Source organism: Hemiscyllium ocellatum, chromosome 23 (genome assembly GCF_020745735.1).
Source record: "Hemiscyllium ocellatum isolate sHemOce1 chromosome 23, sHemOce1.pat.X.cur, whole genome shotgun sequence".
NCBI classification, from domain to species: domain Eukaryota; kingdom Metazoa; phylum Chordata; class Chondrichthyes; order Orectolobiformes; family Hemiscylliidae; genus Hemiscyllium; species Hemiscyllium ocellatum.
In genome coordinates, this window is record NC_083423.1 from 6455101 (window position 1) to 6599279 (window position 144179).

A 144179-nucleotide genomic window follows, 5' to 3' on the forward strand; every position below is an offset into this window, starting at 1 on the left:
TTACGGGTTCAAATCCCACTATGGCAGATGGTGAAACTTAAATCCAATTTTAAAAATCCATAATTAAAAAAACCTGACCATGTAACCTCTGTCAGTTTTTGTAAGAACATTGGGTTCATTAATGTTCTTTAGAGAAGGAAATCTGCCATCCTTACCTGGCCTGGTCTACAAAAAAACTAAAAGAAATGCAGATGCTGGAAATCCGAACCAAATATAGAAATTGCTGGAAAAGCTCGGGCAGCATTTGTGAGGAGAGTTCAGGGTTAACGTTTTGTTGAGTAACCGTTCTACGGAACCAGAATGTAGTCTGGTCTACATGTGACTCCAGACCCACAGTGATGTGGCTAACTCCTAACAATTAGGGATAGGCAAGAAAATGCTTGTTTAATGCAGTGACTCACACAAACAACTTTTTTAGATGTCTACTTGGATGTGTTCCAGGTCTGAGTAAGAGAGTGGGCTGATGTCTACAAAAGATTGCTGCATTTATCTTCAATCTTTATAAAACATTCCTTTTCAAATGTCATATCGCTCAGTAACAACTGGATACCATGGCAAACGTGTTTTAAATTGTGTTTCTTCTGGTAATGAGAATGGTGATCATGCTGGTCATCATCTATTTGACACAATATTCTCATTCGGTCAGAAAGATGGCCATCACTTCTAAAAATGTTCTAATCAAAGATATTATTATGTAGCTCTACAGCAGGCAGGACTTGAACCCAGCCTTCCTGGCTCAGAGGTAGAGACGCTACCACTGCCCCAAATAGGTCTTTTTAACCTATTTGTGTAATCAACCTGTTCGGAGATGTTATTACACACCCTTTGGAGCTGGTGGGTCTTGAACCTGGGCCTTCGGTCCAAGTGTAGGGACACTGCCACTGCACCGCAAGAGCCCCTTAATCATGTTCCATTTTCCACTTAACCTGATGAAGAAGCAGCGCTCCGAAAGCTTGTGATTTCAAATAAACCTGTTGGACTATAACCTGGTCCCATGTGACTTCTGACATCATTCTTTCATTAACCCGTTTTTCTCCTCGACCTGTTCTGACAATGTGGCTACATAGCAGGTGGGGCTTGAACTCTGCCCTCCCAGTCCAGGGGTAAGGACACTCCCACTGTGCCACAGGAGGGCCCCGTTAATCATGTTTCATCATATTACCATTGGATTGAATTCACTTGGACTATCAATACAAGAAGGAGCTCTCTTTTAAAGCAGAGAAGCTTAGCACCTAATCTTTACCCGGCTCCAGTGTCAATTCAGAATAAAAGAGAATTGAAAAGGATCACGTACCTAACAGTGGCCTGACACTACAGCAAATCGAAAGAGATGCCAGCAGGTAATTGAACAACTTTGCAAGGCAGAAATTAATATGTTGTCACTTGTTAAGATCCTTTGCTTCCTGATAGTTGAGAGGGAATTTACGAATGGGTACAGGTTATCTCTCAACGTGAATCAGCCTTTCTAATGAGGTGTGTCAAACACCAGGTACCACGTTTCCAGTTTCAGCTGGGCCCAAAGGTGCCAACTGGAGTGTTACCACTTTATTATGATTAGTTAGTTATGATTAGTTTTCCTACAGGCCCTTCGGCCCAACAAGTCCACACCGATCCTCAGAATAGTAACCCACTCTGACTAATGCACCGAACACTATGGGCAATTTAGCATGATCAATTCACCTGACCTGCACATCTTTGGACTGTGGGAGGAAACCGAAGCACTCGGAGGAAACCCACACAGACACGGGGAGAATGTGCAAACTCCACACTGACAGTCGCCCCAGGCTGGAATTAAACCTGGGTCCCTAGTGCTGTGAGGCAGCAGTGCTAACCACTGAGCCTAGATTAGAGTGGTGCTGGAAAAGCACAGCAGGTCAGGTAGCATCCAAGGAACAGAAAAATTGACGTTTTGGGCAAAAGCCCTTCATCAGGAATAGAGAGCTTTTGCCCGAAATGTTGATTTTCCTGCTCCTCAGATGCTGCCTGACCTGCTGTGCATTTCCAGCACCACTCTGATCTAGGCTCTGGTTTTCAGCATCTGGAGCACTTGTTTTTACCTAATCACAGAACCGCTGAGGGAAGGGAAAACTGAGAGAATGAGTGACCCTGGGCCAACGCTTCATAGCACCCAGTGGTACTAGGACAGGTATGGTAATAACTGGGGAAGCTGGCAAACCGGAGCCCTCTTTCTCAGTGGGAATCTCTGTGAGGGTAATCTAATGCAGAGGAAAAGGTTTGACCATTCTACATTTAGTGTAATCACAGTACTCCTTTCAGAGTGAGTGCTTCTACACTTGGTGTTGATACCCAACCTTAAGACAGCAAGGAATGTGTACCTTCCAACTCTGCAGAAGCACTGATGGACAATGACTAACTCCATCCAGTGGGCATTGGACCAAAGTTTGATGAGGCAGCAGTCTGTTCAGGGACTGCACAAAATAGAAATTGTTTCTCCGTTTTTAATTGGAAGCAACCTTCTCCATGGATTTTAGGGATGGACCATAGATGCTAAAAATCACACAACACCAGGCTATAGTCCAACAGTTTTATTTGGAAGTGCTATCTTTTGGAGCACTGCAAGGAGCAGTGCTCCGAAAGCTAGTACTTCCAATTAAACCTGTTGGACTATAACCTGATGTTGTGTGATTTATAACTTTGTCCACCCCAGTCCAACACTGGCAGCTCCACATCATGAACATTGGCTTAGCCAGCAATGCCCAATTCCGAACAGTGAATATAAAACTGACATTTTGTTAATGGACTTTGATCTGTAGATTAATGCCCCTCAACACAGCACCAAAAGAGACCTTGGAGTGCAGGTTCATGGCTCCTTGAAAGGCTAGTGAAAGGCAGGTAGACAGGCTAGTGAAGAAGGCGTTTGGTATGCTTTCCTTTATTGGTCAGAGTACTAAGTACAGGAGGTGGGAGGTCATGTTGCGGCTGTACACGACATTGGTTAGGCCACTGTTGAAATATTGCTTGCAATTCTGGTCTCCTTCCAATCAAAAAGATGTTGTGAAACTTGAAAGGGTTCAGAAAAGATTTGCAAGGATGTTGCCAGGTTTGGAAGATTTGAGCTATAGGGAGAGGTTGAATAGGCTGGGGCTGTTTTCCCTGGAGCGTCGGAGGCTGAGGGGTGACCTTATAGAGGTTTATAAAATCATGAGGGGCATGGATAGGATAAATAAATAAAGTCTTTTCCCCTGGGGTCGGGGAATCCAGGATTAGAGGGCATAGGTTTAGGGTGAGAGGGGAAAGATATAAAAGAGACCAAAGGGACAACGTTTTCACACAGAGGGTGGTACGTGTATGGAATGAGTTGCCAGAAGATGTGGTGGAGGCTGGTACAATTGCAGCATTTAAGATGCATTTGGGTGGGTATATGAATTGGAGGGATATGGGCCGGGTGCTGGCAGGTGGGACTAGATTGGGTTGAGACATCTGGTCGGCATGGACGGGTTGGACCGAAGGGTCTGTTTCCATGCTGTACATCTCTATGACTCTATGACTCTAAAAGGTAATTTTAACCATGAAAACTCCCCATCGATGCAAGAATCTTTTTCTTTACATTTGTAGTCTTTTAATGTTTACAATAAGAAATACAAGAAATCTCCCACCAGTACCCCCACACAACTGTTCCAGAACATTCACAGTGTCTTTTAAAAAAATATTGTCTAACTTGTTCGATAATTGTACTCGAGTGTACACGTATGTGATTTATCAGTGGAACACAAGTGAAGTAATTAGTTTTAAAATGTTTATATTTGCGATGTGCATAAATATCATTTAATATTGGGATGCATTTCAAAATGATCTGTTGAAAAGACAAATATATATGCAAATATAATAAAAAATGTAATAGTTAATTCATGAACAGCGCATCACTGTAGTTTTATTTGGTGCGATGAGCTGAAAGTTAGTAAGCACTTCACATTATGAATATACTGTAACTAGTGACCAGCTCACAATATTCTATTGTAGGTAATCCACTCCAATGATAGCACACAGCTCTGTATGTTCACCTCAAAATCTTTTAACCAGTCAGTCTGCATGCAGCAGAAAACATGAAGGAGGAACCTCACAATGCAGCAAAAAGTAGTCACTGAATGGAAAGACTCAGAATTACTTTGATTTAAACAACAATGTTGTAAAATACAAACCAGAATAAGAACAGACATTGTGCCGACAACTTAAGGGCTTGACAGGGTAAATGCTGAGAGAGTGTTTCCCCTCGTGGGAGAATCTAGGATCAGAGGGCACAGTCTCAGAATAAAGGGACAGCAATTTAAGACTGAGATGAGGAACTCGACAGAGAGCTTTGGGGGCAGAGTCCTTCTGTATAATCGAGGTGGAGATAGATAGATTCTCGATCAGTCGGGAAATCAAGGGTCACAGGAAAAGAGCAGGAAAGTGGACGTGAGGAATGTTGAATCGACTGTGATCCTATTGACTAACAGACCAGGTTTGAGGGACCGAATAGCCTACTTCTGTTCCTATTTTTTATGGTCCTACTTTCCAAAATGTCTTATTTGGAGGATCATTCTCAGGTACACTACAACATTCAGTGCAGTGTTAATTGTGTAGCACGTCACCATTGACATAGACAAGTGAGGGTGAGATGTTTTCCTCCTGCAATGGGGGGTTGATTTATTTAAATATTTAACAACCTTGACATCCCAAATTTAAGACCAACAGTGAGTGGAAGTCTGACCAAGTCAACCAAGACTCCAAAGAGATGGCCAATAGACTTTGAGATGTGTAACTTGTACTAATAACTCAAAGAGAATGACACATGGTCTAAACCTTCTGCTAGCAAGAAAAATGTGGAAAACATGATTTGAAGTTAATAGTTACAGTAATTGTGAACGGTTCAGTTTATTGTGTAGAGATGGCACTGGATAAAGATTTTGACCTGAAGCATCTGTGTAAATTATATAAAATATTCTGTTACAATGCCATTCATACATATTTACACAAAACATCCCATATGTACAAAACCTACCAACTGAAGTAATCAAAAAGGAAGGAGAGTCTAAGGGACCAGAGGATAACGGTCTTGCTAGAAATTTCCTTTTTGACAATTTTATTTTCAGTGTGACCAATTGCCGTCACCATGGCAACACTTTGGGAAAGCTTTCCTTCCGTGTAAGGAACAGTCCCTGAGAAACCAGCAGAAATCCCAATCAATAACCGAAGGGAGGAGGACAGCACCAAACTGCTCTGGGCTCACCTGGTCACAAACTGAGAAGCTTAGAACTGGAGGAAGGCCATTTAGCCTCTTGAACCATTCCATTTGGGTTCAAGTCCCATCTGCTCCAGAGGTGTGTAATAACATCTCTGAACACGTTGATTAGAAAATATCCATTGGACCAGGACTGGTCTGTCATTTCAACTCCTCTTGTCTGAGTGGGCTTCACATCACTTGATCACAGAATCATAGAATCTTTACAGTGTGGAAACAGGCCATTTGGCCCATCACGTTCACACTGACTCTCCGAAGAGCATCCTATCCAGATCCAACCCCTCGAACCTATCCCTGTAACCCTATCCTACCAAGCCTGCACATCCTAGACACTATGGGCAATTTAAGATGGCCAATCCACCTAATCTGAATGGAATAAAAAGTGTATCAGTCTCAGAGCTAGCTCACACATTCTGACCCATCCCAAACCTTCCATATCCTTTTCAGAGAACAAAAGGGTTCCAAAAATGATGTCCATCTATCAAACTAAGGAGATACTTATTTGCATCCTGGTTACTCTGTAACTATACTTTTTTGATAGTCTGTGAATATCTTTGCCAGAAAATGTCAAATTAACAACTAGTGTCAATATTTTATTGGATAATGGACTCCCCTGAGTCACTCTTGCAAGGAGCCAACAGAGATAGGGCAGGCTGAATGGCCTTTATCCATACTGTAACTAGTCTGATTCTAATGGCACAGTGTGTAAATCCAGTGGCGTTGTCATGGCTCGAATTCTTCAGGAAATGGTTGATATTTCGGCAGACAAACATCACAAGCATTTCAAAAAAGTGCAGAGATCTATTTTTAGCTTTTAGGGAATGATGTCTTCATGGGGTATGGAATTGAGAAAGGGCAAGGGGCTAATGATGGACCCCTGGCTCTCTGCTGCATCCACAGTGAAGGGGCAGAAATGAGATACTTCACACAGTCGTGATAAAGAGTAGGAGCAGGAACAGGCAGCTCGCTGACTGGGCAGTGAGTGGAGCGTCATCACAGGGATCAGCCACATCAAAGGTTGCAGGATGGATGAGATGGATCACTAAAACCAAAGAATCCTGACTGCAGCCACACAGGATGGCTGTCTAAATATGGTTAACGTTACATCAGAACTGTAAGATGGGCAGAAATCCAAGTGAATAGATTCCACCTGAATTCTGGAAGAGATGCACAACTAGGAAGGTAGAACCTTGAGCACAAAATTGGGTTGGGAAGTGGGGCAACATCGCAGGTGGTGACGTTCTGGCAATTTCTCTGGAAGTAGTAATCAAGAAAATGGGTCCTACCGTCCAGAAGGACAAGGGCAGCAGATAAGTGGGAACACCACCTCCAGCAAATCCTTCTCCAAGCCACTCACCATCATGACTGAGGAAATGTAACAACATTCCTTCAGTGTCACTGGATCAAAATCCTTTAACTCCCTTCAATAACAACACTGCCGTGCCTCCCCAGCATAGGGAGTGCAGCAGTTCAAGAAGGCAGCTCACTACCACCTTCTCAAGGGCAACTACGGATGGGCCATAAATGCGAAGAATATTTAATAACAGGACAGAGAGTTTGAGGGCAATTTGTTTGGTAGAGGCGAGAGTGACAAAGATTGTGGAAGGAAGGAGCACAGTGCCTGAGGTTTACAGAAGCCAGAAGTCACATGACACCAGGTTATTATCGGACAGGTTTATGTGGAACCACAAGTTTTCAGAACGCTGCTCCTTCATCAGGTGACTTCAAATAAACCTGTTGGACTAGAACCTGGTGTCATGTGACCTCTGACTTTATCCACCCCAGTCCAACACCAGCACCTCCATGTCAGAGGTTCTGAGAAGCACTCACTGCATTAGTAAGGTTTAAACAACTCTTTTATAGTCTCTATAAATTGTACTTGATTTGCATGTGTAGCCTTGCTGGAACTCACAGCTTAATAGATTACCAGGGCTCGGAGAGAGATTCTGTTCTCTGTCATTAAGGATGTTACTGGAACAGGGGAAATTGTTGATGGGCATTGTGTTTTCATTCGCTGAAAAGCACTTTGACTAAAAGAAAAACACATCCCTTACTTTCCTTCCCCTTTATGTGATTTAAAATTGTACTTTGTTCATAAATCTACTGTTTCCAATTGCAACAACTTCATGAACAGAATCATATCATCCAACAAATAATAAAGGTTAATGTATTACTTAAAATGAGATGGTGGCTCTTTCTAAAATAGATGTTAAGACAAATGTAATAAAAATAAAAATGGTGTTGTCTTTCCTTAAAGATAAGTTCCACTTTTGAACCTTCCTTTGGGTTAGTAAGCAGTTAGTCCACTTCTGACACAACCTGATTTGACTCCGTTTTTCAGCATCCCTTTTCAGCATCCTGAGTTCTTTATTTTAGTGTTTAACTCAAGAGAGACTGGATTGCTACTGTCACTTTGACAGATTTTTTTCACAAGTAAATAGCCTGGAAGTTGGCAGTTGGGGGAGCTGTTGAATGTAGGGCCATTACTCTGTTGGCATTTTTGAGCTTAGATCAGTACAGTCTAGTAGATAAGGTCCACGCTCTAACAGCACAGGAGTCAAACAAACAAATTCTCCAAATGTGATTTGTAGAGTATTTCACTCTGCTTCACATAAACAGAGTATTTAGCAACTTGTCACTGGGTTATAGCTGCACTGTGACAGTTGTATATTGGACAAATAGCCAAGTCGCTTCCACTCCTTATAATTCATGACTTGGTGAGTTACACCTTATTGGTGAGGTTTATGACATTGAAGATGGTCTGAAGCTTAGGTGATTCATCTTCCTGCAGCTGAGATAGCCCAAGGTTCACCAATACTTCCAATTTAGGTCCATTTGGAACATTGCACAGTGCTCGAAACAAGCTCAAAGAGATGAGAATCACATATACAATGACCCGAACTTGATCCATTCTGGCCAATGATGTCATCTCCACTGAATTAAAAAAAGAGAGGGATGAGTGAAGATCTGCTTCAGTTGCTGGCTCTCTGGTCAACGTGTCATTCTGATCACTCAACAATAGTTGAGTCAGCCATCATTAGTCAAAGGCTAGCACTTTAAAGAAATCCTTTTGGTTATATTTAAAGGCAGCACGGAAGCAGGATTGTCTTCCTTGCTCTTGAACAAAAGGCATCATAAAATGTCCCTGAAAAGTGATCATCAAGTTTTCATTGAATGTCATTGCTCCTCAGTAAGCCCAATTTCCGTAAAGCTTCTTTGCGGGAATCATTTGTTGCTCCACGGCCTGAGAACTGGACTGTTATTCCTTGAGACCTGAACCCAGTTGGTCTTTGAATGGACCTTGACCTGTGGATTTCAGAAGTAGTTATTAAGGGACCGAGGTGAGGAGTCTCTTTTGTTTCAGGCTTGGAGACCGGAGCTTTCACAGCTGGGGTGATGGGATTGGTCACAGGGGCACCGTTGGACACAGGCTGGACCTTCATAGACTGAGACAGAGGTGGATTCCTGGTCTTTGGCTTGAAGCCACTGGGATTATCCGACTCAGACTCGTCCAATTCTTTGACCAGCCCCAGTTTGTTCGGGGTCTCACCCCTCGCTTGGTTTGCCACCACCTCATTGAACGACAAGCTCCTCCTTGGGCCATTGAGATTATCTTTCTGCTGCCTTTCATCAGATTCAACAGCAAGAAGGCTTGCCCCACCCAGATTGGCCAACACTTGGGCTTTGCGCTGTTGAACTTTGACAGCTGCTTTGGTGATGGTGTTGTTGTATTCCTTGTTTGCCATAGAAATGCTGATGTTGGACGGGAACCTTTGCAGCTTCACATTTTTGTACTGAAACTCATGACTCTCGGTCGGGGAGATCGAGTCCGGCTGGTCGCTCTCAGATGTGGACCACTTCCTCTCTTTTGGTGACAAAGGCGATGTGGCCCCATTCCCGCCCTTTTTCTCTGCAATCTTCTGTGCGATGACCATCGGAGTTGGCACTGATCCGGGCGGCTTTGTCTGGCTCCAAGAGACTCTGGCTGACTCTATTTCCGATTCTGGTAAAGTTCTCTCAAAGCTTCTTTGCTTTCTAACCTGTGCCATAGGGGGCACGGCAGGCGGACTCTCTTGCTTTGTCTGAACCTCCTCTTTCCGCAGCACACCACTGTCTTTGTCAACTAGAAAGAAAGAAAGAAACACGTTTTTGACTTGTTGGAAATGCCTTTCTTTTCACAAGTTAACATTGTTGCAATTTTTATTCGTATACGTGGATTGATGGTGACTCCAATTATTGTCAATGGGAGGAAGAAATAAATTATTGCCATAATAAAATCACTCTCATTTTAATCAAAGTACATAGAGACCGTCACTGTTTTTCTTTGATTTTTCTCCTTTTTTTGGAGGTGGAACTGTGAATTGAGGTTAGAGTTGGTTGAGCTTTGAAAACCGCATTTTTTAACAGAGAAAACAAATGTAACTGTTTGCTGTTGGTCACTGTCCTGGAAGACAGTGCATCTTAATTACTGAGGAACAGTGTTCCCAAGAAGGAAAAATGTAGTTCAGCATCAAGTGCTGCTGTGCTCTGGGATGGCGTCTGGTTGGATGTTCAATTGGTCAGTCAAGGGAGGAACAATGCTAACTAGCCAACCGCAGAAAATGTTGATTAAGAAAAGAAAAAGGGAGGGAGAGAATTGGTTCTGACTGCCTTCGGCAGCTGGAAAATGATTTTGGAATCTTTACAACTAGCTGCTCTGTGTTACTTGTCTCTCTCTCTCGCTCTCATCCAGTTAAGCAATTGTTGAATGTTCTGAGAAAAGAATCCCAGTCTGTAAGAAATAAGTAAATACTTCTGTTACCTACTGAAACAGTTTGCATTCACCGGTGATGATAAAATTAGATGTACAGTTATGGACAATTCATTATCCAAGAATTGAAAAGGCAAATTACAAATTTTTTTTTCTTTGTAATTTATCTTTTAACTGTTTCTGTCTGTCAGTTTGTCTGTGTGACTGAGGATTATGATCAAAGAAGATTAAGTTTAAAAAGTATATTTACTGGACAACCTTGCCATTTAGATTTGTTGCACTAATGCTCTAGTATTAATAAATCTTTTTTTTAAGTTATAAACTTTGTGTCTAAGAACTGTTATTCATAAATTCTGATTAGGGACAATTGGGCATGGTGGATCAGTGGTTAGCACTACTGCCTCACGGTACCAGGGACCCAGGTTGGATTCCCGTTTCAGGCAACTGTCTGTGTGGAGTTTGCACATTCTCCCCGTGTCTGTGCGGGTTTCCTCCAGATGCTCCAGTTTCCTCCCAAAGTCCAAAGATATGCAGGTTTGGGTGAATTGGCCTGGGTAAATTGCCCATAGTGTTCAGGGATGTGTAGGTTAGGTGTATTAATCTGGGGTAAATGTAGAGAAATGGGTCTGGGTGCGTTTCTCTTCGGAGGGTTGGTGTGGACTTGTTGGGCCGAAGGGTCTGTTTCCACACTGCAGGGATTCTGTTCTATTCTATATCAAATCCGGTGATTGTGAAGCTGATTTGCTATCCCTGTGCCATAACAGTGACATGAACAGGTTGACCATGTAATTGCTCGACTTATAACCCTGGTAGTTATTGGTAATTTTTTTCTTCATTTGTGCGACATGGCTGGTGCTGCCTGTCCCTAGTTGCTCCTTAAGCAGGTGGGGATGAGCTGCCTTCTAGACCTCTGCAGTCCATGTGGTGTGGGTTGACCATAGGAGAGAATATCGTTAGGGAGAGAATTCCAGGATTTTGACCCAGCAACTGTGAAGGAACGGCGATATATTTCAAGTCAGGATGGTGAGTGGCCTAGAGGGAAACTTGCAGGGGGTGATGTTCTCATGTATCTGCTGCCCTTGTCCTACCAGATTAAATGGTCCTGAGTTTGGAAGGTGCTGTTTGAGGATCTTTGGTGAATTTCTGCAGTGCATCTTGTAGATGATACACACTGCTGCTACTGAGTGTTGGTGGTGGAGGGATGTGATGTCAATCAAGTGGGCTGCTTTGTCCTGGATGGTGTCAAGCTTCTTAAGTGTTAGAACATAGAACATTACAGCACAGTACAGGCCCTTTGGCCCTTGATGTTGCACTAACTTGTGAAACCAATCTGAAGCCCATCTAACCTACACTCTTCTATTATCATCCACATGTTTATCCAATGACCATTTAAATGACCATCCAGGCAAGTGGGGAGTATTCCATCACACTCCTGACTTGTTCCTTGTAGATGGTGGACAGGCCTTGAGGAGTTAGGAGGTGAGTTACTCGCTGTATTCCTAGCTTCTGTACTGTTCTTGTAGTTACTGCATTTATATGGTGAATCTATTTCAGTTTCTGATCAATGGTAATCCCTATGGTGTTTGTAGTGGTGGATTCAGTGATGATAATGCCATTGAATGTCATGCAGCAGTGATTAGACTGCCTCTTATTGGAGATGATCTTTGCCTGCTATTTACGTAATGTGAGTATTCCATGCCACGTTTCAGCCCAAGCCTGAATATTGTCCAGGTCTGGCTGCATTTGGACGTGGACTCCAGTATCTGAGGGGTTGTGCTGAACATTGTGTAACCATCAGCAAACATTCTCACTGTTTGCACTGGCTGGAGAGGCTGATAACCGAGGCCCCGGGGTTAAGGTAAATGGAAAAAGAACCAGGAGACAATCTAAGGGAATATTTTGCATAGGATTTGAAACTCATTGCTTCATAGGACGGTGGATACAATTTAATAATAGCCTACAAAACAGGAATTGGGATAAATAATTGGATTGTAGGGATGGAGTCAGAAATGGGGCAACCTCTTTGAAAGAGCTAGTTCATGCTCGATGGATTGATTGGCCTCCTGCTGTGATGTAATCATCCAGTGACTATACTCAGGGACCTGATCAGGATTGAGAACTCATGATATAAAGGATTAACTGTGTATTGCAAGGTACAACAATGCTCCATCGTGTTGCATCACTGGATTATATACATAATCATACTTAATGTAATGAAGAAAATTGGTCCCATTTATTTTTCTTTAAAAGCCTGGTAGAAGAGGCAAGTTTCACAGCAAAAGAAACAGTGCAGTTGAACAGAGTAAGAGAAAGCAAGTTAAATCTGGAAGGACTGGTTGGCTGGCATTAATTTGACGAACTGTATTCAAGAGACGACTAAATATAGCATTTGGGGTGAATGGGATCAATAGTTCTGGTGAGAAAGCAGGATTGGGCTATTGAATTGGATGATCAGCCATGATCTTGATGTAATGGTAGAGCAGGCTCAAAGGGCCGAATGGCCTCCTCCAGCTCCTATCTTCTATGTTTATTTATTTCTATATGAAGGGAACTTTGTGGGTGGCACGGTGGCACAGTGGTTAGCACTGCTGCCTCACAGCACCAGAGATTCAGGTTCAATTCCCAACTCAGGCGACTGACTGTGCGGAGTTTGCACGTTCTCCCCGTGTCTGCGTGGGTTTCCTCCCACAGTCCAAAAATGTGCAGGTTAAGTGAATTGGCCATGCTAAATTGCCCATTGTGTTAGGGGTAGGGGTATGGGTGGGTTGCGCTTTGGTGGGTCGGTGTGGTCTTGTTGGGCCGAAGGGCCTGTTTCCACACTGTAAGTAATCTAATCTATAGTTTTGTAACAAAATGAGACATTGATTTGAACCCAGAATAGATGGAGGGAAAAGCAAGGTAGTGTGGCCAGTTTACATACCTGGAAGAACATTGTCATATTTAGGAATACATTTTGTTGTCGGAGATTGGGTTGCTACTAAGTCAATGATTTCTTCAGTTCCCGGGGTGGTCTGTATTGGTGTGGCCAGATCTTCACTTTTCACACTGCACACAGAGTAACCTTCCTCCAAATCATCGTTCAGCGAATCCAGAGTTGTCTCAAAGAACAGAATACATTCCTTTTCCTCGTGAGACATATAGCTCATGAAGTCATCATCCTGCAGATAAAGTCCAATGTGGAGTCAAAAAAGAATGCAGGAAAATCAAATGGTACAAGAAACGTACACAGCAGAGAGATAAAGTCTTTAAGGCCGAGGTATAGACTTTCACTCAGTAAGGGAATTGCACTGTGGGGAGAATGGCCATCAGATCAGGCACAGTCTCATTCAATGGCAGGGCACACTTGATGGACTGAATGGCCCACTTCTGCTTGTGTCTCTTATGGCCCTTGAATATTTCAAATGTGACCCTTTGGCAGAACTGACGAGAACCGTATGTACTCCTTGAATATAACTTTCACTTTGTAACATTACACGACAGTGACTACATTTCAGGAGTACTTTATTGACTGCAAATTGCCTCAGAACATACTGAGAAGGTTAAACCAGCAGCAGTCCCCTCTGAGAGAGCAGCCCATGGTCTGGTAGGACTATGGTGACTTCTTACTAGACCAGTGGCTTTACCACTACACCACCATCTCCCTGGTCAGACTGTGGCACTTACCAGATTGGAGTTTCTGGACCTGGAACCAAAGCCACTGTCACCACTTCCCATTCTTCCCACACTCTGAAGCTTGTTCCTCGGTGTAATGTCAAAGTCCATCTCAGAATACCTCGACTCTACTGGCATTTCTGGTCTACTCCAGCAACAGAAGGAATTTTGTGTTGAATGTTAGTATCAATGTGTATCCCTGCTGTTCCTTCCAAAGGAATCGATGTTTCCTGCAGGGAGTGAAACAAGAATTCTGAAGTGAAAACTCTTAGCTCACAATATCAGGGGGTGATACATCTGAAAAGATTTGATTATAAGCTTCCCTCATTCTTTGACACAATAATATTGGCACGTAGGACATAGGAGCAGGAGTAAGCTATTTGATCCTACAAGCCTAGTCTGCCATTCAGTAAGATCATGGCCTTAACTCCATTTGTCTGTCCATACCCATCGCTGCCTTCGCCTGCTGTAACACGGCACGCCCCAATGCCAGATAGATCAGAAAATACTCCAAAACAGAGGTGGCCAGCCTAGAGTTAATTGAAGTGTATCAAAACAATTAACACAGGGAGTTCAGTGGCTAATGGTTAGCACTGCTGCCTCACAATGCCAGGGACCAGGGTTCAATTCCACCCTCGGGCGACTGTCTGTGTGGAGTTTGCACATTCTCCCCGTGTCTGCGTGGGTTTCCTCTGGGTGCTCTGGTTTCCTCCCACAGTCCAAACATGGATGGATTGGCCATGCTAAATTGCCCATAGTATCCAGGTGCAAATGTGTTGCTGGTCAAAGCACAGCAGGTTAGGCAGCATCTCAGGAATAGAGAATTCGACGTTTCGAGCATAAGCCCTTCATCAGGAATAAGAGAGAGAGAGCCAAGCCGGCTGAGATAAAAGGTAGGGAGGAGGGACTAGGGGGAGGGGCGATGGAGGTGGGATAGGTGGAAGGAGGTCAAGGTGAGGGTGATAGGCCGGAGTGGGGTGGGGGCGGAGAGGTCAGCCGGCTTGGCTCTCTCTCTCTTATTCCTGATGAAGGGCTTATGCTCGAAACGTCGAATTCTCTATTCCTGAGATGCTGCCTAACCTGCTGTGCTTTGACCAGCAACACATTTGCAGCTGTGATCTCCAGCATCTGCAGACCTCATTTTTTACTCATAGTATCCAGGAACGTGCATGCTAGGTAGATGAGTGATGGGAAATGCAGCATTACACAGCTAGACTATGGGGGAGGGGGGGGATGTTAGTCTGGGTTGGAGGGTCAATGTGGTTTCAATGGGCTGAATGGCTTTCTTCCACACTATAGGGATTCTATGATTAGGGGCAAATATAGTAAAGGAACTAGTTCTCCTAACAGAGAGGCCAATAACTAGGGGACACACATTATAAGTAATTGGTGGAAGAATGAGAGGGGAGGAATGCGTAGGGCAATGGAAGTCTGGAACCCACTGTCTGAAAGGGTGGTCAGGGCACAAACTCTAATCACATTTGAAAAAAACACTTGGATATGCAGATGAACCCACCTAACTCACAACACTACAGACCAAGAGCTGGACAGGAGCAAAGCAAATTGAAGCTGGACAGTTCTTTCGTGGCTAGCATGGACATGTTGGGCTGAACAGCCTCTGTCTGCACTGTAAATGATTGTGCTTCTATCCCAAGGTTAACTTCCTGGTTTGGTTTAGTTGTTTTAAAGCTGAGTCAGCAATTGGAAATTGATGGTGGATTGGGTGAGGGAGAAGACACGGTCATCAAGCTTGAATACTGCTGATTGGAAAGTTGAGCCATATACTGGAGTCAATCCCTCTCATCCCACCCTCGTCAGGATAAATGCAAGAATGCCAAATTTCAAATGGTCACATCAATTTAGATGACAGGAGAAAAAAGTGCCAATTGCTTGGCAAGCTGACTCTGATTGGTCAAGAGATTGCCACATGGAATCCAAACAGGAACTAATAGGTTCCTCAGGTAATTCATAAACAGGTGAAAGGCTTGAGCAGATTACTTTTGTTTGCAGAGACCCGGTCCTTCTGTAAAAATACATATGGCTTCTAGCAAGTGTAAATGATCCAGTTTCTGAGTTTGACTTACTTGGTTGTTATTATGAGTTGAAGAGGGTGGCACTGGAAAAGCACAGCAGGTCAGGCAGCATCTGAGGAGCAGGAGAGTTGACATTTCGGGCATTAGCCTGAAACGTCGATTCTCCTGCTCCTCGGATGCTGCCTGACCTGCTGTGCCTTTCCAGTGCCATGCGTTTTGACTCTGATCTCCAGCATCTGCAGTCCTCACTTTCTCCTTGGTTGTTATTGTAGCTATTGTGACAGTCGGGATTATTAACCATGTGCTGCCTAACTGCAGAAACTCCTCTAACGGTTGGCAGTTTGATTTGAGTTTGACGGGAACAGGATGGTTGTATCAGGTCTGTAAGGATGTTTAGTACCTGGTCAGATTTTTGCTGCAATGATGGATCTCCACCATCTTTGTATCTCCAAGGCTAGGAATACAGCAGTGAGTATCACACTTCATGACTCCCCAAAACCTGTCCACTGTCTACAAGGTGAGGTACTGGAAAAGGTACAGTAGGTCAGGCAGCAGTTGAGGAGCAAGAAAGTCGACGTTTTGGGCAAGACCTGATGAAGGATCCAGCCTGAAATATCAACTCTCTTGCTCCCCTGATGCTGCCTGACCTGCTGTGCTTTTCCAGCACCACACTTTACTGACTCTGACTCCTCCAGCATCTGCAGTCCTCACTATCTCCCACCATCTACAAGGCACTAGTCAGGAGTGTGATAGAATACTCCCCATGTGCCTGGATGGGGGCAGCTCCAACAACACTCAAGAAGCTTAGCACCATCCAGGGCATAGCAGTCACTTGATTGGCACCACATCCACAAACACTCACTCCCTCAGTAGCAGCAGTGTGTACTATGTACAAGATGCACTGCAGTAATTCACCAAAGATCCTCAGACAGCGTCTTTCAAACCCATGACCACTTCCATCCGGGGCAGTAGGTAGTTGGGAACATCACCACCTGCAATTCCCCTCCAAGCCACCTACTTCCTGACTTGGAAATATTTCACTGTTCCTGTCACTGAGTCAAAATCCTGGAATTCCCTCCCTAAGGGTCTACCTACAGCACATGGACTGCAGCGGTTCAACAATGCAGCTCACCCCCACCTTCTCAAGGGGCAACTAAGGACAGGCAATAAATGCTGGGCCCAGCCAGACATGCCCACATTCCACAAATGAATAAGTTAAAAAACAGTTGGAATTGTCCTTTACGGTCTCTTTATTAAAAAAGACCTTTCAGCCCATTATGTCCATGCTAACCAAGAAAAAGATGTGCAACTTTATTTTGCTTTGCCACTTCCCAGCTCTCAGTACTTCTGTCAATTCATCTGGATATCCAAGTGCTTTTTTTTAAAAATGTGATCTGGGCTTTTTTTGCCTTTTCAATTGTAAGCTTCACCAAGCCTGCAAATCTCAACAATGTTTACTTGTTAAACCGATGACATCATTTCCAGTCAAGGCCAGGCAAGAAAATGACAAGCTCAGAACCCAAACATTGCTTCCTATTTTCAGCGTTGAGCAACAAGATATATTCATAACACGCCAAGACAAACTGAGGTGACCACAAACATCTGGAGTTATTTCGTATTGGTTTGACAGCGCAATGTTTTGTCTCAACCAGCTGCCCAGTTCCCGATCTGCTACGGCTTGGTTCTAATCCCGTCCGGTCACTGTTGCAGGGGGACAGAAAGCACCATTTACACAGTTAGAGGAAAGGACGTCAGTGCCACTGTAACAGCATAACATTTAACATAGGAGCAGAATTGGGCCATTTGGTCCATCGAGTCTACACTGTCATTCGGTCATGGCTGATGTGTTCCTCAACCCCATTCTCCCCAAAATCTCTGATCTCCTTACTAATTGAGAACCTATCTATCTCTGTCTTAAATACATCCAAGAGTTTTTCCTCTACAGCAATGAGTTCCACAGATTCACCACCCTCTGGCTGATGAAATTCCTCCTCATCTCAGTTCGAAAGGGTCATCCCTTCACTCTGAGGCTGTGCCCTCAGATCCTAGTCTCTCCTACTGGTGGAAACATCTTCTCCTTATTCACTATATTCAGACCTCTCAGTATTCTGTAGGTTTCAATCAGACCCCCCAAATTATCCTTCCAAACTCCATCGAGTACAAACCCAGAGTCCTCAATCACTCCTCATATGACAAACTCTTCATAGCTGTTGGTAGATTTAGCCTTGTTTGACTTGCTATTCTCCAGTATTGCTCAGTCTTTGATGAATCTAGCTCCTCTCTCATCCAAATACATGGATAGGAAGGATATGGACCAAGTGCAGGGAAATGGGGTTAGCGTGGATGGACATTTTGGTCGGCATGGACCAGTTTGGGCTGAAGGGCCTGTCTCCGTGCTGTATTGAATTGAATTGTATTTATTGTCACATGTTCCAAGGCATAGTGAAAAGCTTTGTCTTGTGAAGCAATACAGATCAGATGGTAAAGTAGCACAGATAGTAAGTAATAGGTAAACAGCAGCGAAACCAAAAACACAGGGACAGGCGAATGTTACGAGTTTGTGAGTCCATTCAGTATTCTAACAACAGTAGGGTAGAGACTGTTTCGAAACCGGCTGGTGCGTGTGTTCAGGCTCTGTACCTTCTCCCCGATGGTAGAGGTTGTAGAAAAACATTGTCAGGGTGGGATGGATCTTTGAGAATGCTGGCGGCCTTTCCTTGACATCGGGCCTGGTAGATGGATCCTGTGGATGGGAGTTTGGCCTTTGTGATTGTCCAGGCCGAGTTCACCACTCTCTGTAACCGTCTCCGATCTTGGGAATGGTGCAGTTGCCATACCAGGTAGTGATACATCCAGGCAGAATGCTCCCGATGGCGCACCTATAAAAGTTGGCAAGGGTATTCACCATCATGTCAAATTTTCTCAGCTGCCTGAGGAAGAAGAGACGTTGTTGTGCCTTTGTAACCAGTGCATCCACATGAAGAGCCCAAGAAAACTTGTTGTGGATGTTCACTCCCAAGAGCTTGACACTCTCCACTCATTCCATCTCTGTGCTGTTAATGTGTAGGGGCCATGAGTTACATCCCACGAAAAGTCAGTAATGAGTTCCTTGGTTTTGCCAGCATTAAGAGCTAGGTTATTCTCCTTGCACCATTTTTCCAGGTCTTCCACCTCCCGTCTGTAGTCTGTTTCATCGCCATCTGAGATTTGACAGACTATGGTGATGTCATCAGTGAACTTGTAAATGGCATTAGTCTGGTATTTGGCGATGCAGTCATGGGTATACAGTGAGTACAGTAGGGGGCTGAGTACGTATCCCTCAGGGGTTCCAGTGTTGAGGATGAAATATTGTCCCCATTCTTCACTGATTGTGACCTGTGGGTCAGGAAACTGAGGATCCAGTTGCAGAGAGTGCGGCTTAGTCCAAGATCACTAAGTTTAGTAATCAGTCTTGAGGGGATAATAGTGTTGAATGCTGAACTGTAGTCAATGAGTAGGATTCTTAACGTAGCTGTTCTTGGTGTCAAGATGTTCTCGGGAGGAGTGAAGGGCAAGTGATATGGTATCTGACATGGATCTGTTGGTCCGATAGGCAGATTGGAGTGGGTCAAGAGTAGTGGGGAGGCTGGAGTTGATTAATGCCGTGACCAGCCTTTCAAAGCATTTCATGACCACCGATGTTAGGGTCACTAGGTGGTAGTGATTGAGATATGCTGCATGAGCCTTCTTAGGCACTGGGATAGTGTTGGCCTCTTGAAACAGGCAAGGACAGTGGCCTGCTGCAGGGAGAGGTTGAAGATGTCTGAGGAGACCTCTGCCAATTGATCTGCACATGCTCTGAGTGCACGGCCTGGTACTCCGTCTAATCTAATCGTTTTCCTTGGATTCATTTGAAGGAAAACTGATCTGTCCTCTGATGCAGTGACTGTTGGGATAGATTTATCAGGACTTGTCAGAATAGGTGTTAGCTCTCTTCTGAAATTCTGCTCAAAGTGAGCATAGAAGGTGTTGACATGATCCGGGAGGGAAATGTCATCACCTGCTGTCATGCACTGTCTCTTTTTAGAACCTGTGGTGTCAGACTCTATGACTCTGCAGTTGATCAATGGCAAAAGTGAGGACTGCATGATGTGTGTTTCCCAATTAAGGGCTTTTGCCCGAAATGTCGATTCTCCTGCTCCTCGGATGCTGCCTGACCTGCTGTGCTTTTCCAGCACCACTCTAATCTAGATGTTGATCAATGGACCACTTCTCATGGCAAGTGAAAATCCAAGGGCCAAACCACAGAAGGTGCAGGTCTTGATGTGGGTCAGTGGAGTAGTAACGTGCTGTTGGTGTCACATTGTGTTGCAAACCTGCAGCCAGCCACCTGAACTAATCAACCCTCACTGGGGATGTTAACAGTGAGCTGGTATCGCAACGTTACAGAGTTTAATACTCATCACCATCAGTCTGGACACTGGGCCATGATGCTTCAGTGATTCTTACATGTCAACACTAAACTGTCAAGGTGGCACAGTTCAGTTGGAGTTTTATGTGGTCACTATATTATAGGAAAGATGTGAACACATTGGAGAATGTGCAGCAGCAATTTACAAGACCAGTCCAGGAATGAGAAAGTTCAGAGATGAGGACAGACTGATTAAACTGAGACTGTTCTTCTCTGAGAGAAGGTGGTTGAGAGAAGACTTGATCGAGGTTTTCACAAACATGAGCAGGCTGGATGGAGCAGATGGGGAGAGGTTGTTCCCACATGTAAACGGAATAAGGAGGAGAGGGCAATAATTTAAAATAAACAAAGCGAGGTTAATGTAAGGAAAATCCTTTTCACCCAGCAAGTAATTAGGGTGTGGAATGAGCTGCCTGGAAATGTAGGAGAAGCAGATTCAATTGTAGTACTCAACAGGGGCACTGGAGCGTTACTTGTGTGCAGGGAAATGGGGAAAAGGCAGGAGGTTAGCACTAGGGAATAGTATCAGTGCAAGTATGATGGGCTGAATGGCCTCCTCCTATACAGTAACAATTCTGTAGTTCACACATCAAACTGGGGAAGGGAACCCAGTAGGCTTTAAGAATATTGATACCAGTAAGTGCATGTTTTGTGTGAGTGAGAGAGAGAGAGAGTATGTGTGTGTGTCTCTCTCTCTCTCCTCAGAAGTCCAAACATAGTGATTGTCAGAAAATTATAGGAAACTGAACAATTTTTACACGAGTCATAAGTTCACCAGCAGGTTGTGGAGGTTTGTCTGGGACTTTAAGTAAACAGCACATCTGACTATCCAGCAGAACGATGTCACAAAATTGTTTCAGTAAATAAAGACAGAATGTCAAAATTATTTTGCAACTCCAAGAACTCTCAATTATACAACTGTATATATGCGTGTGTTTAATAATGTACTTTCACAGGATGTGGCTGACAGAGACAAGGTCAGAATTTGTTGACCATTCCAAATTGCCCTTGAAATGAATGGCTCGCTCGTCCAATTCACAGGGAAGTTCAGAATCAGCCATATTGCTGGGGTCTGGAGTCACATGTAGGTCAGACCGGGTAAGGATGGCAGATTTCCTTCCCTAAAGAATATTAGTGAACCAGGTGAATTTTTGTAACAATTGATGATAGTTTCATGGTTACTTGAACTGGACCTGAAATGTTAACTCTGATTTCTCTTCAGAGATGCTGCCGAACCTGCTGAGCTTTTCCAGCAATTTCTGTTTTTGTTTCAGATGTTAGTTTCATGGTCACATCACTGAGTCTAGCTTTGTGTTCTTGATTTATTCGCCACATTTAACTCCCACCAGCTGCTTATGAACCTATGTCCCCAGAGCATTAACCCTCGAGCCTGGACTACAACGTTTTCAGTCTAACATATCCCTCTACTACAAGCATAGCTAGCTGCCTGTTTAAAAGAACAACAAACATTTAAAAGCAGCTACTTAATTATTTAAAACAAAAGCAGAAATTGCAGGAGAACAGCAGGTCTCGCAGCATCTGTGGGAGTGAGAAAGCAGAGATCATGTTTCGGGTCCAGTGACCCTCCTTCAGAATTTAATTATTTGGTTGACTTACACAACAAGTGCTGTGTTTCGTTTACTCTTCATGAGCACGGAGACTGTCGGGATATACAGGTGGTATTGCACATGGCCCTTCTATAGCACTGGGCATTAATTCAGAAGCACTGCAGTATTGCGGTACAAACCCTGTTGATTGTGTTGAGGTGATGTCCCTGTCCACAAAGGTAGCTGAACTGTCACCAATGATGATCGATTATGGAATGGAATTGTGTCAGGTGCTTAGCCACCTATTCCCGCTGCCCAGAATGGCCAAGTCGCTGGGTTGTAAAAACAAGACGTGGAGGTGCTGGTGGAGGACATGGTCAGAAGTCACACGCGACACCAGGTTCAAGTCCAACAGGTTTATTCAAAACCTTTGTGGGCGGCACGATGGCACAGTGGTTAGCACTGCTGCCTCACAGCGCCTGAGACCCGGGTTCAATTCCCGACTCAGGCGACTGACTGTGTGGAGTTTGCACGTTCTCCCCGTGTCTGCGTGGGTTTCCTCCGGGTGCTCCGGTTTCCTCCCACAGTCCAAAGATGTGCAGGTTAGGTGAATTGGCCATACTAAATTGCCCGTAGTGTTAGGTAAGGGGTAAATGTAGGGGTATGGGTGGGTTGCGCTTCAGCGGGTCGGTGTAGACTTGTTGGGCTGAAGGGCCTGTTTCCACACTGTAAGTAATCTAATCTAATCACAAGCAATCAGACTGAGAGGGGGCAGCGATCCGAAAGCTTGTGATTTCAAATAAACCTGCTGGACTGTAACCTGGTGTCGGGTGACTTCTGACCTTGTGTAAAAAACAAGGGTTGAGGTGCACTCTTAAAAAAATAAATGAAGCTCATTCACTGTTGACATAATCTTTCTCTGTCATGTCCTGTAGAGACAATGGAAGGCTGATAATGTACATGATTTCCAGGTGATGCACTGAGGTTGCTAAGGAGTGAAAATAAACACAACCCATAACACCATGTGTTCAATCCATAATAGTTCTGCATTATTCATTCGTAATGCATCTCACGTTGTGAGAATACACACCTATGAGTTCGCTGAGCACTGTTTATGTAGCTGGGCGTCAGGGCCAAAAAAGAACCTTTACTGTCACTCATGTTTTGAGGCAATGCGAAACGATGCTATAATTCTGAATCACACATTATTAGGAAGAGCAGAACTATTTTTTCGTTCGTGTACTGCTAAAGATCCCCAGACAGCACCTTTTGTACTCACAACAAGGGCAGCAGATACATGGGAACACCCACCCCGACAAGTTCCCCTCCAAGCCACTCACCATCCTGACTTGGAAATACATCGGCATTCCTTTCCTCTGCCCGTACTGCAGCTGTCACCCGCAGGATAGTTGGAGTTGGCTGGATACTCATGGAATAACAATCTGAAGCACGAAATCAATTTTATCTTTCCTTTACTGAACATGAGGGCACTGACGACGACTGTATTGTTCCCGTCAACATCATTGTGTTGGTCAAATGGAGGCCTTTCAGCCTATCATGCCTGGACTAGCTCAACGAAAGAACAATTCATCCAAAGACACTCACCACCTCTTCCATGAAAACCTGCAATTCTTTCTTCTTCAGACTGTTATACAACATCAATCCTTATCCAGTACCCAGCATCCAATTCACAATTGAATCTGCCTTTGCCATAGTTTCAGATGGTGAACTCCAGATGCTAGGAGAAAGTGAGGACTGCAGATGCTAGGGATCAGAGCTGAAAATGTGTTGCTGGAAAAGCACAGCAGGTCAGGCAGCATCCAAGGAGCAGGAGAATCGACATTTCGGGCATGAGCCTGAAGAAGTGCTCATGCCCGAAATGTCGATTCTCCTGCTCTTTGGATGCCATGAACTCCAGATACCAACCAATCACTGCATCAAGAAGACTTTCCTCATGTCGTCTTTGATGCTTTTGCCAAATGTTGTCCCCTGGTCCTGGATCCTTCCACCAATGGGAACAGTTTCTCTCAGTAGATGTTTGGTCCTGATCCCTCATGGTATTGACCAGCGTGAATATATCCTCGCTTTTCCTACGTGAACAACCTATCAGTCACCAACCCTTGCAATGACAGACCTTCCTAAGCCTCAGACCCTGCTCTGCACCCTCTCCAAAACATTCACATCCCTCCTACAGAGTGACGCTCAAAATCAGACACAACCCTCCTGTTTGTGGCCAAGCCTGCACTTTGTAAAAGATTCATCATCAACAGAGACTTGGATGATACAGAGCCTGAGCATTGCTCAGGAAAACGATAACACCATCAAAGATTTTCACTTTGACCTCATCAGGAAGAACTGTAAGAATGCCAAAAGAGAACACCAAGTTATATCACACTGGAAGACAGTGCTGATTATTCCTCACAACATCCTTGCAGACTGAAATCAGCAATCTCAACCCAAACTGGGATTTCTGCGTATTCTGTAAGATTTATACAACTGTATATAAGAACATAAGAACTAGAAGCAGGAGTTGGCCATCTGGTCCCTCGATCCTGCTCCATCAGTCAATAAGATCATGGCTGATCTTTTCATGGACTCTGGTCCACTTACCAGCCCACTCACTGTAACTCTTAATTCCTTTACTGTTTAAAAATCTATTTTTGCCTTAAAAACATTCAACGAGGTTGCCTCAGCTGTTCACTGGGCAGGGAATTCCACAGATTCACAACCCCCTGGGTGAAGAACCCATCAGTTACTCACAGTAGCACTGTGTACCTAAAGCAGCCACATCGTTCCCATTCAGTTGAAAATGGCTGTTTGTTTTCTCCCTCTATAATCACTTTGGACTTTTTCAAAGCTAGAGCCAACCCTTTGAAAGCTTGAACATCTGCTACAATGTTTGGTTTGCAACTCCGGAGTGAGATTAATTCAACAAAACATTTGAAAAACACTGGATAAGCAGAGAGAGAGCTGCTGGTGAAAAGCACCTGAGATGTGATTCCACATATGCTATTTCTTGTTTTGAATTAATGGAATGTAATGAGTAGATTAAAGAACGTTTACTCAAGAGAGTTGAGAAGAGATGAGAGAAGGAGTAGGCCATTCAGCCCCTCAAGCCTACCCCATTCTTTAAAGGTCATGGCTGATCATCCCCACATCTCAACTCCTCTCTCATGTCAGCTCCTCTAAGCCCTTACCTCCCCAAGATTTCAAAAATCCATCCACCTTCTCTTTAAATACTTTTAGTGATCGAGCCTCCAACTCAATTTCTGAAGTGATCGAACAACTCTTGGGGGTAGACAATTCTAGACATTCGCTACCCCCTGGGAGTAATCATTTCTTTGCTTCTCGATTTTAAATGAGTCTCCCTTCTCCTGTAACTATTTGCCCAGTTTGAGAGTCCCTCACTAGTGGAAACATCTACTCCCTCAGAAACTTAGCAACTGCAAAGGCAGGTAATGCATTTTGAGTCCGGTATAAATCTTCTTCAGGAAGACCTGTAAATAAGACAATACAACATTGGTACAGAAATTAGGCCATTCAGCCCATCAAATCTAATCTAATCTAAACAAATCTGCTCCACCATTCAATCATGGCTGATAGGCTTCTCCTGCATTTTCCTGCTTTCTTCCCGTAACTCCTGACAATCAAGATCCTATCTATCTTAGTCTTAAATATACTCAATGACCTGGCCTCCTGTGGCAGTGAATTCCATCGATTCCCCACTTCCTGGCTGAAGAAGTTTCTCCTTATCTCTGTTCTATAAGGTCTTCCCTTTACTCTAAGGCTGTACCCTCAGGACCTAGTCTCTCCAACCAATGGAAACATCCTCCCAACAACCACTCTGTCCAGGCCATTCAGTATTCAGAGTTCCTGCTGAGTTCATCCATCTGTGTTTACTTCAGATTTCCCAAATACTGAGTCTTTTGTCTTTACCCCATCAAAATCTTATCTGTTTCAATAAGATCACCCCACATAATCTAACTCTTATGAACAAAGGCCTAATCTATTTAGCCATTCTTAATAGAGTCATAGAGATGTACATTACGGAAACAGACCCTTTGGTCCAACCCGTCCATGCCGACCAGTTATCCCAACCCAATCTAGTCCCACCTGCCGGCACCCGGCCCATATCCCTCCAAACCCTTCCTATTCATATACCCATCCAGATGCATTTTAAATGTTGTAATTGTACCAGCCTCCACCACTTTCTCTGGCAGCTCATTCCATACACGTACCACCCTCTGCGTGAAAAAGTTGCCTCTTAGGTCCCTTTTATATCTTTCCCCTCTGACCCTAAACCTATGCCCTCTTGTTCTGGACTCCTCCACCCCAGGGAAAAGATTTTGTCTATTTACCCTATCCATGCCCCTCATGATTTTATAAACATCGATAAGGTCACCCCTCAGCCTCCGACACTCCAGGGAAAACAGCCCCAGCCTATTCAGCCTGTCCTTATAGCTCTAATCTTCCAAACCTGGCAACATCCTTGTAAATCCTTTCTGAACCCTTAAGTCAACCCTTTTATCCCAAACGAGTGAATCTCTTTTTGAACAGTGCCAGTATATAATTTTATTAAAATACAAGGACCAAAACTGTACACAGTATTTGAGGAGAAAGTGAGGACTGCAGGTGCTGGAGATCAGAGCTGAGAATGTGTTGCTGAAAAAGCGCAGCAGGTCAGGCAGCATCCAAGGAACAGGAGATTCGACGTTTCGGGCATAAGCCCTTTTCCAGCAACACATTCTCAGCTCTGTACACAATATTCCACAGGGTTCATTGGATCTGTTTAACAGATCCACTGGGAGTGAATTTAATCTTAGATGCATTGGATTTCCAACCAATTTCACATCCAATCCTGTGTTATTTTTCCAGTTGAACCTGTTTAGGGATTAAAGTCCCGGAGCCCCAGGAGAAATCAAGGAATGTTTTCCCGCAATTTCTGTGGTACCTGGGCCAACAGAATATACAGCAGTTTCTGGGAGGGCACAGAAGGAGACACGGTGACTTTACAAAGAAGTAGAAATTTTAAAGATAATGACCAGAGATGTCAGACCCCCAGATGGGTATACCTCAGGGTTTGATTCCTGATGAAGGTCTCATGCCCAAGACGTTGACTCTCCTGCTCCTTGAATGCTGCCTCACCGACTCTGCTGCCCAGCATCTGCAGTCCTCACTTTCTCCTGGGGTCTGAAAGGAGCCAGGAAAGCAGGGCGGTTCCCTAGCAGCCCACCCCAACAGCGGAACCCCCATGCTCCATCACCGAATGGCTAAGTGCCAACAGCAATAACATATTACCAATGCCATTGGATCCAACAGGCCGAATGGAAGGTTCCAGTCCCTGACAGGCTTCCCACCATTTGTAGGTGGGGAGGTGATGGCCTAGTGGTGTTATCGCCAGACCATTAATCTAGAGACTTTGAGAAAGTGAGGACTGCAGATGCTGAAGAGTCAGAGTCGAAAATCTGGTGCTGGAAAAGCACAGCAGGTCAGGCAAGAATCCTGATGAAGGGCTTATGCCTGAAATGTCGACTCTCCTGCTTCTACCTGACCTGCTGTGCTTTTGCAGTGCCACCCTTTTAGACTCTATTAATCCAAACACTTGAGTAATGTTCTGGGGACTTGGGATCAAATCCTACCACAGCAGCTGGTGAAATTGGAATTCAATAAAAATCTAGAATTAAGAATCAAATGATGGGAATGAAACTGTTGTAAGGAAAAGCCCACCTGGTTCATTAATGTCCTTTGGGGAAGGAAACTGCCATCCTTCCCTGGTCTGGCCTACATTTGATTCCAGACCCACAGCAATGTGGTTAACTCTTAACTGCCCTCGGGCATTTAGGGATGGGTAATAAATGCTGGCCCACCCAGCAATGCCCATATCCTGTGAATGAATTTTACAAAAAAGACCTTCCACCCTGATCTTTCAGGAAAAGTTGCCACAGGCTGGGTGCAGAAGGCCCACCTCCATTTTCGACACCATCACAAAGCTTCAGTTTCCATGGAGACTGGTCCAAGACATAATTAAAAATGAGGAGGTAAAGATACCGTGTGCGAATCGGCCATTGCAAATCCATGAGGGGATGGAAAACCGTGACTCACTTCAGCGCCGATAAGTTGAACACAGAAAACCAGAGACCATTTGCATTGTTTGTTTGGGAATAATTTTCTACCTTGAGTTGATTGTTCAGGCCAGTATTTATCGCCCATCCCAGAGGGCAGTTAAGAGTCAAACACATTGCTGTGGATCTGCAGTCACATGTAGATAATTTTTATTATATATATTTCCTGGCTCCCTACGGCCTTCCGAAGAGCAACCCAGCCAGACCCATTCCCCTACATTCACCCCTGACTAATGCACCTACGTTACGGGCAACTTAGCATGGCCGATTCACCTCACCTGCACATCTTTGGACTGTGGGAGGAAACAGGAGCACTGGGAGGAAACTCACACAGACACGGGGAGAATGTGCAAACTCTACACAGAATTGAACCCGGGTCCCTGGCGCTGTGAAGCAGCACGGCTAACCACTGTGCCACTGTGCTGCCCACAAAGACCAGGTAAAGATGGTAGATTTCCTTCCCTAAAGGACATTAGTGACCCAGATGGGTTTTTCTCTTTTGCCACTATTAACGACCCCTTTGTCCTTTACACTGTTGCCTCTACACCATCTATACCCTTGTGCCCCTGGACAAAAAATAATCTATTTTCCGAAACCTTTCAGTTCTGATGAAGAATTGTTTCGGACTCCATGTTCACTCTATTCCTCTCTCCACAGATGCTGCTAGACCTGCTGAGTTTCTCTTGTACTTTTCAGTGTTTGTTTCAGATTTCCAGCATCTGCCTTTATCCATTTCTCCTCTCTCAGCCCCAGAATATTGCAGCCTTTCTTGACATTTTGCTACAAACATCTGGGGTGAAAACAGGGAGGCGATTTCCCCCTCTTTGAGCATTACCTCCCAATCACTTCCATTGCCTGTCGATATTGAGACAGAGGATGCCAATGTGGGAAACTATAACACAGAAACCAAAGTGTATCATCTCCAAACAGGAGAAAAAAATCTGCATTTTTAAAGAAACACAGCAAACTGTTTGCTGGTTCAGGTGATCTATGAACAGATACATATACTATATATAATATATTTGGTTAAAAACCTATATAAAGTTGCCATAGTCCAAACAGACCAAAGGACTCATTAGGGAGAGTTGAGTGGTGGTGGTTTAACCCAAGGGTCACCAACCCTCAGGTGAGGGGAGAGGTTGAGAAGGAGAGTCCTTCATGGAAACCTCTGTTGGTGTTGGAATATTTATTAAGAGCCAGCACTTTATTAGTCTGTCCAAGATAGGTCAGGGAACGGATCCTTGCACCAGCATTAAGATTTGTAAACTTGCAGTTCTAAAAGTTACGAGAAATTCATCCCAAGGAGTTGGGATGTGTATTTCCAAATCAGACAATGACTGCTCTGTTGATTCTGGATGCTGGATCCACCCAGAAGTGGACAGGGATGAGAGGCCATTGAATTTTCACATTGCCACGGTACAGAAGGAGGCCATTCGTTCCATCCTGCTTGGACTGGCTCTTCATGGTTACCCAGTGTCAGTCCCCTGCTTCTCTCCCATATCCCTTGCCTGGAAGCTATTTTAAAATTGCTGCATTGTAACTATGTATTTCCCTGATCAGCTGCGGTTTCAAACCAGACAGACACTGGACGTGTCCTAAGACAGAGTCTAGTGATCAGTGTCCAACACTCACCCAGGTTCTACATTCAAATTGTGGCTCTTTGCCTTTCCTCATGAATTCTCCAAAAGCGGTGTTTACTCGTTGTCTCTGTTTCCAACAGTAAACAGCCTTTCAATAAGTCTTCTTTCCTCACAACATTGACAATGGACAGGAATGGGGAAGCAAGTAAACTAGTGTTCATTTACTTCTCAGTTCTACATCAACCCTAACGGAGTGAAAAATCGGACAGGGAGAGCTGGCTCTGTCCACACTCACCCCCCTTACACCCCACAGCACCGTGTCCACTCCCACCTCCTTACATCCCACAGCACAGTGTCCACTCTCACCCCACCTTACACCCCACAGCACAGTGTCCACTCCCACCTCCTTACATCCCACAGCACAGTGTCCACTCTCACCCCACCTTACACCCCACAGCACAGTGTCCACTCTCATCCCCCTTACACCCCACAGCACAGTGTCCACTCCCACCCCCATTACACCCCACAGCACAGTGTCCACTCTCAGCCCCTTACACCCCACAGCACAGTGTCCACTCCCACCCCCATTACACCCCACAGCACAGTGTCCACTCTCAGCCCCATTACACCCCACAGCACAGTGTCCACTCTCAGCCCCCTTACACCCCACAGCACAGTGTCCACTCCCACCCCCATTACACCCCACAGCACAGTGTCCACTCTCAGCCCCTTACACCCCACAGCACAGTGTCCACTCCCACCCCCATTACACCCCACAGCACAGTGTCCACTCTCAGCCCCATTACACCCCACAGCACAGTGTCCACTCTCAGCCCCTTACACCCCACAGCACAGTGTCCACTCCCACCCCCCTTACACCCCACAGCACAGTGTCCACTCTCAGCCCCTTACATCCCACAGCACAGTGTCCACTCTCAGCCCCATTACACCCCACAGCACAGTGTCCACTCCCACCCCCCTTACACCCCACAGCACAGTGTCCACTCTCAGCCCCTTACACCCCACAGCACAGTGTCCACTCCCACCCCCCTTACACCCCACAGCACAGTGTCCACTCTCAGCCCCTTACATCCCACAGCACAGTGTCCACTCTCAGCCCCTTACATCCCACAGCACAGTATCCACTCTCAGCCCCTTACATCCCACAGCACAGTATCCACTCTCAGCCCCTTACACCCCACAGCACAGTATCCACTCTCAGCCCCTTACACCCCACAGCACAGTGTCCACTCTCAGCCCCTTACATCCCACAGCACAGTATCCACTCTCAGCCCCTTACACCCCACAGCACAGTATCCACTCTCAGCCCCTTACACCCCACAGCACCGTGTCCACTCTCAGCCCCTTACACCCCACAGCACAGTATCCACTCTCAGCCCCTTACACCACAGTACAGTGTCCACTCCCACCCTCCTTACAGCCCAAAGCAGTGTCCACTCTCACCCCCTTAAATCCCACAGCACAGTGTCCACTCTCATCCCCCTTACACCCCACAGCACAGTGACCACTCTCATCCCCCTTACACCCCACAGCACAGTGACCACTCTCACCCCCTTACACCCCACAGCACAGTGACCACTCTCACCCCCTTACACCCCACAGCACAGTGTCCACTCCCACTCCCCACTTACACCCCACAGCACAGTGTCCACTCTCACCCCCTTAAACCTCACAGCACAATGACCACTCCCACCCCCCCTTACACCCCACAGTATAGTGTCCACTCTCACCCCCTTACACCCCACAGTACAGTGTCCACTCCCACCCTCCTTACAGCCCAAAGCAGTGTCCACTCTCACCCCCTTAAATCCCACTGCACAGTGTCCACTCCCACCCCCTTACACCCCACAGCACAGTGTCCACTCTTACCCCCTTACAACCCACAGCAATGTCCACTCTCACCCCCTTAAATCCCACTGCACAGTGTCCACTCCCACCCCCTTACACCCCAAAGCACAGTGTCCACTCCCACTCCCTCACATCCCACAGCAGAATGTCCACTCTCACCCACTCACCTATTGTACTCTATGCTACTTTCTCCCTATCCCCACCCTCCTCTCATTTATCTCTCCACCCATCAGGCACTCTGCCTGTATTCCTGATGAAGGGCTTTTGCCCGAAACGTCAATTTTCCTGCTCCTTGGATGCTGCCTGACCTGCTGTGCTTTGCCAGCGCCACCCTAATCTCAAACAATGACGAGACAATACAGGAAAGAGAGTGAGTGCTTTCATAGGAAGGTGTAAAGACAACAATCTCTCCCTCAATGTCAACTAAACAAAGGAGCTGGTCATTGACTTCAGGAAGTGGAGTGGAGAGTACAACCCCCATCAACCATCAATGGCGATGAGGTGGAGATTGTTTTTATTCATTTGTGGGACTTGGGCATCGCTGACTGTCCAGCATTGATAACCCATCGCTATTCACCCTTGAGAAGGTGGGGGTGAGAGCTGCCTTCTTGAATCACTGCTGTCCACTTGCTGTGGGTTGACCCACAATGCCGGTAGGGAGGGAATTCCAGGATTTTGACCCAGTGATTGTGAAAGAACGGTGGTATATTTCAGTCAGGGTGGTGAGTGGCTTGGAGGTGGTGGTGTTCCCAAGTGCCTACCGCCCTTGTCCTTCTAGAATGGAAGAGGCCGTGGGTTTGGAAGGTGCTGTCTGAGGATCTTTGGTGAATTTCTGTAGTGCATCCTGTAGACAGTACACACTGCTGCTACTGAGCGCCAGTGGTGGAGAGATTGAATATTTGTAAATGTGGTGCCAATCAAGCAGGTTGCTTTGTCCTGGATGGTATCAAGCTTCTGGAGTGATCGAGAGTGTCAAGTTCCTGAGAGTGGTGATCACCAATAATCTGTCCTGGTCCATCCCAGTTGACGCAACAGTCAAGAAAGTACAACACCAGCTCCACTTCCTCAGAAGGCTAAGGATATTAAATATATCCACAAGGACTCTCACCAATGTTTATAAATGCACCATAGAAACTATCCTATCTGGATGCATCATAATGTGGTGTGGAAACTGCTCTGTCCCAGGCCACAAGAGAGAGCCATGAACACAGCCCAGTCCATCACTTAAGCCACCCTTCCATCCATCTATACTTCCCACTGCCTTGGGAAAGCAGTCAACATCATCAAAGACCCCTCCACCCTGGTTATGCTCTCTTCCACTCTCTTCCATGGGGCAGAAGATATAAAAGTTTGAAAACACATACCAACAGATCCAAGAACAGCTTCTTCCCCAATATGATCGGACTTTTGAACAAACCTACCAAATGTTAATGTGAATCTCTGTCTCTCTGCACCTTCTGTGCAGCTGTAACACTGTGTTGTGCACTCTGTTCTGCTACCCTGATGTTCTCTGTATGGTTTGATCTGCCTCTGTAGCACACAAAACAACACTTTTCACTGTATCTCAGTACATATGACAACAATAAATCAAACAAACAATTCAAGGGTTATAGGGAAAAGACAGAAAAGTGGAGTGTGAGCTATCAGATCAGCCAGGATCTCATTGAATGGTGAAGCAGACTGAATGGATGACTGAGTGACTTGCTCTGCTCCTATGTTTTATAATTTAACCTGATTTCAACACTTTGCAAGTGATTGGATTGTTGAAGAATTCAATCATAAAAGTGTCCCTGGAACCCGAATATGCACAGTTATACACAGAAACCCTGAAATTGTGGTCAGTAACAAATGTTACTATGTTTCTCCAGAGGGTGTATGGTCAAACTCCCCTAAAGAACAGACAATTAGAAATCACTGAACTGAAGAAAATTTCACTCTTCCATCCCAGTTCTGATGTAAAAAGTGACAAAAAAAGTTACCATTTTGAATAAGATGTAACTTTTTCAAAATGGTGTACAAATCTTCATTCCTGATGAAGGGCGTATGCTCGAAACGTCGAATTCTCTATTCCTGAGGTGCTGCCTGGCCTGCTGTGCTTTGACCAGCAACACATTTGCAGCTACAAATCTTATGTTTACTACTAAACAGGTTGACTGTGTCTGAAAATTTATATTTGCTGAATATCAAGTTTCAGGATTGTGATATTAAAAGTTTACTATTTTTAAAAGTTTTTTTGTATTCACTTGTGGGATGTGGGTTTTGCTGATTGGGCCAGTATTTACTGACCATCCCTGAAGTTTGAGAAATTTTATCTTCTATCTTAATGCATATCTACGTCCCAATTGTTTATTTCACATTTACAGTTCAGAAGTGAAGTGATCAGTTGTTGCTCCTTCCTGGCTTGCTGTCTGGAGGAATACTTTAATGCATTTGGTTACCTACGTAGCTTGCTGACATCACAGCTGCTGCACAGAATCTGGAGATCCCTTTGACTCGGCTCAAGATTCAAACAGCCTTCAGAAATAGGGAAAACCACCAGAAAGATCGCTGAACACTTTTAGCCAGTTTTCTTTGAGGTTAACAGTACATGCTGTCATTTTACTATTGACTGCAAAATCCAGGTTGTTACATTTATAAATAGAACTGGATTTGGCAGTAGAACTAACTAGTGCCTTTGTTGGCAAGTAAAATATATCCTTTTAGATATAATTTATGTCAACCTGTTCAGAGATACTATGACACGCCATTGGAACAGGTGGAACTTGAACCCAGGTCTCTTGGCTCAGGAGACTATCACTTTGTCATACGTGCACTCTCAATATATCCCTTTATATTGAAAGAAAGTTTCTGTCAAAGGATGAGCTTAACTATTTGTCCATTTAATGGTGATTGACACTAGCTTTAAATAAACTCACCATAGTCTTCATGGATCATAGCACTACTCTCTCATTCGAGACAGATGACTGGTGGTGGCTTAACCTGAGGGTCACCACGCCTCAGATGATGGGAGAGGTCGAGAAGAAGAGTCTGTCTTTGTAACCTCAGCTGGCGTGGGAACTGAGCCAATGCTGTTGGCATCCCGCTGCATCACCAACCAGCCAACTGAGCTAACCAACAGTAGCATTTCACTCGGAGAAAGTGAGTCCTGCAGATGCTGGAGATCAGCGTCAAGTAGCATTCCAATATCCTCACTCCTTAGCAAGTCAGGCAATTCCTTGCTTGAGATAGAATGTTGGCATGAAAAACAACTTTAAAGTGATTTAAAAACAGCCCAATTGTTTCAAGTGGAAAAATAAATGTTAACTTTTAATTATTCCCCAGAGTGAAGTTGTACATTAGAATGCCAAAAGTTTGAGTGTTAAGATATTTTCACGAATGTTCGTGTTTCAGCAGTTTAGCTTTGAGCAGGGAGAGGCATGCAAGTTCAGTTTAGGAAAACAAAAAAACTAGCAATGGCTGAAGTTTCCTTGGAACGTGACACTTGATTAACCTTATGCAGGTATCAATAGGAGCCCTGTTAAGGTCAAGTGTAGCTCATTTGAACAGAACCTGCATTCCATTAAAAAAACTGTTAATTTTATATAAAACTGTGCTTCTTTGTTATATATACTAAATATGAACTTGAATTTACATAGCACCCTTTACATAGTGAAGTATCCTAAATGTAACCAAATAAGATTTGACACCTAAGCCACATAAAGATAATATTAAGACAGGTGACAGAAATAACTCACAGAGGCCAGTATCCCAACTCCCTTTATTTACACGTGAATAGTGCTCAACACTGGGTTGGCTCTCTTAGAGGCAGCTCTCAGAGTGAACAGAACCTCTGACACCCCTGTTTGTATCTGTCAGCCAGGACTTCCTGATTGGACCAGGGTTGACTGCCCCAAATCAGGGAATGCATAATCTATGAGGTTCATCTGGCTGACTTCATAACAATCACTACAGTGACTAAAAGTATAGTCAGGGAGAATGGTATTTAAGGCTGACATAGGTGAGATTCTTGATCAGTCGGGGAATTAAGGGTTACAGGGAAAGGGCAGGAAAGCGAACATGAGGAATGTCGCATCAGCCTGGATCCTATTGGATGCCAGAGCAAGCTGGTAGGGCTGAGTGGTCTACTCCAGTCCTATTCAGAGTCATAGAGATGTATAGCATGGAAACAGACCATTTGGTCCAACCTGTCCATGCTGACCAGATATCCCAACCTGCCAGCACCCAGTCCATATCCTTCCAAACCCTTCCTATTCATATGCCTTTTAAATGTTGTAATTGTACCAGCCTCCACCAATTCCTCTGGCAGCTCATTCCATACACATACCACCCTCTGTGAAAAAGTTGCCTCTTAGATCTCTTTTATATCTTTCCCCTCTCACCTAAACCTATGCCCTCTAGTTCAGGACTCCCCCAATCCAGGATAGAGATTTTGTCTTTTTATACTATCCATGTCCCTCATAATTTTGTAAACCTCTATAAGGTCACCCCTCGGCCTCCGATGCTCCAGGGAAAACAGCCCTAGCCTATTCAATCTCTCCCAATAAAAAGCATACCAAACGCTTTCTTCGCTATCCTATCTAGCTGCGATTCCACTTTCAAGGAGCTATGAACCTGTATGTCAAGATGTCTTTGTTCAGCAACACTCCCTAGGACCTTTACCATTAAGTGTATAAGTCCTGCTAAGATTTGCTTTCCCAAAATGCAGCACCTCACATTTATCTAAATTAAACTCCGTCTGCCACTTCTCAGCCCATTGGCCCATCTGATCAAGATCGCATTGTAGTCTGAGGTAACCTTCTTCGCTGTCCACTACACCTCCAATTTTGGTGTCATCTACAAACTTACTAACTATACCTCTTATGCTCACATCCAAATTATTTATATAAATGACAAAAAGTAGTGGGCCCAGCACCGATCCTTGTGGCACTCCACTGGTTATAGGCCTGTAGTCTGAAAAACAACCCTCCACCACCACCCTCTATCTTCTACCTTTCAGCCAGTTCTGTATCCAAATGGCTAGTTCTCCCTGTATTCCATAAGATCTAACCTTGCTAACCAGTCTCTCATGGGGAATGCCTTACTGAAGTCTATATAGATCACTTCTACCGCTCTGCCCTTATCAATGCTCTTTGTAACTACTTCAAAAAACTCTATCAAGTTTGTGAGACATGATTTCCCATGCACAAAGCCATGTTGACTATTTCTTAAGGTCTTACAGTTTACTGCCCTGCTGCAAGTATATAACGTACAATCAGTCATGAATTGGGAATATCTAGGAATTTGGACTTTCATCAGGTAGTAATTACTGCTCTCGCAACCCACTCTCTTCAGTCTAAACAATTTCTTTAGAACATCTTCACTCTGGGAGTTGTCTATATGGAGCTCAGGAAGGAATACTGTCATCAGGCTGTTGGTTGACTGAGGTGGAATCAGCCCTGAAGCGGTTTACTTGCTCCATTAATTCCCCACGAAGGATACAAGAAAAACTGAGACTACAGATTTTAACATGTTCAAATTACCCTCATATTCAGAGAGTCTGGCCCTCTGTTTTTCTTTCTCCAGTAACTCCCTGACAGAGCATGGATTTCTGTTTCTCTCTGATACAGAAGCCGTGCACAATCTCCGTTCACTGGAAATCCTGCCCCCCTATTCATGGAGTCATTGCAAACATTAAAGATTTTATAAAGTATGCAAAGTTCCCTAATTTATCTGACTTTCAAATCCAGGTTTATAAAAAGCACAGACCAGGTTTCAGTACTGAACAAAAATCACAATTTATTACAAGAATCTAGCAACAAGTAAACGGTCATAAGCTGTCAGCATTTAATGCTACTAATTAAGACTCTAATCCGCTTATAAACTTCCACAGACACAGACACACACACACACAGACACACGCGCACACAGACACACGTGCACACAGACACACGTGCACACACACACACACACACACACATACACATACATACAGACACACACAGTCAGACTAACATTAATGGACAGAGGAGAAAAATGGGAAAAACAAGTTTAGTTGTCTTTGTTTCGGGTTTTGTTGTTGAGATGATCTGCCAGCCACCACCATTGCTTCAATCATCTTTTTCCAGATGCTTCCACTAGTTGGTAAGAGACACAAGGTGGCTGGTTCACTTATTAAAAAGCCTCTGACTTCTCAGTTACAGATTACAGCAACTGTTGTAGGAAAGATAAAATGGCTTGCATGAGGTTTACAATGAGTTTTGACTGCAGAGAACAGAGAGACTATTCACGAGTTCAGGGAAGAACCAAATACTTTTTCCTCTCTCTCTCTTTCTGAAAATTGTTCCCAGTTCCAAATTGTTCAGTTACCTGAGAACCAGTCACAGATGTTGGCAGACAAAAAGGTCTCTGTCATTGATAACTGTCATTAGTCCACACTCCACACTCCACACTCGCTGCCAAATCATCTGTAACTCAATCTTCAGTTGCTGCTTGTTCAATCATTTACACAATGTCTGTGATGGGTGTCAGATTACTTGCTTTTTAGAACTGCAGCCCCCCTTTCAAACACTGGTTTTGACACAGTATTTTCTCATTTCAGTCCTCAGATGCTTTTCAAACAACAAAAATAAATTACTTCAGAAGGCCATAGTGATTGGATCCAGGTGGATCTCATTGAGTACAAGACCCTTGATTGGTGTTGTTAACCTGGGCCAATCAGGAAAGAGCTGGCTAGCCAATTGAAACAGAGGATTTAGAATCTCCCCCGTTCAGGGGACTGACCCCAAGGCAAGCTGGCCATAGCCAGTGTACTGTGCACAGGTAAATAAAAGGTGACTTGGTGACAGGATACCAGCCTCTGTACAGTTATTTCAGAGAGGATCTCAAAGAGTACTGAACTTATAACATGCTTTACTGTGATGACCCTACATGGATTGCTTACATATGATCCAAACTTCCCACAAATGGGAGAACATTCCCAAAACTAAACAAGCAAATTTCCAAACACTAAAATAGAAATAAAATAGAACAGCAGAGCCCAGGTGGAGGCCACTTGGCCCATTTCCTCTGTGCTGGCCCTCTGAAAATTTGTGCCACACAATGAAGGGTGTATAGGATAGCATATGTTTATAATGGATAGAACAGGTTATATAAAACATGGGGTGTAGGCTGGTTGCATACAGTCTGCAATATTGTATGTCAGGTGGGTGTTAATTTGTCGCTTAATGACATAAACCTGGCACTGGGCTCAGGTAGTGTGCCAGTGGTTTTTTTGCACGGAATAGGTGGGCGTGTGTGCTGCTTGACAGCACTATCTTCAGATTGCCAACATCAGGAAAAGGTAAAGAAACACAAACAAATGTCCTCTTCAGATGCGCGGCATGCACTGGAGAACACGATTGTTTTCAATACATTTTCCACCTCCAATCACTGGCGATCTCTCCTGAGAAAGGCTGGCCCTTCTCAAACTATTTGGAAACAATTTACATAATAACTAGGAGCAGCAGTCGGCCCTTCAGCTGCCCCAGCACTCAGTACAATCGTGGCTGAACTCAACTCAGCTTCAGCCCCACTTTCCTGTCGAATTTGACGAGTTAGCAATCTTCCTGTCACTGCTCCAGTTCTCAATTCAAATCCAGCCCACACCAGTAAACCAAGCAAAATAAATTGGTCCAGTTTTAATGGCAAGAGGATAGAAATGTTTCGACTATCAGCCTCACTCACTTTTTTTTTATTTGTGAACCACGGGAGTAAGGCTCCAATGCAATCTGTTCAGCACCTGTTTGCACAATGCTCAAAGTGCTTCAATTATATATAAAGGAATGCTGCTACAACAACAACTGCTTGCCTATAAAGCATCTTTGGTAGAGTCACAGAGATGCAAATGTGTTGCTGGTCAAAGCACAGCAGGTTAGGCAGCATCTCAGGAATAGAGAATTCGACGTTTCGAGCATAAGCCCTTCATCAGGAATAAGAGAGAGAGAGCCAAGCAGGCTGAGATAAAAGGAGGGACTAGGGGGAGGGGCGATGGAGGTGGGATAGGTGGAAGGAGGTCAAGGTGAGGGTGATAGGCCGGAAGAGCTTCTGTGCAGAGGAGATGACTTGGGGGGTGCAGTGAGAGAGGGACTCACTGAAATCCTTGTAGAGGGAGGAAGAGAGCTTCTTCAAGGAAGGCATCCTTGTAAGAGGATTCGCAGTAGGTTAAAATCTTCGAGTAAAAAATGAGGTCTGCAGATGCTGGAGATCACAGCTGCAAATGTGTTGCTGGTCAAAGCACAGCAGGTTAGGCAGCATCTCAGGAATAGAGAATTCGACGTTTCGAGCATAAGCCCTTCATCAGGAATAAGAGAGAGAGAGCCAAGCAGGCTGAGATAAAAGGTAGGGAGGAGGGACTAGGGGGAGGGGCAATGGAGGTGGGATAGGTGGAAGGAGGTCAAGGTGAGGGTGATAGGCCGGAAGAGCTCACAGAGATGTACAGCATGGAAACAGTCCCTTCAGTCCAACTTGTCTATGCCGACCAGATATCCCAACCTAATCTTGTCTCATTTGCCAGCACTTGGCCCATATCCCTCTAAACTCTTTCTATTCATATACACATCCAGATGCCTTTTAAATGTTACAATTGTACCAACCTCCACCACATCCTCTGGCAGCTCATTCCATACACGTACCACCCTCTGTGTGAAAAGGTTGCCCCTTAGGTCTCTTTTATATCTTTCCCCTCTCACCCTAAGCCTATGCCCTCTAGTTCTGGACTCCCTGACCCCAGCGAAAAGACTTTGCCTATTTACTCTATCCATGATTTTATAAACCTCTATAAGGTCACCCCTCAGCCTCTGATGCTCCAGGAAAAATAGCCCCAGCCTATGGAGCCTATTGGTATAGCTCAAACTCTCCAAACCCGACAACATCCTTGTAAATCTTTTCTGAATGAAGGGAAACATTCTGATTGGCCCATCCTATTCACAGACCCCAACCCAAAAAATGAAAAGTTAACAAAAACAGAAATTGCTGGAAAAGCTCAGCAGGTCTGACACCATTGGTGGAGTGAAATCAGAGTTAATGTTTCCAGTCGAGTGACCCATCCTCAGAATTCACGGCCTGTTCTGAGGAAAGGTCGCTGGACCCGAAACGTTAATTCTGATTTCTCTCCACAGATGCTTTCAGACCTGCTGAGCTTTTCCAGCAATTTCTGTTTTTGTTTCTGATTTACTTGGAGACAAGAGTAGGTCATAGGCTAGGAATCCTGCAGTGAGTAAGTCAGCCCCAAAGCCTGTCCACCATCTACAAGGCACAAGTCAGGAGTGTAATGGAATGCCCCTCACTTGCCCTGGATGGGTGCAGCCCCTACTCTCAAGAAGCCTGACACCATCCAGTGGAAAGAAGCCCACTTAACTGGCACCACATTCAAAACATCCACTCCCTCCACCACTTGATGTTCAGTAGCAGCAGTGTGTACCATCTGCAAGATACACTGCAGAAATTTACCAAAACTCCTTTGGAAGTGCCTTCCAAACCCGTGATCACTTCCATCCAGAAGGACAAGGGCAGCAGATATATGGGAACACCACCCCCTGCAAGTTCCCTCCCTAACAGCATTATGGGTCAAGTCACGGCACATGGACTGCAATGGTTCAAGAAGGTAGGCCACCACCATTTTGTCAAGGACAACTAGGGACAGGCAATAGCACTGGCCCAGCCACCGATGTCCATGTCCCATGAATTATTTTTTTAAAATCACATCACTGTCTGGGGGAGCTTGCTTTGTGTAAATTGGCTGTTGCATCTGTTACTATATAACATTGACAGCACTGCAAAGTGGGATGTCCTGCTGTTATGAAAAGTGCAATATAAATGCAAGCTTTTCCTTAGTGGGGAGGTCGGGACAGGACTGGAACAGGTGCTTGCAAGAGTTAAAACCAAGCTGCAATAAATTTGTGACTGGCCCAGTCTGATCCCCTCCCCCTGCCCATGTTAATGACAGACTCACATGTATCAATGGTGGTGTTTCCATTATGTAGCAGCTGGATAGGTCATCTACTTGTATGTCTAATCCAAAAATAGCAGCCAAGTACCAGCAGTATAGACTGTTTAGATTTGCTACCATTAGCAGTCATCTCAGGGAACAGGGAGGGCTTGGAAGGAGAGTAAATGGGATCAAGTTATTTAATTTGTCATGCTGAAATTAACACAACTCCAAGCTATAACCAATTTTAACTACTGAAAAAATAAACTCTCACCACATCTTTTTCCTCAGATGGCAATGGTTAGCACGAGGGGACACAGTTTTAAATTGAGGGGTGATAGATATAGGACAAATGTCAGAGGTAGTTTCTTTACTCAGAGTAGTAGGGCCATGGAACACACTGCCTACAACAGTAGTAGATTTGCCAACTTTAAGGGCATTTAAATGGTCATTGAATAAACATATGGATGAGAATGGAATAGCGTAGGTTAGATGGGCTTCAGATTGGTATGATAGGTCGGCGCAACATCAAGGGCCGAAGGGCCTGTACTGTGCTGTAATGTTCTATGTTCTATCTCCTCACTGGGGCAAAACCATGCAGTGTATGAGGATATCGAACAAGTTATTTGACCATGACTAGTTTACTGGCGGTGATGTGCAAGGTCAGGTAAGCATTAACTCCCTCTCCTACTCAGGGAAATACAATGAGTGTCCTCTTACATTACAGTGTGAGCTGTGGATGACAATGACTGAAGTTTACATTAATGAAACCCAGGTTGCCATGAGCTTGAGAGAGTATTCATCGCTAAAAAACCAAAGGATTATGTTCTCGATCTTTCCGCCTTCTATGTTAATGATCACCCATCATCTAACAGGGTGACATTTGAAACTGTGCAAATCCTTGGAATACACTAACAGCTTACACAGACGGAATAATTGGGAATATCAGAGATTAAACATTCAGTATGATTGCTTTAGAATGGAAATGAACTGTAAAGTGCACTGAGGAGTTCTATTGATGTCACTAGTGTACAATGAAACGCAAAACCAACAATCAACAGTTGTTGGGGATGTTATAACCCTTAATATTATAATTAAACCTCAGAGAGAGCAATGTGCATTAACAAACTCAGATCCCAGATGAATCTTACACTACAATCTATCCATAGTCATGTACTCCTATCCTGAAAGCCATATCACTTAATTTACCAATTATATCATAAAACAATGAAACACAGGAGCAGGAGTAGGCCATTTGGCCCATCAGGTCTGCTCTGCCATTCACTGTGATCATGATTGATCTGATAATCCTCAACTCCTCTTTCCTGCCTTTGTCCATAATCCTTGATTCACTTACTGATTAAAAATTTATGTATCAGCCTTGAATATATTTAATGACCCAGCCTTGTGAGCACTGTCTGGCAAAGAATTCCACAAATTTATGACCACAGAGAGGAATTCCTCTGCATCTGTGTCTTAAATGTGTGACCCCTTATTCTAAGATCATGCCTTCTGGTCCTAGACACTTTGATTTGTTTTGTTGTCACGCATACCAAAGTACACTGCAAAACTTTGTTTACGAGCAGTACAGGCAGATCATAGTCAGTAGGGATGTACAGATCAAAGGTTGTAAAAAGAACTTAAACAGAGGCATATAGGTTACATTGTACAGGGTGCACGCTCGGCTAGGTCAACATTAGCAAATCAGTCTAATAACAGCTGGGAAGAAGCTGTTCCTGAACCTGCTGGTGCGTGTGTTCAGGCTTCTGTATTTGCTGCCTGATGGAAGGAGGTTAGAGGAGAGGGTGGGAGGGGTCTTTGTTGATGTTGGCAGCCTTCCCGCCGCAGTCCATGGATGGCAGGTTGGCTTCCATGATGGTCTGGGCTGTGCACACAACCATTTGTCATTTCTTACAGTCCAAGGGTAGAGCAGTTGCCATATCAGGCCGTTATGCACCCACACAGCATTCCCTCAATGGTGCATCTGTTGATGTTGGTGACGGTCCTTATGGCCGTGCCAAATTTCCTGAGTAAGGAAGGAGGTGTTGTTATGCCTTCTTGACCATTGCAATGACGTGGGAAATCAAGTCCTCTAAGAATCTTGTATAGGTTGTAAGTTTGCTCACTGAGCTGCAAGGTTTATTATCAGACATTTCATCACCCTGCAAGGTAACATTATCAGAGAGACTCCGATGAAGCATTGGTGTTCTGTCCCACTTTCTATTTGTGTGTCTTGGTCTGTTACAGTGGGTGATATCATTTCCGGTTACAAATCTTCTCAAAAATCGCAAAGAATCTTGTATGTTTCAATAAGGTCATCTCTCATTCTTCTATATTCTAACGAATACAGGCCCAATCTATTTAACCTCACCTCATAAAAGAAGGCCCATCCATATCTGGTTTTAGTCAAGTGGATCTTCTCTGGACTGCCTCCAATGTCAGCAGATGAGTGGATAAGAACACCAAAATTGTTCACAAAATGTGGTCTGATTCAGACCCTGTAGAATTTTTAGCAAAACCTCCCTACTTCTCGATTTCATTCCTTTTGAAATAAAAGGGAACACTCCATTTGCCTTTCTGGTTATCCACTGAACTTGGATGCTAGCTTTTTGTGATTCATGCAGTCCCCAAGTTCTACAACTTTCTGCAGTCTTTCTCTACTTAAATAATGTTCAACTCTTCTATTCTTCCGATCAAAGTGCACAACCTCACAATGTTGCAGCAGCAATATTTTTCTGATTAATTGCTGCTCATTTGATCATTTTATGGAAAAGCTAAAATTTCAAAGAATTTCAGCACATTCAAGTTTGCAATTTGAATCTGTTGGAAGAGACAGATACAAATTATCAAAGTTGTTCTTCTTGTATTCATCAGGATAGAAGCAAGAATGCCGAATTTCATACTATCAAAACAAAGTATACTTTGGGTGAAAGTAAATTCTCCCAAATTCCGTTTTGTATAAATTGTTGCAATCATTTAAAATATGGCATTCCAGTGTTTGTTCTGAAGAGTGCAAGGTAACATCAGCAGCATGTCTCTCTTTCAGCTAAATTTATACCCTGGAACTGCCAAGTGACTGCAAAAATGAAATTTATGTACTTTATTCAACAACAGATAGGTTCAGCTTGGCTATTATTTTTTGGTAGGCAAAAGTGTGGACTGCAGATGCTGGAGATTAGAGTCGAGAGTGTGATGCTGGAAAAGCACAGCAGGTCAGGCAGCATCCGAGCAGTAGGGAAATCAACTTTTCGGGCAAAAGCCCTTCATCAGGAATGAGGCTGGGAGCCTCGGGGAGTTAGGTTTGGAAGCTTTAAGATTTTGGGAAATGGTTGCAATGCGTCCTGCATGAGGTGAGTTGAAAAGGGCAGCAAATCGCATTTTGTCTTTGTCACAGTCAAGACCTGGGAACAAGTGAGGGCAGAAACATTCTCTCTTGGTTCTATTCTTATCTGTCCAATCAAAAAAAGACCTCTTGTAACGGATCCTCTTCCTGCCTGCTCAGCATTACCGTGGAAATTCCCCTAGATCATATTTACAGGGTGCTATCTTCCTTATCTATATGCTGTCCTTTGGCAGCGTCATCTGAAGATGTGGGTTCCGTGAGTATGTCGATAGATCAACGACCTCTCTTCAACCTCCCCCAAACTCGTCCAGGGTCAGCCACTATTTTGTCCAGTTGAATCGCTTTGGTGACCCCCCCCCCCCCCCCCCAAAACCCTCTCATTATTGAGTTCATTTCCACACAACACCCCCTCCCTCCCCAACCCCGTCCTCCCCACCCAGGGCACTACCTCAGGGTGACTCAGATTGTCTGCAACCTCTGGACTCGAAAATGTGCTGGGCTCACATTCTCTTCACCAACCACCACCTTTCCCATACTGTCAGACCCCAGCTTGCCTCAGCTTATCGATTCCTGAGGGTCTTATGTCTTTGTCACCTGACCACTCCAATGCTCTCCTGAACACTGTCCAAAAATGATTTTCCAATGTCCAACATCCTGCAAATACACGTGGCTCTTTGAAGAAAAGCTAAGTTTGCTGTTCGAAATGTTTGCATTTATTGACCAGATTCACAGACTCTGGTCATTTTGCTTCACTTCTTGAAGATAGAACGTTCCCATCATACGTGTGATAATCGCTAAGTGATCATGAATGTGGGATACGTCCTGAAAAGGGGTAATCTCACTGCTGTGAAAAAGAATAATTTCAGCCATGTTCTTAGAGAATGGATTTTGGATTGGCTTGAAAGCATGTAATACGAGCCAGGGAGCGCTGGCAGGTAATGGTATTATTGCTAGACAATTAATCCAGAGACTCAGGTAAGGTTCTGGAGACCTGGGTTCAAATCCTGCTACAGCAGATGGTGAAATTTGAATTTCAGATTTTTATTGAATTAAGAGTCAAATAATGACCACGGAAGCCAGTGTTAGTTGTTGTAAAAACCCACTAATGTCCTTTACGGAAGAAAATCTGCCATCCTTTCCTGGTATTCCTGTAACTCCACAGCAGTGTGGTTGACTCCTAACTGCTCCCTGGACAACAAAAGCTGGCTTTGCCTGCAACGCCCACATTCTGTGAATGAATATATTTTTTTAAAATGTTTCACTGAAACAGCAAATTATTGGAACCTTTTAAGGACATGACCTGGTGGAGAAAAAGCAAGTTCTTGAAAATAAATATTTTTTGTATTGACTAAGATTGATGCCATAGAATAGAATCATAGATTCCCTACAGTGTGGAAACAGGCCCTTCGGCCCAACAATTCCATACCAACCCTCCAAAGAGTAACCCAGCCAGACCCATTCCCCAACCCTACTCTACATTACTCTACATTTCCCCTGACTAACGTACCTAACCTACACATCTCTAAACATGATGAACATGAACTCATAAATAGCACAACAATGGATGGTGTGGCCTCTCCCTGTGAGTTTATGCAGTAAGTGATCTGACTTACAGGAAAGTGGCAAATCTGAGCCTAGTTGGCCTCATATTAATTGCACCACACCTTGCACAGCTTCAGGACATTGCAAAGTTTGTGCTCAGTTTCACTGCAGGTTGTTCTGCTATAACGTGCATTTTGTTAAAGCAAATTCACTATGACATGATTGATGAATTGGGGTCACTGTTTCTAAAGCATGACTTTTTAAAGCATGTATTGATTGTAACATAATTCCATCCCCATTAGTTTAAATGGTGCTGCTATTACATGATATCCTTATAATATGGGGTTGTATGAGAATGGAACTGCAGCGTTATAGCAGAACCGTCTGTACTTAAACAGTTGTTGTTAGAATGCAGTAGCCAATTAGTGTACAGCAAGCACCTGATCTCAGCTGCTGTTGGTGTGGGGAAAATTCCCCAGTGTCACATCCACATACTGCCCAGTAAGTTCTCGGGATGAGAAACTCCAGCTGTTAGTCCACAACTCAGGGATGTGACGATCTATAGCAGCAATTAGCCAGTAAAGCAGTTCAACACAAACAAAAACTCCTTGGACAGACATCACTGTAACTCTCCAGAAAATATTTATTTGTGCAGTGAAGCTGAACTGAGGAACCTCAAAGATGCGGAAATGATGCAAGATCAATAGCAATCGGGCCATATAGGTCCTTTGGAAGGAATCTAATAACTGGTGACTTTTTTAGCAAGGTTACAGTGAGGAAGGAATGATTTATAAAAGATTTAGACTTTTATCCAGCAACATAACAAAACAATTCACATACAAAATGGAACTGTTCCAGATTGTTGTTATGCAGGCAAACGAAATTAATCAAAATTATAATTAATGGTACTTCTTCGATAATGCATTCTTGTGTGACTCCATGTTATAGAAAAATTGCGCTTCAGACACAGTGTTTAAAGTGTTGATGCTGTAATCGCATTACAGCCAATATACGTTTTAAAAGTTTGTGCTTTATAAACAGTGTCCTCAATTTGCATTACAGGGAATTTGTGTTAATGAAATGTGCGTTATAGCAGAGCGACTTGTAATCGAGATGGATAAGTACAATATTCTGACCCTGTCCCACATCTGTCAGTAATGTTGCATTTTGCAGAGATACAATTAATCTCCTGCATCTTACTCACACTTTGCTGAGCAGCAGTAGTGTTTCTCGGGAACTTTGGAAAAATCACAGAATCCTTATACTGCAGAACGATGCCATTCAGCCCATCGTAACTGCGCTGATTCTATTTCCTACTGTCAGCTGCCTGCCTTTTCCCTCTATCCCTGCAGCAACATTATCAAAACAATCATCTGACACCCTCTTGAATGCCTCTACCACATTTCCATGCCCTAACTAAAATTATTATAGCCCTACTCTCTCATCAGCGATAGAGTTATAGAGTCACACAGAACAGAAATTGATCCTTCAGTCCAACCCGTCCATGCTGATCAGATATCCTAAATTAATCTCGTCCCATTTGTCAGCACTTCGCCCATATCCCTCCAAACCCTTCCTATTCATATACCCATCAAGATGCCTTTTAAATGTTGTAGTTGTACCAGCCTCCACCACTTCCTCTGGCAGCTCATTCCATACATGCACCACACTCTGGGTGAAAATATTGCATTGCCCTTTAGGTATCTTTTATATCTTTTCCCTTTGACTCTAAACCCATGCCCTCAGTTCTGGACTCCCCCACCCCAGGGAAAAGACCTTGTCTATTTATCCTATCCATGCCCCTCATGATTTTATAAACTTCCATAATGTCACCCCATAGCCTCCGACGCTCCAGGGAAAACAGCCCCAGCCAGTTCAGCCTCTCCCTGTAGCTCAAATCCTCCAACCCCGACAACATCCTTGTAAATGATTTCTGAACCCTTTAAAGTTTTACAACATCCTTCCTATAGCAGGGAGACTAGAACTGCACGCAGTAATGGCTTCATCACTGTCCTGAACAGCTACCATGACCTCCCCAACTCCTATACTCTATGCACTGATTAATAAAGGCAAGCATACCAAACGCCTCCTTCACTATGCTGTTTACCTGTGATTCCACTTTCAAGGAACTGTGAGCCTTCACTCCAAGGTATCTTTGTTCAGCAACACTCCCAAATCCTAAGTGGAAAATTAGTTGATATTTTCTTCTGCCCAGCCCCAGAGATGTGAAAGCTATTTGTAACACCCCAGCCTCTGGCTAGGCCATTGGCTGATCCCACATAATTCAGGATTGCCCCTCAGAAAGGTCAGCCTTTACGGCTTGAGAGAATTAAGGATCTTACACTTCTGCAGAGCAGGCAGAAACCTGTTGGTACAGGTAGTCAAGATTTGACAAGAGTGGTGACCCTGTGGAATTCATTACCACAGGACGCAGGTGATGTCAAAACAATGAATGTGTTCAAGAGGCAGCTAGATACAGCACTTGGGGCGAATGGGACCAAAGGTAATGGGGAGAAAGCAGGATTAGGCTCTTGAGTTGGATGTCAGCCATGGCCTTGATGATTGGCGAAGCAGGCTCAAAGGGCCGAATGGCCTCCCCTGCTCCTAGCTTCTATGTTTCTATGTCAATACCTCTCAAAATTGATTGCAGCTTTTAATTTCTTTGTTGTTTGGCCTTTTGAGGGAACACTCACTGTATCTCCCAATCTGAAGTACACCATTGCATTAAATAGGTCATCAGCACTCCCATTACATGATCTCAGATGATCTAAACAGACATGACTTGGAGGTACTGTTGTTGGACTGGGGTGGATAAAGTAAAAATCACACAACACCAGGTTATAGTCCAACAGGTTTATTTGGAAGCACTAGCTTTCGGAGCGACGCTCCTTCATCAGGTGGATCTAAACAGTTAATGTGTAAGAGCTCAGGGATTTGAAGATGTGGCTGGTTTTCCTCATGAAGAGCTTATGCCCGAAATGTTGACTTTCATGCTCCTCGGATACTGAGTGACCTGTTGTGCTTTGCCAGCGCCACACTTTTCAACTGCTCCCTCACAACCAGGGATCATCGACAGTATGCATGTTCCCAGCAGGGTGCTGCTAGTAAACAGTGTCTGTCAGCACAGAAGGCTGCAAGATCCCAATGTTGGTTATCATTACACAGTTATTCTGTGACAGTCTATCAACCCTCAAGCAAAATTGCTGGTCTCATGAACTCCAAATGGAATGAGCAGCTGTGGAAAATTTCCACAGATTCAAGAAGGAACACGTGCAAAAGCTGGAAGAAATCCTCAATGATGATCAATCCATCCGAGGTCCCGAGTGGAATCCGGTGAGTTGATTATTTCTCACAATAGCATGGAATCTGAAGCTCTTATAGCAGCAAGTCTAATTGCGTAGAAATTATAATCGCTGAACAAATAGTCTGTTCGAATTGCATAGAAATTATAATCTGCAAACAAATGGTCTGTTCCAACTAATATACACCACATTGTCCATGCCCTATACAAGCCTCGTCCCACCAACTTCACCTCCCCCTCCACAATGGTTCATCCTATTATTCCTTACATCTTTATTTATTTAATTAATAGTCACTCCTTCCATCACCAATGCTCAGTAGCAATAGTGAGTACCATCGACAAGAAATTTACCAAGGCTCCTTAGATACCACCTTCCAAACCCACGACTACAACCATCTAGATGGACAAGGGCAGCAGATACATGGGAACATCATCCCCTGCAAGATCCCTCCCAAGCCACTCACCATCCTGACTTGGAAACATGTCGCTGTGTCAAAATCCTGGAGCTCCCTGCTTCAGGGCATTTTGGGTGTCCCTACACCGCCAAGGATGCTAGTAATGAGCTGCTTTCAAGTGCAGCTAAGGATTTGCAATAAATGTTGACTGAGCTTGCAATGGCCACATCATGAGAGTAAACAGAAACAAGAAAAATGCTATTCCTCAGTGCATTAGAAAGGCACAGTCTCCAAAATGTGAGGTTCTAAATATAGTCTGAAAGAATTGCAACTGCTGTAAATCAGAAACCAAAACAGAACTTGCTGGAAAAGCTCAGCAGGTCTAGCAGCATCTGTGGAGAGAAATCAGAATCAATGCTTTGAGTCCAGCGAACCTTCCTCAGAAACGTTAACTCTGATTTCTCTCCACAGATGCTGCCAGACCTGCTGAGCTTTTCCAGCAATTTCTGTTTTTGATTCTGAATATATTGTTGGGTTTAAGGGATGCAGTTTTAGTAAACTCATGGGGTTTTGACATTCTTCTGGAGAACAACCAGTTTCTTCCCTTCCTCAAACCTGTGGACGATGGTGTGGTCAGCGCTGGGAGGGACAACTGGACATGATTGATGGTGTGGTCAGTGCTGGGAAGGACCACTGGACATGATTGATGGTGTGGTCAGTGCTAGGAGGGACCACTGGACATGATTGATGGTGTGGTCAGTGCTGGGAAGGACCACTGGACATGATTGATGGTATGGTCAGTGCTAGGAGGGACCATTGGACATGATTGATGGTGTGGTCAGTGCTGGGAGGGTCCACTGGACATGATTGATGGTGTGGTCATCACTGGGAGGGACCACTGGACATGATTGATGGTGTGGTGAGTGCTAGGAGGGACCACTGGACATGATTGATGGTGTGGTCATCACTGGGAGGGACCACTGGACATGATTGATGGTGTGGTGAGTGCTAGGAGGGACCACTGGACATGATTGATGGTGTGGTCAGTGCTGGGAGGGACCACTGGGCATGATCGAGGCTGAAATCACAAGAGCAAATGTAGGGCTGAGAGGAACCTGCAAATTGGTCCCCTCCGTTTCCACTAACACAGCCACTGTTCATTTGCATTCCAGAGAGTGTACGAGTCCACACACCTTTATGTCGTATGGGGACAATCATATTTGAGGTCACTGGCATATCATCGAATTGAACAGCAAAAAGCTTGTCAGAACTGGAATTTTCCACCCAATCCAAGCTCAAATTATTTCTACACAACCTGTAATCTGTTGGAACCTGTTGGGGCGGGACAGGTCACCTGTCCCCACAGGCACGAGCATGAAAGACAATAATGTGCATTCAAACCAAACGCTGTCTGTGTTATTTACAACTTGTCATCAGAGCTGACTCGCACAGAGAACTGGCAGCAGGTGCATATCTCTTCTGATTTATTTCAGGATTATTCTGTCTCCTTCGCTCCATTGTCCCATTTTAAATGGCCATTCAGTCACATTGTAAACACACTTTCAAGTTCTACTTGGCATGTGCCTCCTGGATAAATGCCCTTAAATAAGCAAGAGAGCAACAGCTGGGTCAAAAGGCTGCTTTGATCCATGAAGGGTTAAGGCTTTTGTTTTGTTTCAGGCAAACAAAGCTACCTTCACCTCAGATAAAAGCTATCACAAAAATTCACCATTGCTCCACTAACTGGTATTACTGGCTTCTGAAAGCAAGTTTCAGGTTACTGTTGGTAGACTGAATATACAGCAAAATGAAAGAGGTTGTTAATCATCTTTGATCAGCTGCTACAGCACTGGGCAAACATTTCTATTCACCCCAGATTTATCGCACAAAAGCTGTTTGATTTTGAGAACAGTTCTAAATTAATTTGATCCTTGCTGGTAACGCGACTCCAATTTCTTTAATGCTTTATCTCTCCCTCCCCCACCTAGCCACACTAAAAAGATTTGAGCAAACATAGCAGTATATCTAGAAAATCTACAGCACCACAATAGTAGCACAGAGAGCACACGGTGGCTCAGTGGTTAGCACTGCTGCCTCACAGCACCAGGGATCTAGATTTGGTTCTAGCCTTGGGTGACCCTCTTTATGGAGTCAGCACAGTCCCCATGACTTGTCCTACCTGCCTATCTTCTTTCCCACCTATCCACTCCACCCTCCCCCTGCCCCCAACCTATCACCTTCATCCCCTCCCCCACTCACGTATTGTACTCTATGCTACTCTCTCCCACCCCCACCCTCCTCTAGTTTATCTCTCCACACTTCAGGTTCTCTGCCTTGATTCCTGATGAAGGGATTTTGCCTGAAATGTTGATTTTACTGCTACTCAGATGCTGCCTGAACTGCTGTGCTCTTCCAGCACCACTCATCCAGATTCTATTGCATTACTCAACTCTCTTTCAGTCAATCAAATAAAACACATTTAATTGCTTAAAAGGCATCTAAGGTGCCTTTATATCTCAGTTTCCTTTTCCAATTGAAGTGTAGGGGGTTGGTTAGCTCAGTTGGCAGGCTGGCTGGTTGGTGATATAGAGTGATGCCAACAACACCAATTCAATTCTGGCATCAACTGAGGTTCCCTTTAAGGTCCTACCAGTTGGTGTCTCATGGGAGTGTGAGATTGTGGTGGCTTTACCATTCCCTATCTAATTGAAGCACTCACTGGCTTCAACAGGTTTGGCCTAGCACACGACTCCCACACTCTCTCAGTATTTTACTTGATTTGTGATTGCAAATGAAGTGGAGGTCCATAAGACATAAGAGCACTACAAGGCCATTTGGCCCATCAAGCCTGCTCTGCCATTCAATGAGATTGTTGTTGATCTGGTAATCCTCAACGCCACTTTCTCCATGACCTTTGATTCCCTTCATGATTATGAATCTATCAGATTCAGTTGCCCCATTGAATAGACTTTAGGGAACTGTAGAAACTGCACCTCCATACATTCCACTGTGAAATACTTAATCGTAAATAAAGAATTAATTAATTATTATTACAGGGAAAGGATGGAAAGCCAGAGAGCTTGGATGGCTGGTTTGCAACAAGGAGTGATACCCCCAACAACAAGGGTTCAATTCCCACACCAGCTGAGGGTATCATTAAGGTCCCATCCTCTCAACCTAAATAGGCTGGGGCTGTTTTCCCTGGAGCGCGGAGTCTGAGGGGTGACCTTAGAGGTTTAGGAAATCATGGGGGGCCATGGATAGAGTAAATAGACAAAGTCTATTCCCTGGGGTGGAGGAGTCCAGAACTAGAGGGTATAGGTTTAAGACAAGAGGGGAAAGATTTAAAAGGGACCTGAGAGGCAACATTTGTGGGCAAAAGTGGTTAGCACTGCTGCCTCACAGCGCCAGAGACCCGGGTTCAATTTCCGCCTCAGGCGGCTCTCTGTGTCTGCACGTTCTCCCCGTGTCTGTGTGGGTTTCCTCCGGGTGCTCTGGTTTCCTCCCACAGTCCAAAGATGTGCAGGTTAGGTGAACTGGCCATGCTAAATTTCCCGTAGTGTTAAGTGAAGGGATAAAATGGGTCTGGGTGGGTTGCGCTTCGGCGGGTCAGTGTGGACTTGTTGGGCTGAAGGGCTTGTTTCCACACTGTAAGTAATCTAATCTAATCTAATTTTCACACAGAGGGTGGGGGTGTGTGTATGAAATGAGCTGCCAGAGGAAGTGGTGGAGGCTGATACAATTACAAATTTAAAAGGCATCTGAATGGGTATATGAATAGGAAGGGTTTGGAAGGATATGGGCCAAGTGCTGACAAATGGGACTAGATTACTTTAGGATATCTGGTCAACATGGATGAGTTGGACCGAAGGGTCTGTTTCCGTGCTGTACATCTCTATAACTCTATGCTTGCCTGAGGTGTGGTGATCCTCAGGTTAAACCACCACCAATCATTCTCTCTCTCGCTCTGACTAATGGCAGAGCTGTCCTCTGGGGCTAGGGCAACTTTACTTTTTAGTTCAAATCCATGCCTCCTGGTTATTAACTTCCTTCTAAATAGTGAAATAAATTGCAAAAGAAATCCAGATCCCTCATAATTTTACACATTTCAATTACGTCTACGCACAGCTCCTAAATACCAGGTTGTTTTTGATTCTCTCAGAGGGTGGTGAATCTGTGGAATTTTTTACCGGGGGGCAATTGAGATGGTTAAGAATTGTCAAGGCTGAGATAGTTAGATTTTTAATCAGTAAGGGAATCGAGGATGATCAAGAAAAGGCAGGAATGCGGAGTTGAAGATCATCAGATGAGCCATGGTTTTGTTGAATGGTGAAGCAGACTTGATGGGCTGAATGGCCTTTTTTTGCTTCTGCCTCTTAGAGTCTTCCCAGACCTCTCTTCCTCCTTTATGATGATTCATAAAACCTACATCTCTTCTCTAATATTTCCTTATGTCTTTGGAATGAGCTGCCAGAGGAAGTGGTGGAGGCTGGTACACTTACAACATTTAGAAGGCATCTGGATGGGTATATGAATAGGAAGGGTTTGGAGGGATATGGGCCAAGCGCTGGCAAATGGGACTAGATTAATTTAGGATATCTGGTCGGCATGGACGAGTTGGACCGAAGGTCTGTTTCCGTTCTGTACAGCTCTATGATTCTATGTGTCTTCATTCCTGATGAAGGGCTTATGCTCGAAACGTCGAATTCTCTATTCCTGAGATGCTGCCTAACCTGCTGTGCTTTGACCAGCAACACATTTGCAGCTGTGATCTCCAGCATCTGCAGACCTCATTTTTTACTTGATGTGTTGTAACCCAAAGTAAAATATTCACTTGAAGCACCTTAAAGTGTTTTACCAAGATAAAAGGTACAATGCAAATACAGGTTGTTGTTGTTATTGATTTACTGTCTGATAGTGTGTCACCTTCCAAACGATGAGCAGATCTGGTGGTATCATGGGTAATGCCAATAAGCCCGCATAGTGTGACAAGAGTTCACTGTTTGATTTCCCTGGACCTTGCTATATTTATGCAGATATTTGGCACATAGAAACACAGAGCTGTTGGTGAGTAAGGGATGAAAAGGTGCACTTCTAGTATAATCCTGAATGCCGACTAGAATATTTATGGTATCAAATTAAAACAACACATAAAGACCAGCAAATTGGAGTAAGCAAACCCTTCATGAAACAAATTTACTTGCAATTGCTGAGTGGGAAAAATTGGTTGCTCATTTTCTCACTGGAATTGTGTGAATATAAGTGTTTTTGGTGAAGGCTTTATTTGAAAATCAAAGGAAGGAACAGCAGTAGAAAGTGAATTCACTCCAAAGGACTTTGTGCACAGGAGTAACAATAGTGAGGTCACTTTTAGAATACTGTGTACAAATCTGGTCGCCCCTCTCTAGGAAGGATGTTGTTAAAACTGAGAGGGTACAGAAATGATTTACAAGGATGTTGCCAGGGTTAGAGGATTTGAGCTATAGGAACTGCAGATGCTGGAAACCAGGTTCTGGGTCAGTTCAGATTCTGGATCAGAGCACAGCAGTTCAGGCAGCATCCAAAGTGCAGTGAAATCGACGTTTCAGGCAAAAGCCCTTCATCAGGAATAAAGGCAGTGAGCCTGAAGCGTGGAGAGATAAGCTAGAGGGGGGTGGGGGTGGGGAGAAAGTAGCATAGAGTACAATGGGTGAGTGGGGGAGAAGATGAAGGTGATAGGTCAGGGAGGAGAGGGTGGAGTGGATAGGTCGGAAAGGAGCTAGGCAGGTCGGACAAGTCCGGACAAGTCATGGGGACAGTGCTGAACTGAAAGTTTGGAACTAGGGTGAGGTGGGGGAAGGGGAAATGAGAAGTCCGTGTGGGATGAGTTGGTTACGGAGGCAGGCACTGAGGAAGCAAATGTGGCTGTGAGGCTGAATAGGCTGGGGCTGTTTTTCCCGGAGTGTCAGAGGTTGAGGGGTGACATTACAGTGGTTTATAAAATCATGAGGGGCATGGATAGGGTAAATAGACAAGGTCTTTTCCCTGGGTTGGGGGAGTCCAGAACTTGAGGGCATATGTTTAAGGTGAGAGAGGAAAGATTTAAAATGGACCTGAGTGGCAACTTTTTCACGCAGAGGGTGTGGTGGAGGCTGGTACAATTACAACATTTAAAAGGCATCTGGATGGGTGTATGAATAGGAAGGGTTCAAAGGGATATGGGCCAAATGCTGGCAAATAGGACTAGGTCAGATTGGGATGTCTGTGTGGTATGGATGAGTTGGACCGAAAGGTCTATATCTGTGCTGTGTGAATATGTATTCCTGCAGTTAAATACAGCCATAGTGAGATCTCACCTGGAGTACTGTGTACAGTTTTGGTCTTCTTATCTAAGGAAGTGAACACTTGCCATAGAGGGAAAGCAACAAAGATTCACTAGATCAATCCCTGGGGTCAAATGTTTGTCTTCCGAGGGAAATGTGAGGAAACTGGGACTGTTTTATCTAAAGTTTCAAAGAATTGGAGGTCAGCTCATTGAAACTTGCTAAAAGGCATGACATGGTGGATTTCGATCCTTCCTCTAACTGGTTACTCTAAGACACATTTTGAAGTTAAGGGCTTTAAGACTGAGCTGAGGAGGAATTTCTTCACTCAGAGGATCAGTCTTTGGAATTCTCTATCAGAGAGAGCTATGGAGGCTAAATTATTAAATAGATTTAAGACAGAAATCAGTAGGTTCCTGGAGGGTAATCACATTCAGGGATATGGAGAGCATGTGGCAAAATGGTGTTGGGGAGAAGATTACACTTGATCTAGAATGTCAGGGCAGACCCAAAAGGATGAAGAGCTTAATCCTGTTCTTCTCTTTCCAATATTAGCAGCACGGTAGACAAGCAGGAGGCTGGAAGAACACAGCAAGCCAGCCTCCTGCCTGTCTCCATTGGATTCCAGCATCTGCAGGGTTTTTTTTGTCTCTAACTAATGTTTGCAATAGCGCAGAGATAAATATTTTTCTGTGTGTCAGCATTACTCACTCCGATAGCTGATGGGTTTGAGGCAGTGAGTGCAAAACGCTGTCTAAATTCACACCGTACCAATGGATTTTATTTAATAAAGGTCATTTCAGATTCTCCCCCTAATCTCCATCAGTCTCCAGCGTGTCCCTCTCCCCTCCAAGCTATCATGCTATATTTTCTCTTAAACTCTGTTGTCAATACATTCTTGTGTAGCTTCTCTGATGGTGGAGTAATCCATGGGTAGGTGCTGCTTCTCTGCTGGATCCAGGTGCTGCCTGAACTTTCTGTGCTCTTCCAGCTTCACATCAATTGATTCTGGATTCCAGCATCTGCAGTCCTTACTGTCTTCTTGAAAAGGAACACAATGTTGAAATGCTTCTGTGTGATTTTTTTGCATTTTACTTGTGCAGCAATAGACAGCTTTCTGTTTTTAATCTCTGGCTCCCTCAGTTATACTTATTAATGTAGACTCGCAAATGCACTGGGCTGCTGCAAACATAATTATAACAGTATTCGTGTTTTGGGTTAAATCTGGCAAAAATACCCTTTCAAACCAAACTGTTTTTTAACTGGGTGATAGTGAGGGAGAAGAGGTTGAATTATTAAGAATGGCTAAATAGATTAGGCCTTCATTCATTAAGTTTAGAAGAATCAAGGGCAATCTTATTGAAATAAACAAGACGTGAAGGCAGTTTGAAACGGCTGATATTGAAAAGATGTCCCCAATGGTGCGAGAATCTCACACTGAGAGACGTAGTTAAAGAATAAAGAGAGAATCATTTAAAAGTGGGATGCAAAAGAATTTCTTCTTCCAGAGTGTGGTGAATGTCTGGGGTCTCTCTATCTCAGAGACTTGTGGAGGCTGGAAAATATTTGATAGATTTTTGAAAATGAGAAGTTGGTGGCTATGAATTGCTGGCAGGAGAGAGAGAGGAATTCTGCGCAGAAACAGATCAGCCATGATCTTCTTGAATGACGGGCGGGCTTGAGGGGCTGAATGGCCTAAGCCTGCTCCTATTTCTTTTGAGAATGAGCAGTCGTTTTTCACACCATGCTGATGTTTCTTTCCTGTTCTCCATTTCTTTTTACTGCCATGTTTGGAATTGCCCTGATGTTCTCCCAGCTCTATATATTTCCAACCCGATCGGATGACAATATGTAACCAAAACATAGAAAGTTAACTCATCAGTTTGTTAATTGTTTCTTCCACGGGTTCCTTCTTTTACCTCCCTAAAAGTTAAGGGTGAATTTGTTTTGAAATCTTTTATTTGAAATCACAGGCTATCGGAGCACTGTTTCTTGATGAAAGCTTGTGATTTCAAATAAACTTGTTGGACTATTAGATCAGATTACTTTACAATGTGGAAACAGGCCCTTCGACCCAACAAGTCCACACCGACCCGCCGAAGCGCAACCCACCCAGAACCATTCCCCTACATTTACCCCTGCACCTAACACTACGTGCAATTTAGCATGGCCAATTCACCTAACCTACACATTTTTGGACTGTGGGAGGAAACCGGAGCACCCAGAGGAAACCCACGCAGACAGGGGGAGAATATGCAAACTCCACACAGTCAGTTGCCTGAGGCGGGAATTGAACCCAGGTCTCTAGTGCTGTGAGGCAGCAGTGCTAACCACTGTGCCACCACGCCACCCACTAACCTATAACCTGGTGTTATGTGACTTCTGACTTTGTTTACGAACAATGTCCCCAGACCCCTATAGATTGCAGTGGTTCGAGGAGTAACTAATCACCACCTTCTCCAGGGCTATTAAGAATGGACAATAAAAGCAGACTGAGTCAATGTTGCCCATATCCCAAGAACAAGAGATAAAACAGCACTGTCATTTACTAACAACAACTACCCACGTCTACAAATTGCAGTGGTTCAAGGGCAATTAGGGATGGGAAATAAATGCAGGCTGGACTAGTAAAGCCCACATTGATAAAGGAAAATAAAGAACAAAACTAAAGGTGTTATAGCAGCACAAATTGCTGTTGGGGTTTTGCTCCTGGCTATCAGACCATGTGATGTTCAGAGCTGATACCTCTTTGCACTTTTGGTACCAACAGCTGGTGGCTTGGTGGGTGGGGTTCAGAGCTGACACCAGCCCTCCCACAGGACTGGCCTGGAGGAAGGACCATGAAAATAGCTCGGCAGAAGAGGCATTTGTGTTTCACAACAAGATGCAGTTTATTATATAACAATTGGGACTTGGTTAGCAATACTGAGTGAAGCCAACAACGTGGGTTCAATTCCCACACCGGCTGAGGTTATCATGAATGTCTTTCCTTCTCAACCTCTCCCTACCCCTGAGGCATGGTAACCCTCAGGTTAAACCAACACCAGCCGTCTCTCTCTCTCTAATGAGAGAGCAGCCCGAGGGTCTAATTAGACTATGGTGACTTTACCTGAATTATATAGCAATTACTCGTGCAGCTTACATCAACACTTGGGCATATTAACTGTTACTACCAAGGGGTAGAGTAGACCCGAGTGTCTCCATCAGGAGACCATTCCAAACTCCAACTCCTTCTCCACCCAGAGGCCGTGAGACCTCATCAGAATGGGTGAAACTCCATGCAGCTCAAATGTTAACTTTTTCAGAACAATTACCTGATATAACTGTACACCTCTTCCGTAATCTCTTCCACCACAACTGGTCTAGATATTTTGTAACCAACCTGTTCAGGGACGTTATTACACACCTCTGGAACAGGGAGGACTTGAAGTTGGGCCTCCTGGCTCAGTTGCAGGGACATTACCACACAGCCACAAGAGCTCTCTTCAACTGGTCTCCGCTGCATGTGAACATCCTCCCAGCTTAAAGTAAGACTAAGTTAAAAATCACACAGCACCAGGTTATAGTCCAACAGGTTTATTTGGAAGCACTAGCTTTGAAAGCTAGTGCTTCCAAATAAACCTAATGGACCATGGTCTAGTGTTGTGTGATTTTTAACTTTGTCCATCCCAGTCCAACACTAGCTCCTCCACATCATAAAGTAAGACTGTGTGTCTTTTTAAATCAAATGGGTTAATGTGAGCAGCTGTTTCTCTGAATATCAGCATCTAATCACTGAATCCCTATAGCGTGGAAACAGGCAATTTGGCCCAACAAGTCCACACCGACCCTCTGAAGAGTAACCCACCCAGACCCATTCCCCCAGCCTATTACTTTATATTTCCTCTGACTAATGCAGCTAACCTGTACAAAGACTGGTACGGCCACACTTGGAGTATTGTGTACAGTCTGGTCACCGCATTATAAAGAAGGATGCGGAAGCTTTGGAAAGGGTGCAGAGGAGATTTCCTAGGATGTTGCCTGGTGTGGAAGGAAGGTCTTACGTGGAAAGGCTGAGGGCCTTGAGGCTGTTCTCATTAGAGAGAAGAAGGTTGAGAGGTGACTTAATAGAGACATACAAGATAATCAGAGGTGGACAGGGAGAGCCTTTTTCCAAGTATGACGGCAAACACGAGGGGACACAACTTTAAAGTGAGGGGAGATAGGTATGAGACAGATGTCAGAGGTAGTTTCTTTACTCAGAGAGTAGTAAGTGTATGGAATGCTTTGCCTGATGAAGGGCTTATGTCCGAAACGTCGAATTTCCTGTTCCTTGGATGCTGCCTGACCTGCTGTGCTTTAACCAGCAACACATTTTCAGCTCTGATCTCCAGCATCTGCACACCTCACTTTTTCCATGGCAGTAGATTTGCCAAGTTTAAATGCATTTAAGTCATCATTGGACAGGCATATGGACGTACATTGAATAGTGTAGGTGGGATGGGCTTCAGATTAGTATGACAGGGTGACGCAACATCGAGGGCCGAAGGGCCTGTACTGTGCTGTAATGTTCTATATAACCTACACATCCCTAAACACTCTAGGTAATTTACCATAGGCACCTTTAGTCTGTGGGAGGAAAACCTGGAGGCAACCCATGGAGACACCAGGAGAACGTGCAAACTTCACACAGACAATCGCCCGAGACTGGAATCGAACCTGGGACCCTGGCGTTGTGAGCCACCATGCCAGGTAATTTCTAATGGAGAAGTAGAAGAGAGTTCACAGACTGATTATCAGGCACAAAGAAACTGGGGATTTGGGAGGTGAGTGGAGGTGACAGTCACCTTGTCCTTTCCCCCTAAATGTGCAAATATTTCCCTTCAGGTCCTTGGGAGGGAGATGGTCACTTAATGCAATTGTAAACCATGTTTATCACATGGATGTGCGTATTGCAGCCAGTGGCTTGCAGCTTTTGTGTTTTTCTTTCACCCAAGACTGTGACTCAACCAGTGGTTTCATTCAGGGAGCTGTACTCCACCCACTCAGATAAGCAAGCATTCTTTTGCAGGAATCCAGACGGTGAGTGCTGGAAGATCACTGCCTCACAATCAAGCCTGATCCTGTCCCCCCCATTCCACAGTGATATGCCTGCACTTTCCAACAGATTTCCAATCAGCTGCAGAAACCAGAGCTGGTTTTACCCGTCTGCAGACCAGGACTGCACCAAGACCAAACAACCTAACATCGACTCTGCACCGAGTCCAGCATCTGGAGAGATTTTATACTATTAGTTCATGAGATAAGGGTGGTGTGGCCAGCATTTATGGCCTATTCCTAATTACCCAGAGGGCAGATAAGAGTCAACAATGCTGCTGTGAGTCTGGAGTCACACATAGGTCAGACCAAGTAAGGAGGAGAAAGTGAGGGCTACAGATGCTGGAGATCAGAATCAAAAAAGTTGGTGCTGGAAAAGCACAGCTGGTCAGGCAGCATCTGAGGAGGAGAGTCGAAGTTTCGGGCATAAGCTCTTCATCAGAAGGCTGTGTTGTTCCAGCACCACAGCAGGTTAGGAGTACAGATATTAGTGAACTATGGGGCGAGGGGGTTTACAACATTAATTGGTAGTGGTTTCAGGGTCAACATTAGACTACTTTTTAATTCTAGGTTTTTTGAAAAAGCGATTTCAAATTTAATCAGATGTCACGGTGAACTTTAACCCCATAGCCCCTGTCTGGGCCAGTCACAATACCATTCCGTCACCACCTCCCCATGTATAATGTCCCTCCCTGCAGTTACATCATCTAAACCTCTGGGTGGATTGATCTGGAATGAATCATTTACAGAGATAAGAAGCATTATTAATGTACGCTAAATATACATTGACAAGATATGTTAACCGAACACGCCTTACAAAGGTGCACAAACAAATCAGGCAAAGCAGCATGATGTGGCACACCAATGTAATTCACCTTTATATGAAAACAATAGTTACATTAAGATCTCCTAGTGTATGGTAAAGCATGTCAACACAATGCATTGACTGAAAAATGCAGACTAACACTGACTTGTACATAATCTTGCAATGACGCAAGATGGATAATCAACTCAGCACACCAATATCAGTCATGGCACAGGGTACTGTGGATATTGGGTACACTAACAGGGTACTCTGATTGAACCCAATCCCATACCTGCTTTGTTTTACAAACTCCCCTGACCCTGGAAGGATTGCACCATCCAGTTACCCAAATTAAAAGGCTTTTGTAGGAGCAAATTACTGCAGATGTTGGAATCTGTACTGAAAATAATAACTGCTGGAGTACACAGTGGGTCAGGCTGCATCCATGGAGAGAGAGCAAGCTAATGTTTCATGTCTAGCCATAACTCAGTTGGTAGCACAACTTCCACCGAGCCAGAAGGTTGTGGGTTCGAGCCCCATTTCAGGAATCAAGCACAAAAATCAACATGTAACCCCAGTGCGAGGACTGAGGAAGTGCTGCACTGTCAGAGATGCTGTCCTTCACTTAGCAGCTGGCAGCAGTGGTGATTTTCAACTTTCTGACAATCCGATAACTGATCTTTCAAAAAGATATGAGTGAAATTATTATTCCATAATGCCAAAGAAGACGACGGCATTGGAAAGAGAAAGGAATATAAGCAAACAAGGGAATAGAAAGCTGTCCCCTGTGACCTTGCTCCACGTTCTGTAAACTGCAAAGGAAGTGTCCAGCAATGATGCCCAATTCATGTGGACATTTCAAAGCTGCATCCACATCCCCCAAGAATAATTAAAAAAAGAAATCTACCCACCCTCTCAGGTGGATATGGAGAAGAAGTTCCCAAAATACAATAACAAGCATGAGTCCCTGGGGTGCTGGCCATATCTATTCCTCAATCAACATCACAGACACTGAATACCTGGTCATTATTGCCATTTATGGGAGATTGCTGTTAAACTCTGCTGCTGTGCTTCTGACATTACAACAGCAATTAAACTCCAAAAGTATTCCATTGGCTGCAAAGCACTTTGGACATTCTAAGGTCGTGTTAGTCTGTATCGAAAACCTTTTCTTTCTGATGATTTTAATACATTAATTCACCACAACAGGGAATTTCACAATTTGGCATTAAAAGCTTACAACTGACAGAATCTGTGGTGATCTGTGATGATCAACGTGTAAATATATCTAATCACGTAATTTATAACATAAATGGATGCACATAGCAAAGCAATACATGTAACTCCCTTTGGCCCTGGATTGTGGAGTTTTCCAGTTTTAAAGCATAGAAAGAGGCCCTTCGACCCATCGTATCCATGCCAATTATTCAACACCTACGCTAGTCCCATTTCCCATCACTTGGTCCATAGTATGCTATAGGGCTTCTAGTGATCATCCAATCAGGTTCTTAAATGTTTTGACAGTCCCTCCCTCTATCATCAGGCAGTGAGTTCCAGATGTCCAACTCCATGAAAATATTCTTCCTTTAACTTTTCTTGTTCCTGCTTCTTACCTTCAAACCGTGTCTCTTAAGTTACTGACCCTTCTGCAAAGGGGAAAAGTTTCTCCCTGTCCGCGGTCTCTCAGAATTTTGTGCACCTCAATCAGCCCCCCTCTGCTTCCTTTACTATAAGGAAGACGTTAAAAAGTCACAAAACAGCTTCATTTGTAAGTACTAGCTTTCAGAACACTGTTCCTTCATCAGGTAACTAGTGGGCAGGATCATAGGACACAGAATTTAGAGCAAAAGATCACAGTGTCACACAATTAAAAGGATATATTGAACAAACCTAGATTACTATTATTGACAGTTTTAATTATGTACAATTTTAATTGCATATAAATTTCATGTTATTTGCTATAAATAAAGTGTCTTATGACCCTGCCCCACTAGTTACCTGAAGAAGGAACAGCGCTCTGAAAGCTAGTGCTTCCAAATAAACCTGTTGGACTATAACCTGGTGTTGTGTGATTTTTTAACTTTGTTTACCCCAGTCCAACACTAGATCCTCCACATTATGCTCTAAGGGAAGCACTGGGAGCCTATTTTAGTCTCTCACTCTCTCTCTGAGCTGAATTGCTCCAACCAAGACAACCTCCTAGTAAATCTCCACTGAACCCTCTCCAGTACAGTCACATCTTCTTAATAGTGTGACCAGAACTGCACACGGTACTCCAGGTGTGATCTAAATAACGTCTATATAGCTCCACCATACCCACCTTGCTCTTGGATTTAATGCCTTGGCTAACAAAGACAAGAACCCCAGTCCTTTCCCTACCACCTCATCCATGTGTCCGGCTGCTTTCCAGGGTCTATACATACGCACAGCACGGTGCCCTCTGAAACCACTGTACTTTCCTGCATTCGGCATATCTTTGTCCTTGCCTTGTTAGCCCTCCCAAGATGTATCACATCACACTTCAAATTCCATCTGAATGACTCTCGGTTAAAGGAGGCAGGATAAACAGCAAGATTGAATATAGGATTTTTAAAAATATTTAAATGCCCGGAAAGACACAAAATATTAGCCAGACCGTCTGTAGTCAGTCAGGTGAGAGTAAAGACCTGAAGCCACACTAACACACTGAAAGAAACCCCGACCCAGAGCAACACTCAGTGATTTACCTGCAGAGGAGACACTGGATAATTATACCAGCGCCAATGTCTCAAATCTCATCCTTTTTTCCAGCCTGCCAGCTGTATCTTGACGGCCGCCTGCAAGTTCCTTCCTTGAGCTTTGGGTTCCCAGCCTCTGCCAGCGAGTTACTGATTAATTCTCGATTTAAAGATCTCTCATTTCTAAGCAACTGCCCGTGCGCAATAGCGCTGCGTTTCCAAGCAGTGGGTGGGATAACACGTCTTCGATACAGAAGGCGAGATCAGTGCAAACCCTCTTTCCTGACTCTCTCTCATCTTGTGTTTGCCACTCCCCTGGCTGCATTTCCTGGATTTTACTGGTGTTTAGCTTTGAAGGGGGTGGGGGGTGGATTGGATTGGGGAAGGACACTGGGGAATGTGGATTCAGTTTTGAAATGTACACATGGACTGGACATGACATCATTGCTGGAGACTTCACTCGCAGATTACACTGGGTCAGGGAATGGAGAATGTGTTTCCCTACAGTTCGAATCATAATTTCACCTGATTTTCTTTTCTGGTTGAAGAAAATCATTTATCTGGTTGTTGGAAAGTTGAAATATTGCCACCTACTGTCAGCTAGTGACTCTCAGAATAGTTTGGGCATCAGTCCCCATAGCTAGGTTGATATATTTGGGATAATTTGGAGCTGATTTTATTTTTATTCTTCTGGGACGTGGGACATATAGTTTAAGGAGCAGAAAGAGGCCATTCCACTCGTTCCTAAGATCACGCAGATCTGCTGTGTTCTAGCAGAGGAGTGTTGGGAATTGGACTGCAGCCTCACAGCACCAGGGCTCCCGGGTTCGATCCCAACCTCGGGCGATTGTCTGTTTGCACCTTCTCCCAGTGTCTGTGTAGGTTTCCTCCCACAATCCAAAAGATGTGCAGGCCAGGTGAATTGGCCACGCTAAATTGCTCGTAGTGATAGGTGCATTATTAGATTAGATTAGATTACTTACAGTGTAGAAACAGGCCCTTCGGCCCAACAGGTCCACACCGACCCGCTGAAGCACAACCCACCCATACCCCTTACCTAACACTATGGGCAATTTTAGCATGGCCAATTCACCTGACCCGCACATCTTTGTGACTGTGGGAGGAAACCAGAGCACCCGAAGGAAACCCACACAGACACGGGGAGAATGTGCAAACTCCACACAGTCAGTTGCCTGAGTCAGGAATTGAACCCAGGTCTCAGGCGCTGTGAGGCAGCAGTGCTAACCACTGTGCCACCATGCCGCCCTAGTCAGGGTTAAATGTAGGGGAATGGGTTTGAATGGGCTCCTCTTCTGAGGGTTGGTGTAGACTTGTTGGGCTGAAAGGCCTTATTCCATACTGCAGGGATTCTAATCTAATCTAGCCTGTCAGTAAAACCATTGCTTATCATGGTTTGGAGACAGTAAGATCTGTAGAGTCAGAAAGGGTGGTGCTGGAAAGGCACAGAAGGTTAGGCCGCATCCGAGAAGCTGCCGAGTTGACATTTTGGGGATAAGATTAGATTCCCTACAGTGTGGAAACAGGCCCAAGGCCCAACAAGTCCACACTGACCCTCCGAAGAGTAACCCACCCAGTCGCACTTCCCTCTCACTAATGCACCGAACACTAGGGGGAATTTAGCACGAGGTAAAAACAATGACTGCAGATGCTGGAAACCAGATTCTGGATCAGTGGTGCTGGAAGAGCACAGCAGTTCAGGCAGCATCCAAGGAGCAGCGAAATCGACGTTTCGGGCAAAAGCCCTTCATCAGCCTGAAGCATGGAGAGATAAGCTAGAGGAGGGTGGAGGTGGGGAGAAAGTAGCATAGAGTACAATGGGTGAGTGGGGGAGGGGATGTAGGGCAGAGGAAATGACCTGGGAGTTGCAGTGGGAGAGGGACTCCCTGAGATTCTTGTAAAGAGAGGAGGGAAACTTCTTCAAGAATTTAGCGCAGCCAATTCACCTGTCCTTCACATCTTTGGACTGTGGGAGGAAACCCACACAGATACGGGGAGAATGTGCAAACTCCACACTGACAGTTACCTGAAGCTGGGACCCTGGTGCTGTGAGGTAGCAGTGCTAACCACTGAGCCACCGTGGCACCCCATGGTGAGCTTATCCCCGAAATGTCGAGTTTCCTACTCCTTGGATATTGGCTGACCTTCTGTTGCTAATCATGAATCGAGCTCTCTCTGCTTAATTTAAAAAATCAAGGTCTTTGTTTCCATCAATTTTCCAGGAAGAGAATTAAAAAAAAACTCATGTCCCTCTGAAAGAAAATAAATTTCTCCTCAATTCTGTCTTAAATGATGACCCAAGTTTTAGATTCATCCACATGAGGCAATGGTCCTGTGATATTATTATTTAGTGTGGAGAGGTCGGTGTTAGACTGGAGTGGACAAGGTCATAAGTCAGATGACATCAGGTTATAGTCCAACAGGTTTATTAGAAATCACAACCTTGCCTTGAAAGCTTGAGATTTCAAATAAACCTGCTGGACTAAAACCTAGTGTTGTATTATTGTCTGACTGCATTATGGACTAGGCCAGACCACTCAAAACATTCTTAAGCAGGCAGCCCAGACCGTAACTTTGTAATTTGTTTCAGTAAATGTACAGTGAAAATTACCCAGAGAAAGTTAGCGAGGTTGACTACCAGGTTTTAAAACAGACAGAAATGTATTCACAAAATTACACAATGAAACACAAAGAACAGAGTAAAGAACCCCTACAGATCTCAGTCTATCCAAACTAGGCTTAATTATGCTGTTCTGAATATATACAACAGTCCCAATAACCAAACCCCTTTAAAACACAGTGAAAAATTGAACAGACGCTTCCAGGTTGAAGTTCGAAGGTCAGAAAGAGAGAGACAGGGCAGAAGTGGGTATTGCAGATGCTGGAGATTGGAGTCAAGATTAGAGTGGTGCAGGAAAAGCACAGCAGGTCAGGCAGCATCCAAGGAGCTGGGGAATCGATGTTTTGTGCAAAAGCCTGATGAGGGGCTTTTGCCTGAAATGTCAATTTTCCTGCTCCTCGGATGCTGCCTGACCTGCTGTGCTTTTCCTGCTCCACTCTAATAAAGAAAAAGGCTTATGCTCGAAACGTCGAATTCTCTATTCCTGAGATGCTGCCTGGCCTGCTGTGCTTTGACCAGCAACACATTTTCAGCTAAAGAAAGAGACAGCCTGTTTCCACACAGCTGAATTCCTAATTAGTTCTGGACTGAACTGCTCAGCTAGAGAGCTGACCACTCCCCTTTTATTATACAGGCCACTTCTAAAACATGACCACTTTGGCCTGAAGTCTCATCTGTTTACATATAAACAAAAAGGCCTCTCAATACCCTTTAATTTCTCTACCAAATCAATCTAATCAGAGCTGGAAGTGGTTTATTACCCGTCTAAAAAAAAACAAGGAAACAGTATCCTTGAGAAAAGGACAGCTTTTAGAACAAAGGCACCAGTTTGGGGACACCTGTTAGTCCAGACAGCCAGGTAATGTTCTTGGGGAGTGAGTTTGAATCTCACTGTGGCAGGTGGTGACATTAAGAGTCTGATGATTACCATGAAACCATTATTGATTGCTAGAAAAATCCATCTGATTCATTAATGCCCTTGAGAGAATAAATGCTGGCTGACTCAACAACACCCTCATCCATGAATGAATGAACCAAATTCTTTTCACATCCTGCATCAGGCAAGGGGAGTGTTTGTTGCCCATTCCTAATTGCCCTTGAGCTTGCTAGGCCACCTCAGAGGGCAGTTGACAGCGATAGAGTCACACAGTCATAGAGACGTACCACTTGGAAACAGACCTTTTGGTCCAATTTTCCATGTTGACCAGATATCCTAACGTAATCTAGTCCCACCTGCCAGCACCCAGCCCATATCCCTCTCAACCCTTCCTATTCATGTACCCATCCAGATGCCTTTTAAATGTTGTAATTGTACCAGCCTCCAACCACTTCCTCCGGCAGCTCATTCCTTACATGCACCACCCTCTGTGTGAAAACGTTGCACCTTATGTCCCTTTTACCTTTGCCCCCTCTCATCCCAAACCCATCCCCTCAGTTTTGGACTCCCCAACCCCAGGGGAAAAAAAACCTTGTCTGTTTATCATATCCATGTCCCTCATGATTTTATGAACCTCTATAAGGTCACCTCTCAGCCTCCAATGCTCCAGGGAAAACTCTCCTAGCCTATTCATCCTCTCCCTATAGCTCAAATCCTTCAACCCTGGCAACATCCTTGTAAATCCTTTCTGAACCCTTTCAAGTTTCACAACATCCTTCCGATAGGAGGGAGACCTGAATTGAATGTAGTATTCCAATAGTGATCTAACCAATATCCTGTACAGCCACAACACGACATCCCAAATAATATATTCAATGCACTGACCAATAAAGGCAAGCACACCAAACACCATCCTTCTTTGCTGTCCAATTTTGGGTGTCATCTGCAAACTTACTAATTATACCTCCTATGTTCACATCCAAATTGTTTATATAAATGATAAGAAGTAGTGGACCCAGCACCATTCGTTGTGGCACTCCACTGGTCACAGGCCTCCAGTCTGAAAAACAACCCTCCAACACCACCCTCTGTCTTCAACCTTTGAGCCAGTATCCATTTGGCTAGTTCTCCCTGTATTTCGTGAGATCTAACCTTGCTAACCAGTCTCCCATGGGGAAGCTTGTTGAACGCCTGACTGAAGTCCATATAGTCCACATCTATCGCTCTGCCCTCATCAATCCTCTTTGTTACTTCTTCAAAAACTCCATCAAGTTCGTGAGAACATGATTTCCCATGCACAAAGCCATGTTGACTATCCGTAATCAGTCCTTTTTTCCAAATACATGGAAATACTGTCCCTCATGATTGCCTCCAACATCTTGCCCACCACTGAGGTCAGGCTCACCAGTCTATAGTTCCCTGGCTTTTCCTTACCGCCTTAATTAAACAGTGGCATCACGTTAGCCAACCTCCAGTCTTCTGGCACCTTACCTGTGACTATTGATGATCTCAGCAAGGGGCCCAGCAATCAGTTCCCTAGCTTCTCACAAAGTTATAGGGTACACCTGATCAGATTCTGGGGACTTATCTAACTTTCTGCATTTTAAACCATCCAGCACCCCCTCCTCTGTAGTATGGCCATTTTTAGTAAACCACATTACTAGATTTCCCTAAAGTACATTTGTAAACCTGATGGCGTTTTAGGACAATCAAAGATGGTTTCGTGGTAACTTGTAGTGAGACTAGCCATGAATTTTAGGTTTTATTCTATGAATTCAGTTGTATTCCGCCTTTAAAACTGACTCTTTTGACCAGTTTGTGATCATCTACTCAAATAACCTCCTTTATGTGGCTTGGTGTCAAATTTACTTTGAACTCATGAAACACCTTGCGAGGTATTGTCACTTTAACAGTGCCATATGAATGCAAAGTTGTTGTTATGAAACAGGTTGTCCTTGCTGTCAATAGCTGCTTGCTAACCTTGGGGGACTGTACACCTAGTGTCCCAGGTCATTGGTGGAGTAAGTGTGCCAAGACCGTCAAGTACTGGAGCGATGTAATGGTAGGTGTGGCTGCTGCAGTGTAAGTGTTTTGTGCCTACCCTGAACAGCCTTCTCTCATCTTGTACAACTTCAGCTGTGACATACAAATCAACTAACATATTAAACATTGCGATCATTTACTGTAGAATAGAAACTGTGCAGCTAAGAGGCACATTCCATGTAGCGTACTGATATGCTATGGAAGTCGGTGTTGAAAGAACCTCTGCTCCAATACTGTAGAGATCCTGTAAATAATTTTGCTGACAGTCTGGCTTCTGGAGAAGCTACTGAGAGACAATGAACCATTTCTTGGCAATTTTTGCAACCAAAATTGTCATAATGACTGAATAAAAATTGTTCTTCCAAACACAATGTTGATCATTCATCTTCGTAAATGTGTCAAAAGTATTGAGGGGGGTGACATGAATTGAAAATTTCAAAACTCTAATTGGTAATTTTTTTTATCAGATGAGGATATTGTGACCAAATCACCTAGGTAGGGATATTGAGTTAAAGTACAGGTCAGCCACGTAACAACAATCGAGGTTTGTTAAATATATCATTTTATTTTCATGACACTGTAAACTTTTGTTATAAATTCTGTGTCTTATGATCCTGCTTCACAACCACCTGAAGAATGAGTGGCGCTCTGAAAGCTAGTGCTTCCATATAAACCTGTTGGACTATAACCTGGTGTTGTGTGATTTTTAACTTTGTGCACCCCAGTCCAACACTGACTCCTCCACATTTTAGCAGAGATATACAGTACAAATGAAGAAAAGGCATATTGTTGATCTATAAAGAAGAGAGACATTGACATTAGACCTTACCATGACTCAAAAATGGGTGCTGTAGTGGACTGTGAAAAGGTTAACTCAGAGTACAATGGGACCTTGTTCAGATGGGCAAATGGGCCAAGGAGGGGCAGATGGAGTTTAATTTAGAGAAATGCAAGGTGCTGCATTTTGGAAAGGCAAAACAGGGCAGGACTTGTACACTTTGTTGTAGCATCCTGGGGCGGGTTGCCTGGGATGCAGGTTCATATATATTTGAAGATGGATTTATAGGTATTGAGGATGGTGTTTGGCGTGCTTGCCTTCATTGGTCAGTGCATTGAATACATGAGTTGGGATGTTGTGTTGCGGCTGTACAGGACATTGGTTAGATCACTATTGAAATAATTCATTCAATTCTGGTCTACCTGCTATAGGAAGGATGTTGTGAAACTTGAAAGGGTTCAGAAAAGATTTACAAGGATGTTGCTAGAGTTGAAGGATTTGAGCTATAGGGAGAGGTTGAATAGGCTGGGGCTGTTTTCACTAGAGTGTCAGAGGCTGAAGGGTGACCTTGTAGTGATTCATAAAATCTTAACACATGGATAGGGTAAATAGACAAAGTCTTTTTCCCAGTATAGGGGAGTTTAAAACCCAAGGGCATAGGTTTAAGGTGAAAGGAGGAAGATGTAAAAGGGACCTAAGGGGCAAAGTTTTCACGTGGGGGGTGGTGCATGGATGGACTGAACTGCCAGAGGAAGTGGTGGAGGCTGGTACAATTACAGCATTTAAAGGGTGTCTGGATGGGTATATGAATAGGAAGGGTTTGGAGGGATATGGGCCAAGTGCTGGCAAATGGAACTAAAGGAATTTAGGATATCTAGTTGGCATGGAAGAATTGGATAGAAGGGTCTGTTTCTGTGCTGTACATCTCTATGATTCCATGACTTAAACATCTGAAAAATGCCAGACAGGCAAAGCAATTACTTTTGAGACTCAGTGAAGTATGTTTTCTGCAGGAGACATGTCAGTAATGAAATTGCTGCTCACAAAATACCTCACTTTTTTCTAAACACTAGTGACATTAAAACAACAAAAAAGCTCAAAATGTCAGGTTTAGGAAATCTGAAACAGAAGCAGAAAAAGCTGGAAACCTGCAGCGGCCCAGAACTGTTCTGTGGGAAAACAGACGTGTTCATATCAATGTGTCAGCTTAAATAATCGCCCTTTTATCATTTTTCACAGTAAAATTGTACAATTTCAGTACAAAAACCAGCTTCCTGTTTGCAAATCAGCTGCCACATTTCCATTGACCACATTTCAAAAGAAATGGGGTGGCACCGTGGCTCACAGCACCAGGGACCTGGGTTCGATTCCTGCCTCGGGTGACTAACTGTGTGGAGTTTGCACATTGTCCCCGTGTCTGCGTGGGTTTCCTCCCACAGTCCTGGTGCAATTGCAACATTTAAGAGGCATCTGGATGGGTATATGAATAGGAAGGGTTTGGAGGGATATGGGCCAAGTGCTGGCAGGTGGGACTAGATTAGGTTGGAATATCTGGTTGGTATGGATGGGTTGGACCAAAGGGACTGTTTCCGTGTTGTACATCTCTATGACTCTATGTGCACATTAGGTGAATTGACTGTGCTAAATGGCCCATAGTCAGGTGTAAATATAGGATAAGAGAATGGGTCTGGGTGGATTAGTCTTTGGAGGGTCGGTGTGGACTTGTTGGGCCAAAGTGCCTGTTTCCACACTGTAGGTAATCTAATCTAAACTTCATCACCTGTAATGTGCATTGAAATGTTCTGACATCCTAAATGATGCTATATAAATGCAAGTCTTTCGTTTACTTAGGCCCATGCCCAAAGTGTGCAATTCTTTGAGCTTTTGCTATCTTGCTTTTTGTGGCTGAACTCAGAGCTTCAGCTGTACTATGCCAGATTTTTATAGGATCATTTTTAATCAGACATTGTTGTTCTTTCATTTCACTCCCTGACTTAAATGATTTAACCTAGTGAAGTTCAGGCTTTATATCTCGTCCTGGAGTTAAAGGCCTAATAATTGTAAAGATTATTTTAGTTTTAGAATCACTGCTCTGAAAAAACAACTGGTTCTGTGTTGTGCTGCTGCAACGGAAGTTGAGGTAAATTCCATAGCGTTGATATTTACAGATAACACAACTGTCCTTGTATATGTCTTCCTTATTGGCTGCTGTCCAGCCAGTAACATTTATCCTCCCTGTGAGGAGCAGGATTGACATTAGTAATAACACATCTTTCTAGATGATTATGGGAGCATCCAGTCTGCGCTGGTTCACAGAAATTCAGCACTACCTGTTTCAGTTTGCAGGTGTGTTGAAAATTGTATTTTCTTTCCCCAAGAGCCTGATTACTGAGACTAACGATCCACTTTTATCCTGATTTACTGCTAATTTAGAGATTTGAAACAGACATTTTAAAAATGTATGTATTCGTGAGATGTGGGAATCACTGGCTAGGCCAGCATTACTATCCATCCCTAATTGCCCAGAGAAGGTGATGGTAGGCTGATTCTCTGAGCCTCTGCAATGCTTGTTGTGTAGGGAGACCTACAGTGCTGTTGGGGAGAGAGCTCTTGGATTTTGACCCAGCAGCACTGAAGAAATGGCGATAGGAACAGCATGTTGAGTTGTACAGGACACTGGTGAGGCCTCGTCTGGATGACTGTGTGCAGTTCTGGTTGCCCTGTTACATGAAGGGTATTATTAAATAGGAGAGGGTTCAGAAAAGACTTATCAAGACATTGATGGAAGTGGAGGGCTTGAGATACAAACATAGACTGGAAAGGCTGAGACATTTTACTGGAGTGCAGGAGGTTGAGGGATGACTTTATTGAAGTTTATGAAATCATGAAGGCCATAGATAAAGTGAATGATGAGAGCCTTTTTCCTAGGGTGGGGAAATTCAAACTGGGGGGCATATTTTATAAGGTGAGAGGAGAAATATTTAAAAAGGACCTGAGGGGCAACTTTTTCAGACAGAGTGTGGTTTGTGTGTGAAATGAATTGCTAGAGGAAGTGGTGGATGCAGATACAGTTACCATGTTTAAATGATATTTGGATAAGTTCATGAATAGGAAAGGTTCAGACGGATATGAGCCAGGAGCAAGAAGGTAGGACTGGTTTAGTTTGGGAATGTGTTTGGCGTGGACTGGTTGAACCAAAGGGTCTGTTACTATGCTGTATGACTCAATGACTATGACTCTACATTTCCAAGTTGGGATGGTGAGTGGCTTGGAGGGGAATTTGCAGCGGGTTGTGTTCCCATGTCTTTCTAGGCAGTCAATGTCATGGGGTTAGAAGGTGCTGATGAATAGTCTTGGTGAGTCACTGTAGTGCAGCTTGTGGCTGGTAGACATTGCTGCAATTATTCATTGATCATGGAGAGAGTGAATGTTGAAGGTATTGGAGGGGATGCCAAACAAGTCAACTGCCATGTACCGGATGGTGCTGGACACCTTGAATGAATGCACTTGGGAGCTGCATTCATCTGGGTAGGTGGGGAGTACTCCATCGCACTCCTGACTGTAGATATTGGACAGGCCTTTGGGAGTCAGAAGATGCGTTACCACTATCTAATTCCTGGCTGCTCATGTAGCCTTAGTATGTACACAGTTGATCCAGTTCAATTTCTGGTCAATGGGAATACCCAAGAAGTTGATAGTGGGGGTTTAGTGATGGGTAAAAACAAGATAAAAACAAGGAATGCAAATGCTGGAAACCAAATCCTAGATTAGAGTGGTGCTGGAAAAGCGCAGCAGTTCAGGCAGCATCCGAGGAGCAGGAAAATCGACATTTCAGGCAAAAGCCATTCATGGTAACACCATCGGCTGTTATGCAGAGATGATTAGACTCTCTGTTGTCGGAGATGGTCATGGTCTGGCATCTGTGTAAAACAAATGTCACCTCTGTGCCACTAAATCAGGAATTCCTGGATCACTGACAGTTTTGTATAAGACACCGAGTGTCTGTCACTAGGTTACAGAAACAGATTGAGCAACACCAATCTCAGAATTAGGTTCACTGATTGGTGCTCCGGAAATCCAAATGAACCGAAGAATGTTGCCCAGATTTTATGGTCAGTGCCAACTGAATGTTTCAAGTTTTACTCTTGACTTCAGGCTTTTTATGGACTTTCTCGCTAATCACTTGCAGTGATTAGAAATTCTAAACCACCTGACTCCTTTGATACAGAAATTGTCGAGTAAAAGCTAGCTGCCCTGCGCTCACATTCTTCCGTATGTTCCACTGGTAAAATAAAAGAGAAGAAAAATATTCAGGACTCTAAAAGGTCAAATTCTCAAGCATTAAATAAAAGAGAACATCCAAGTACAAACAACAGCAAAGAACTGACATGAATCAGAGGAAACTGAAAGAAACAATCATTATGGACCAAACCAAATCCCCTCAAAATATATTAAGGAGATAGCATGGATCATAACTTTTTCTTATTTTAAAGACATTGCATTCTGGATGCAATTCAATTGGTCAAACCACCAGTCTTGAAACGAAATAACAATTTATTCATACACTACAGTTAAAATGCAATAAAAGAAAGAATTGAAATAACTCTATTAGAAACTTAACAGAATAATAGATTATTTAACTGCTAAACAGTAACTGTTCCAATACAGTAACATCCCATAAACACACCCTTGGCAAAGGCAAATTCAGAAAATTTGATCATCTCACATGCAATTCTAGCAGCAGGAAGAGAACCTCAGCTTTTAGCTGTAACAGAGAGAGGAAACACAGCTCCCAGATTCCAGCAACTGCTACTGAAAAACTAAAACTGAAATCCTGGTTCTGTGGGAGTTTGACCCCATCCATTCAGGATGCTTCTATTGTTCCAACTTTAAAAATAGCCCAAAGTCTCGCAACTATTTATAGCCAGTCTTTCACCTCTGTCTTAAAATTTCTCTTTAAAAAAGGGGACAAATACATCTCTTAAAGCCACGGTATTGTCATATAATGTATCCAATCTTGTGGTCCAGATTGATACTATCAAATTGTGTTTCGGTAATATAGCTGATTTGGCTGTCTGTGTGTCTCTATCTGCTTATGAAAGGGTAAATTTAAGAAGGGATAGAGTTTAACTGGCAGAGTTACAGGTTAATAATCCATATTTGCCATTGTCTAAAGGAAATTTGTTGTAATAAATGGTTATTGTCTTGACATGTCTGGTCAATATTTTATTATAACCTGAGTTAAGTAGTCAGATAGATTGAGGACTTTGAATAGCTAAACTAAATCACTTCATGTTTGTGACAACTCTGGGAATAATGGGCTTGATTTCTCGAGCACTATCCCAGTGAGTTGTGAAAGTCCTAGCAAGTGTCAGTTAGACAATGTCATTTAGTGTCAAACTATGCGCAAACAGTGGAACTGAGAGAGAAAGAAATATGTGAAGCATGGAAGAATAAGATTTGGAAATCAAAAGTAAAGAAGAAATTTAACTAGACTACTTAATCTTCAAAAGTAAATCGCATCTCATGAATGAGATGCTACATCTATAATCTCTGATTTTCAGTGGCAGAGAGGTTGCTTAGAAATGATGAGGATTTGGACATAGATGGCAGTGGTTCAAGATGATGGTTCCTACAACCTTCGAGTAAAAAATGAGGTCTGCAGATGCTGGAGATCACAGCTGAAAATGTGTTGCTGGTTAAAGCACAGCAGGTTAGGCAGCATCTCAGGAATAGGGAATTCGACATTTTGAGCATAAGCCCCTCGTTCCTACAACCTGCCTAATATGCAATGCAATTTCTTACCCAGACAGGAATGTTCACTCCTAAAACATGAAAAGTAAAAAAAAAAATCAGAGTTTAAGTCTCATTTATACCAGAATAGACAAGTCCTAATTCTTTTTGGAAACTTTATTATGCATCTATCATGCAAGTAAAGCAATGGAATGCCTTTAGTTTATTTGTTCATGGAATGTGAGTGCCACCAGCTAAGACAGCATTTAGTGCCCATCCCTAACTGGTCTGGAGCAGGTGGAGGTGAGCTGCCTTCTTGAACCAGTGCAGCTCGTAGGGTGTAGTTACACCCAGAGGGATGTTAGGGAGGGTGTTCCTGGACTTTGACCTAACGACAGAGAAGGAACAGCAATGGACCTTTAAGTCAGGATGGTGTGAAATTTCCGACAGTGCTGGTCCTATGCATCTGCTGTCATTGTCCTTCTAGATGGCTGTGGTAGTGGATTGGAAAAGTGCTGTTGGGGAAGCATTGATGAGTTACTCTAGTGTATCTTATTGATGGCATATACTTGTCCTAGATGTGGAGGGAGTGAAACAATAGTGAGCAATCCAGGGGCTGTGTAGTCCTGGATGATATCAAGTTTCTTGAGTGTTGTTGGAGCTGCACTCACCCAGGCAAGTGGAAATTATTCCTAACTTGTGCTTTGTAAATGGCAGACAGGAGACAGAAAGTGAGTTATTCACCTAGCCTCTGTCCTGTACTTATAGTCACAGAATTTAAATGGGTAAAAAATGAAGTCTGCAGATGCTGGAGATCACAGTTGAAAATGTGTTGCTGGTTAAAGCACAGCAGGTCAGGCAGCATCCAAGGAATAGGAAATTCGACGTTTCGGGCATAAGCCCTTCATCTGATTCCTGATGAAGGGCTTATGCCCGAAACGTCAAATTTCCTGTTCCTTGGATGCTGCCTGACCTGCTGTGCTTTAACCAGCAACACATTTTCAACAGAATTTAAATGGCACATGCAGTTCAATTTCTGGTTGATGGTACATCCTGGATGTTGATAGTGAAGGGTTCACTGATGGTAATCCGACTGAACGCAAAGGGGTGATCATTAGATTCTCTCTTGTTGGAGATAGTCATCTCCTGGTACAGATAGAGTCATAGAGTCATAGAGATGTACAGCATGGAAACAGACCCTTCAGTCCAACTTATCCATGCCGACCAGATATCCCAACCCAATCTAGTCCCACCTGCCAGCGCTTGGTCCATATCCCTCCAAACCCTTCCTATTCATATACCCATCCAATTGCTTCTTAGATGTTGCAATTGTACCAGCCTCTACCACATCCTCTGGCAGCTCATTCCATACACGTACCACCCTCTGCGTGAAACATTTGCCCCTTAGATCTCTTTTATATCTTTCCCCTCTCACCCTAAACCTATGCCCTCTAGTCCAGAACTAGACTCCAGGGAAAAGACTTTGCCTATTTACCCTACCCATGCCCCTCATAATTTTGTAAACCTCTATAAGGTCACCCCTCAGCCTCCGACACTCCAGGGAAAACAGCCCCAGCCTGTTCCGCCTCTCCCTGTAGCTCAAATCCTCCAACCCTGGCAACGTCCTTGTAAATCTTTTCTGAAGCCTTTTAAGTTTCACAACATCTTTCCGATAGAAAGGAGAACAGAATTGCATGCAATATTCCAACAGTGGCCTAACCAATGTCCTATACATCCGCAACATGACCTGTCAACTCCTGTACTCAATACTCTGACCAATAAAGGAAAGCATACCAAATGCTATCTTCACTATCCTATCTATCTGTGACTCCACTTTCAAGGAGCTATGAACCTGCACTCCAAGGTCTCTTTGTTCAGCAACACTCCCTAGAACCTCACCATTAAGTGAATAAGTCCTGCTAAGATTTGCTTTCCCAAAATGCAGCACCTCGCATTTATCTGAATTAAACTCCATCTGCCACTTCTCAGCCCATTGGCCCATCTGATCAAGATCCTGTTGTAATCTGAGGTAACCCTCTTCGCTGTCCACTACACCTCCAATTTTGGTGTCGTCTGCAAACTTACTAACTGTCCCTTTTATGCTTGCATCCAAATCATTTATGTAAATGACAAAAAGTAAAGGACCCAGCACTGATCCTTGTGGCACTCCACTGGTCATAGGCCTCCAGTCTGAAAACCAACCCTCCACCACCACCCTCTGTCTTCTACCTTTGAGCCAGTTCTGTATCCAAATGGCTAGTTCTCCCTGTATTCCATGAGATCTAATCTTGCTAACCAGTCTCCCATGGGGAACCTTGTCGAACGCCTTACTGAAGTCCATATAGATCACATCGACTGCTCTGCCCTCATCAATCTTCTTTGTTATTTCTTCAAAAAACCTCAATCAAGTTTGTGAGACATGATTTTTCATGCACAAAGCCATGTTGACTATCCTGAATCACTCCATGCCTTTCCAAATACATGTACATCCTGTCCCTCAGGATTCCCTCCAATAACTTGCCCATCACTGAGGTCAGGCTCACCGGTCTATAGTTCCCTGGTTTGTCTTTACTGCCCTTCTTAAACAGTGGTACCACGTTTGCCAACCTCCAGTCTTCCGGCACCTCACTTGTGACTATCGATGCTACAAATATCTCAGCAAGAGGCCCAGCAATCACTTCTCTAGCTTTCCACAGAGTTCTAGGGTACACCTGATCAGGACCTGGGGATTGATCCACCTTTAACCATTTCAAGACATCCAGCACTTCCTCCTCTATAATCTGGACATTTTGAAAAATGTCACCATCTATTTCCCTACAGTCTATATCTTCCATATCCTTTTCCACAGTAAATACTAATGCAAAACATTCATTTAGTATCTCCCCCATTTTCTGTGGCTCCACACAAAGGCCGCCTTGCTGATCTTTGAGGGGCCCTATTCTCTCCCTAGTTACCCGTTCATCCTTAATATATTTGTAAAAACCCCTTTGGATGACTCAAATTTACCTTCCACTTTCACACATAGCTTGGATATAGTCCAGGTCATGCTGCGTATGAACAGGAGTTGCTGTAATTTCTGAGGACTCGCAAATGATGCTGAATTTTGAATAATCATTAACATCCCAACTTTTGATTGGAAGCTGAAGATATAGATCCACAGCCTGAATATTGCTGAAATGAGAGCCATGTTGCTGAAGTAATCTTGTACTCATCAGGACAAACTTAAGAATGCCAAATTCCAAATGATCCAAACATCTTATACCACAGGAGAAAGGGGTGCTCACTGATTGGCAAGGCAACTCTGATTGGCTCAGGTGTTATCATAGAGAAAGCAATGGGAAACCACAAGCTCCTCAAGATCCCAATTAATTCAACAAAGGTGTAAGTCTTAAAGATATCCATTTTGTTTGCAGAGAACAGGCCCTGAGTTATGAAGGCATGTTGCATCTATCAAGCAAGAATGAATTATGTTAACAGCTTGATTGATGATCTTTAAGTTGTTTGTTGGCTTAGCAATTTGTGCACTCAGAATTATTCAGCATTGCTGTCCAGTTGTGGAATCAAATCCAACAATGAACACTTTGTCTTGTGCTGGTTAAGTACCATCTATCCTCTGCCTATCACAAAAAATTGTAGGAGCTGCTGTTAGTTTTTTTTTGGTCAGTCACTATGACATAACTAAAATCACACCTGGTGCTAAAATCCACTCAATTATGTTAAGTTACTAACACATTATAAATCTGCTTCTGGCAGATCCACTAACTGTGCTCCTTGGAAGGCAGGTTTTGATCCAGCGATGGTGAGGAAATAGTGTAACATGGTCTGTAAAATTAGTACAGTTGAAATCCGCCTGTAATCTGCTTTGAAATTAAAATAAAAGACCTTCAGATTTTGGGAATGTACACACACCTATATTTGCAAAGAGAAAAGATAATTTAGGAAGAAGTAGAACAATAATACTGCAGATGCTGTAAATCAGAAATAAAAACAGAAATTGCTGGAAAAGCTCAGCAGCATCTGTGGAAGGAAATCCGAGTTAATATTTTGAGTCCGATGATCTATGCTCAGAACTAATTCATACTGAAACTTGATAAGAGGGACAGGACATCAGAAATAACTTTGGAAGGGCTGGGCACTTTCAATTTGATTAAATAAATTCTGAGTGTATGTTTTGCTTATTTCATGTTGCATGTATGTTCCCACTTGTTTAGATGTGTAATGGAGATTGCATGTTTACCATTGTTGCGTGTTAATAGGCTGCATGATTTCATTCTAGCATCCAGTATTAAACAGGGAGAAAGCAGGTTAACAGGATGGTAATGTAACAAATCAGGCATTCACACTTTGAACTACTGCTTAATTTGATTAGATTGTAATTGTTGTTTGTTGATGTTGCTATGGAAGCTTTAAACAATAATAAAATATCAATAAAATATTTTCCAATCTTTTTAATGAAATATCCATCTTTATTGCAATAGTATAGATTTATAAGGCTTGATTGTGGGTAATTTCAATGCAATCCAAACGATGAGCTGTCTGATATTTTCACAACCATTTGCAATATGATGAAAGCATGAACTATGTGCAATTGGGTTTATTGGATGCCCAAAGGGACAATCACCAAGTTCCTGTAGCCGCTGGCTAAAATGGTGGGGAGTGAATAGATAATTGGAGTTTGTAGGGAGTTCACCATAGACCAGTGGTCAGTCCATCCCCAGAGATAGAGTTAGAAATGTTAAGGGGGGTAAAGAAAAGGTTGGAGGTGGACCACTTCGAGACAAAAGATGGCTAGAAGTTAAACACGTGAGCAAGATCTTGAATTCAAAGTGACAACCTGATCTTTGATCGAGCCTTTGGTAATCTATTATCTCTTCATGTGGTTGAGTGTCAAATTTTCTGTTCTGTTTATGCTTCTGTGAAATGCCTTGGGCCTTGTTAATGTGTCAAAGCTACCGAATCAATGCAGGTTTATTTTTAGCAAACCAGACCAACTAGTGTCCTCCTCCACCTGGTTAAACTTGTTCTCACAACGAACAACTTCTCCTTGAACCTTCAAACAAAAGATCCAGGAGCTCACATGGGTCTGAGCTATATGTGAAACATTCCTTGCTCCTCAGGTCTCTCTCCCTCAGCTTTGTTTTTTGGCCAGGAGACTGATCACAGAATTGGTGCAGTTTCCTTGTTTGTACCCCACATGGGAAAACTGTAGAACTATGCTCACAATTTCTACCCTCCTCTCACATTGTTAGGCTCCATCCTGGCTATCTCCTTTCTCTAATCTGGCATCAATTCTGGCGTTAGGCTGTAGATTCTGGTGAAGAGTCATAGAGCCATAGAGATATACAGCACGGAAACAGACCCTTCGCTCCAACTAATCCATGCTGACCAGACATCCCTACCTAATCTAGTCCCATTTGCCAACATTTAGCCCATATCAGCGTTCGGATATATTTCCCTCCCCTCCCCTATCAGCGTTCCGATATATTTCCCTCCCCTCCCCTATCAGCGTTCTGAAAAGACCACTCCCTCCATGACTCCCCGTCAGGTCCACACCCCCCAACCAACCCAACCTCCACTCCCGGCACCTTCCCCTGCAACCGCAAGAAATGTAAAACTTGCGCCCACACCTCCCCCATTACTTCCCTCCAAGGCCCCAAGGGATCCTTCTATATCTGCCACAAATTCACCTGCACCTCCACACACATCATTTACTGCATCTGCTGCACCCGATGTGGCCTCCTTTATATTGGGGAGATAGGCCGCCTACTTGTGGAACGTTTCAGAGAACACCTCTGGGACACCTGGACCAACCAACCCAACCACCCCGTGGCTCAACACTTCAACTCCCCCTCCCACTCCAAGGACATGCAGGTCCTTGGACTCCTCCATCGCCAGACCATAGCAACACGACAGCTGGAGGAAGAGCGCCTCATCTTCAGCCTAGGAACCCTCCATCCACAAGGGATGAACCTAGATTTCTCCAGTTTCTTCATTTCCCCTCCCCTCACCTTGTCTCAGTCAAATCCCTCGAACTCAGCACCGCGTTCCTAACCTGCAATCTTCTTCCTGACCTCTCCGCCCCCATCCTCACTCCGACCTATCACCCTCACCTTGACCTCCTTCCACCTATCGCATTTCCAATGCCCCTCCTCCAAGTCCCTCCTCCCTACCTTTTACCTTAGCCTGCTGGACACACTTTCCTCATTCCTGACGAAGGGCTCATGCCCGAAACGCCGATTCTCCTGCTCTTTGGATGCTGCCTGACCTGCTGCGCTTTTCCAGCAACACATTTTCAGCTTTGGCCCATATCCCTCCAAACCCTTCTATTCATATACCCATCAAGCTGCCTCTTAAATGTTGTAATTGTACCAGCCTTCACCACTTCCTCTGGCAGCTCATTCCATACACGCACCACCCTCTGAGTGAAAAGTTGCCCGTTAGGTCCCTTTTAAATTGTTCCAATCTCACCCTAAACCTATGCCCTCTAGTTCTGGATTCCCCCACCCTAGGGAAAGGACCTTACCTACTGACCCGATCCATGCCCCTCATAATTTTGTAAACCTCTATAAGGTCACCCTCAGCTTCCAATGCTCCAGGGAAAACAGCCCCAGCCTGTTCAGCCTCTTCCTATAGCTCAAATCCTCCAACCCTGGCAACATCCTTGTCAATCTTTTCTGAAACCTTTCAAGTTTCACAAGACCAGAATTGCACGCAATATTCCAACAGTGGCCTAACCAATGTCCTGTACAGCCGCAACATGACCTCCCAACTCCTGTACTCAATACTCTGACCAATAAAGGAAAGCATACCAAAGGCCTTCTTCACTATCCTATCTACCTGCAACTCCACTTTCAAGGAACTATGAACCTGCACTCCAAGGTCTCTTTGTTCAGCAACACTCCCCAGGACCTTCCCATTAAGTGTAGAATTCCTGCTCTAATTTGGCTTTCCAAAATGCAGCACCGCTCATTTATCTAAATTAAACTCCATCTTCCACTCCTCAGCCCATTGGCCCATCTAATCACGTTCCTGTTGTACTCTGAGGTAACCCTCTTCACTGTCCACTACCCATCTGATTTTGTTGTCATCTGTAAACTTACTAACTATACTTCCAATGTTCACACCCAAATCATTGAAATAAATGACAAAAAGTAGTGGACCCAGCACTGATTCTTGTGGCACTCCACTGGTCACAGGCCTCCAGTCTGAAAAACAACCCTCCACCACCACTCTCTGTCTTTTACCTTTGTTGGACATGAAATGTGAATTTTGTTTTCACCAACAATTCCTGTTTGTGTTTCAGATTTCCAACATCTGCAGTTCTTTGTTTTATCAACTGTCGGTGTAGATTAATAAATTCTTAAAATTCAAAGATTGATAAATTCTTAATCTCGCAAGGAATTAAGGGAGACAGGGAGAGTGCAAGTAAGTGTTATTGAAATGCCCATCAGCCATGATTGAATGACTCAATGGGTCGAATGGCCTTACTTCCACTCCGATGTCTTATGGTGTTATAGATGAATCTGCAACCAAGTCTTAATTTGAAGGTTTGGCCCGAACTCATGAGAGTGGAGAAAATGGCCAAGGCTCAACACTGTTCCTTTGAATAGTTTATTGTAACACTGATAAACACCAACATCAATGCCCTGCTCCTCTTAAGTTAAAGGCCAGGTTTATGGTCGACGTCAATATCTAGGTGGGGCACTGTGTGCGTACGCACAGTATTGGAGTATTTCGTTTAATCTTTAAATCCTTGTAGAGCATTGCAGATTTATTACTAAGTGAGAGGTCAATGCTCAGTGATTTATCAGAATATAATCCATTTATTCAGGTTTGATGGGAATTGAAATCTTTGGGCATGGGAAACATTTGACATTGCAGGGTGCAGTTTAAAACAGCCCAAACCTTATCATTTAACTTTCCTGGGGAAATGTGTGTGTGTGTGTGTGTGTATATTATATATGCAACACTTTAGCTACTCTTCATCCAACCTCCTCCTCTTCGATTATTTCGAGCCATAACTACCAGGTGTTTTGAAGTCTAAGGCGTCGAAGAGATTTACTGTCTAGCCAATGAGAGAAGCATGTCGAATGTCTATCAGGAGCTGTGTTTTGGAACTGGGATATGATGACATGTGCAGCGATGGGTCATGGTGGGCCTTTCCAAAAGGTGGAATCCTGCCCTGTGAGCTGGGAATATAAATACTGTTAGGCACGTACCATCACACTCACTAACACTGTTGCCATGGCTCCACCTCCGCTGTTAACCCTCAAGGAAAATGGACCCTTCTGAAAGTTGCTGCTTCTGCTGTTCTTGTAGCTGACCTGTTTGTTTTGTTATAATCATAGAGACATTTGGCATGGAAACAGACCCTTCCAACCAACCAGTCCAGGCCAACCACACATCCCAAACTAAGCTCGTCCCACCCACCTGCTTGTTCCTCCCAACATTTCTTATTCATGTACTTATCCAGGTGTCTTTTAAAAGTTATAAATGGATCCACATGCACCACTTCCTCTGGAAGTTCATTCCACACATGAACCACACTCTCCGTCAAGGAATTGCCCCTGATGTCATTTTAAAATCTTTCTCCTTTCATCTTAAAAATATGCCTGCTAGTCTTGAAATCCCTCAACCTAGGGAAAAACCACCTGCCCTTCGCCTTATCTACTACCCAGGTGATTTTATAAACTTCTATAAGGTCACCCCTCAACCTCCTGTGCTCCAGTGAAAAATGTCCCAGTCTGTACAATAACTCAAACCCTGCATTCCCACAACATCCTGTTAAATCTCTTTGGAAACCTCTGCAGCTTAATAATATCTCTCCTATAACAAAGTTAAAAATCACACAACACCAGGTTATAGTCCAACAGGTTTAATAGGAAGCACTAGCTTTCGGAGTGTTGCTCCTTCGTCTGGTGATACTGGAGGACTCGATCCTAAGACCCAGAGTTTATAGAGAAACTTGGTGTCTGTGTCGATATGTGCGATCTTCTTGGAGATCCTCTCCACAGGGTGACCAGCGTTCCAGAAGAGGCCTCACCAGTGTCTGACCAACCTCAACATGACTTCCCGACTCCTATACTCAAAGGTCTGAGCAATGAAGGCAAGTATGCTCAATGTCTTCTTAACCATCCTGCCTACCTGATACGCAAACACCAAAGAATTATGTACTGGAACCCCTAGGTCTCTCTGTTCTGCAACACTACACAAGGCCTTACATTGTATACATTGCTTAGTTGTACTTTACCTCACCTAATCCCTTTATCATACTTATTTTCTGAGAAGTTCCAATTGTGCAGAGCTACCACCATTACTATTGCTATGTGTCCTATTGCCAGTTCCATTTTATTGTGGAACACAAAATCACAAACGTGACATATAATGATTACCACAAGTCCTCATCTAAACCTTTAGCTTCTTACATATTGTAACAGTCTCATTCATGACTTACCTATTATACATAGGTGTTTAGATAGAAGATACTTATTAGTATACTAGGCAATCTTTGGAAAAAGTCAATGGATTAGCATTTTTAAAGAATGTAGGAACACATTCTGAGACAGTGGCTAAGTATAGCTCATTTATTCTTTGGAATTATTTCTGTAAATTTGGGCACAGGAATTCAGCAGTCACTTAACTGCAAATACACATACCCATCATGTAGTCTGTTGGGCCTTGTTAACTCTCCCTTGAATTCTATTTTCTGATCATTCAGAGAATGTGTGCTTCATTGGCTGGGTCCAACATTCATTGCCTGTCCCTAGTTGCCCCTTGAGAAGGTAGTGGTGAGCTGCCTTGTTGAATGACTGCAGTCCACCTGCTATGGGTAGACCCACAATTCCCTTCGGGAGGGAATTCCAGGATTTTGACCGAGCAACAATGAAGGAACAGCGACATATTTCCGAGTCAGGATGGTGAGTGGTTTGGAGGGGAACTTGCAGGGGGTGATGTTCCCATGTATCTGCTGCCCTTGTCCTTCTGGATGGTAGTGGTTGTGGGTTTGGAAGCAGCCTTGGTGAATTCCTATATTGAAAATGCCGTTTGATGTGTCTATGTAAGGTTTTTAAGGTATTAGGGAATGCTGAATATCTGACCAATTTCAGCCATTGTCCAAGCCTTTTTGCAGCATCCTCTTTGGAACATTTATACATTTTTTTATATAAAATTCAACTCATTCCTGCTGAAGGACAGGCCACAGGACTCAAACCTCAATTGACTGGTACCTCACTCCTCAGATCAGCTGTTACCTTTACACCTTCTCTTGATTTTTAATGAACTCTGACCTCACCTGTTAACTTTCACCGTTGGCTTTTTAAAAAGTTGAATCTTTCTTGCTGATGGAGTGGCTGCATCACAAATATCCACGACACTCTCGCAGGCACCCACAGCCACACTGACAATCCACTGCAATTCCGTCCTCCCAGTTTCTCTGTCTCTATCGCCTGCTCCTCCACTATAACCAGCCATACGTAATGGGAAATTTACACAGACATACAATCTGAAGATCATGAAGCAGGGTGTCTTTAATCCACTGGCAACAAGTCTTCACAAACTTTTATCGAGATTAAGGGTAAACCTGGAGAATACATACTTTGGATTAAAACTCTGGTGGGCGAGAAATCCTTTGTTTGACCATCTCTCCCTCTCCATGAGGCTTCTCCTCTATGATTGGAGGGCCCATTACAATATAAAGTATATTTGTTAAGTATATTTAAGGCCAAGATAGATGATTTTTAATCTGTGGGAATTCAGTGTTATGGGGAAAAGACAGCAAAGTGGATTAGATTTAGACTAGATTAGATTACTTACAGTGTGGAAACAGGCCCTTCGGCCCAACAAGTCCACACCGACCCACCGAAGCGCAACCCCCCCGGACCCATTCCCCTACATTTACCCCTTCACCTAACACTATGGGCAATTTAGCATGGCCAATTCACCTAACCTGCACATCTTTGGACTTTGGGAGGAAACCGGAGCACCCGGAGGAAAACCATGCAGACACGGGGAGAATGTGCAAACTACAGCCAGACAGTTGCCCGAGACGTGGAGTTGAGGATTGTCAGATTAGCCATGATCTCATTGAATGTGAAAGCAGAGCCAATGGGCTGAATGGCCTCTTTCTCCTCCTATGTCTTACGGTCTTATATTAGCTCTTCTGATATATCTTTCTCATTCTTCCACCAAGTCACTCCCCCACCATCATTGAGAGGATCTCGACTGTGTCCATCCTGTTTCTCATATTTCCACTACCACCCTTTCACTCCCTCCTAGAACTATGTTGGCATTCATTTTGTCTTGACCTCCCACCACATATCCACATTTAAATATAACTCATACCACCTTCAGGTGCCATGTCACCACCAAATACATGTTTCTCTCCTGTCCTCAGTCACCAAACAAAGGAGCCATCCTTCTATGACAACCCAATCCCAGCTTCAATCATGTCTAACAGTCTGTCCCCATCCCCCTGCACCTTCTTGTGCAAATAAATGCTTGGTGCAGTTAAAGAATGGCAGGACAGCTCAGCCAAGTGGAGAGTACAGCCTGTGGGAGCTGATGGATGCATAGAGTCGTACAGCATGGAAACAGACCCTTCGGTCCAACCCGTCCATGCTGACCAGATATCCTAACCTAGGCTAGTCCCATTTGCCTGCACTTGGCCCATATCCCTCTAAGCCCTTCCAATTCATATACCCATCCCGATGGTATATTTTTAAACAGCTGCAATTGTACCAGTCTCTACCATTTCCTCTGGCAGCTCATCACTGTGTGTCTGGGATGTAAATATCAGCAGGAACGGTCACTGTCTCTGCATTTTGGAATTGGAGCAGGAGCTTGAGTCTTTGTTGTGCTGGGTGCTGGCAAGTGGGACTAGATTGGGTTGGGATATCTGGTCAGCATGGATGGGTTGGACTGAAGGGTCCATTTCCATATTGTACTTCTCTCTGACTCTATGACTAAGGACATACTTGCCATTGAAGGAATATACCATATGTTCCCCAGATTGGGATGGCTGGATTGTCTTCTGAGGAGAGACCAAGGAGATTGGGTCAATATTCTCTAGAGTTTTCCAGAGTGAGAAGCGGTCTCATTGAAAATGTGAAAATTCCTACAGAGCGTGACAAGATGGATATAGGTAGGATGTTTCCCTGGACTCTCAGGAAAAAGAGCAGGTCTTTTAAGACCGAGATAAGGAGGAATTCCTCCATTCAGAGAGTGGGGAATGTTAGGAATTCTCCTCATCATAGGGCTGTGGATGCTCAATTACTGAGCGAGTTCTAAACAAAGGTCAATACGTTTCTGGTGACTAATTACATTCAGAGATGTGAAAATAATATTGTATGCAATTCTGGTCTCCTTCCTATCGGAAAGATGTTGTGAAACTTTAAAGGGTTCAGAAAAGATATACAAGGATGTTGCCAGGGTTGGAGGATTTGAGCTATAGGGAGAAGCTGAACAGGCTGGTGCTGTTTTCCCTGGAGCATCGGAGGCTGAGGGGTGATCTTATGGAGGTTTATAAAATCATGAGGAGCATGGATAGGGTGAATAGACAAGGTCTTTTCCCCAGGGTATGGGAGTCCAAAACTAGAAGTCAAAGGTTTAGGGTGAGAGGGGAAAGATATAAAAGGGAGCTAAGGGGCAACTTTTTGACACAGAGGGTAATGCATGTATGGAATGAGCTGCCAGAGGAAGTGGTGGAGGCTGGTATAATTATATCATTTAAAAGGCACCTGGATGGGTATATGAATAGGAAGGGTTTGGAGGGCTGTGAACCAAAGCTGGCAAATGGGATGGTAGTTATTTAGGATATCTGGTCAGCATGGACAAGTTGGACCGAAGGGTTTGTTTCTGTGCTGTACATCTCTATGGCTCTATAAATTGGGAAAGTGACATTGAGGCAATGCTCATCATGATCTAGAAACAGGCTCTTGGTGGGCTGAATGGCCTACTCCTCAGTATAAGTGATATAACATTTGGCCTTCCTCTCCTCCCTTCTCACTGTCCTGGGCCCCAGCACTCTTCCAGGTGAAGCAGGTTTTAATTTAATGTTTGTTGCAAACACATTAAAGATAACTGGCAATACTGTTAGGACCTAATGAAGACACTTCCTGAGATAGATATAGGACAGTAGAAGAAGTTGGGCTCATTTGTGTTGTCACCTCAGCCCCTTCTTTAAGCCTCCTGTTAATAAAACCAGATTTATAGAGCAGTTTTCCGAAGTAATAGAGTGGACTAATTCGAGAAATCAGTTCCTGAATGAGACAATTGGATTACCAAGAGGTGTGATCCGTGGGAATTTAAGAAATTAGAAGTGGAGCACTTCTCCACCTTGGTTGCAATCTTTCCAGTTCACAGAAAATACCTTTTTGGTGGGAATAAAGGATTTGACATCCTGTTTCCATCCATACGTAATTGTAAGTACAAGATTTATAAATTAAACAATTATGAAGAAGTTGCTACATTGTCCTTCCCAAGAAAACCAAATGCTTCACACATTCACCTGTAAATGAGGTGTACATTGATAAAGTTCAAGGAAGATGAAGAACAAAGCTTGAAGATTTGAAATGCAATTGAAAAGCATTGGAAACATACAAAAAAACTGATGGACAGAGGATGAGCTAAGTGTTCAGGGAGGTAACCATTATGAGAACTCATTGCCTTAGTTCTGATCCAGGGATGGGCTAATGCAGTTTAATCTGAGGGAATGCTGCATTACCATATGAAAGCTGAGTGACCAGACTGATTTTCAGCAGCACCACATTAATCAATAATTTATCACTTGTACGATGATATCATAAAGTTGTCACAGAGTAGAACAAATATATTTGTGTTGGCTCTCAGCAACAGCGGCTCAATAAGCTCCACCTCCCAGTCCTTCCCCTGTGGTCCGGCAAACTGCTTCTCTTCAGCTGCTTCTCAAATTTCCTTCTGAAGGTCTCTCTGCTCAGGCAGAACAGTCCAGATCCCAACGCTAGTCGATTGTCCTCAAGTCACTGTTGGGTTTTTTTGTCACTGACGTCATGTAGGAATTGCCTGGTTCTCAGTGGGAACAGTCTCTCTCTCTCTCTCTGTCAAGATCCCCCAAGATTTTGATAACCTCCTTTCAACTTTCTTTTCACTAAGGAGAAAAGTTCGGCTTCTCCAATCTGTCTGGATAACTGAAGTCTCTTGTCCCCGGAAGCATTCTCATGAGTCCTTTCAGTGCCAGTATAGCTAGCTTTCAACATCCTTCTGTAAGTGCAGTGCCCACAACTGGACACAATACTCCAGTTACGTCTGAACCCAGGATTTATCATCATGTCTTGACTTTTGCATGCTTTTTAAAATTTTATAATATCCAGGATTCTGTGCTTGTACCCAACAAGACGATCACATTTCAAACATTTGTCTTTAAGTGGTTTGGGACTGAGATAGATGCATGTTTTCGAGATGTTGTACAGATACTATATAGATGCTATGTTCTCTTGCGTATTGATCCAAGTAGGGTATGAATGTTTCAGATTGTACCCCGAGTGTGATGTTGAGACTATAAAACTCACTGGCAATTTCTAAAACATGCAACAACGTCACATGTCTCTCAGTGGTTTCTGCAGCAAATTCCGTACTAATTACTGTACAGTACATATTGTTCCTTAACTCATTCTGCAACACGTTATCAATACTGTGTTTGAATTGTTGTGGAATTATAGAATTTCACAACTCACAGGTTACGTTGGAATACTAATCATTATTAACATTTGAAATCTGGCCTCTGTGTATAGAATCTGGCCAGATTTGAGGGGTTGGCAAGTATAGTTCAGTGATTGGAGCAAAATCTCACATTTATTCATTGCAGGCTGGGTTTCCCATTCTGTGGGAAATGGCACACAGGAAAAAGCCCCTTCCTTCACCACCCTGTGATTGGTGACATGGATGAACCTAGTTCCCTTTCTGGAGTGACAGCAGCCAGAGCTGCCAGAGGAAGTGGTGGAGGCTGGTACAATTACAGCATTTAAGAGACAAAAGTGAGGACTGCAGATGCTGGAAATCAGAGTCTAAATTAGAATGGTGCAGCATCAGAGGAGCAGGGAAATCGACGTTTCGGGCAAAAGCCCTTCATCAGGACTGAAGGCTAGAGGGATATGGGCCAAATGCTGGCAAATGGAACTAGATTTATCTAGGATATCAGATTGGCATGGATGGGTTGGACCGAAGAGTCTGTCTCCATGCTGTACAACTCTATGACTCTATGACAGCAGCATCAAATGGAATTGCAATGTCTCCACTCGCCCTGCATCTGGGATACTGGATCAGTGGTGCTGGAAGAGCTCAGCAGTTCAGGCAGCATCCAACGAGCAGCGAAATCGATGTTTTGGGCAAAAGCCCTTCATTAGGAATAAAATTCCTGATGAAGGGCTTTTGCCCGAAACATCGATTTCGCTGCTTGTTGGATGCTGCCTGAACTGCTGTGCTCTTCCAGCACCACTGATCCAGAATCTGGTTTCCAGCATCTGTTTTTACCTGCATCTAGAATAGGCTATTTCTGGAAAAACTAGGGATCCATTCCATATTCAGCTGGAAGCACACTCTCTCCTGAGCCACACGGTTATGTGTTCAAGCCCCATTCTAGGAATGGGGCACAGACATCAAAGCTAAGACTCCATTGCTGAACTGATGTGATACTACACTGGCAGAGACGCAGTCTTTAGCAAGAGACTTTGAACTGAGCCCGAATCTAATGAACAGAAAGACCTTGGGACACTACTTTGAAGGAAAGTGGGGGAGTTCTCCCCCAAGTCCTGACCAATATTATTTTTAGATTGTATCATAAAAAGAAACAGATTACCCCATCGTTATCTATTCGTGGGAACTTGCGGTATGCAAATTGGCTGTTGAATTTCCTACAATGCATTTCAAAAGTACTTCATTTGTTGTACAGTACTTTGGAACATCCTGTGGTCAGGAAAGGGGCAATAATGCACATTTTCTTTCCCTTTTTCCCGAAAGGATCATTATCAGAGTTGGTAGTGTGTTTACCTGTGAAGCCACTGTAGTACTTCAAATACCTGAAGGTTGAGTCATTTCAGTCAGTAAATTGGGCTGTCGGCAATAATTAACTTCGGTGTAATACAGAAATTATGGCCAATCATCAGTATGATAAAAATCCAAACATGTGCAAGCAATTTTAAGTTGGTTATTTCCTGAGATGTTAGGAACGATCTGGAGTGGAAAGCAGAACAAAGAGAGACAGACTCCCTGGGGTCACTATGCAATGGTGCAATGGAAACATTTTTTATCCAAGCAAACTGCAAAGCTTCTGCTAGTACTCCAACTGAGATCAGAAAACTCACAACACGTGGGTCTGGAAGTCTCCTTGGCCAAGACTGCTCAGCATCACAGCAAGCAGCTGATTCACCCATTCACCCATATACCCATTCACCCATATACCCATTCGCCCATATACCCATATACCCATTCACCCATATACCCGTTTACCCATTTATCCATATACCCATATACCCATATACCCATTTACCTCTTTATCCATTCACCCATTCGCCCATATACCCATTCACCCATGTAGTCATTCACCCATATACCCGTTTACCCATTTATCCATATACCCATATACCCATTCACCACATACCCTTTCACCCATATATCCATTCACCCATTTCACATTTACCCATAAACCCATTCACCCATTTACTCATTCACCCACCTAACTGCTGTGAAGGGGCAACACTAGCTCATGTTGGTTGAAAGGGGTATTTAGCTCTAGCCTCTCAGCTTGAATCAACCGATCCGATACATTGCAGTGTTTAGCTGAGAGCTGGTCTCAGCCAGGGCAACAGCAGAGACACTATAACTGACCACATTGACTCCTGAGTAAGGAAGTGATGAATGTTATGACGACAAACGAACTGGATTAGGACAGCGAACTCCTCATAATTCCCTTCACATTTTCTCTGAGAAGGTGTGAGAGAGAGAGGATGTGAGAGAGATGGTATGAGAGCGAGAATGTGAGAGAGAGAGAGGGTGTGAGAGAGAGAGGGTGTGATAGAGAGAGTGTGAGAGAGAGAGGGTGTGAGAGAGAGAGGGTGTGAGAGAGAGTGTGTGAGAGAGAGCGGGTGTGAGAGAGAAAAAGTGAGCAAGGGAGAGACGGTGCGAGTGTGTGAGAGAGGGTGTATAATAGAGAGTGTGTATATTTTAGTTCATGTGACAATATTGTAGAAACTCACCAAGGCACCTCCAACAACATTGTTCACAGCTACAACATCCCAGAAGGACAAGGGCAGCCGATATATGGGAACACAAGTTGCCCTTCAAGACACTCACCATTTTGACTTGGAAATATATCACCGTTCCTTCAATGTCACTGGATTAAAATCCTGGAATTCCCTCCCCAAGGGCATTGTGGGTCAACCCACAGCACATGGACTGCAGTGGTTCAAGGGGCAACCAGGGATGGGCAATCAATTCTGATCCCAGCCAGTAACATCCACAGCACGAGTGAATGAAGGAAAAGCTGCAGAGGTAAATCTGAGAGGGAATATTAGAGATTAGGGCAGGAAGAGGTGGCAGAGATGGGCAGAGAGATGACCAGGAAGGAATATAAATACAAAGAAGAGAATTTTAAATCTTGAATCTCAAACATAGGAATTACACATCCGACTCCCTGGATTAGTTGGACACTTGCTTTATAACTTCATTTTCCTGCTTTTATATTCTTTGATTTGGTTTATTTTTCTGTGTTTTAAGTTGGTGCTGGAGATTGGCGACACAATACAACACTTTTCACTGTATTTTGTAATAAGATACATGTGACAATAAGTTAAATCAAGTCAACTGGAAGTCAGTGAGCGCTCGGTCTTCGACATTCAAGAAAAGCTTCCCCTAGGCCCTAGAACAATGTCATTATGCCGCAGCCAGACATTATTTACTGAGGACAGAAGGGAGTCAACTGGCAATGGAAAAGTACCTGTAAAATTGATAAAAATCACACAATACCAGGTTATAGTCCAACAGCTTTAATTGGAAGCACTAGCTTTCGGAGCGATGCTCCTTCATCAGGTGGTTCCACCTGATGAAGGAGCGTCGCTCCGAAAGCTAGTGAGCTTCCAATTAAATCTGTTGGACTATAACCTGGTGTTGTGTGATTTTTAACTTTGTACACCCCAGTCCAACACCGGCATCTCCAAATCATGTAAAATTGATGGCATTGTTTAAAAAGCCTTAACAATGAGAAGAGGAAATGCAAACTCTGCCTTGGGGTATGACTGTGTTATCCAGCTGCATCCTCAAAACTATTTTGATGCTATGGAAACAGGGTGTAAGCTTGTGAGTTGTCTGACAAGCTGTCCTGTTAACACTGGATCATTCCAACCCCTGTCCCCACCTCAGTCTGATCAGGGAGATATCTGTCTCAGGTCAGCAGACTGCTCTCAAGCATCAGCCTCTGCCATTGCCAGGCTGGCCTTGGATTCAGTGTGAAAGTCAATTTCCAGCCTGTCAGTGAGACAACTAAGGAAGAACATATGTGTGATTCTGTGCCAGGTTGTGGCTTCACTCACTCACTCACTCACTCACTCACTCACTCACTCACCCACGCACCCACCATGGCACGGTGGCACAGTAGTTAGCACTGCTGCCTCACAGCGCCAGAGAGCCGGGTTTAATTCCCGCCTCAGGCAACAGTCTGTGTGGAGTTTGCACATTCTCCCTGTGTCTGCGTGGGTTTCCTCCGGGTGCTCTGGTTTCCTCCCACAGTCCAGAAAATGTGCAGGTTAGGTGAATTGGCCATGCTAAATTGCCCATAGTGTTAGGTGAAGGGGTAAATGTAGGGGAATGGGTGCGCTTTGGTGGGTCGGTGTGGACTTGTTGGGCCGAAGGGCCTGTTTCCACACCGTAAGTAATCTAATCTAAACATCCTCAGACACGCATTCACTCACTGATTTATTCACCCTCAGATATCCATTCACTCACATCCTCAGATACACATTCAGTTCCTGACTTACTCACTCCCAGATACGCATTCACTCTCGGATATACGTTCACTCATCCATTCACACACTTATTCTCAGATACCAACTGGCGATAGTTGGTATTATTGTTAGACTATTAGTTCCGAGAATTAGGAAATGTCCTGGGGACCTGGGTTCAAATCCTGCCACAGCGGCTATAAGAACTGAATTCAACAAAATGTGGAATTATGTAATGGAGTCAATGGAATGTGTTGAGTCAGTCAACTGTGTGTATATATAATGTACAGTAAGATCAGTAAGCACAGCACCCACACTAGGTCTACGATATTGTCAATAGATGTTGTTATAAATGAACTTCAGGTACCTGTCTCCTGAACAGCCTTGAAGTATATTGTGTGCTAGTATTGTGGATTATTCTTGTGGAGACAATGGCCTCATTGAGGCTGGTCACCCTCGTGCAAGAACGAGGGAATAGAAAATTGAGGAGATTCAGGAAACACAGACAACATCGTCATGACTAAAATTAAACTTTGCATTAATAACTAAGCAGCTATCTGATGGCCTGGTGGATTGATGGACTCATGTGATGTGTTATTAAACTGCACTGACCAGACATATCCTGAATTGAAACAGAAACAGAAATGGCTGGAGAAACTCTGTACATCTGACAGCATCTATGGAGACAGAAACAGTTAACACTTTGAGTTCAGTGACATTTCTTCAGAAGTATCTGACTTTGAGCCTGGGTATGTGTTGGGTTTGTTAGCCTCAATGGTTATAATCACACAGCGGAGTTCTTCATTTCTGAGTTTGAGAAGCAAAAGACTATTCTGAGTTTATTGTCTTTAATGTTTGTCCTGAGTCCCTCCCATCTCTAAATGTGTATGAATGATCACAGGGGATAGGTTGGATGAGGTGACACAGTTGCTGACACTCAGTATCTAGGTTCACAAGTGAATTCTGTGTTGTGTAAAAGTCACCATTGTCCAACTGGACCTGAGGGCTACTCTCTCGTTAGCGAGAGACAACTGATGACGTTTAACCTGAAGGTCAGCACACCTCAGGGGGTCGAAGTGAGAAAGAAAGTGCTTCATTGGTTACATGAGACAGTGTGGGAACTGAACCCATGCTGTTGGCATCACAAACCAGCCATCCAGCCAACTGAAGTTGAGGAGGATACATGAGCTGTGTTGGTTAGACAGCTGCTCTACAGCGTAGAGTGATACTAACATAGTGGGTCCAATTCCCACACCAGCTGGGGCTACTAAGAAGGACTCTCCTTCTCAACTTCATGAGATGTGGTGGCCCTCTGGTTAAACCATCATCCCTTCATGCTTTGCTCAAGTTCAATAACACCATAATCCTACCATGGACCATTACCAGCCATTCCTAATGAGCGAGCAGCCCTATGGCCCATGGTAGGATTATGGTGTGCTTGAACTTGAACGAGGCATGAAGGGAATAACAGACAGGAAAGGAGCAGAACACAACACTAAAACAAATGGATGTGTCTGTAATATTGAAACATCTTCATAATATTGAGTTTCCACTGTAGAAATTGCAGAAATATTCTCAGGCTGAGGGGTGACCTTATCGAGGTTTACAAAATTATGAGGGGCATGGATAGGGTAAATAGACAAAGTCTTTTCCCTGGGGTCGGGGAGTCCAGAACTAGAGGGCATAGGTTTAGGGTGAGAGGGGAAAGATATAAAAGAGAACAAAGGGGCAATTTTTTCACGCAGAGGGTGGTACGTGTATGGAATGAGCTGCGAGAGGAAGTGGTGGAGGCTGGTACAATTACAACATTTAAAAGGCATCTGAATGGGTATACGAATAGGAGGGGTTTGGAGGGAAATGGGCCGGGTGCTGGCAGGTGGGACTAGATTGAGTTGGGATATCTGGTTGGCATGGACAAGTTGGACCGAAGGGTCTGCTTCTGTACTGTACATCTCTATGACTCTATGACAGTTCATGTGCTAGGACAGAAAGGGAACAAATAAAACCAGGTCATTGTTTCCTGGAACAGGATGTACTGCAGGTGAATGGTACCTGGTTTCCTCTGAAACTAGGGGGAGTTTGCATTGAAACAGTAGCATTGCAGTTGTGTTATAAGGGAATTGAGAGGCCTGGATTAACAATTTGGTCAAAGTAATTCAAATCAAACAAAGCACTTTCGAAAATAAATCTGTGAATTAGAAATAAACTTGAACCAGGTAATGATGACAGTATAGCTACTCTATAGCCATTAAAAAAATCCATCTGTTTGTAAATATCTGGTTGATCACTTTGGGAAATTATTTAAGGTTATGAAGAAACATATGGTTAGTTGTTAGAGTACCGGTAGGCAGCATTGAGTGGGGTGGCAGAGGGAGCTGTAAGACTGAGTAATCAATAAACCCTATCCACCAAGGCTTGAGGTTCTGTATATCAACTGGCTTGGATCTGAAAAACATTGTTTCATTTATGTCCTTTAGGAGGGAAATTTCCCAGCCCTACCCCTCCGACTACACGTGACTCCAGACCAACAACATCGTCCTTAACTCTTATCATTCTGAAACGGCCAGGCAAGTTATTCAGTCATCAACGAAGTGACTCACCATCGAATTCTCAAGGGCAATTAGGAATGAACAATAAGCATTACCGGTAATGCCCACATTCCGTGGATGAATTAAAAACATTTTGGGGGGTGAGCGGAGAGGACACAATGGGATAACTATGAAGGAAACTGGGTAAATGCTTGAAGTGGGAATGTTAGCAAGATTACAGGGAAAGGATGGTGGAATGGGATGAGCTGGACTGCATTTGTAGACAGCCTTCATGGAATACATGGGCTGAATAGTCTCCTGTGGTGTAATGTCTTTAAGATTCTATGAAGCACAACATATGCAAACCAATTCTTGTTAAGAGCAACGAATATCAAAAGGTGTATTAGAGGCAAAAGAAGATTTAATTTGCCATTTGAACCCCAAACTCTTCCTACAATTGTGTTTGTGTACTTAAAGCTACGCTAATCACGGTTCCTCACTCAATTCTAGGTTTAGTAGCTGTGAAGATGTTAAAACCTGATTAACTTTTACAATCTGCTAATCCAAAATATCTGCAGCAGAGTTACGTAAAACTATGTTTAACAAAGGTTGTTCCAAGAGGAGCAATGACTAAACCCTCGGTTTTGCAAATTGCAATGAACGTGTTATCGAAGCAGTGTGACCTCACATGCTGATTGCAAGGTTTGTTTGTGGGAATTTCTTTGAAGGTCTTTCAGAAAGCAAACTGTGCAATCAAATCCCAAATGATCACAAGCAGTGTTGGAAAGAACACTGGAAACAAAAGTGCGTGAGACTTTATCTTTGCAGAATTTCACCTGAAACTACACAGAACCCCTTTGAGAATTATTTTCTCTCCAACTTTGTTGTCTAATAGATCCAATCTTTGAAGACTAATTTAGTTCAGTGGATAAGTTTGTGATCTACTGCCCCCTTGAGGCTGAGATCAGAAGTCACACGACACCAGGTTACAGTCCAACAGGTTTATTTGAAATCACAAGTTTTTGGAGTGCTGCTCGGTGTCCTGGCTTCACCTGATGAAGGAGCAGTGCTCTGAAAGCTTGTGATTTCAAATTAATCTGCCAGACTATAACTAGGTTTCGTGTGTCTTCTGACTTTGCCCAGCCAGTCCAACAGCGGCACCTCCACATCATGATCCATGAGGCTGAACTGAGCTGTGGTGTCCCCCGGAATCTGGAGTATGGCTGATCTCACCTTGGGACCAATTCCACTTACCTGCTTGATCTCCTCAGTCATAGGGATGCAGAATATGCAAACAGACCCTTCGTTCCAACTCGTCCATGCTGGCCAGGTATCTGAACCTAGCCTAGCCACATTTGCCAGCACTTGGTCCATATCACTCTAAACCCTTTCTATTCATATACCCTCGCAGATGCCTTTTAAATGCTGTAATTGTACCAGCCTCCACCATTTCCTCTTTATTCGTAAATCTGTCTAACTGAGCACTATGACTCTATGAGCCTTGAATCTAACCCCACAGTCAATGGCTCAATCTTCACTGCTGTCCAGTGAAAAGAATTCCAAAATTTTCCTTCTTCTCTTTTTGAAGTGGACCACCTTTTATTTTGAAACTATCCCCATTTCTAGATTTCCCTGATGGTGACAAATCGTTTCAGCACCTAAGGCCCCTCACATTGTTAAAGGTTCCGACAAGGTCACCTCTCATTCCCCTAAACTCCCAACAAGTTATCTTATTGGGACTTTTTGTCACTTACCTCAAGAGGGTTGGAATATAAAAGCAGAGATGTGCTACTGAGACTTTATAAAGCTCTGGTTAGGCCCCATTTGGAGTACTGTGTCCAGTTTTGGTCCCCACACCTCAGGAAGGACATACTGGCACTGGAACGTGTCCAGCGGAGATTCACACGGATGATCCCTGGAATGGTAGGTCTAACATATGAGGAACGGCTGAGGATCCTGGGATTGTATTCATTGGAGTTTGGAAGATTAAGGGGAGACTTAATAGAGACATACAAGATAATACATGGCTTGGAAAGGGTGGACGCTAGGAAATTGTTTCCGTTAGGCGAGGAGACTAGGACCCGTGGACACAGCCTTAGAATTAGAGGGGGTAAATTCAGAACAGGAATGCGGAGACATTTCTTCAGCCAGAGGGTGGTGGGCCTGTGGAATTCATTGCCACAGAGTGCAGTGGAGGCCGGGACGCTAAATGTCTTCAAGGCAGAGACTGATAGATTCTTGTTGTCTCGAGAAATTAAGGGCTACGGGGAGAACGCTGGTAAGTGGAGTTGAAATACCCATCAGCCATGATTGAATGGCGGAGTGGACTCGATGGGCCGAATGGCCTTACTTCCACTCCTATGTCTTATGGTCTTATGGTCTAAGTACTGGCTCAACACATTCAACTCTTTTTTTGTTAAACAAACCCTTTCATCCTAAGGATTGACCCGTGAAACTTCTCAGAAGTTTCCCATTCTTATCTGACAGGTACGGCTCCATGCCGGGATGGGCTGTCAAGGATACGGATCCCGTCTCATCCGCACTGGATGAGAATTATTCATTTGGGAACTTTGAAAGTGAGTATTGGCACGCTGTATGACCATGGATTGGAGGATCCCTCCTACAATGACACAGGAGTATGCTGCCAAAGTGTAACTCAGTCAAAAATCATGTGATGCCAGGTGATAGTTCAAAAGGTTTATTTGAAATCACTAGCTTTAGGAGCAACGCTTTCCATTGGACTATAACCTGGTGTTGTGTGACTTGTTCAACCCAGTCCAACTCCGGCAACTCCACATCAAAGTGTAACTAAAAAGATATTACTCCTCGTACGAGTGACTACAACGAGGAGAATACTGGGTAAGAATAAGGGATCTCCCAATGAAGACAAAGATGACAATCTCTTTCTCTCAAAGTGTTGCGAGTCTGAGAAATAATCTTCCCCAGAGAGGGGGAGGCAGGGTCGATTGAATATGTTTAAGGTGGAGGAAGACAGATTCTTCACAAACAAAGGTGTCAAAAAGGGCAGCTGGTGAACAGGAATATGGGTTAAGGCCAGAAGCAGATCATCCATGACCTTATTGAATGGAGGAATAGACTTGAGGGGCCAAATGGCCTACTGTTGGTCCTAACTCATGTGTTCTTATGAGTTAGCAATCAGTACAGAGACCCCCAAGAGATTTCTCTTCAGTAAGCCAGAAATGCCAAAGCCCATTATAACAACACCTTCACCAGTGTACCCCAGTCACGACTCACGGATTCAAGTGGGGAGCAACCCTGACTTTTCCTCATCCCTGTAACAGTGCGATAGAAAAGCTACAAAGACATTTTTACAAGAGCACATCGAACTCTATAATTACCTGTAATGTCAGCATTTTGTGCGTTTGATCAGAGCTGAGAAGCTACAGAGATCTCTTCTAGAGGACAAACTGGAGGGCAGCAGAAAGAAGGATTGACCTGGATGTAGTTGGATGATGGATGTCACAAAGTGGTTACAGAGGGATGTGAAGACAGTGCAAGACAGATGTGAGTGCAAACACCATAGCGGGAGTAATGACAAGCAGCAGCTGCACAGTCAGGTAACTCGAGACACTAGTTAAAAACACTGCGCCTTCAGGAATTCAGAACCACCTTTCAATCAGAGATATAGAGATGTACAACACAGAAACAGACCCTTCGGTCCCACTCATCCATGCCGACCATATACTCTAAATTAATCTAGTCCCATTTGCCAACACTTGTCCCATAACTCTCTAAACCCTTCCTATTCATATACCCATGGAGATGCCTTTGAAAGGTGTAATTGTACCAGCCTCCACCACTTCCTCTGGCAGCTCATTTCCATACACGCACCACCCTCTGCGTGAACAAGTTGCCCCTTAGGTCCCTTTTAGGTTTTTCTTCTCTCACCCTAAACCTATGCCCTTTAATTTTGGACACCCTCACCAGTTCTCGAAGGCATGAGGGACAGAAACCAGATGAGACAAATTTGTATGGGCTGGCAGAAGACCACGAGACGAGATAAGGAGAATTTGTTTGTGCTCAGTGAGTTGATGTGAACTGCAATGTAGTGAGTGAAAGGGCGATGGAAACAGATCCAGCAGTAACTCTTAAAAGGAAGATTGGGTAAATACTTGAAAAGGGACATTAAAGGGAGAATGAAGAGCTGGAGAGTGAGATAAACAGAGCTCTTCCAGTGGGTGGGTACAGTTACGATGGGCTGAATGGTCTCTTCTGTGGCACAATTCTGTAATCTATCAGAATGTTTCTTTACATTTTCATTACAATTCCAAAACAAGTGATTAACTTTTAAAAAAATTAATTGTTAATGGGATGTGGGCATTGCTGGCTGGGCTAACAATTCTTGCCTTTCCTAAGTTGCCCCTTGAGAAGGTGGGGGTGAGCTGCCTTCTTGAACTGCTGCAGTCCATGTGCTGCAGGCTGACCCACGATGTCCTCAGGGAGGGAGTTCCAGGAGTTTGACCCAGCGACACTGAAGGAACAGCGATACATTTCCAAGTTAGGATGGTGAGTGGCTTAGAGAGGAACTTGCAGGGAGTGGTGTTCCTACATATCTGCTGCTCTTGTCCTTCCAGATGGAAGTGGTTGTGGGTTTGGAAGGTGCCTTCTAAGGTGTCTAAGGAGCACATTCTGCAGTGCATCTTGTAGATGGTACACACCGCTGCTACTGAGTGTCAATGATGGTGGAGGGAGTAGATGTTTGTGGATGTGGTGCCAATCAAGTGGGCTGCTTTGTCCTGGATGGTGTCAAGCTTCTTGAGTGTTGTTAGAGCTGTCCCCATCCAGGCAAGTGGGGAGTATTCCATCACACTCCTGACTTGTGCTGTGTAGATGCTGGAAAGGTTTTGGGGAGTCAGGAGGTGTATTCCTAGCCTCTGGCCTGCTCTTGTTGCCACCGTGTTTGTGTGTCGAGGTCAGTTGAGTTTCTCGTCAATGGTAAGCCCCAGAATGTTGATAGTGGGGATTCACTGATGGTAACACCATTGAATAAGAAGGAGTAATGGTTAAATTGTCTCTAACTGGAAATGCTCATTGCCTGGTACATGTGTAGTGCAAACGTTACTTTTTACATAAATTACAATCTTCTTTATTTGTAATAACATCCATATTATATTTACAATTCATTCCAAGTAGAAATGAAGTTCATTGAAGGGAATCAGATTTCACATTGGGAATTTTACAGCTATTAGGCTTCAGGGTAGTGCACCTTTACCTAGAAATACTGCACACACCAAGAGACTGTTACTCATGTGCCCTTTCAGTGCAATGTGTCCACACAGGTTTCCTCTTCTGGATGAAAGACTGAATTCCTTCCTGACCATCCCTCAGTGCCAGGTTGTCCACCATGACCTGTGCAGCAATTTGATATGCTTCGTTTCGGTTGTGGGCCATTTGTTTGTAAAACGTGGCTTTTCCCAGCGCGATCACAGACCTGCTTGCTTCACAGATTTTGTTCGCAATTTTCATAGTCACCTCGTCCAGTTTGTCCTCAGGCACCACCCGACTAACCAGTCCGTGCAGCAATGCATCATGGGCAGAAATAGGCTCTCCGGTAAAAAGCATTTCTAAAGCAACCTGTCACAAATGGAATTTATTCAATTCTTCTGCACAACAAAGGTTGAGTAGACAAACACATTCCTTCCCTTTTTTTCCCCTGATCATAATGACACAAAGTCAGAAATCACATGACACCAGGTTATAGTCCAACAGATTTGTTTGAAATCACAAGCTTTCGGAGCGCTGCTCCATCTGGTGTCATGTGACTTCTGACTTTGTTCACCACAGTCCAACATGGCACCTCTGTATATTGACACAGGCCAAAGTGCCTTTTTAATATTCCCCCTTCCATATCATTTATACAGACCGTGCCTGCGTTACAAACAGGTTCAGTTCTTGCCTCTGTTCCCTAGTCGATTTGTATGCAAGTCAGGATTCGGTGCAAAACAATTTTAAAAATCGTTCGCAAGTATGGGAAACAATTGTATGTCGGATCCTTAAAATTACGCCCCCGAATGCTATTGCGTTTGCAGGTATGAGCATTTATAAGTCAGACATTCATAAATCAGGAAGCCCCTGTATAAATCATTTGAATGAAGGGGCTGAGGTTAGATACATTTGCTGTGGACACATGGGCCAAAATGGGCAAAAGGACTAGATATATTCAGGATATAAGGTTGACGTGGACGAGTTGGGCTGAAGTGCTGCTTATCTCTATGAAGCTTTAACTCTTTAAACACAGCTATGAAAGTGAGTTGCGAAGGAGCCTACAGTGAGTGAGTGGGCAAAGATCTGGCAAATGGAGTTTAATGTGAGAAAGACTACAACTGTCCCTTTTGGCAGAAAGAATAAAAAAGAAGCATATTATCTAAATGGTGAGAGGTTACAGAGCTCTGAGATGCAAGGACTGATTTCCCTGTCCTTCTCCGTTGTGCTGTGGGATCTTTAATGTCAATCGGAGGGAACAGACTGGGCCTCAGTTAATGTCACTTCCAAAATGTGGATGTGGGCCATTTGGCCCCTTCCTTTTGCTCTGCCATTCAATAAGATCCTGGCTGATTATTCCTGTATTTCATATTCGACATTCCCATCTCCTTCTGAGAAGGCCTCTGGGTGTCCTAGTGACTAGTCTGCAGGTCTAGTAAGAATCAGGAAACCTAATAGAATGTGATGGTTTATTGTGAGGAGAGCTGAATGCAGGATTGGGGAGGTTATACTTTAGCTATCATCCTGCCCCAATAGCTACCTGATGAAGGAGCAGCGCTCCAAAAGCTAGTACTTCCACATAAACCTGTTGGACTATAACCTGGTGTTGTGTGATTTTTCACTTAGTTATACAGGGCATTGGTGAGGTCACATCTAGAGTACTGTGTGTACTACTGGTCACAGTACTCACAGAAGAATGTTATACATTGGAAACAGGTGAGAGAAAGTTTACTGGACTAATCCCTGGAATGAACAGATTGCTTTATGAGGAAAGGCTGGACAGGCTGAACCTGTATCTTCTGGAATTTAGAACAGTCTGAGGTAACATAATTGAAACATTTAAGATCCTGAGGGGAATTGACCAGGTGGCTATGGAGAGGATGTTTCCTTCCTTTGGAAGAATCTAGATCTAGGGGTTTTGGTTCAATAATAAGTTACCACCCTCTTCAGTTAGAGATGAGGAAAAATTCTTGATGATCAAGGAGATGAAAAATGATCAGGATTATGCAGGAATGTAGAAATGAAGTTAAAAACAGATCAGGATCTTACTGAATGGGGGAGCAGACTCGAAGGGCCGAGTGGCCTCATCTTGTTCCATGTTTGTACATTTTTGGCTTGGGAAGAACCAGGGAACACCGGGATGAGGGAATGCTTTTTTATTGGGAAGAAAGGGTCAGCCTGAAAAAGGAAGGTGTGAGTTCTAGTCTCACTCCAAGCCAAAAGCAGGGTTGATGCTTCAAGCTAAAAACAATGACTACAGATGCTGGAAACCAGATTCTGGATTCGTGGTGCTGGAAAAGCACAGCAGATGATGCTTCAAGGGCAGTACTGAGGGAGCCCTGCACTGCCAGGGGTGTCATGTGGAGGCAGGGACATTGTTTATTTTTAAGGTGGAGGTCAATAGATTTTTATTAGCCAATGCAATCAAATATTATTGGGAGTGGGTGGGAATGTGGATTATGAAGCACCATCAGATCAGTCATGATCTTATTGAATGATAGGGCAGGCAGAAGGGGCTGAATGGCCCACTTTGCTACTATTTCACATGTTTTGGATGAGACTTGAGACTGAGGCCCAATCTGACTCCCCCAGACCAATATTAAAGATCCCATTCACTGGCTGACAGCACACTTTCTGATTATTGCCACTTTGCTGTTTCTGGGTAAAATTGTTTTTTTTGCCTTGTCGACATTACAACACCAGGTTATAGTCCAACAGGTTTATTTGGAAGTACAAGCTTTCACAGCATTGCTCCTTTGTCAGGTAGCTAGCTGATGAAGGAGCGTCGCTCCAAAAGCCTGTACTTCCAAATAAACCTGTTGGACGAGAAACCTGGTGTTGTGCGATGTTTAACTTTGTCCAACACTGGCTACATTACAACAGTGACTACATTTCAAAAGTACTTCACTGTTTCAAGAGAGCATTGGAATTGCTGGGGGCATGAAAGGCGAGACTAAAACGCAAGTTCTTTCCTTTTCTGCCAATAGTCCAGTGGCTTACCTTTCAGAACTTTAACAATTAGTAGCCCTCCACAGAAGTCAAAAGCGTTTTAAATTGCATAAGATTCCAGTGCTGCTAACAGTGATGGGGAATCACATTTAAGATTAACACTTGTTATTCCTGAAAATATGAAACGATTGGGTGACACAGTGGCTCAGTGGTTAGTACTGCTGCCTCACAGTGCCAGGGACCTGGGTTCAATTCCAGCCTCTGGTGACTGTCTGTGTGGGTTTCCTCCGGGTGCTCCGGTTTCCTCCCACAGTCCAAAGGTGTGCAGGTGAGGTGAATAGGCCATGGGATTACCCACATTGTCCATAGTGTCTCTGGCTTCTTCAGCCAGAGGGCAGTGAATCTATGGAATTCTTTGCTACAGAAGCCTGTGGAGGCCAAGTCACTGGTGTATTTAAGATGGAGATAGATAGGTTCCTGGGTATCAAGGTTTAAGCAGAGAAAGTGGGAGAATGGGATTGAGAAACTTATCAACCACGATTGAATGGCATAGCAGACTTGATGGGCTGAATGGCCTAATATCTGCTCCTATGTCTTACAGATGTGCAGGCTAGGTGGGTTAGCCATGGGAAGTGCAGGATTACAGGGATAGGGTAGGGGTGTGGGTGGGATGCTCTTTGAAGGGTCAGTGTGGACCGAATGGCGTGACTCTGTGATTGTAAGGCATACCTTCCGAGGAAGCGATCGCCCCACAGCGACAGCTGGTGTGGAACAGAAGAGTCCGACATTGACTCCTGGCGTGGCAAACCTCGATTTCTCTGATGCCACCGCGATGTCACAGCTGGCAACCAGCTGGCAGCCGGCAGCGGTGGCTAAACCATTAACTTTTGCAATGACTGGCACCGGCATATCCTGAATCAGATTCATAACCTGTAAATTGTAGGAAGTTTGATTAGCAGAGGGAACCTTTAATTATACTGCCATCTCACTCCTGAAACCCCCTCACTCAAGATCATTTCTCAGCCCCTCCCCATATATGGCCCACTTCCCATTGGGCTACTGCATGTCTCTGTTATCTATTTTTTTTTCCTTTTTTTTCTTTTTTCTTTTTTCTTCTTTCTTCTTCTTGCACAGCCACACACTGACACTGATCCAGCCCAAGTGATAGGAAAACACCTGAGTGGTCCAGAGACAAAGCAGTGCCCTTCTATTATCTATAGTAGGTCAGACAAGTTAAGGATGGCAGTTTCCTTCCCTAAAGGACATCAGTGACCCAGATGGGTTTTTCTCGACAATCGACAACTGATTCATGGTCATCGGTCGACTTGTTATTGTATTCAAATTCCATCATCTGCCATGGTGGGATTTGACGCCCGGGTCCCCAGAACACTATCTGGGTCTCCGGATTAACAGGGAGAAAGTGAGGACTGCAGAAGCTGGAGATCAGAGTCAAAACAGGTGCTGCTGGAAGAGCACAGCAGGTCAGGCAGCATCCAAGGAGCAGGAGAATCGATGCTTCAGGCATAAGCTGAAGAGCTTATGCTCGAAATGTCAACTCTCCTGCTCCTCGGATGCTGCCTGACCGGCTGTGCTTTTCCAGCAGCACATGTTTTGACTCTGGATTAACAATCCAGTGATAACACCAGTGGGCCACTGCTTCCCCTTTCTAATGAGGGAGCAACCCTCCGGACTGGCACTCTAACTTGAGTGACCATGCTAACAGCTCCATGGGCACTAAAGTCCTACATTTGCTCCCTAAATCACTCCACCTCTTTCGGATTCCACCCCACGATCTTCTTATGCAGCTCAGTGTTAAATCTGGCTTGATAAACATCTTTATTTTATTCTGCTAAAGTAACAATAAGTTGCTGTTAAAGGCACGGCATAAATGTCATTGTTATTCATTCCATTAAGTGTAAAATGATCAGCTTACGTCGGTGCAGACTGCAAACACCTCAGCGTGATGATCCCATCCTTCAGCAGATGTTAGTTCCTTGAGGTTGTGGCCAGATGAAAATACAGGTCCTTCAGCTGTATGCACCAATCACACAGTATCAGCCTCGAATGGAAATATGACGCTAACATTACAAGTAGAATAAATAGAAACTTTTCTAGCAATGACTCATGAACATATTCTTCTGTTAAATAAGAGTTGATTGTTTTCTTGCTTTCTGCACTCTCAGATCTCTTAGAGTGAGAGTGACAGATGTAGAGAGGGAGAAAGAGAGAGACAAAGTAAGAGAGGGAGAGAGAGACACAGAGAGAGAGGGAGACAGAGAGAGAGTAAGAGTGGGGGAGAGAGAGAAAGAGAGAAAGGCAGAGAGAGAAAGTAAGAGTACGAGAGAGAGGGAGAGAAAGTAAGAAAGAGAAAGAGAGAGAGAGACAGAGAGAGAAAGTAAGAGTTGGAGAGAGAGAGACACACAGACAAGTAAGGATGAAGGAGAGAGATGTGGAGAGAGGAATCAGAGATGGAACGAGAGAAAGTGAGAGAAGCAGTGATTGTAGGAGAGAGAGGAGCAGAGGCAGAGAGGAAGACGGAGGGAAAGAGAGACACCATGAGAATGAGAAAGAGAGATAGAGAGGGAGAAGGAGAGAGAGAGGTAAGAGTGGGAGAAGAGGGAGAAAAAGAAAGGGAAAGAGAGAGAAATAGGAAGAATGGGAAAGAGAGAAAGGAAAGAGAGAGAGAAACAGTGAGAGTGGGAGACAGTGTCAGAGAGTGAGAAAGAGAAGGGACAAAGTCAGGCGTTTGGCACTGGGTCAAAATGCTGAGAGGGCTAGTACAGACATGATTGGTGAAATGGCCTCCTTCTGCACTGAAACAATTCTGTAATGTTGCGAGAGACGGAGAGAGATTGAGAGACAGCCTGTGTGTTTCCCTCAGCACTTTACAGGTAATGAAGGCCATATAGACCATCAAACCCTTGTTCCTGAATGAGAACTCACACAGAATCAGCGGCTCAGTGACCATTTTACCCAACTGGTAAACAAAAGACATGGCCAGAATGTTTCCGCCGCCTACCCCAGCAACAGAAAAATCAGCTTCCCCACCAATCAGGGACTTCCCTTCACCATTTAACCCTCAAGAAGGGGGAGGTGGAACGTAGGGATCATGGAGGAGGCAGGGGAGAGGCCCAGATCTTGGTGGGAGTAGCTACCTGATCTCTAAAGGGGGCCGGTAACAGAGGCACTCACTCTGTCTACCTCTCCCTCCTCAGGTACAGTCACCTGACAGCCCCGGTTATACAGGGCCATTGGTGTGACCTCCTCTCCAAATAGTTTTGTCTCTTTATTTAAAGAAAGATGGAAATAAACTGGAGGCTACTGTAAGGAAACCCACTGGATTGATCCCTGGAAGGACTGGATTGTCCTATAACAAGTGCAGACAGGGCTGCTTCAGTTTCCACTGGGGTTTACGAGAGGGGGAGGTGACTTGATTGATGTGTACAAAATCCTGAGAGGTCTCGACAAGGTGTTCTTGGGAAGCCTTTTGTGCGTTCAAAAAAAAAGGGTTCCTTTAAAATTAGATTTACCCTCTTAGGTCAGCGCTGAGGAGATTTTTATTTCCTCAGATGGTTTGTGTAACGTTAGGACTATCTCTGCCTCCGAAGGCAGTGAAAGGGAATCACTGAATATTTTTAAAAGCCGAGGTGAACGGGTTCAGATTGGTTCTGAGGAAGAGTCACTGGATCCGAAAGGTTTCGTCTGTTTCTCTTTCCACAGATGCTGCCAGACCTGCTGAGTTTCTCCAGCAATTTCTGATGTCCAGCATCCACAGTTCCAAGGAATCCCATTCTGCCTGACAAGTCCACCCTGACTCTCCAAAGAGCATCCCACCCTAACCCTACAATCCTGCACCTTTCAGGGCTAATCCACCTAGCCTACACATCCCTGGACACTATGGTCAATCTACCTAACCTGCACATCTTTTGGACTGTGGGAGGAAACCCATACAAACACAGGGAGAACATGCAAATGCCACACAGTCACCTAAGGCTGGAATTGAACCCAAGTCCCTGACACTGTGAGGCAGCAGACTAACCACTCAGCCACCATTCTTATTTCCCTGGCTTTATTTTACTTTACCACATGAGCCTCACCATGATCGAAGCCGGTCCATTAAATGCTAAATCCTGGCTGGAATTACCTGAGATCACAATAACTCGGAGGTCATTGCTTTCTGCATCGTGGAGGAGGTCTCTGCGCAGAGATTCCAACATGGCCAGCGACAAAGCATTCCTCTTCTGTGGGTTATTCAGAACAATGGACCTGGACAGAAGACAAATTAATTTCTGGGAACAGACTGGCATTGGAGGCAGTCCAGAGAAGGTTGATTGGGCTGATACCAGAAATGGAGGCACTGTCTTGTGAAGGGAGGTTGAGTAGTTTGGGTCTGTCCTTATTAGAGTTAGAAGAGTGAAAAGTGATCTCATTGAAACATACAGGATCCTTAAGGGGTTTGACAGGGTCAATGCTGAGGATGTTACCCCTCAGGGGAGAGTCTAGGAGACAGTACTGTCTCAGAATAAAGAGGTGCCAATTTAAGACTGAACTGAGATCAAATTCCTTCTCTCAGAGGGCTGTGAGTCTTTGGAACTCCTTCCATAGAGAGCTGTGGGGGCAGAGTCCTTATGTATGTTTAAGGCTGAGATAGGTTGTTGATCAGTCGGGAAATCAAGAGTTACAGGGAAAGGCAGAAATGTGTACGTGAGGAATGTCCGATCAGCCATGATCCTATTGGATGGCAGAGCAAGTTCAAGGGGCCGAATAGCCTACCCCATTCCTATTTCTTATGGTTGATGGAAATTGGAAATCTCTCTGTTTTGCCAACACTCTGCCCATTTAAGATGCTGCCTCTTTTACCTTACATTGGAATACTTCCCACAAACCACTGCTCGAGCCCATAGGACCATAAGGCATAGGAGCAGATATTAGGCCTTTCAGCCCATCAAGTCTGCTCCGTCATTCAATTATGGCTGATAAGTTTCTCAATTCCATTCTCCCACTTTCTCCTGTAACCCTTGATCCTCAAGAGCCTTTCTATCTCCGTCTTAAATACACTCAATGACCTGGCCTCTATCGTCTTCAGTGGCAATGAATGCTGTAGATTCACCATCCTCTGGCTAAAGACGTTTCTCATTTCTGTTCTAAACAGAAACTTTATTTGTGTGTTTGTTATTCATTGGATGTGGGTGTTTCTAGTGAGGCCAGCATTTATTGCTCTTTCGCTAATTACTCAGAGGGCAGTTAAGAAGCAACAACATTACTGTGGGTCTGAGGTCACATTTGGGTCATACCGGGTAAGGATTAGAGACAAAAACATTGCCGATGCTGGAATCCAAAGCAGACAAACAGGAGGCTGGAAGAACACAGCAAGCCAGGCAGCATCAGGACCAGCCCTGAGGAAGGGTTATACCCGAAATGTTGACTTCTCCACCTCCTGATGCTGCCTGGCTTGCTGTGTTCTTCCAACCTCCTGCCTGTCTAGACTGGAAAAGGACAGCAAATTCCTACCCTGAAAGACGTTAGTGAACCAGACGTGATTTTCCTGATTGGCAGCAATGGATTCATGGTCAGTTTCTTTAGAACTATTGAATCCTTGCCTTGGCAGGATTCGAACCTGGGTCGCCAGGACATTAGTTGGGTCACTGGATTAACAGGATACGACTAGACAATTGCCTCCCTGCCTCTTTGAGAGGAACTGCACACAGTCAAGGTGCCACTACTGCCAACCCTATACCAACCTATCTCATGAAAGCTATGAACCTGGGTGGGGGGAGGCGCTGTATAATTTCTAACATGTCCTGAACCTGGGGGTGGGGTCTGTGTAATTTCTAATGTCTGGATTAGTGGTGCTGGAAGAGCACAGCAGTTCAGGCAGCATCTGAGGAGCAGTAAAATCGACATTCACCAGGGCTTTTGCCCGAAACGTCGATTTCACTGCTCCTCGGATGCAGCCTGAACTGCTGTGCTCTTCCAGCACCACTAATCCAGAATCTGGTTTCCAGCATCTGCAGTCATTGTTTTTACTTAGAAATTTCTAATGTGCCCTGAACCTGGGGGAGGGGGGGTCTGTGTAATTTCTAATGTGCCCTGAACCTGGGGGGGGGGGTCTGTGTAATTTCTAATGTGCCCTGAACCTGGGGGGGGGGGGGGTCTGTGTAATTTCTAATGTGACCTGAACCTGGGGGGGGGGGGGGTCTGTGTAATTTCTAATGTGACCTGAACCTGGGGGTGGGTGGTCTGTGTAATTTCTAATGTGACCTGAACCTGGGGGTGGGGGCCTGTGTAATTTCTAATGTGCCCTGAACCTGGGGGTGGGGGCCTGTGTAATTTCTAATGTGCCCTGAACCTGGGGGTGGTCTGTGTAATTTCTAATGTGCCCTGAACCTGGGGGTGGTCTGTGTAATTTCTAATGTGCCCTGAACCTGGGGGGGGGGGGGTCTGTGTAATTTCTAATGTGCCCTGAACCTGGGGGGGGGGGGGGGGTCTGTGTAATTTCTAATGTGCCCTGAACCTGGGGGTGGGGGCCTGTGTAATTTCTAATGTGCCCTGAACCTGGGGGTTGGTGGTCTGTGTAATTTCTAATGTGCCCTGAACCTGGGGGTGGTCTGTGTAATTTCTAATGTGTCCTGAACCTGGGGGTGGGGGTCTGTGTAATTTCTAATGTGCCCTGAACCTGGGGGTGGGGTCTGTGTAATTTCTAATGTGCCCTGAACCTGGGGGTTGGGGGTCTGTGTAATTTCTAATGTGTCCTGAACCTGGGAGTGGGGTCTGTGTAATTTCTAATGTGCCCTGAACCTGGGGGTGGGGGCCTGTGTAATTTCTAATGTGCCCTGAACCTGGGGGTGGTCTGTGTAATTTCTAATGTGACCTGAACCTGGGGGTGGGGGCCTGTGTAATTTCTAATGTGCCCTGAACCTGGGGGTGGGGGTCTGTGTAATTTCTAATGTGTCCTGAACCTGGGAGTGGGTGGTCTGTGTAATTTCTAATGTGCCCTGAACCTGGGGGTGGTCTGTGTAATTTCTAATGTGCCCTGAACCTGGGGGTGGTCTGTGTAATTTCTAATGTGCCCTGAACCTGGGGGTGGGTGGTCTGTGTAATTTCTAATGTGTCCTGAACCTGGGGGTGGGTGGTCTGTGTAATTTCTAATGTGCCCTGAACCTGGGGGTGGGGTCTGTGTAATTTCTAATGTGTCCTGAACCTGGGGGTGGGTGGTCTGTGTAATTTCTAATGTGTCCTGAACCTGGGGGTGGGGTCTGTGTAATTTCTAATGTGCCCTGAACCTGGGGGTGGGTGGTCTGTGTAATTTCTAATGTGCCCTGAACCTGGGGGTGGTCTGTGTAATTTCTAATGTGTCCTGAACCTGGGGGTGGGGTCTGTGTAATTTCTAATGTGCCCTGAACCTGGGGGTGGGGGCCTGTGTAATTTCTAATGTGCCCTGAACCTGGGGGTGGGGGTCTGTGTAATTTCTAATGTGCCCTGAACCTGGGGGTGGTCTGTGTAATTTCTAATGTGCCCTGAACCTGGGGGTGGTCTGTGTAATTTCTAATGTGCCCTGAACCTGGGGATGGGATGGGGGTCTGTGTAATTTCTAGTGTACAGTGCTTGGCCTGGTCCACGTCCAACACTGACCTGATCCCATTCTTCTGAGTCCTGGCTGTCAGTTTATCACATTGAGCTGTTTCACTGGCACAGCGGCCTGGCGTGTAAATAGACGGTAGCCATCCCGTCGTGTCTCTCCCCTGGAAAAGCCGAACGGAGGACCTTGCAAACTCTCTCAATTTCCTGAAATACCTTCCAGCAGCAGCTACACTCCCCATGGTGCTGTCCCAACTGTTCATACAATACAACAGCCCCAACACAACCTGAAACTCACAGCTAAAGTTCCACCTACTTTACAGTCCATGCCAGGAGATTGCTTGCTTTTTCGCAGTTTTGTTTTGGGGAGGCAATGGACTCGTGGTGTTACTGTGAGGATATTAATCTAGACACCTGGCTAATGTTCTGAGTGCAAATCCGACCATGGAAGATTGTGGAATTTGAATTCAATAACAAGTCTAATAGCACCTTATGAAGGAGCAGTGCTCCAAAAGCTAATGTTTCTAAATAAACCCGTTGGACTATAACCTGGTTTCATTTGATTTATGACCCTTGTCCACCCCAGTCTGACACAGACAATTTCACCTCAAATATAATGATGACCAACAGTCCATTGTCGATTGTTGGAAAAACCCATCTGGTTCACTAATGTCCTTTAGAGAGGTAACTGGTGTCCTTTCCTGGTCTGGCCTACATGTGACTCCAGACCTACAGCAATGTGGTTGACTCTTAACTGCCCTCTGGACAATGAAGGTTGGGCAATAAATGCTGAGCTAGAGATACCCACACCCTATGAATGAATAAAAAGAAATCATAAATGTTGTTTCATTGTAAATTGTATTTTTTCCAATTTGACCCGTAAGTTATATTTTCTATTTGATCTACTTTTATAATGCCTTGGAAAATACCATGGCTCTTCTGTGTAAATGGATTTTCACTCTCCATGTCACCTGGAATAGGTCTCACTTGAAACATTTCCCTAAACATCGATGCTAATTTATTTGAAAAATGTTAGTATCCGGGGGAGACGGTCTTGTGGCACAGTGGGAAACGCTCTGAGTTTAGGTCCCGCCTTAAATATAGCCTGGGGTGTGGGCCTGAACCATTATAATGGACTGATCCTGATGGAGATTCATGATTGTCAATACTTACTTTGGACATGGTACTTCATAGAAATGATAGAGACCCTACAGTTTGGAAATAGGCCGTTCAACCCATCAAGTCCACACAACCCTTCCAAAGAACGTTTCACCAAGACCCATCTCTATAATCCTGAATGTATCGGCTAATCCACCTAGCCTGCACATCCCTGGTCACTGTGGGCAATTTAGCATGGACAAGCCACCTAACCTGCATATCCTCGGACAGTGGGAGGAAACTGGAGCACCGAGAGGAAACCCACACAGATACATGGAGAATGTGTAAACTCCACACAGTCACCTAAGGGTGGAATCAAACCCGGGTCCCAGGCACTCTGAAGCAGCAGGGCGAACCACTGTGCCACCATGCTGTCCATGAATAGTGAGTGAGTGAGAGAGAGAGAGAGAGAATTGGTGTATCCTAAGCCACATACTGATCAACTCCGAAAGAACAGTTAATTCATTGTGGTTCAATGGCAGTGCTCTTGTTTCTGAATCAAGGTTTGGGATTTAATCACAATTAAGTGGCCTCTGACGCAGTACTGAGGGAATGCTGCACTGTCACAATTGCCAATTTTAAGGTGAGGTGCTCAGGCCTGATTTTATTTTCCTTCTCAGGTGATTGTGAAAGATCCCATGGTACAAGAGCAGGACAGATTTTTCTGTTGTTCGAGCCAACATCGATCCCTCAACCCATGCCACAAATCAGATTATCCTGTGGGAGCTTGCTGGGTCCAATACAACAATGACTGCCTTTATGAATAAAAACTACATAACTGGTTGCGAACTACCTTGGGACTTTCTGCTGAGAAATAAAAGAAAGAGGCTCTTTATCAAGTTGCAAGTCTTTCTTTCAACAGAAGAACACAAAATGGACAGAGTTTCCACTCTTGCATGTTACCTGTGCAAGGGTATGGGGAGAAAGCAGGAGCTTGGCAGGAGGTGAATGATGCTTGGTTGAAGAGGCAGGTAACCTCACAACCTTCAAATAGCACTTGGAGGATGGGAGATCTGGTGATGGGGAAAACAAAACATTATGTGTATTTAAGAGCCATTCTGGTGTTTTTTATATAGATATACAGTAAAAAAAAAGTACTTGGATGACCACTTGAAATGGCATCCTAATCGAGGCTATGGGCAGATGTGGGAATGAAGACAGGCTGAGCTGTGATGCCTACTGCAGTCGAATTGCCAGGAACACTGGCTGACCAAATGAGTCTGAGAGTGTATAAGTGTGAGAGAGTGTGGAGAATGTATGTATGTTTTAAAGCAGCAGTTTGAGGTGAACACAGTGTGGACTATGGGATGAAGAGGCTGCTCAGGGGGAGGGGAGGAGCTGCAGCTTGCAGGGAGGAGGTGGGACCGTTTGTGCGGCGGGGCCGCTCCATGTTTCCCCCCGGAGCCGCGATGTGGACGGACCCCGGACTCCGGCTTCCGGTGAGCGGCTGCCGCGCTCAGGGCCTCGCGGGGCAAAGGGACAACAACAACAACAACCCCCCCCCCCCCCCTCAGCCCCTGGGGAGACAGATACAGACACAGACAGAGAGACAGGGGGTGGCAGCGCCCGGGGGGTGAGGGCCAGCGCGCGGCTCCGGGGGCGGCTGGAACGTTCCGCCCGGGCCTCAGCGCGACCCGCGTCAGACCGACCCCCCCCCCCCCCTCCCCCCTCCCCCTCCCCCCTCCCCCTCCCCTCCCCCTCCCCCTCCCCCTCCCCTCCCCCTCCCCCTCCCCCCCCCCCCCCTCCCCCTCCCCCTCTCCCCCCCCTCCCCCTCCCCCCCTCCCCCTCCCCCCCTCCCCCTCCCCCTCCCCCTCCCCCCCCCCTCCCCCTCCCCCCTCCCCCCCCCCCCCCCCCCCCCCCTCCCCCTCTCCCCCCCCTCCCCCTCTCCCCCCCCCTCCCCCTCTCCCCCTTCATCGATTCCCCCTCCCCCCCCTTCATCGATTCCCCCCTCCCCCCCTTCATCGATTCCCCCCTCCCCCCCTTCATCGATTCCCCCCTCCCCCCCTTCATCGATTCCCCCCTCCCCCCCTTCATCGATTCCCCCCTCCCCCCCCTTCATCGATTCCCCCCCCTTCATCGATTCCCCCCTCCCCCCCCTTCATCGATTCCCCCCTCCCCCCCTTCATCGATTCCCCCCTCCCCCCCTTCATCGATTCCCCCCTCCCCCCCTTCATCGATTCCCCCCTCCCCCCCTTCATCGATTCCCCCCTCCCCCCCTTCATCGATTCCCCCCTCCCCCCCCTTCATCGATTCCCCCTCCCCCCATCGATTCCCCCCTCCCCCCTTCATCGATTCCCCCCTCCCCCCTTCATCGATTCCCCCCTCCCCCCTCATCGATTCCCCCTCCCCCCATCGATTCCCCCCCTCCCCCCTTCATCGATTCCCCCCTCCCCCCTTCATCGATTCTTCCCCTTCATCGATTCCCCCCTCCCCCCCCTTCATCGATTCCCCCTCCCCCCCCTTCATCGATTCCCCCCTCCCCCCTTCATCGATTCTTCCCCTTCATCGATTTCCCCCTCCCCCCCTTCATCGATTTCCCCCTCCCCCCCTTCATCGATTTCCCCCTCCCCCCCTTCATCGATTTCCCCCCCCCCTTCATCGATTCCCCCCCCCTTCATCGATTCCCCCCTCCCCCCTTCATCGATTCTTCCCCTTCATCGATTTCCCCCTCCCCCCCTTCATCGATTTCCCCCCCCCCCCCCCCCCCCCCCCATTGATTCCCCTGTACCGCCGGCAAGGGCAAAGCTTTTTACTGTGCCTCGGTACACATGGCAGTAAATTCAATTCAATTCAATTCTTAACCACTGAGAAAACTGACGTTTTCTTTATTTTTAATCTCAAATTGTACAACCCGTTCGCTAGATCTGAAAATGATTGTGATCTGCAGGTGTCAGTAAATCAACTAACACTTGTAGTTTTTATTGCTTTGAGTGCAGTTACTGAGTGTTGTCGAGAATTGTCTGCTTGGGTGATATGGTTCCAGACAGGCCTTGAAACCAAGACTTTGTGATCCGGGACATGTGCTTCCCATTCCACTTGCTTATTTCCCCCTTTAACTCTTTTGATTCTTTGCTTCTCTCTAGTTGTGTATGCACTTCATTTCTAACCTGTAACCTTTTTCTGATTCCCACCATAACAATTTCTGTGCTGTTCTCCATTTGTGCTCTTGGTATTTTCTCTCCCTCCTCCTCCTCTTAGTCCTGATGTTCGATTTAATGTTTTTTGTTGTAATGTGTTTCAGTTCAGGTTGTCACTGAAAGCTCAGCTGACTTTGATTAGTTTGACCAATCGCATTAATTTATTGGATGTCTCTAAGGCTTTGTGTTTTTTTTCAAATTACAACAAATATTATTTTTCCTTCATGTTCTCATCTGTCTCTACTTTTCTTCCCTCAACCAGTCAGTAATGAATTGACTCCTGCTGATATGCACTGTTCTTTTCCACACCAGTAAATGTCAACCATAAATAAACTCTTCCTTTCCCTAGGGCCAGAAACAGATCACTTGAATTTGTAGGAGGGGAATAGAATGTGAAATGCTGCCTGAATGTTGAAGTATTGCTTTAAAAAAACTCTGAATGTGTCAGATTTGCTTGCTTGCTTACTTGTTGAATTTGTCATTTGATGAAAGTGTAACTTTTATTTTCTGTTTGTTGCAGTTGTGAAGGGAAGATAAAATGTCCCTGTACGATGATTTAGGTGTTGAGACCAGTGACTCAAAGACGGAAGGCTGGTCAAAAAATTTCAAACTCCTTCAGTCTCAGCTTCAGGTGAAAAAAGCGACACTTACACAAGCGAAGGTAAAACTTTTTATTTTTCACCTGTTTATGTACAAGCCAGGCTAGAAGTGCAGCAAACTCCTGTTGCTGTTGCTAGATAGTGAAAGGTTGGTGGCACACTCCCTCAGAGATATTGTTCTCAACCTTCCTGTGTTGTGCACCTTCCTTGTCTGAGCAGGGAACCTCTCCTGCATTCAGCTTTCAAGATCTTCTTTTGTTAAAATGTACTGCAATTCATTGTGGATTCTTTGTCCTTCTCTTGTAACTAATGCCCACTCAACACTCGATACGACCGCTCAGGTGAAACCACAATGTGAGCTGAACCCTGTGTGGTTTGGCTGACAAAGTTCCACACTCTGGTGCCTGATCTTCATCAGCACTTTGTGATTGAGAAGAAGGGAAAGTTAACATCAGTTTGGCAGAATGTTGGCTGCTCCTCTCACCCCTCCTCTTGTGTCAGGAGCAAGGTGCATAACATTGTTGAAGGGTGAAGAGAAGCAAAAATTATTTTAAAAAGCAAAATCACTTTTATCACTTACCAGTTATTCACACAATTTATTATTTGTGAAGTTCTATTTCTGATAATGTTTACCAGCAGAAGGTATGTTACTGTTGAGATATTGTGGGTGGAATAATTTATTAAAGATATATTTTCTTTTTGAGTTTGCTGACTTTTCAGTTGGAAGACTTTGTTCTTTTGGCAGGAAGTGACACTGGTTCTAATTCATGTTTGCTATTGTTTGTAGACCCAGCGCTCAAAGCAGAGCACAGTTTTAGCTCCGGTAATAGACCTCAAGAGAGGCAGCTCTGGAGACGACAGGCAGATTGTTGACACACCACCACACATAGCATCCGGTTTAAAGGTAAGAACCTCTTCAGCATTTCATGAATCGTGTTTTTGTTTAGTTTTGAATATTTTGTTTGCTGACTGTTTTGGTCTTGTGTTTACCAGGACAGAGGCAAGAAGGCAGTTTGATTATGGTTGATCAACAGGTTGTCACAGAGTACGCACTGGGGAATTATTGTTCATTTAGAAAAAGGTGCAACGTGTGGGCATGTTCTTTTTGCTTCCGGGGTATTGGTCTCTGTGTATGAACATATCTAACTTCTAACAAATGTAAGTGAGCACTTTGAGGCAAACTCCGAATGCAGGAGAAACTCGGCAGGTCTGGCAGCATCTGTAGGGAGAGAAGCAGAGTTAACATTTTGATCTCAGAGGTTGGAATGTGTGACTTAAATTCTTGGCGTTGCATCTACGAATCTGAGTCTACTTGCTAGCCAACCCGCCCCTTTCTTATGCAGGATAAAATGTCAGTCCCTTTGAAATCTGGTATTCTTGTGTCTATCCTGATGACTGTAAGATGAAAAATTCAACAACATGTCCATTTCTGTTTTAGTAGTATTCAAATTCAGTTTGAGCAAATGGCTTTTGATACTTTCATTCCTGATTCCTGGGGTTGTCTTTGCTGTGACTGTGGTGATGGCAGATATACTGCCCTAGTCTACAAATCTGTGGGATCTCTGGTGATTACCAAGGCCACGACTAATTCAGCTGGATGGCAATTGGAATCAACGCTGTCAGTAATGATCGGTCCATCTTTAGGCATTCAGCATAAATTCAGCAATCTGGCTCACAACCAATAGAGAGTGATTGTGTTACATTCTGCTTTGAGTTGAAGTAAAGAATTGTGCATTAGTTCCTTTGATTTCCCTACTTAAGGTTTACCTGTAAGCTGCAATTGCGGGTTACATGGTAACAGTTTAGTGAATGGTTTGAGTTTAAAAGGAAAATCACAAATTCTGGAAGTCAGAATTCCTACTGAAAAGTCTGGAAGTGGAGGATGAGGTCATGCAGCATGTAATTGCGACAAGTTATACCGTCACTTATAACGACTAGAAATGATCTGGCATTTCACTTTATAGAACTGAAACGTTTGTAAAAAAACGGTTGCTTGAAACATAATCAGTGGCAGTAAATAAAGATGTAGCATTTCTGTTCAAAAATCGAAAAGTATTCTTTCCATAATGATGTTACTACCAGAGTGTTCTTGATCCCAGCAGGTGAATTGAAATATTCATTGAACATTTCTTTTTTATGCACGTCAGGGGATTCTGCTGTGAAGGCTTTGACTCTAGCTCCAAGACGGTTGTGTTCAGCGAGCTGTCATCAGCCCACCAGGATAATCTTGGTTAAATGATGTAGATGTTGGTGTAAAGGGTGGAATTTTAAAACTTGTAGCTGACACAAACTTTGGAAGTATTGTGAATTATGAGAGGGATAATGTTAAATTGTAAAAGATTTCATGGATGTATTGGTTGGCAATTATCAGCTGAAATGTAATGCAGAGAAGTATGAAGTGATTGATTTTAGTAGGAAGAAAATGGAGGGGAAATATAAAATCAGGGATATAATTCTAAAGAGGGTGCAGGAACTGAGAGACCTGGGGGTATATTGATACAAATTATTGAAGGTGGTAGGGCAAATGAAGAGTGTAGTTACTACCTAAATGTGCTTTATAGATGGACATCAAGAACAAAAACAAGGAAGTTACAATAAATCTCTAGATAAGGCACTTAGGCTGAACCAGTGCTTTATCATGAACTAGAAAGCTTTGTTAATGTCTGAGCTCCACACTTGAGGAAGCTGGAAAGCATTAGAGAGAGAGTGTGCTGAAAAGACTCATGAGAATAGTCTAACAAGTAATGAGGATCATTTACGTGGGTTGGACAAAGCTGTTTTGCTGGAAGAGAAGATTTGATGGTGATATTCAAATATCAGACGGGGTCAGGGCAGAGGTTGATAGGGACAAACGGTTCCCGTTGTTAGAAGAATCGAGAACCAGAAGATGCCAACTTAAGGTGACTGACTAAAGAAGCAATAGCAACATGAGAAAGACCCTTTACTTACTGAGTGGGTAGGATCTCGAATGTACCATCTGAGAGCATGGTGCAGGCAGAATCAACCCTGGCTTCCAAAAGAGTTTTCAGTCCTAATCTAAGGAGGAAATATTTGAAGGTTAAGGGGAAAAGTGGGATATTGGTACTAGAGTTGTTCTGGCTGAGAACCGGCCGAGACGCAAACAGCCAAATGGCCTCTTTCTCTGCTGTAACCATTCTATGATTCAGTTCCTTCATTCTTCGTTTGTGATCTAGGCAGAATATATCCGTAAGGAGGGCCTTGTGTATAAAACAAAGTGCTGTTTTGCTTTATTGTTTAGCATATCAATGTTGTTACTGTTTCCAAGGACCCGGTACCAAGTGGATTCTCTACAGGAGAGGTTTTGATCCCACTGGCTGATGAGTATGACCCCATGTACCCAAACGACTATGAGAAAGTTGTGAAACGACAGCGTGAGGACAGACAGCGACAGCGTGAGCTGGAACGACAGAAAGAAATTGAAGAAAGAGAAAAGTAAGTGTTTTGAAAGCTCTGATTGTTTTTTTCTATGTTTGAAGGAGGATTGCAAGAATACTACTTTGCCAAAAATGTGCCTCAAATAGTTTAAAGTTTGAGGTATTGAACATAAGTTTTGCTTAGTAGGGCAGCGCAGTGGCTTAGTGGTTAGCACTGCTGCCTCGCAGCACCAGGGACCTGGGTTCGATTCCAACCTCAGGCGACAGTCTGTGTGGAGTTTGCACATTCTCCCTCTCTGTGGGTTTCCTCCGGGTGCTCCGGTTTCCTCCCACAGTCCAAAGATGTGCAGGTCAGGTGAATTGGCCACGCTAAATTGCCCATAGTGTTAGGTGCATAAGTAGGAGAATGGGTCTGGGTGGGTTACTCTTCGGAGGGTCGGTGTGGACTTGTTGGGCCATAGGGCCTGTTTCTGCACTGTGGATTCTAATCTAATCTAATCTAATGGTAAAAATAACAGGTCTCAACATCAGCAATAGCATTGGCAACATGGACTGACATGCCAAATTATCTAAATAGGCCACTTTGAGTGTTTAATCTTTGCTTTTATCTTCACTCTGCTTTTTTGCAATTTGCACCATGTCACCTTGAATTCTATACATCGACCTCTGAACAGCAGCTTAATTTCAGCATTTTGTAAAAGGCAGTAGGGATGTGAAGAGTGTGTTTGGGTGAATATTTTGCAGAGTAATAGAGTCAGGAGAATGAGAGTTGGAGCCAAGGATGACTGGAGCTGAATTTTTTGGCTTCAGAAGCTAGTTCTCCCTGTTGGACAGACTTCATGGACTCCTGTAACATTTTTAAAAATTCATTCAACTATTCTAACACAGTTACAACACTAACATTTACTTGACAATGTGGAAAATTGTCCAGGTATATCCTGTACACAAAAAGCAGACAAATCTAACACGGCAAGTTCCTGTCCCAATAATCTACTCACGATCATCAATAAAAAGATGGAAGTTGTCATTAACAGCGCTATAGTTCAACAATAACCTGCTCAGTGATGCCCAGTTTGGTTTCTGTCAGGTGCACTCAGCTCCTGACTTTACTGCAGCCTTGGTTAAAATGTGGATGAAAGAGCTAAGTTCCAGAGGAGAGGTGAGGTGAGAGTGACACATTGATATCAAGGCTGCATTTGACTTGAGTGTAGCATCAAGGAGTCCTAGCAAAACTGGAATCAATCAATATTAAGAGGCAAATTCTCCACTGGTTAGAGTCATACTAGTTACGTAGGAAGGTGATTGTGATTGTAGGAGGGCAGTCTTCTCAGCTCCAGGACATCTCTGCAGGAGTTTCTCAGGATAGTGTCCTTGGCCCAACCATCTTCAGTTGCTTCATCAATGGCCTTTTCTCCATCATAAGGTCAGAAGTGGGGATATTTGCTGAGTCCATGTTCAAATGCAACAAGATCTGGACAATATTGAGGCTTGGGCTGACAAGCAGCAAGGAACATTTGTGCCACACAAATGCCAGGCAATGACCATCTCCAATAAGATATATTCTTACCACCACTCCTTGACATTCACTGGTGTTACCATTACTGAATCCCCCACTATCAACATCTTTGGGGTTGCCATTGTCCAGAACCTCAAGTGGACTCTCAAATAAACACAGTGGTTCCAAGAGCCGATCGGAGTTAGGAATACTGAGTGAGTAACTTACCACCTGCTTCCATAAATTGACAAATCTGAACAGCAATTTCATCTTTTCCTAGCCCATCAAACCCAGTTATATTGGCTGTCAACTGAAGGGGAATTACCCCTGCATTGATTTACTGCCTCTGCATAGTCCAGTCTGAGGGATACTGTACTTGTGACATTTAAATTTAGACAAATTAGCCAAAAACTGAAACTACACTTGATTTGAGATCTTTGTAGCTGTAATTTCCAGTAGAGTCAATGGATGGCAGCACCACTCCTTGAACAATCAATGACACGGAGCACTGGTTGTCATTTGAAACCTTCGAGTGACCCCCCCCCTCCCCTGGTGTCTCCCTCTCCCCGGTCGAGAAGCCGTGACAAATTGGCCGTTGAACAATGGCACTGATGACATAAAGTTCAGCACTGGTGTTGCTCGCTCTCTCTCTAGTTTATTTTCCCTATTTGAAGCAAGTTGATGGTTCTGTCAGTCTGTTGCAGTCAGCAGAAACCATACTGGCAGTAATTTGTAAATTGCAGTAGACACATCGGCCTAATTTCTTGTGCAGAAGTTTGTGTTGCACATTTACAGTAGTGAACGGATCATGGCAGCTGTGCACTCTCTGCCAGCACAGCAGTGTGAAAGGTGTCAGTGATCCATCCTTGTGAAAAATCTAATAGCAGCATTGGTATTACTCAGTCTTTTCTCAATGTTTGGACAGACTGATTGTTCCAAGTGGTTGGCAAATATAATTTATTCTTCCAGTGAACTTCCCCACCCAGCTTTGTCTAACCATATTAGTGTAGCTTTTCACCCTTGTGCACTTATCTAGCATCACCATCAATGCTATTTGCTTCAACTGTTGTTTATTGTGAGTATGTTTCACATTCTAACCATTCTGCTTGAAGAAATTTCTGCTGAATTCCTTACTGGATTTATTAGTGGTTATCTTACATTGATTGTCTTGATTCCTCCCCCAGTGCATGCACATGCATGTACACACACACTCACAAACCTCTTTGTTTTACATCTATGCTACAGACCCTTTACTCAATGTTTCTAAAGTTGTTTTTATTTTCCATTCCTTATGATGCTCATTCGAAGACATAATGTGCTGAATGGATTCCCATTTATGTAACCATTACATGATAATCCTAAGAGAAAACTAAATGTTTATAATAGAACTTTGTAAATGTAGAATTCGGGTAACGTAATAAAAATTGAATGAAATACATAACATCTGTAAGGGTAATGATGTAGATTGTTGTTAACTGTGTATAGATATTTGCCGGAACCCCAATAAAAAGAGATAAATGGAACACTCTTGTGGCACAGTGGCATTGTCCTTATTTCTGATCCAGAAGCTCCAGATTCAAGTCCTGTTCGCTCATAGCTGTGTCAAAGAATAGCCAAACTGGTTGATTTAAAATAACAAATTAAAACTGGTTGTTAGTTTAGGAGATGTATGCTTGTACTTGACATTTTTTTTTCAAGTGTGTATAGACTGGCTCTGATTATATCCTTCAGTGAGTAGTTTTCTTGAAAACAGATCTTTTGTTGGAATTAAATTCAAGAAGATCTGCACAATAAATATTAATGTCTTTTCAAGTGTTGGCAGCCCTTTTCCTGAATTTTCTGTTTTTATTTCATATTTTCAGTTGTTTCTTTTTAGGTGACTAAAGCTTAACTTTCTCCCTCACCAGAATTGTGAGGGTATGGCTGTCAGGAAGCAATGAGCTGACTTGGATTCTTTTATGTAAATAGGCTGATTAGAGGGGAGGCCATATTGGATTTGTTCTTGGCAACGAATCATGCCAGGTGTCAGATACCTCTGTGGGAGAGCATTTCGTAGATGGCGATCACAACTCCATGACCTTAGCTATAGTCATGGAGAGGGATAGGAGCAGACAGTATGGGAAAGTATTTAATTGGGGGAGGTACAATGCTATTAGGCAGGAATTGGGACACCTAAATTGGGAATAGATGTTCTTAGGGAAACGCACAACAGAAATGTGGGGTTTGTTCAGGCAGCACTTGCTGATAGTGCTAAATAGGTTTGTCCCACTGAGGCAAGGAGGGGATGGTAGGGTGAAGGAACCTTGGGTGACAAGGGATGTGGAACATCTAGTCAAGAGGAAGAAGGAAGCTTATTTAAGGTTGAGAAGGCAAGGATAAGAGGCTGTAGAGGGTTACGTGGTAGCCAGGAGGGAACTGAAGAATGGACTTAGGATAGTTAGAAGGGAGCATGGAAAAGCCTTGGCAGGTAGGGTTAAGGCAAACCCCAAAGCACTCTACGCTTATGTGAGAAACAAGTGGATGGCCAAAGTGAGGGTAGAGCCGATCAGGGATACTGGAGGGAACTTGTACCTGGAGTCTGAGGAGGTAAAGGAAGTCCTTAATGAATACTTTGCTTCAGTATTTACTAGAATATAAATCTCTTCAGTGTGGAAAGAGGCCCTTTGGCCCAGCAAGTCCACACTGACTCTCTGGAGAGTAACCCATCCAGACCCATTCCCCTACATTTATCACTGACTAATGCCCCTAACCTACACATCCTGAACATTATAGGCAATTTAGCTTGGCTAATTCACCTAACCTCCACATCTTTGGATTGTGGGAGCAAATCCACTCAGACGTGCGGAGAATGTGCAAATTCCACATAGGCAGTTGCCTGAGGCTGGAATTGAACCTGACCCCTGATGTTGTGAGGCAGCAGTGCTGACCACTGAGACACCATGCCATACTAGTGAAAGGGACCTTGATCTTTGTGAGAACAGTGTGAAACAGGCTGATATGCTCAAACAGGTTGGTGTTACAAAGACGAATGTGTTGAAGATTTTGAAAAACATAAGGGTGGATAAGACCCCGGACCAGAAAAGATATACCTAAGATTTTGACGTGAAGTGAGGGAAGTGATTGCTGTGCCTTTGGCAAAGTTCTTTGCATCCTCATTGTCCACTGGAGTAGTGGTAGATGATTGGAAGGTGGCAAATGTTATTCCCTTGTTCAAGAAAGGGAATAGGGATAACCCTGGGAATTATAGACCAATCAGCCTTACATCGGTGATGGGCATATTGTTAGCGAGGATTCTGAGAGACAGGATTTATAATTACTTGGAAATGCATAGTTTGATTAGAGATCATCAGCATGGCTTTGTGGGGGGCAGGTCATGCCTCACAAGCCTTATTGAATTCTTTGAGGATGTGACAAAACACATTGATGAAGATGGTGCTGTGGATGTGGTGTACATGGATTTTACCTAGGCGTTTGATAAGGTTCCCCATGGTAAATTCATTCAGAAAGTAAGGAGGCATGGGAAACAGGGAAATCTGGCTGTCTGGATACAGAATTGGCTGGCCCTTAGAAGACAGAGGGTGGTGGTAGATGGAAAGTATTCAGCCTGGAGCTCAGTGACTAGTAACGTTCTGTCGGGACCTCTGCTGTTTGTGATTTTAATAAATGACTTGGATGAGAAAGTGGAAGAGTGGATTAGTAGTTTGTGGATTGTGTGGAGGATTGTTCTAGGTTGCAGTGGGACATTGACAGGATGCAGAGCTGTGTTGAGAAGTGGCAGATGGAGTTCAACCTGGAAAAGTGTGCAATGATTCATTTTGGAAGGCTAAATTTGAATACAAGAATACAGGGTTAAAGGCAGGATTCTTGGCACTGTGGAGGAACAGAGGGATCTTGGGATCCATGTCCATAGATTCCCTCACAGTTGTCACCCAAGTTGATAGGATTGTTAAGAAGGCGTATTGTGTGTTTGCTTTCATTAGCAGGGGGATTGAGTTTAAGAGCCACCAGATTATGCTGCAGCTCTATAGCCCTGGTTAGACCATACTTGGAATATTGGGTTCAGTTCTGGTTGCCTCATTATAGGAAAGATGTGGAAGCTTTAGAGAGGGTGCAGAGGAGATTTACCAGATGTTGCCTGTACTGGAAGGCACGCCTTATGTAGAAAGGTTGAGGGAGCTAGGGCTTTTTCACTGGATGAAGAAGGATGTGTGGTGAGGTGTACAAGATGATGAGAGGCATAGATAGAGTGAATAGTCAAAGACTTTTTCTCAGTGCAGAAATGTCTTATCATGAGGGGGCATCATTTTAAGGTGATTGGACGAAGGTATAGGGAAGATGTCTGAGGTAGGTTCTTTACGCAGAGAGTGGGAGGTGCTTGGAATGCACTGCCAGCGGTGGTGGTAGAGTCAGAGACATTAACAACATTTAAGTGATTTTTGGATAGGCACGTGGATGGTAGTAAAATGAGGGGACTGTGGGTTAGTTTGAACTTAGAGCAGGATAAAAGGTCAGCACAACATTGAGGGCTGAAGGGTCTGTACTGTGCTGCACTGTTCTATGTAGAGAACTGAATACTAAGGAGACTTCGTAGATCATTATGTTTTCTTTTATGGAGATGCTTTATATTTACTGTTGGTTAGATAGCTTCCATTTTGAAGGATTGTAGAAAATGGATTTATTTCAAGTTTTGTGGAAATGCATGGAGTGGTTTCTTTAAAAGAGGTCATTGCAAGTTCACTGTGGGCAATGAAGCTTTGTTTAATCGAGACTTTCTGTAAACTGCACGACTGATAACTGCTTGCTTTATTGTCGACACTGCTGGGGTTCTTTTCAGCAGTGACTGGATTGGAGAGATGCTTCTTCTGTCTGGTTCAGTTGGAGGGAAACTTGTTGAAAATATGTTGAGTTGGAGGAAAGCTTGTAAACGTTTATTTCTGAGCATAAGAGTTCAGGGTGAAACCTATTTGCCCTTTGGAAAGTGTGATTGCAGAAACATCTCAAGATTGTGTTTCTGAAGCAGTAGTGTCTGACGTTTTCAGAAACAGTCGTGTGTGATGAGTTACTTGACCACACCAGCCAGACCATCAGAGGTGTGGGCTCGGAAACATTCTGCATTTTATTCTTTTGCTATCAAGAATCACCCATTGACCAAAGTCTTTCTGTTTTCAGAAAACCGATCTTTGCAGAGAAATATCATTTTTTTTATTCTCCTGAAGAGTGAGCAAGTGTGTGAGTTTAGATTAGATTAGATTAGATTACTTACAGTGTGGAAACAGGCCCTTCGGCCCAACAAGTCCACACTGACCCGCCGTAGCGCAATCCACCCATTCCCCCTTTACCTAACACTACAGACAATTTAGCATGGCCAATTCACCTGACCTGCACATCTTTGGACTGTGGGAGGAAACCGGAGCACCCGGAGGAAACCCACGCAGACACGGGGAGAATGTGCAAACTCCACACAGTCAGTCGCCTGAGTCGGGCATTGAACCCGGGTCTCTAGCGCTGTGAGGCAGCAGTGCTAACCACTGTGCCACCCTGTGTGTATTTGGGGATTTCAGTGAGATAAGCATTTCTGCTTCTGTATTCATAAAGTGTATGCCAACCAGTTATAGCATCTTCAGTGAATAAGTTGTTATTAAGTTGATATTAAACTTACAGTTGTGGCTATAAAAAAAAATCCGATTGGTGTTTTTGTTTAAGTCCCAAATATTTAGCATTTTGGTAACTGAAATAAGTAATTTTTAACCCTCCAGCCCCAATTCAGTGGGGTGAATGTGGTGAAATTGTTTCCACTGATTTAGAACAAATGGACACCAACGTAAGATAGCAGCTAACACTTCAAATAAAAAGGAAGAGAATGGTGTAAAAGTACAAACACGCAGCCACATGGATGGATTGATTGAGGAGAAGGTGGCCTAGTGATAATGTTACTGGAACAGTGATCCAGAATCCCAGGCTAATGCTTTGGGGACAAATTCCTGATGAAGGGCGCCTGCGTGAAACGTCGATTTTCCTGCTCCTTGGATGCTGCCTGACCTGCTGTGCGTTTGCAGCACCACTCTAATCTTGACTCTAATGCTCTGGGGACTTGACCTCAAATCCCACTATAGCAGCTGGTGAAATTAAGCCTGAACTTCAAAACTAGTCTCAGTAATGGTAACTGAAATAATTTTTAAGAAACTGATACCATTGTTATATTTAAGAGGACAATTGGCAAATACATGAAGAAGATTGGGGTTGGGGGATTTTGCGGGGATGGTAGAAATAAGTAATTCAGTGAGAAGAAGCTAATGTGAGCTGGCTGTTTTTATAATGTGTTTTTGTTATTTAGTGATTTCTCCCTGAATACTAGATACAGCAGCAGTGTTTACTTTGGTAAAATAATGTGTGATTGTTAGCGCGTACTAATTTATCTATAAAAATATCCAGGCGAAGGAAGGAAAGACACGAACAACCCAGTGGGTTCTCGAGAAGACCAGATCCAGAGTCAGACGAAGATGATGATGAAAGAGAGAAAGAAAGGCGAAAACGAAGTAGGTGCCAGCAGTGTCGTGACTGTTATTTTCAATTTCTTTTTCGCTCAGATCGCCAGTTGTTTCTGCTTAGACAAAAGGTTTTCACCAGTTGAAAATTCTTTATTTATTGTATTTTAGGTATGGGAGGAGCAGCAATTGCCCCACCTTCATCACTTGTTGAAAAGGACAAAGAACGTATGTACAATGAATGTCACTGTAGCTAAATTTGTTTTTATTATCAAGTACCTTACTCTGATGCTAGCTAAACATGTAGTAAATACGTACTTCCTCCAATGCGGTATATCAGTCACTTGCAGCTGGTGATGTTTCTGAGCACTGGTTCCTTTAGTTCTCCTTGGTTTTGTTTGTTCGGGACGACGTATTTTTTAATGACTCACTTTGGACACATTATGACTCCCCTCCAAGCCAGTTGAGGTTTGAATCTTGATCTCCTGGCCTGGAGGTGGACATTACCACAGTGCTGCAAGAGCCCTTACAGAATTCTTATGTATGTGGTTTCAGAATGATTTGGAAGTGCTGGTGTTGGACTGGGGTATACAAAGTTTAAAAATCACACAACACCAGTTTATAGTCCAACAGGTTTAATTGGAAGCACTAGCTGTGTGACTTTTAACTGATTTCAGAATGTTTGTGTCAGGGATCTTCTAATGGGGTTTCGGGATTTCTTGAAATTTCTGTTGGTGGCTTGCTCCAACTAAAGTGGAACTTTCTGTGTAAATTGAAGTGCCTCACTTGCTGGTTTTTATGCGCCTTTGCAAGTTTGGAGATCCTTCCACTGATGGGCTCACGGATGTTCCACTTTCCAGCTTTTGTGAAGGATCATCATCGCAAACATTGTCTTTACAGATGCTAATGAGTCTGCTGTGCATTTCCTGTTTGTCTTTAAGGTTTCCAGTGTTTACAGTTTATTTTTGCTTCAAAGCAAATTCTTACCTGATCTCAAACATTGCTTTCTCGACTCTATTTTGGAGATCTCTTACATTGAAAAAAAATTATGTCTCATTAACATGCAGTAATTCAAACTCTTCAACATGCAGAGAGGTTTATTCACAGAGAAACCTCTGAAAATCATGCTGTGAAATTGCTCGACTACCTCAAACTTCAGTCAAAGCTTCAAAGAGGCAGTTCAATGTAAAACAAAAGGGAAATTGAGTTTTGCAGAATGATGAGGTGATGATCTAAGTGAACTGTTCAAAGTTGTTAAAGGTTGACAGATCATGAGGTGGTCATGTAATGGCAGTGTCACTGGATCAGTAATATAAAGAACTAGGCTCATGCTCTGGGAATATGAGCTCAAATCCAACCATGGCAGCCTGTGGAATTTAAATTCATCTAAACAATAAATTTGCTCGATTGATAGATTTTTTAAAAAAACTCTAATTGAAAACTTGGCCCAATAATGGAGTCATGAAACAGTAATTGATTGTTGTAAAAACCCATTTCGCTTTCTGATGTCCTTTAGTGAAGGAATCAGTCATCTTTACCTGTTCTTTCTTCCATGTGACTTCAGAACCCCAGCCATGGCCGTTTACGTGCCAAACCGCAACAGAAAAGGCAGAAGAGGATGAACACTGACACTCAGTTACACTCAGTTAACATCAACTTGGATTCCAAAAATGGCAAACACACATACCCAACCCAATTGACCATGCAAAGTTTTCCTTGCTAACATCTGAGGGCTTGTGCCAGAATTGGTTTGGCTATCCAACAGATTAGTTAAGGACAGCCTAAAACAATCATACCTGCAGTTACTATCCCAGACACCGTCTTCACCATCACCTTGGTATATCCGATCCCAGCATCCACTCTGACACGCGAGAAGCGACTGTGCCAGTTGGTATATACAGTCAGGAAGGAGCTGACCTAGTTGTCTTCCACATTCACTCCAGGGGCAGCATGGTGGCACAGTGGTTAGCACTGCTGCCTCACAGCGCTAGGGACCTGGGTTCAATTCCCGCCTCAGGCGACTGACTGTGTGGAGTTTGCACATTCTCCCCGTGTCTGCGTGGGTTTCCTCCGGGTGCTCCGGTTTCCTCCCACAGTCCAAAGATGTAATTGCCCGTAGTGTTAGGTAAGGGGTATATGTAGGGGTATGGGTGGGTTGCGCTTTGGCGGGTCGGTGTGGACTTGTTGGGCTGAAGGGCCTGTTTCCACACTGTGGTAATCTAATCTAAACCCCCTGAGGTTTCATGGCAATCTGTCAAACATGAGAAAGGAAAACTCCTGATGATCACCATGCACCCCCTCCCAGGAAAAAAGCAGCACTATTGCTCGCCAAGCTGGCTGGATCACAAAGGATGTACCTGCCAGACTTGACCCATGGGCAGGTGGTGAGGGAAGCAATGAGAGGGGAAATCCTACATGACCTCATCCTCACTGAGCTACTTGTCCCAGTTACATCTATTCTTGACTGGAGGGAGAGACATCTGTCTTCGTATTAAGGATTCTCTCCCTTGTGCGCTGTGGCACTAACGGCGTGCTAAATGGGATAGGTTCAGAATAGGATGAGTGCTCAAAACTGGGCAAAACAAACTTCTGAAATATTCTGAAGACTTTTATTCAGAAACAAACTTTCAAACTGCAGTTGTTCTCTATACTTTATAATAAAATATGCAGGATTTGCATTTGGTGTGTTAATTTGCTGTTTTCCTTTTTTCTGAAAGTCATTCCAACTTTCCAGTATGAGGATGAATCCAGATCTCGTAGTGCACCTAGTAAGGCTGCGATTCCCCCTCCGATTTACGAAGAGCCTGAGAGACCACGGTCCCCACCTGGTCCCACCAACTCTTTCATTGCAAATATGGGGTAAGTGCAAAATGAAGCTAATTTCTTCCATCAAATTTGTACTGTCAATTTTCATCTGAAGCTCTCATAAGAAGGATCGATATTATGTAATGTCCTGATTTTATTTATATGCATTGTCAGAGTGTGCATATTCTAAAACCCAATACATTCGATGTGCAATTCAGACTAAATGTTACTTTAAAACTAGCTCTTCTCTGGACTCCCCATAGCCAGGCTACCATGTACAAGTCACAAGTTAGGAATCTAATGGAATACTCCCCACTTGCCTGGTTGAGTGCTGCTCCAATAACACTCAAGAAAAAGCAACTACTTCATTGGCACCCCTTCCATTAATTTTAACCTTTACAGTCCCTCCTCCAGTGGCAGCACAGTGACAGCAGTGTGTGCCAGATCTCAAGATACCATGCCAAAAATTTCAGGGCGGTGATGGCATGGCGCTAATGTCATTAAATTAGTGGCCAGAACTCCAGGCTGATGTTCTGGGTGGGGGAGGAGTTTGGATCCCATTGTGCAAGGTCACGAGATTCGAAATCAGTATAAATCTGGAATAAAAAGCTGGTCTAATGGCAACCATTGTTAACTGGCATTCAAAACCAGTCTAATTCACGAATGTCTTTTAGTGTTATGGTGTTATCTACAATTCGGAAATGTGGTTTCCTCTTAATTGCCATCTGGACAATAAGGCAGCATACCCCATAAACAAATATTTTAAAAAGTTGCCATGGATTCTTCAATAATACCTTCCAGACCTGTGACTCGAACTAAGGGAAGCAGGTCCCTGAGAATGTCACATACTGTATACCATCTTGACTTAAAACAATATTATCATTTTCCTTGTCACTGGGTTAAAGGTTAAAGTTGCCAGGATTGGCTTAAAGTTGGTTTTCCATCACAGCTGCTGCTGGTGTCCATCGAAGATAACATTGGGCAGGTGTTTAAATTTTTAAATTTCCTTTGATTTTGTGGGTTTCACCTGATGGGTTAGGTTACATTGCCCTCAATATTCCCAGAGCTGCAAGGATAGGATTGTTATAGTAACTGACTAATCCAACAACATATTGTTCCTGTTTCTGCTCTTACCATTAGATGACAGTGTTAATCTCAAAAATGCTTTCCTCCAAAACAGCTATAACCTATGCTAGGGAGTCACGTAGAATGCAGACAAACATATGTCACATTTAGCCTTGTACTACGACAGTTATATTTTTCTGATTTTAGTCAAACTTTTGCAACATTTGTTTGCTAGCCTGCATTATGGTGTTGCATGGTAACTACTACTTCTGCTGGTAAGAATGCTGGGGAGAATGCCGGTAAGTGGAGTTGAAATGCCCATCAGCCATGATTGAATGGCGGAGTGGACTCGATGGGCCGAATGGCCTTACTTCCACTCCTATGTCTTATGTCTTATATATTTCCCACTGTCCCTGAGAAGCCACTTTGCGAATGGAAATTGTATCATAGCATCAATCACACAGAGCAGGCGGGATTGGAGTTAATATGGCTGCAGTTCTGTATGACTGTTCGCTTGTTTCGTGACACTATGTTGCAGGCATATGAATTTAATTTGGCATGCCTAATGAACTGACCAAGTAGGGCTGCACATGAGTGTTTTGCCATATTCATCAAAATGTGAGTCTGAAATTTTAAATGTAGAAATCAAGGAAATAACGAAAGCTTGTATTTATATTGAATGTTCAATGTAATAAAACTTGCCATGGCACTTGAAAGGAACATTATCAAAATTTAACATGAAACCAGGTTTGTCAAGATAAAAAACTAAAAGCTTATTCAAAGAAGTAGGATTTCAAAGAATCAAAAAAAATCATAGAATCCCTACAGTGTGGAAGCAAACTTTTTGACCCATCAAGCCCACAACAATCCTCTGAAGATCAGTTCAACCAGACCCACTTACATATCCCTAAAACCCTGTATTTCGTGGCTAATCCACCTCGTCTCCACACCCCTGGACACTGGGCAATTTAGCATGGCCAATCCACCTAATTTGCACATCTTTGGACTGTGGGGGGGAAACCGGAGCACCTGGAGGGAAACCCACGCAGACACTGGGAGAATGTGCAAACTCCACATAGACAATCACCTGAGGGTGGAATTGAATCCTGGCAGAGCTAAAGGCAGACATTATGGAAAATAATTTTGAATGAGTAGTATGTCTTGGAGGCTTGGACTAGACATGATTGCTAACCTGGTGAGATGAAATCTCATGTCTGACCACTGAGTCGGAATATTGTGAATCCAATTGCTGTTGTCATGATCCCATAGCAACCTGTAGTTTACTGCCAAATGGCGGCCTCACTTACAAAAAGCATGATGATTGCCAGTGAGGGAGCAGGGGCAGAGACCTTTAGTGTAGATGGGAAAGTACTTTGAACGCATTGGCAGCATATATTAGTGGCTCAGTATTTAGCATTGCAGCCTCACAGTACCAGGGCACCAGGTTCGAATCCAACCTGAGGCAAGCCTGTGGAGTTTCACATTCTCCCCGTATTTGTATGGGTTTCCTCTGGGTGCTCCAGTTTCCTCCCACAGTCCAAAAATGTGCAGATTAGGTGGATTGGCCATGCTAAATTGCCCAGTGTCCAGGGGTGTGGAGACGAGGTGGATTAGCCATGAAATAGAGTGTTTTAGGGATATGGAAGTGGGTCTGATTGGACTGATCTTCAGAGGATTGTTGTGGACTTGATGGGATGAAAAGCCTGCTTCCACACTGTAGTGATTCTATGATTTTTTTTGATTCTTTGAAATCCTACTTCTTTGAATAAGCTTTTAGTCATTTATCTTTTTGGAGGGTTGGTATGGACTTGTTGGGCATACTGGCCTGTTTCCACACTGTAGGGAATCTAATCTCTCTAATTAGTCTTCAGAAAAAAGGAGTAAAACATCTTAAAAATTGCATTTGCCAATTCCAGTAGCTGGATTTTGAGTTCACGAGCATCTTTTTTTAAAACTAAAAACAGAGGCACAGTGGCACACAAAATTATGCAGAAATATGGCTTCCGCGAAGGACAAGGTCTGGGGAAACACGAACAAGGATTGAGCACTGCACTGTCAGTGGAGAAGACAAGCAAACGAGGAGGAAAGATTATTGTCGGTGACAGTGCAGAAAAAGGTACCTGCTCACACCAGGCTGTAAGACTGATCTATACTGCTGTACCTGCAATTAAAGCTGCAAAATGAAAATTATTAGCTATAATAATTTTAGGATAATAACTCCATGTAACTTTTAAGGTTTGCGATCGGATCTCCTGTGTTTATTTAAAACTGTCTCCTGTCAAGGTTGTAACTGTTCATTGTGACATAAATTTGAGTCAAGTTATAATTAGCATTCGAATGTTCTCTTCTGCCTTCCATATGCAAACTTCACAGGAAAACAGAAGGGCTAAATCAGTGGGTATCAGCGATGAAGTAAAAATAACAGGAGCAGGACTTTGTAGTTCAATTTGGAGAAAGGTGTTACGTATCTATTAAAGGGATGTTTTAACTTTTAACTTTTCTTCCTGAAAATCACTTTTTCAGCATTGGAAAACTTCTTTGTGAAATATTTCTCTGACTTATAAACCTTTTTTTTCACTTTTAGTGTCCACAATTTGATCGTTTGAATTACCCAGTTCTCTGTAATTAGCTTTTAACTTTATTAGGTTTTTTGAAGCAAGCCATCTCCAGAAGTTGCTGTTGTCAGTAAAGTTCTTCAGCACTACATCTTGAAGTGCTTTTTATACAACAATAAAATCACTTGCGAAGGAAGGAGAGGGAAAGGCCTGAAACGGTTTGTCTCAGGTTTTTAATGATAAATATATTGAAGTAAAAGCAAAGTATGGCAGATCTTAGCGAATTGAAATAAAAACATGAAAGTGCTAGAGAAGCTCAGCAGATTTGGCAGCACAGGGAGAGAGAAAGCAGGGTGAACTATATTTTAAAACCATAAGATACAGGTGTAGGAGCAGGTGATTCAGCTTATTGAAGAGTCTTTTTCCATGCTGCACGAGTCTGCTCAGTCATTCAGTGTCATCATGGTTGAACTCATCATCCTTAGCTCCATTTTTTTGCCTTTTCTCCATAACGCTTACTGATTAAAAATTTGACAGTCTTAATCCTGAGTATGCTTAACGCCAAGTCTATACAGCCCTCTGTGGTTAAAATAAAATTCCACAAATTTACCATCCTCCAACAGAAGAAATTCCTCTGTCTTAAAATGGAAACCCCTTATTCTAAGATTCTGCCCTCTTGTATTAGACTCTCTCACAATCTTTCTACTCCGTCAAGTCCTCTAAGAACCCGAATGTTTCAATAAAATCACCTCTCATTCCTCTAAATGCCAATGAGCACATGTCCAATCTACTGAACAACATAAGACAGTGCCTGTGTACATGAAATCAGCCTGTTGAATCTTCTGTGGTCTGCCTATAATGCCAGAATATCTTTCCTTAGATAAAGCGTCCAGTTCTGAAAACTCTTTTTGCCAATCTCACCACTTGTGTTCCCACATATTTTTGTCATTTACAAACTTGGTTGTAATGCATCCATTTTCTGCATCTAGATCATTGATGTGTATTGTAAATAATTGTGGCCCCAGCACTGATCGCTATGGTTTTGAGTCAGAAGTGACTGTTCCTTGGAATTGAAGGGAATGTGATATGATAGTTTTTTTTGTTGACAAAGTGGGTTTTATGCTGTTGACAAAGGGGGAAGGAGGAGTGAATTGAACAGGCATTGAGGGCTCAAAGAGCAAAAGTTGTGTAGAAGAGCAATACATATACAAATAAATATTGATAGCAGATATGAATAATTGAAAATAGATTAGGTTTGCAGAGTTAAAACCCATGCAAACTAGAGATGTTTTTTAACCAAAATAAAACTCCAACAAAATACCAAGCGTTCCCAGTCTTGCTCTATAATTCAGCACCAACACCGAAGTGAACCATGTGATTTGCCTTTTAAGTTGTCTTTTGTGGAGACCAATTCATAGAATCACAACTAAAGGATAATTCTAACATAGAAGAAGGCCATTCAGCCTATAGTGTCAGCTGGCTCTGATGAATCATTCTGCCATTTGCCTGCATTCTCCCTGTGGAGCTGTACCTCCTTTTTAAATAGTGATCCGATATCCTCTTGAATACCTTGATTGGGTTTGCCTTCAACACCCTCACAGCAGCATAATGAGAAGAGGTTTCTCTCATTCTGCAGTTGCTTATTTTGTCAGTTACATTACATCTGCATTCTTTTGATCTCGGTTCTTCCGCCAACGGGCGCAGTTTCTCCCTACCTCAACCCCATGTGATTTTGCCCTTGCACAAGCATTCTGGCTGTTCATCGAGTTTGGGACATGAACTCTGTTCCTGTGGATAAAAAACGCAGTGCATTAACTTTCACAACTTTGCTTTATAGATTAAAGTGTTCTCAGTAAAATTTAGAAACAGTCTCAATATGTGAATTTATTTTATTGATTTACTAACAGTAGAAATGCCAGCCACTACCAAGAAATCAGAAGCAAACCCACTGACAGAGATCTTGAAAAATCCCACAAAAGTGGTCTTATTACGGGTAAGGAATGAAAGTTTTAACCTTTTTTGCTTTTATAACATTTTTGAGTAGAAATTTGCAAGTTCTTTAAAAAAAAATGCATTTTGTCACCAGTCTTTAAATGCATGTGGTTAGTTTAGGTTTCATATAATCTATACATCATTCACATGCAAATCCTAAATACTAAATGTATTTTCAGTGTAAAAAAGACCATTCTGTAAGTCTTACTGCTGTTAAAACCTACCACACCACCCTTTGCATTGACAACCAAGTGGCTGACACTTGTTTGTGCTGGAGCATCAGCTACTGTTCGGTTTTGCAGATGATTAAAATTCTCTGAATCTGTGACACGTTCAGATATTAGGGTGACCATAGTTCTTATTCACATTTAACTTAAAGCAAGTAATAGAGCTACAGATTAATGGAGAGTCACTTGGTTCATTTATATTTTACATAGAATGTTTCATTTTTCTGTGGAACTTATTAAATGATTAACCATTGTTCACTATCAGATCTGCAAGCAGTATAGATGTAATAGTTTGTATGCCATATTATTGGCAAATATTTAACTATAACCTCCTGCTGCGTGAAACCTCTATTCATATTGCTGAGTTATTGATTTTTATTGATTGTTATTTTGTGTTGAATTATTTTCCATAACTATAATTGCTACTGAGGATGTGCTTTATAACATCATTAATATTTAAAGGTACAGTAAATGCTGGTTGCCAAATGGGAAGCCTCAGTTTTGTCATGATTGGGAAAGATTTTTATTCGAACAACAAAACAGCAAAAGCTTTGACATCCAAATATGTATCTCACTTTTTGCCATTGAAAGTTCATTTTTATGAAGTGTACAGATTTGGCAAAGCAGACTGCATTTTTGAACAAGAATGTTGCTGGTGATTTTTTTTTCTCTATTTATTTACCTGTGGAACTTGGGTGTTACTGGCTGGTCGGCACTGACAGCCCATCCCTATTTGCCCTTGAGAAGGTGTTGATGATTGCTTAAAGTTTAACTGATTTCGTATGTTAAGTCAATGAAGAGGAAATTAAATTTAAACGTTACAACAAATATATTTTAGTAAAATGTATGAATCAAACTTGCTGTCCTCACGTGTGTAGTCCAACACCATTTCATATTCACTAGTTTGTATTTGGTTAATTATTTTTAGAACATGGTGGGGGCTGGAGAAGTCGATGATGACCTGGAAGGTGAAACCAAGGAAGAGTGTGAAAAGTATGGGAAAGTGTCCAAATGTGTCATATTCGAGGTAGGAACTTTGCTGATGTGTGCCTGATAGGATTTGTAGTGCCCTCCTGCTTAGTACTATTTCATGTTCCTGCGAGGCAATTCTTTCCTTCATCAGGTACACACATTGCTGGCCAATGCTGACTTCGATCGTCCTTGGAGGTGCTGGTGACAATAGGAGCATCTTGCTAGGTTGTTTCAGGAGGCAGTTAAAAGGCAAACATGTTGCTGTGGGTCTGGATTCAAGTAGCCCAGTCTGGGCAAGGACAGCAGGTTTCCCTCCCTGAAGGACGTCAATGTGCTGTTTAGTTTTCACAATAATTTAGTAGTTTCATGGTCACTATTTCATGGTCACGGTAACAGTGGTTAGCACTGCTGCCTCACAGCGCCAGAGACCCGGGTTCAATTCCTGCCTCAGGTGACTGACTGTGTGGAGTTTGCACGTTCTCCTCGTGTCTGCGTGGGTTTTCTCTGGGTGCTCCGGTTTCCTCCCACAGTTCAAAGATGTGCAGGTTAGATGAATTGGCCATGCTAAATTGCCCGTAGTGTTAGGTAAGGGGTAAATGTAGGGGTATGGGTGGGTTGCGCTTCGTCGGGTCAGGGTGGACTTGTTGGGCCGAAGAGCCTGTTTCCACACTGTAAGTAATCTAATCTAATTATTGGTACTAATGCTTTTATTCTAGTTTTATTTTGTTCACTGAATTTTCATTCCCTTGCTATTATAGTGGGATTTGAATTCATGGTTCCAGAATATTAGCCAAACTTTGAATTACTTGTCCAGTATTATAAAAGCTGTGCTTCCATATGCATAAATTCGGTTTTATCTCCAATTGAGTCAAAATGATTACAGTTTCTGTTATTAATCACGCTCATCAGCTTGGGAGAATTTCTTTCTCCAGTGGAACTGGCCCCAGTAACGTGATGTTTTATCAGGCAATCGAACAGTGTGTTACTGCAACAGCACATCAGACCACAGTGCCAGACTTATTTGAATGCGGGTGAATCTACAAAAGGGAAGAAAATGGTTAAATTAATATTTCAACGAAACATCTTTCCCTGTTATTTCTTTATTACCTTGTACTCTCACCACTCGCTTTCCAACACAACTGACTGCATTTCAAAGTAATTCATCTTGGGTGGGTACACCACTTTGGGTCATTTCAGAGAGACATGGGAATTGCATAAATGACAGCACTTAGCGAGGCCATTTGGCCCAGCCAATTGGTGTTTATCTTTCACATGTGCAGTGCTCCAGATCTCCACATGTTGTCCTGTGTTCTAATGAAAGCAGCTCTAAATTTTCAAAGGCTGTGTTTCAAAGACTGTAGGGGTGCACACACCACATGTGCAAGCCCTGCTGTTAATCAGGGTATCTCTTGTCAATGCACTTGAAGAAGTAGTCAGTGTCTTTGGAAATAAAACAAAGAACTGTGGACACTGAAGACCTGAACTAAAATTAGAAATTGCTGGAGAAACAGAGAAGGTCTGCAGCATCTGTGTAGAGAATTGAAGAAGAGTCACTGCACCCACAGAGTTAACACTGCTTTCTCTCCACAGATGCTGCCAGACTTGCTGAGTTTCTCCAGTAATTTCTGTTATTTATTTTAAGTCAATGCCATTGTGTATTGTTCCCCTACTCCCCCACAGTCCTGTACTCTGCTCCAGGCATGGCGGCTTAGTGGTTAGCATTCCTGCCTCAGAGCACCAGGGCCCCAGGTTCAATTCCAGCTTTTGGTGACTCTGTGTATGGAGTCTGCAGGTTCTTCCTCTGTCTGCGTGGGTTTACTCCCACAGTCTAAAGATGTGCAGGTTAGGTGGGTTAACCATGGTAAATGCATGGTTACAGGGTTGGAGTGGGGATACTGTTCGGAGGGTCAATGTGGACTCGATGGGCTGAATGGCCTGCTCCAACTCTAGAGGGAGTTTGTGGAACTCTACAGTAATATAATTTACTCTGATAACCTCTGGATACTCTCTACATACATTGTTCTTCCACGTCCAGCTGCTAGCATAATGTAAAAAACTGATTCACTGGAGCAGTGGCTTTAAAATGTTTTTAGTTGAAAGTCTCCATTTTAAATAGAATAATAACCATTAACAGCTCCCCCCTCCCATCTGAACTATAATGTACAGTACTCAGTATGAAAATACTGCCTATAAAGAAAGAAAGTTTGAAGAGTGCTATTAAAATAGGAATTAACTTACTGCTGTCAGTGGAATGAGTGTGCCTGTTTCTCATCACACAAGCTGCAGTATTTAAATACTAATTTTAATAAGCTCCCCTTCTCCTTGAACACTGTGTTGAGCTCACCTGGATCTCAAAACTCTAACTACCAGTGTCGCTGGCAACCTATCTTCTGGCGTCAGTGCAATTTTCTGAAGACAACACGTACTGTGTGCCATACACATCAGATGATCTGGTCATGTGTTGTGGAAGTTTGCCAAATGCTAATGGTTACATTACAATGCTTTCTACATTACAATAATGTCTACACATAAAGAAGAATTTTATTGACGTTCAATGCCCCGGGGTTGAAACTTGCTATATGAATGTAACATGTAAAATGGCAGACTTGGCCCTCTGCCAGTGTCTTGAATGATGTAGCTATTCTCTTGAGAGGAATTAAAATTTTACACATTTATCAATTGGTTATTAATTTTCAGAATCACAGGATTTTTTTCACATCCACCCGACAGGGCAGGCTGGCCTTCCTTTTAACATCACATCTGAAAGCCAAGCAATAACCTTTAACGTTATTAACCATGTTTAATATTTCCATAGATGGAGATAGCCTTTCTTTTGTGATTTTGATGAATTGTGTTTGGTTCTAGTGTATGCTCCAAATACGAGGCAGATATCAATATTTTCCATGTGCATGCTGAGCTCTTTAGTAGGGATATAGTAAACTAGTAATTCCAGATTTGACAGAGTTCCAGTTTGGCAAATAATTGAGCTGTCATTGTGAAATATTTATGTTTCTTGGTTAGCGTGTAAATGGAAGAAATATTACTGTTTAATTTCAGATGTGTTATATTTTAATGTCTTTATCTGTACTTGCATTTAGCTTGACTTAGATGAGCTATCTGTAATGCAGTAATATGCTGAACTCCGGAAAAGTCCCTTCTGCTATCGTTTCAGGTTTCATCATTACTGTAAGCACTTAAATGCTTTTCATTGCTTCTAACCATTTCCTGTAGTTTCCTCGAAGAGACGTATTCTGAAAGAGCTATGACGCAACCACTTCAACCCCTTCTTTCCAGGAGCAGGTGCAATTACAGCATTATGAATGTAGATATAGAACTCAGCTGTGTTGTATTAATTGCAACTTATTGGTCAGCTCAAGGTCTTTAGATTGATCCCAAATCTCACCATCTCCTCCAGGGACACTGCTATTCAGCCAAAAGTCTTAACTGCAGTCAAATTGTTTCCACAGTGGTTTAACGTAATACATGTCATAACAAACTGGAGCAAACAAAATGGTGATTCCGCAGCTCTTAAATCCCATTGGATATTCCTATATTTGTAACAGCTGCATCATTTTTACTTCCCTATTTTTTCTTAGAACATCAATGACTAACTGATCAGGCACTACCAGTTACAACCCACCTTGGACATTAATTTTTTTAATCTCAAAAATACACTTCATTATCTATAGGTGAATCTAAGTATAAAACACTCTAGACTTTGCAGAAAATAGAGTGGAGTTTTGACCTTTATCCATTGCAACAAAAGAGGCGTTTTTCTGAAGTTGCTTACATTCCCATTAAAGCTACAAGATTATCTCAAAGTAACAGGCCCGTATGTTTTCGGCAAAAAGACCTTAGCCAGTCGTCTTCCTCCACTGGCAGCAGGTCTCTCCACGTGCAGTCCTGGACCTTGGAATATGCCAGTTTGCAACTGGTCAGCCCTGTGCACTGGGCAGAGCAAAGGATGTTTTTCACCGAGTTGATGGTCCCCTAGGCACAGTTGATGTTTATCTTGGTGTGCATCTCAGGGAACAACCCACAGAGTCCCATGTCATGGAGCTGTTCAGGAGGAACCTCAACAAAAACCATTGCATCTCCTGTACACACTCTGCAAAATCCCATTCCAGAAGGAGATGTGTCTCTTCACCACTGCAGCCACTTCAAGGGTGGCCTGTTGGGCCGGAGGCACTATGGGGATACATGTAGGATCTGGTGGGCGGTGTCCTTCTCACCACCAAGCTGCGTCTTGATGCTTGTTAGAAAGTCCTGGCAATGAGGCATTCTGCCAAATGACTTTGACCATCTGCTCAGGAA

At 43.8% G+C, this 144179-nt stretch overlaps 3 protein-coding genes across 6 annotated transcripts in view; 1 reads left to right on the forward strand and 2 right to left on the reverse strand.

Moving 5' to 3' along the window:
- Positions 1-3557: 3557 nt before the first annotated feature.
- Positions 3558-64978, reverse strand: LOC132826647 (proline and serine-rich protein 2-like). The gene is made up of 4 exons (XM_060842629.1): positions 64678-64978; positions 13656-13873; positions 12913-13150; positions 3558-9365 (listed from the first exon to the last, which is right to left on the reverse strand). The coding sequence occupies exons 2-4, from the start codon at positions 13779-13781 to the stop codon at positions 8410-8412; spliced, it is 1320 nt and encodes a 439-aa protein (XP_060698612.1). The 5' UTR covers positions 13782-13873; positions 64678-64978; the 3' UTR covers positions 3558-8409.
- Positions 64979-103311: 38333 nt separating this feature from the next.
- Positions 103312-114257, reverse strand: echdc3 (enoyl CoA hydratase domain containing 3). The gene is made up of 5 exons (XM_060843090.1): positions 114035-114257; positions 110547-110668; positions 108336-108433; positions 107132-107332; positions 103312-103825 (listed from the first exon to the last, which is right to left on the reverse strand). The coding sequence occupies exons 1-5, from the start codon at positions 114241-114243 to the stop codon at positions 103493-103495; spliced, it is 963 nt and encodes a 320-aa protein (XP_060699073.1). The 5' UTR covers positions 114244-114257; the 3' UTR covers positions 103312-103492.
- Positions 114258-116493: 2236 nt separating this feature from the next.
- The window catches only part of rbm17 (RNA binding motif protein 17), a 36531-nt gene continuing 8845 nt past the window's right edge, over positions 116494-144179 (forward strand). The window contains exons 1-10 of one of the 4 annotated variants that reach the window (XM_060843092.1): positions 116494-116577; positions 118796-118936; positions 119662-119778; positions 122161-122327; positions 130197-130300; positions 130421-130477; positions 132967-133108; positions 136084-136235; positions 138582-138667; positions 139822-139920. In XM_060843092.1, the coding sequence (XP_060699075.1) occupies positions 118814-118936; positions 119662-119778; positions 122161-122327; positions 130197-130300; positions 130421-130477; positions 132967-133108; positions 136084-136235; positions 138582-138667; positions 139822-139920 (1047 nt within the window). In that variant the 5' untranslated portion in view covers positions 116494-116577; positions 118796-118813. Of the gene's footprint in view, positions 116578-116605; positions 116712-118006; positions 118026-118795; positions 118937-119661; positions 119779-122160; positions 122328-130196; positions 130301-130420; positions 130478-132966; positions 133109-136083; positions 136236-138581; positions 138668-139821; positions 139921-144179 lie in introns of those variants that run through there. The other 3 variants (XM_060843095.1, XM_060843091.1, XM_060843094.1) reach the window with 3 other exon arrangements.

Excerpts from the sequence above, each read along its gene's own strand:
- echdc3 (XM_060843090.1), bottom strand. The coding sequence starts at position 114,243 with ATGAACAGTTGGGACAGCACCATGGGGAGTGTAGCTGCTGCTGGAAGG. Across the intron at positions 110,669-114,034 it reads ACTCAGAAGAATGGGATCAG|GTCCATTGTTCTGAATAACC; the intron begins GTCAGTGTTGGA and ends TCTTCTGTCCAG. Across the intron at positions 107,333-108,335 it reads TGTTTGCAGTCTGCACCGAC|GTTATGAATCTGATTCAGGA; the intron begins GTAAGCTGATCA and ends TACAATTTACAG.
- LOC132826647 (XM_060842629.1), bottom strand. The coding sequence starts at position 13,781 with ATGCCAGTAGAGTCGAGGTATTCTGAGATGGACTTTGACATTACACCG. Across the intron at positions 13,151-13,655 it reads GGTCCAGAAACTCCAATCTG|GATGATGACTTCATGAGCTA; the intron begins GTAAGTGCCACA and ends CTTTATCTGCAG. Across the intron at positions 9,366-12,912 it reads ATATGACAATGTTCTTCCAG|TTGACAAAGACAGTGGTGTG; the intron begins GTATGTAAACTG and ends CTTTCTTTCTAG.